This window comes from Eubalaena glacialis, chromosome 6, assembly GCF_028564815.1.
Source record: "Eubalaena glacialis isolate mEubGla1 chromosome 6, mEubGla1.1.hap2.+ XY, whole genome shotgun sequence".
Taxonomy (NCBI): Eukaryota; Metazoa; Chordata; class Mammalia; order Artiodactyla; family Balaenidae; genus Eubalaena; species Eubalaena glacialis.
Genome location: NC_083721.1, coordinates 123330942 through 123475120, shown reverse-complemented (window position 1 = coordinate 123475120; position 144179 = coordinate 123330942). Strand labels below are relative to the sequence as shown.

General features: G+C 33.9%; 1 protein-coding gene and 1 long non-coding RNA gene across 2 annotated transcripts; one reads left to right on the top strand and one right to left on the bottom strand.

The window, feature by feature from the left end:
- Nucleotides 1-32822: 32822 nt before the first annotated feature.
- LOC133093652 (serine/threonine-protein phosphatase 4 regulatory subunit 3A-like) lies at nucleotides 32823-35024 on the bottom strand. The gene is given in 2 exon segments (XM_061193581.1): nucleotides 32823-33096; nucleotides 33099-35024. Coding segments are annotated over 2 exon segments (2127 nt in total). The 5' UTR covers nucleotides 34996-35024; the 3' UTR covers nucleotides 32823-32866.
- A 378-nt stretch (nucleotides 35025-35402) lies between these two features.
- Nucleotides 35403-119525, top strand: LOC133093651 (uncharacterized). Its single transcript, XR_009701297.1, has 3 exons — nucleotides 35403-35526; nucleotides 116830-116882; nucleotides 119502-119525. It is a non-coding gene; the product is annotated as an uncharacterized LOC133093651 (long non-coding RNA).
- The last annotated feature ends 24654 nt before the right edge of the window (nucleotides 119526-144179 follow it).

Genomic DNA, 144179 nt, shown 5'->3' with positions numbered 1-144179 from the left:
TTCCCCTTGGTACATGTGTAAATCATGCAAAAATTAGCTATGATAATACAATCTATTCCTTACCACATATATATAAATGAAAAAAGTCAAGGATTTAATTGGAAATTATTTTTTATACAGAGCAAATATTGCTGACTTTGAGTATTTTCTGGAGAATAAATATTTAGAAATAGCTTGAAAGCAAGTACTAAGATTCTTTTTATTTATTTATTTATTTATTTATTTTTAACAGCTTTATTGGAGTATAATTGCTTTACAATGGTGTGTTAGTTTCTGCTTTATAACAAAGTGAACCAGCTGTACATATACATATATCCCCATATCTCCTCCCTCTTGTGTCTCCCTCCCACCCTCCCTATCCCACCCCTCTAGGTGGTCACAAAGCACTGAGCTGATCTCCCTGTGCTATGCGGCTGCTTCCCACTAGCTATCTATTTTACATTTGGTAGTGTATATATGTCCATGCCACTCTCTCACTTCATCCCAGCTTACCCTTCCCTCTCCCTGTGTCTTTATAAATAAATAAATAATATTTATTTATAAATAAATCTTTATTTCTGTCCTGCCTCTAGGTTTTTCAGAACAATTTTTTTTTTTTTTAGATTCTATATATATGTGTTAGCATACGGTATTTGTTTTTCTCTTTCTGACTTACTTCACTCTGTATGACAGACTCTAAGTCCATCCACCTCACTACAAATAACTCGATTTCATTTCTTTTTATGGCTGAGTAGTATTCCATTGTATTACAAGCAACTATATGCCAATAAAATGGACTACGTGGAAGAAATGGACAAATTCTTAGAAAAACACAACCTTCCGAGACTGAACCAGGAAGAAATAGAAAATATAAACAGACCAATCACAAGCACTGAAATTGAGACTATGATTAAAAGTATTCCAACAAACAAAAGCCCAGGACCAGATGGCTTCACAGGCGAATTCTATCCAACATTTAGAGAAGAACTAACACCTATTCTTCTCAAACTCTTCCAAAATATAGCAGAGGGAGGAACACTCCCAAACTCATTCTACAAGGCCACTATCACCCTGATACCAAAACCAAAGATGTCACAAGAAAGAAAACTACAGGCCAATATCACTGATGAACATAGATACAAAAATCCTCAACAAAATACTAGCAAACAGAATCCAACAGCACATTAAAAGGATCATACACCATGATCAAGTGGGGTTTATCCCAGGAATGCAAAGATTCTTCAATATAAGCAAATCAATCAATGTGATACACCATATTAACAAATTGTAGAAGATTCTTTTTAATTAAAAGCAGGAATTAAGGGAAGAAGTTTGGAAACATCATGTTCATAAATGACTTCATGTGATTAATTATTGGTAATCTTGGATAAATGAGGTAAAGGAAGAAAAGTCTTCCCATTAATGTATCAGAAAGATGCAAAAACAGCCTAGTTTCTGTCTCACTTTCTTCATTACCACTCTGCAAACACATAAATCAAGATAACATAACAACTCTGACACAATGGAATAATATCTGAAAAAGCTTATTATTGTGATTGCTTTAAAATGGTAACAAAGAAAAAAAATTAAAGTTTTAGTGAAAAACCAAATGAACAACAATTATTTCATGAAGTTTATAATAATGATTGTATTGGATATGAATTATATGTATTTGGATATTATATTTAGAGAGTAATATCTAAATATATCTGGATATAAACAAGAAATATTAATGTTGCCCAATTAAATAATGTCAAGAAAATTTCATAAATATTACTATAAAATGGGTGAGATGGTGAGTGGTGACTCTAAGTCCCAGTGATGGCCATAGTACCTTAATAGCATCAACACAGGAGTTGTCTAATTTCCATATTCATAAAATTTTCAGCCTATTTGTGGGTTTAGAAGAATTGTTATCTATGCCTTAATCATATTTAGGGCCACACATGTATCCACTCACAGCAAAAGTCTGAAAAGTCACACTCTTTGGAGGACAAACCACCAAAAAGTAGCCCTCCACTATAGCTTTTATGGTTCAATGTTACTTGCTCTCACTGTAGAGGTGCATGATGAGCCTCCTGCTCTCACAGCTTGAAGGTTTAGTCTCTAGCCTGAAGCAGAGCAAAATCCTTTCATGGGACACTGTCCACAGTTCTGGCATAACAGCTTTCAAGGTGAGAAAGCTCTTCTGTATTTTTAAGGCAACTGATGGACTATCAAAGGAATCCTTAGGAATGTGTGTATTAATAGGAAGGATCAATCTATACAAACTGAACATTTTTATATTGTATACATTTGTTATACAGTAAATACTTATACAGTAAATATAATACTTATACAGTAAATATAAATAAAAGAATTCCTGTTGTCAGTTTCCACTTTTACAACTAAGCCAATGGAGTGAATGTAACATGGTTCATTATAGGTCTTAGCTTTCCTTCCCAAGGCTTTGAAAGAGACCTTACTTCCTGTAAGTCAGAAAGAGAAAAACAAATACCATATGCTAACACATATATATATGGAATCTAAAAAAAAAAAAAAAAAAAAAAAAAATGGTCATGAAGAACCTAAGGGCAAGACAGGAATAAAGACACAGACCTACTAGAGAATGGACTTGAGGATACAGGGAGTGGGAAGGGTAAGCTGGGACGAAGTGAGAGAGTGGCATGGACATATATACACTACCAAATGTAAAATAGATAGCTAGTGGGAAGCAGCCGCATAAGCACAGGGAGATCAGCTCAGTGCTTTGTGAACACCTAGAGGGGTGGGATAGGGTGGGTGGGAGGGAGGGAGATGCAAGAGGGAAGAGATATGGGGATATATGTATATGTATAGCTGATTCACTTTGTTATAAAGCAGAAACTAATGCACCATTGTAAAGCAATTATACTCCAATAAAGATGTTAAAAAAAGAAAGAAAGAGAACTTACTTCTAATAGCTATTCAAATCATTTAGAAATCAAAAATAAAATATTAATACAAAAAGAATTCTGAAATATTTGACAGTAAGCAAACAAAAAAATTATAACCTTCAGGACTTCCCAATGTTTTATGTCAGTAGAAAAAGAAGAAATATGTACAGATGGAAAAGAAAGAAGTAAAACTCTTCTGATGCAAAGATAACAAGATTATGTACTAACTATTAAAATAATTGAGTCTTGCAAGATCACATAAGGTCACCATATAAAAATTAACCATATTTCTATATGTTGACAACAAGATTGGTACTTGAAATTTAATAAAAGGTGGATTAAAATATTATCAAAAGCATGAAATTCTTAACAGTACATTTAAAAAGGTACATGCAAGTGTTGTACTTTGAAAACTATGATGTATTACTGAGAGAAATTAAATAAGACCTAAATAAATGGAGATGTACCACATTCATGATTTGGAAACCTCAATATTGTTAAGAGGTTAATTCCTTCCAAATTAATCTGCAGATTTATTGCAACCAAAATCAAAATTCCAACATGCCTTTTTTAAATAGAAATTTTCAAATATATTGTAAAACTTACATGTAAATTGAAATAGTTAAAAGTCAAAATTTTTAATAAGATTAATGAAGTTAGAATTTTCCCATTATCTGATTTTATAAAACTACATCAAGGGAGTGTGTTATTGGCAAATCGTTAGATGGGTAGGTCCATAGAACATGGCTGAGTCCAGAATTAATCCCAAACATATCTGGTCAATTGATATTTGACATAGTGTCAAAGTAATCTAATAGAGAAAAGACAGGTTTTTTTTTTCAACAAATAGCGCTGAGAAAATTATATAGCTTTATGTAAAAAATGAACCTTGATCATTTACGCACACTATAAGAAAAAATTAAATCAAAATGTATCCTGAACATAAATGTAAGAGTTAAAACTATAATTAATTCTGGAGGAATACATAGTAGGAAAGATCTGTGACATTGGTAAAGCAAAGATTTCTTAGCATGCAAACCTACAAGCTACAAACAGAAAAAAAAAAAATTAGCAACTTGTAAATTAAAAACTTCTCTTCTTTAAAAGACACATCCAAATTATAAATCTAGGAGCGATGAGGAAAGTAGAAAATCACCCTTAGAATGCCATAGCAATAATTATAGGCAAGAGACATAGGTGAATCCTAAAATACAAGGGTGAAATTTTAAGGAGAAATAAGATATTTGCATAGCCTCAAATTATCTCTTCCAAAATATGAATTAATGACAGTCGTGATTTTAGTGTATGGAAAAACTCTTTTATACTCTTCCCTCCAGCAGGTGGAGCTTAATTTCCCTCCGCTTCAGCAAAGGCCAGACTTAATGATGCACTTCTAACAAGTAGTCTGGAAAATGGAAAAACCTAGCAGACACTACCGTAACCAAGTGGTCAAAGTAAATTTCATCAGTAAAAAGTCATGATGATATAATTTGCCCCTTGATATGGTGTAATAGAAAAGTCATTTTACCTCTGTGATATTCTTCTCCAAACTACAAAACCCACATCTAATCATAAGAAAACATCTGACAATCCCAAGTTGAGAGACATGCAAACTATCTGACCAATAGTCCGCAAAAGTACGTTACTGGAGAAATGGAGACTCAGAATAAGCTCTGTGGTTTATAAATTGTAAAAATGTTAATTTGTTCATTTTGATAACTATACCATAATTACACATGATCTTAACATTAGGGGAAACTGGGTGAAGGGTGTATAGGAGCGGGCAGTATTTTAAAAGTTGTGGAAACAACCTAAATGTCCATTAATGAATGGATCAAGAAAATGTGGTATAGACGTACAACGAAATACTTTTCAATCTTAAAAAAGAACGAAATTCTGCAATAAGCAACAACAATGGATGAACAGCAATAAGCAACAGCAATGGATGAACTTTGAGAACATTATGCTAAGTGAAATACGCCAGTCACAGAAAGACAAATACTGCATGATTGCACTTATGTGGGGTACCTAAAGTAGTCAAATTCATGGAATCAAAGGGTGGAATAATGGTTTCCAGGGACTAGGAAGCTGGGGAAATGAGGAGTGAGTAAGCGCTTAAGCAGTATGACTAAGCTCTAAAGATCTGCTATAAAACATTGTACATATAGGCAACAATAAAATACTGTACACTTAATGTTAAGAGGGTAGATCTTATTTCAAATGTTCTTTTCACAATAAAATAAAATTTAAAAATATCAGTTACCTTAATTCAAATAAGATTTCATTATTTTTGATGATATAAAGCTTGTGGAAACTTGTTCACTAAAGGGGAAACATCTGACACTGTTAGTACTTTCAAACATTCAGTTAAAATGTTTTTGAATGAAGATAAATATTATGATTTCAGATCACATAGCTGGTCTTATTAAGTTAGAAACGATGTACAGGAGAAATGTACTTTCATTGTCTCTGGAGCACTCATAATTTATAACTGAACCCAAATAAGCTGCCAACTAGAATAGATTGTATAATTTTAAAATACAAAAACATTTTATATATAAGGTGAATTTAAACTACAAAATTTGTTAGAAAATTAATATTTAATATAAAAAGATTTCAACTTAGCAACATGTGCTCTCTTTTTTTTTGTCTTTCATTAATTAGAATTTTAAAATATTTGAACCAGGGGCTTCCCTGGTGGCGCAGTGGTTGAGAGTCTGCCTGCCAATGCAGGGGACACGGGTTCGAGCCCTGGTCTGGGAGGATCCCACATGCCTCGGAGCCACAACTAGGCCCGTGAGCCACAACTGCTGAGCCTGCGCGTCTGGAGCCTGTGCTCCGCAACAAGAGAGGCCACAACAGTGAGAGGCCCGCGCACCACGATGAAGAGTGGCCCATGCACCGTGATGAAGAGTGGCCCCCACTTGCCGCAACTAGAGAAAGCCCTCGCACAGAAACGAAGACCCAACACAGCCAAAAAATTAATTAAAAAAAAATATTTGAACCATATAAAACTACCCTTTAAAACAATCTAAGGGTCTTATAATGACCATACACAACTTTATAAATAAGTTTTCTAAATTTATTTTGTAATATCCTTGAAGTCATTTGGAATAATCTAATGACTATATCTACAAACTGATTATAAAACATTTCAGTTTCTTAAGATTTCAGGAAATTGCAATTATTAAAGACAAGCATACAAAGAGGAAGCCATTGAATGTTATCCATTTAAAATCAATAGAGGAATTTGGAACAAAACTATGAATACTCAAGTGATATGTTTTTTAAATTTTTTTATGTTTTAATTCAGTCCTCGAATTTTGAAATATCTTGACTTGTGGGGATATCTTTTCATGGACCTTCTATTTTCATTTGGATGGATTCATATTCTGAAACAAAATAGAAAGAGATTTAGAAGTCTTACTATATTTTAACATATAAGTTAAAAAATTAAAAACAATAATAAATACAGATAACTTATTGGCTGATCTACTTCAAAAATATTATTTGAAGAAATACTCTAGTGGCTAGAATATTTACACAGCTCATTAAAAATATACATGGAAGATATCTTTGAATTAATAGAATATTTTCTAGGCTTACCTGGTACTCAGCTCTTATAGAAAGAATTTTTCTCTCATTTAAAAATGCTATAAGAAAGTAGAGGATACAGGGCAAATCACTGCCCCCAAGATTGGAGAAGCAGACAGGCAAATACAAGGAGTCACATCTTACCAGAGCAGAGGCTCATAAGCAGAAACCACTGCAGGGACAAATTCTGGGGTAGAAACATGAACTGTAATTGACTAATTGCTGGAGGCTCAGTGTGGATAACTCTGAGAGGTAAAGGGCTCCAGCGTGACCAAGTCAGAAAGGGTGCCCACAGTGTTGTGAGATAACCCTAGGAGCTCTACCAGATTCCCATAGTAAATATAAAAGGAAAATCTCCTTCGCTTCAAGCAGGGAGAGAGGAAAAGTAACCAATTTGAAATACGCCAGAGTGCTCTGTACTTCTTTATAAGGCCTGCCCTCAGGGAAAACTAGTTAACAGAGCCTAACCTGCTGGGGTATCATCAGACCCTAACCATCTTGGAGGACGAAAAATACCTAACAACACCTGGCTCTAGCCTTTCACATTGGAGAAGAGATATACCCAAATCCAGTCCATTATAGCCATCCTATTCCACCAAAGGAGGGAAGAAAAAATTGAGAAAGACTCGGGAAGTTGACAAATCAACAGGCATAAACTCACTAAAAGATTGAGTCCTAATCATAGGACTAGAGCACACTTTCCTTTTCCCCACACCTCACCACCAAATTAATAAAGGCCTATTTACAGCAGTTCCCTTTACCCAGTAATCAATCCAGGTTATCAAGAAAAAAACTTCAAAGCATACTAAAAGTCAAAAAAAAATGATTTGAAGAGACATAGCAAGCACCAGACACAGACATGGCAGGGATGTTGGAATTATCAGACCTAGAGTTTAAAACTATGATTAATATACCTAGGGCTCTAATGGATAAAGTAGACAGCATGCAAGAACAGATGAGCCATGTAAGCAGAACTGGAAATACAAAAATGAACCATAAAGAAATGCTAGAGATCAAAAACACTATAAGAGAAATGAAGAATAACATTGATGTAGAACAAAGTAGCAGTAGAACTAAGACTGAATAAAGCAGAACAGACTAAGGACTGTGGGACAATTACCAAAGGTGTGACATATGCATAATGGGAATACTAGAAAGAGGGGAAGGCACAGAAGAAATATTTGAAGCAATAATGACTGAAAAATTTATCATATTAGTCATCGATCCACAGATCCATGAAGCTCAGAGAATTTCACCAAGCAGAACAACAAGCAGAATAAATTAAAAAGAAAAAAAAAAACCCACTAAACTTGGCATTTCATCTCCAAACTACAGAAAATCACAGATTAAACAAACAAAAACAACTTGAAAGAAGCCGAGGGTGGGTTGTAGGGGGGACACCTTACTGATAGAAAAACAAAGATAAAAATTATATCCTACATCTCTTAGACACCATGCAAACAAGAAGAGAGAGGAGTGAAATATTTAAAGTGTTGAGAGAGGAAAAACACAAAACAAAAACCGTCGACCTAGAATTCTGTGTCCTATGCAATTATCCTTCAAAAGTGAAGGAGAAATAAAGACTTTATCAGACAAACAAAACTTGAGGGAATTTCTTGTCAGTAGCCTTACCTTGCAAGAAATATTAAAGCAGTTTTTTAGCGAGAAGGAAAATAATATAGGTTAGAAATTCATACCCATATTAAGTAAGAAGGAGCATTGAAGAAAGAATAAGTGAAGGTGAAGTTAAAACTTATTTTTCTTATTCTTCATTGATCTAACAGATAACACTTTATTCAAAATAATAATACAACAATGTATTCAATATTGTATACTTATCTATACAGCTGTGTAAAGGTAAACACTAAAATTTAAGGAAAGAAGAAAGCAGCTCTTGATTGCTGTCAGTTTAACTAGCCCGGCTCAAATAGGTAGCCCATGGTGTGTTCCTGTTGAACACAAATTATTTTCCTGCTCAGATTGTTCCGCCTTTGGCCATTGGGAGCTCTTTATGTTGGCTGCTCTGCCGTTTTGACATACTACATAGTTTGTTGTTTTTGTTTTTAGCAGTTCCTTACTTTCTGGCATTAGAAGATGCTCCATGCTCAGGTGGTATATTCTCAACCCCAGCCCTAGACTCAGCCATTTATTCAAGGAGCCCTGGTTCCTTTTATTGGTAAACAGTACTAGAAACCCAGACCTGGGCACTAGGTCTGTTTGTTCCTATTCCAATGCCCTTGTATCTAGGGAGTCTCAACCAACAGACTAAGGAAATGCAATCTACCTGGGAAATACTGTGGGTTCAGTTCCAGACCACCACAATAAAGTGAATATCATAATATAGTGAGTCACACAAATGTTTTGGTTTTCTGGTGCATATAAAAATTATGTTTACACTATCCTGTAGTCTATGAAGTGTGCAATAGCATTATGTCTAAAAATACAATGTACATACCTTAATTAAAACATACTTTTATTGTTAAAAAATGCTAACCATCATCTGAGTCATCAGTGAGTTGTAACCTTTTTGCCATGGTAACATTAAAGATCACTGATCACAGAATACCATAACCAGTATAATAGGAGTTTGAAATATTGTGAGAATCACCAAAATGTGACACAGAGATGAAGTGAGCAAATGGTGTTGGCTTGAGGCAGGATTGCCACAAACCTTAAATATGTAAAAAATGCATTATCTTCAAAGCACAATAAAGCAAAGTGCAATAAAACAAGGTATGCCTATAATACACATGTACACTAATCCATGTGTATGTACATATGCAAAAATATTTTAATATATGTGTGTATATATATATATATATATCCATCTGTATTAAGCTAAAATGAGTTAATACTGATGTCTCCAACTCTAATCCATTACTAAATGGATCATTCTAGCCTTCCCCCATGCTCATATTTACCCTCTTAGTCCTAGAGTGAGAAACCTCACTTTCACCAACTGCCAACTATTTATTTAATTGTTCGATTCTGTATATCTGATGGGTCCAAGAAAAGTACTTGATTTTCAGTTTGTTCAGCTTTTTCTTATTATAAGCAAGAAGAGACAGCTTTCAAGTTCACACGCTGAACTGAAACCAGAAGTGCTGTGAACATATTTGTACACGTTTCCAGGTCAGTGTGTATACATGAAGGCCTGCAAATGTAGGGAACCCAGGTTATCAAAATCCCCTGTTGCTGCTTTCCAAATTCCACTGCTCTGTTTTGCTGAGGCCATACTTTCCTAGAGGTTTCTCCTACCCAATAACTAAATGCAGCAGGAGCGTAAGGCAGAAACATTCCTGGGAGACACATGACTAGTTTGAGGCAACCGTGGCTCAAGAATTACCTGAAAGCTTTGTCGAACCTTCTTTAATCTCTCCCATCCAATTTTCTCTCCCTCTCGCCTTTACTGAAGGTCAAATTTACATTAGTCTGACAGGTTTTCCAGCCTTGTCTGACACCCTCCCTATTTTCTCTCAAACAGGGATTTCCATTAATAAAATCCTTGCACATTTTATCCCTCTTGTCATCTGTTTTTCAGAGGACCCACTATAACGGTCTAATTTGGGAGGGTCTGTCCCCACTCAAAATACACATTCTGAGAATCATTAGTTTTAGGAATTGTATACTAACCTATCACAGAAACATCCAAAAGGGTTAGGTAAAGAAGTGAATTGAAAGTATAAAAATGGAATGTACATAAAGTATATATGTGTTAAAAATATTTGGTTAATTCAGTGACTATCAATTGTGCAGCCCTTATAGGGTAATGCAGGGACCTATACTGAACACTCCTTGAGGTCAGAAAAAGTGCCCTTCAAAATGAAAGTAAAAATAAAGAAGGAAAGAAAAAAGAAAGAAAAAAACAAAGAAAATAACACTTTATTTTTGCATTTTATAGAGAAAATCAAGATGATTTTACAAACCTATATGCCTGCTCAAAAATCACAGAATTATTAGAAGAAACGTTAGAAGTTTAACCCTATGTATAATGCATAAACACACTTTATAATGCAGTGCATTATTCAGACTCTTCTTGAACATCTCATGATAATCTTTTTTCTGCTAGTAATTAAATAGATATTAATGTAATACATTTAGTTTCATTTGAGGAAAAATGCTGATGCTTGTCCAGAATTTTTACTTTATCTGGTGCCATATAAATACAATACTTGTAACATGAAATATTTTACAAAGTTTTTCATAGACTTAATTTATCTAATCTTTATTTTTGTCACAGCAGAATAACTTTAAATACTAACCACCACAAAGTAAAAAATAATTATTTTTAAAGTCCCTCTAATGATAAAGCTTTTATTATCACCGTCTCTTCTGTCTACTCTCCCACCCCAGAGCATAGACCTATTCTGCTTTCTGTTTGGTATTACAGTACTCCTTGTCAACACGAATTAACTCAAGAGGTGAACTGTTTGTTTTTCCTTGTGACTTCTTCAGGCAATAAATAGAAACCCAGAATAAATAAAATATGAAACACTTATGCTGGCAGGTCTATTGCCATGATTTATAGTTGATATAGCTTTCGCTTTTATAGTAAAGTTCTATGTCCGAAATATTTTGTCAATAGCAATATTACACGAAACATAATAATAGCGATATGATTGGAAAAAATGTATTAATGTATAGAAGCAGACTCTAGTTCGTCAAGGAATATCATTATAATACAGTTTGGGTAAAGCATGTTTCAGCTTCACGTTTGTCAAAGAGAAGGGAGAACACTTTGAGGTTCAACATTTTCCTGTTAGCACACATGTATTTCATGCTCTTTGTTATGCTGCTTTCCATTACATTTATTTATGCTCTATTGTTCTTAAGAGAAAAATAATCTTCATGCAGAATTTTAGTTGATCTGACTTTTACAAATAGCATTCTGCTTTTTCTCTCTTAGTCACTCTCTCGATACTATTTTCTTCTTACATAAAAATACTTCCAGTAAAACCACTGAATTAGATTTTGACTTCTTGTATTACTATCAATTGTATTTTTAGCAGTTTTATTGAGGTTCAATTGACATACGGTGAACCGCAATATTTAAGGTGTACAATTTTATTTGTTTTAACAGATGTGTATAGCCATGGAGCGATCACAATAATCAAGATAATGAACCCAACTATAACCTCCAAAAGTTTCCTTGTGCCCTTTTATAATCTCTCCCTTTGATCCCTCTTCTATCCCCCAATCCTTCCTAACCCATCTCCAGGAAAACACTAATCTGCCTTCTGTGACTATACATTAGTTTTTATTTCCTATGATTTTATAAAATGTAGTCATATCATATGTACTTCTTTTTTTGTCTGTCTCCTTTCACTGAGGATATTATTTTGCAATCTGGCTATATTGTGTCATGCATCAATAGTTTCATTCTCTTTGTTGCTGAATAGTATTCCACAGTATGAACATACCACAATTTATCCATTCACATGTTACTGGGCATCTGGGTTGATTCCAGTGTTTGGCTATATGAACCAAAGCTGCTATAAATCATTCCATGGACATATGCTTTTATTTTTCTTCCCAGATAAATACCTAGGCATGGAATAGCTGAATCACACTGAAGATGTAGTTTTAATTTTTAACAAACTGCCAGAATATTCACTGAGACTGTTACAGAATTTGAAGAGTAATTAATATAATCAAAGTGATGGCTACTATACCTGTTGGAATTGTACGTCTTTTCATGTGTGGAAGAGGTGAGAAATTCATCAGTCAAAAGAAGAATAGCTATAACTCAGGTGTATATATAGCATGACTTTGTTGTGGCATGAAAGTTCAAATGGAGATAGAAGGATGTATGTGGAAAGTGAGTAGCCAAGTTAACAATTTATTACCTCTTTGTTCTAAATTCACCCTTATTTGATAATGAAGGTGGGGTTTGTAAAAACTTCTTCTTTGTCCCCTAGTGCAATACATATTAATTCTGCCCAATAGAGGGCGCTGGATAGACATGAACGAGGAAGAGTTGTTTTCTTCCTGGTTCGTATGTGTTTTGTTCACTAGGCTCCTGGTGAGTAGTCTTTCATGCCACCATGTTCCTGGGGAGAACCCTTTCTCCAGTTGCCAGCTCCTATGCACAAGTGATTTATCTTGTACTGGGTTCCTTCAAGGACTAGATCTTTCTAGCCCTTGATTCTTGAGTACATGCAGATTCTCTCCTGATAGACTCCTGCAGGTTGCAGCTTTTTCCTGTGCTCTTCTGCTGCACACTGTGCTTTCTTCCAAGCTGAGCACTGGCAGCACCAGCACCTAAGTCTTGTAGAGCGTCTTTTCTTCACCTTCGGTAGTGCAGGGAGACCAGTGATGTCTAGCAGCTCTCAGCTTCTAGCTGTATCTTCTCTGTAAGTCTCACAATGGAACGCAACAAGCGAGGCATCTCCCTATGCACAGACTCCCTCAGCACCCTCTCATGGCTCCTCCCTGGTGATGGCTTTCCCCAGCATCACAAATTTCCAACAAGTCCCACCAGAGAAGTACCTCCATGATTTCTCTGATATTTAGTGAACTGTTGCCACATCCTCTGAAATGAGGGTGGGGACAGGGGGCTTGGGTAGTGGCTTCTCCTTGGATGCTCTGTCTCAGCCTTAGGAATGGCATCTGCTCCAAATATCTGCTATTGTACTCTTTAAAGTACTCTTTAACTATTACTAGCCAATCTCCTATTACTCTAATCCTCTGTTAAAAAAAAAAAATTATATTAACCTTTCTTATTCAATGTACTGTGTGATTTCTGTCTCCTTATTGCCCATGATTGATACATACAGTTTCTTACAAAAACTGTTTTTAACTATTGATTCAAATGAGTTAAGACTTGACAATTTTGTTTTTGCAATTTTATGTAGCTTATATCTTGAGTCTGGTAGTCATAACACTAGATAAGTTACTTGTTACTTTTTCTGGTGATATTTGAGAGATGTTGAGATGTTTGCCTGTTTCCCAAATACCTCCTTTCCATCATCTAGCTGCTGGTTTGTAAAATGCCACATTGTCAACACCATTATTTTGGGTTAAAATGGTATCAGTTATTAAAAGGGAAAACTCTTGGGGAGGCTTTGGACATTAGATTTTCTCAGGAATTCAAACCTTGGTGGAAATTTCTCTTTTAATCATTTCCACACTGTTGTCTCTATAAATTAGGTTCTGCCTGTTTAATCAATAATTTTATTTGTGTGGGGTTTGGGTGTACTTGTGTGTTTTGAGGTGAGGGGTAAAATTGGGAATGAAGAAGTAAGAGAGCACCACAGAAGGTAAGACGAACTCTGAAAAGAGGGAGAGAGTGTGGTAAAGAAAAAAAAAAATTACTCTGTTTCACAATTTTAATCTACTTAGCCAGCATAGCAGTTAGAAGTTGTTTTAAATACTTGACATTTATTTATTTGTTTGGCAAGTAGTCATCCAGTGTTAACTGGTCAGAGACGAGTGGAAACAAAGGCATAGAGGGATCAATCCTTGTTCTTACAGAGCTCGCTATTCAGTAAAGATCATACATTATCATATATTTTATATATAAAAGTGAACTGTGATGAGTTCCATAAGAAATATACACAGAATGCTAGGAGGGACTCAGAGGAGGAAAATCTTATTTCTTGCCGATGGGGGTGATAAAATGCAGATGCAGTTGTTTCTCATTTAAGTTTTTTCTACCCAGAAGTTATTAGTCTTCATGGACATTTCATATTGTTCAAGCAGATGAATAAGATTTTCAAATTGTATCTAGCCCCCTGGACCCATCTTCTATCATCTGCCTACTATCCAGCCTTATCACACTATTTGCGGATTCTTCAAATATCCTATATTGTTCCTCATGTCTCCTTACATATCTCTTTGCTTTGGCATATGTTTATGTCTATGCCTAGAAAGCATTTTACCAGCTTCAAATATTCCAGATGTCACCAGGTTTGGTAAACCTTCCTCAGTATCCCACCTCCTTACACCCAACCCCCATATAGCATTTACTGCTGCCAAAGAATATGACAGATACAGTAATATAATATCTACAAAATGTATGATAAATGATGCATGCTTCAAGAATATAAAGATATATGCTCTACACATCTTTGTATCTGGAAGAATTTAATCAAGTATCTGGATCATCTGGCCTTCAAAATATGCATCTACATTGAATGAACAAGTGAACAATTTGACATTTAAAAATCTTCAGAAATTTTGTCACTAAAAGACAAAAAATATGTAGTTTGCAAAAAATATATAGTATCATCTGTTTCCATTTTGAAACTACCTGTTTTTTATAAATTAATGTTGTATAAATGGTTTATATTATGCAATTAATGTCAATATCTATGACCAGCAATTAGCAATGAGTCAGACTCTTGGTCACTGGTATTATGGAAGATGGTCATATATTCGTTTACATGAAAGTATATGCTTTTATTTTTATTATAGTGATAATGCCTGCTGTGAAAAGTATCAATTCTAGAAAATTAAGAGAAGAAACAAGACGACATGTTAGAAAGCTCCTGTAGATGTCTGGTTATAAGCTAATGATGGCTTAGTCTAGGGTATACATATGATTAATAGAAATTGATGAAGTAAGTATATATTTTAGAAGTAGAGTCAAGCAGTCAAGGTGACTGTGGGATGGAATATGAAAAAGTGAGGGAAGTAAACAAAGCTAACTCATAGATTTTTGGCTCAAATAAAAGTGCAACGTACTGGGATGGTGAAGACTAGAAGAGGAGTGTTTGAGTGGGTTGGGACAACAAGATGTCCTTTAACTGTGTTAAGTTTAAAATGACTAAAACACATCCATGTGAAGACATCACAATGCAGCTACAAGTACCAGAGCAGATCTCAGAAAGAACTGAGTTTTATGGATAGAGATACAAAACCTACCAGCATGTAGACGGGGTAGCTAAGACATTTACTGCTCACCAAATATCCCTGTGCTCCCCCAATTTACCAGCCTTCTTGAACTCAGGCAGGGCCATGTGATGAGTTCTGCAGAAAGACTGTGATTGAATATAATATGTGTCATTCTCAGACCAAATCATTTAAGAGCCAATGTGTAACACATGAACTCTTTCTTTTGCTCTGGTGACCTAGATGACCATGTTTTCATAAGATGAACTAAAATATGGTAGAATGTTCACCAGCCTGGTTTTCTGAATTACAATTAAGTTTTATATGTCTAGTAGAATTAAAATGAAGGCATCAAGTGAATAGTTAAATATATGTTTACAGTTCAGAGTTGAGGTACAATCTAAAGGTACACATTTGGGAATCATCAACATAGAGATGTTTTTAAGTGCTGACAAAGATTCTTTTCTTGACCAAACTTTAATCAGGCTCCTGAATCTTCTCCTAGGCCCATGCACTTCCTTACAAATCTAGTTTTTGCAAAACCCCTGCTAAGTCAGTTTAATGAGATTACTTACCTTCAAAATCTGATGAGGTTTCTTTACTTTCACCATCCCTCAGGTGATATCTGATCACTCTGGTCTGTCTTCAGCAAAAATCCAGTTGGGTCAGTTTAGCCAGAACCCCCCTTATCCTTGATGTTTCTTCTTAATAATTTTCCATCCAGTGACCCCCACCCTGCTTCTTAGCTATAAATTCCCACTGGCCCATCCTGTATTCTGAATTGAGCTCAATCTCTCTTCCCCACTGTAAAATCCCATTGTGATAGTCCCTATCTTATTGTGAGTCACCTAAATAAAGTCTGCCTTACCATCTTTAACAAGTGTCATTGAACAATTTTTCTCCAGTAATACTCAGAATGAATGAGGTCAGGAAGTGAGTAAAGGTAAGAGAAAACAGATGCTATAAAAACTGAGCCCAGAGACATTAAAAAAAAAAGCCAAGATAAAGGGGAGGTACCAGTAAACGGATTGAGAAAGAATAATACTTAGATGAGAGGAAAAACCCAGAGTGTGGTATTCTGAAAGCTATTATTCATTTTTCAGGTAAAATTTAGACTTGAATTAACTATTGCATTTAGGAACATGCAGGGCATTTGTAACTTTGAGACTCAAGTTCAGAACAGCAATGGGTATAAAAAACTAATTGTAGAAAATTCTAAAAAGTCTAGAAAGAGAGAAATTATATCCAAAGATTGAAGACAACAACTTCAGGGGATTTTTTTCCTGGAAAATGGAACAGATACATTGGTTATTACAAAGGGGGGTTTTAGAGTTAATAGAGATTCTTTTAAGTTGGAAGAAATAACTGCATATTTTTATGCTTGTGAAAATAATTTGTTAGAAAGAGAAAAATGGATGATGGAGAAAATATAAAGTGATTGATTTCTTTTTTTTTTTTTCCTGGGGACATCCTGAAGTAATGTCTCTGAGTAGAGAATGTATGATGTGATCCAGTGCATAGTAGGAATTGTCCTCTGAGAGTACCATGGAGAATTCATGGATTGTAACAGGAGAGAAGGCGGATTAGAGTGCTACAGATGCATGTTGACAAAGCAGTATTAGAATTACATTATCTTCTGACAGCTTCTATTTTCTCAGCAACATAGAAAGTAAGGTCGTCAGCTGAAGATAAAGAAAGAGAAGGAGATATCTGAGAGAGAGGGGAGAGGAGAAGGTGTAGACTAGCATTTTAGGAAATTGGGAGCATGAATATTCTAAGGAAGTGCAATGGTTGCTTGAAAATTTTGTTCAAAAGAGACCATAGATTCAGAAAATAGAGTAAACGTTGTCATTTTGCCATCGTGAGAAAGGAGAGGCATTATCACCATCTAGGGCTGGAGATCATTGTACCATCCCATCTTAATTTGTAATTTGTAACACATTACAAATGACTCCCTACAATTGAATTATTTAATAAAGCAATATTTTATACCTAATTATTCCTAAACAAAAACATTTGATGAAGGGTTTTGCTCCACATATTCTTTTATAAGATAAGCTGACAGATGCTTTGACAATAAAACATATATATCCTTATGTCATTGTATCAGAGGAAGAGACAGACAGCAGAATTACATTCTAGTTCTTAAATGCTTTGGTCTAGAAGTGACATACGCCATTTCTACTCACAATCCATAGGCTAGAACTAGTCACATGTTTCTGATCAGCTACAAGGGATAAATGTAAAAGAGTCCAAGGATAATTAGTGAATAATAATGTCTATTCTCATCATTTCAGTTATGTAGCATATCAAAATTATGACTTCTTTTGTAGAGAAGTACAACTTTAAGACTCCTCAGAAAATGTCCATGAATATTCAGAACACATGCCAGTAATTAGAAAAAGAACATCAAATTCTGAACACAGTGTGAGTCTTTGTTGATTTAATGAACAAGCAGTTTGAGGCCTTTCTAAAATATATTATTACCACTTCTACTTGAGTGCCAAAGTCTATTTTCTGGGTTAAAGCCCTCAAGGAATTAGGAATAGAGATTTCAACTCTATAACTTCAATAAGTAGAAATGATGTGTAGTAATGTCTGATAGCATGAATATCAAACATGGGGTGAAGAATGAATGATCAGAAAGTAGCAATGAGGTACAAAGAAAACATCTGTTCCTCCTGTAAGCCAATGTAAAGAATCAGTGAGAAAATGGAGCATCGACCCTTGAGTAGAATTTACCAAAAGTCAGCTTTCACTTAAAGCAATTAATGAAAGGATCTCTCAGAAATAAAATAGAGAACATAGGGGATGCTAACAATGACTGACCAAGAGTTACTGAAGGCACAGCCAAAGGTCAATGGGATCAGAAGGGAAGACACACAGAATCAATGAGGCTTAGAGTGAGGAGTAATATGGATGACCTGGGAGTCCTGTGGTTTTTCGGGGTGACCTAATTAAACAAGGATAAAGAATCTAATGGGAATAGTTTTGGTAAGGCTGTGAGGATTGGTAGAGCAGAAGAGGTGGAGAGTCTTCCCAGAAACATGGTGTCGACTTTTCAATTTGGTCAATAGTTGAGTGGACTGATGATCTTATTAGAATACTCAGCACTCAGTGGTTATTCTAGACTGTTTGGATGGAAGCTAAGGATGTGTAAGTGACTTTTTTTTTTCCTGGAGGAGTTTAACATTAATTAAGGAGATAGGGCATTTGAGGATGTGCCTTTTAAACAGAGACAAAAAAGCCAACCATGAAAACCAAAAGAAAAGATGTGGTCAAGTGAGGTAGAGAAAACGAAGAGAACAGTGTCACAAAAAGAAATCAGATACAAACAGTGTTTAAAGAAAGGAGTGGCAGACTGTGCTAAAATGATGCTGTGTGTATGTGTGTGTGTGTGTGTGTGTGTGTGTGTTAAAATACATTCTCATTCATTGTTTTTATGGCTGTGATAGATTCAAAAGTGATGACTATTGTCCTTATTGAAGGAAGATAATTAGATGTTAATAAAATATTATTTCTTTTTATAATTCGTTTGGTCATATTTTATATATACATAATGTGCTAAGCACTATTAAAGGCTCCATAATAAGAAAATAGCATAAAATTCCCGGTGCTCATTAATTAAGTTCTGATGGATTTTTGCTCACTATGCTAAGCACTAATTAAGAAAGAGATTTTGTCTTCTTAAAAATTGTTATTGGCTAAAATATAGGGAAACAGAAGAAACAAAGTCAGCAACTAATTTGGTTTGTTGATGCTTAGAGTCAAGGTAAGAAATCTCATGAAAATAATTCATAATGAATCTGCAGAGTAAACAAAGTCCTAATTAATGTCTCTGTTAATGAAACATTTTTACAATGGATATTAGCTAGAATTTGGTCTCTATTCAGAACAACATTATAAAAATTTGTTTATGCTTTGAAACAATAGCAAATGGCAATGAATTTCAAAGGCATGGGGTATCTTGCCAATTAAAATGTGGTTGTTATAATAATATAAAACATGTTTTTTTAAAATATTGATATTAACAAGATACCAAATTTGAAATTTATAAGATTTACATAGATAGCTACTTTACAAAACAAAATCTTCACTGTCTCCTGTATCAAAGTGTGAGCAATGAAGAGGGTGGGTTTGATATTAGGTTCCAAAGCATTATAACTGTCTATGTTAAACTCTGGCTCTATTCATGACGAACAGGAGCAATGCTTGTAGAAATTGCTAGGCCACAATCCTACCTCTTTTATCTCTTGGAATATTTGAGATATTAAAATATACTTGATTTTTTACTACTTTACAAATACATTTATTTGTTTAGAAAATGGCTTTCCCTTATATCTAAAATATCTAAACTCAGATTCACATGAAATTTTAGAAAAGAATAGTTGGACTCCTGCTATTTTATATAAGGTAATTGGCAATTTTTCCTGAGGCTCATGTTTGAAGGAAGAGAATACTATACAATGCATTGTTCGTGAAAAACCTATTATTATAGAGATGAGACTTTCACAAATTTGAGAGGAAAATATAAATTGAATTCAAGCTTGTTTGAAAAGCATTGTGTTTTGAGGTTACCACTAAACGTTAGGTACTTGATCCATAACAGAATAAGAAAGTAAAAATAACACTTGAGTACTTACACACAAGAGAACAGTGAAAAAGTACTACAGATGTAATAGTTTATTGCAGTCCTACAACTCATGCACTATACCCATTTCATAAGTGGGGACCTGAGCCTTCTGAGATTAAATAAATAGTCCAAGACCAGATATTGGATTCAAACCTTGACTCTTTCCTCATTTTGCTCTATGATACTGTATTGTTTCTTTGGATGTGCTATTGTTGGGAAGACATAATATCAAGTTGATACCAACTTGATATAAACCTGGAACTATTCATTCTTGTTGGTATATATTCCCTTGTCTCCTGAGCCTAAAATAAGATTAGATCTTAGATGTTCACACTTGGGACTATAAATAATATGGAAATGGTGACTTGAATAACTCAATTATTGTAAAAGAAATGGCTCTGCCTGGAGAAAGTGACAAGTTTTATTTTGAGGCCCAATATCCATAACATAAGACTAACTGAAGATATTGAACCACCCTGTCTGAGCTTTGATGAGCCTGGGATTAGATTTTTTTTTTTCTGGATATGATGACATGTAAAGAAAGGAATGATGAAGAAAATCACTGAAGACTCAAGAATCTGTCACAATTTATTATACTCTGGTAGGGAAGAGAAATTCCAACTTCCTGTCCTATGACACTCTTCTGATTCTTAAGGTTCTCCCTAATACCCCAACTTTCATTTAAGTGCATAACCAAAGCAAAAAAAGACAATTTTAATGCAATGGTACAGCTAGTACAATTTGTACTATATTCTCTTCTTAAATTGTATTACATTTTCAAAGGGAGTCATATGCCTTTATTTTTAGCAAACTTTAAGACATTGAGTCAGATTTTATATTATATTAGTGTTGTACTTAAAAAAAAATCCATCCATACAGAGTATGTCTGGAGACTCGTTTCTTAAAATGTTTTCTATCCAGTGTGCTCAGAGATTGCAAGACAAACATGAGGTATTCCAAAGAGAACACAGAATTTTTTTTTTTTTGGTCTTCTGGTTTTGAGGGCTAAAAAAGCAGCAAAAATCAAACAAAAAAGCAAAATAAAATTCAAACAACTCAGTACATTCTGTAATTTAAATGATTATAATAGTAGGTGCTATTGTTTATAAATTATATATGAAGTACGCTTTTAAATAATTAACTCTTTGCCATGTAAGAAAAGTTGAGAATGATTTTCAAACTGTTTCAGTCAGTTAAGACAATATTTATTAAAAGCAAAATGTGTTAGGATTAGTAAGTAGCTAATAGCAGTTAATGTTATGATCCAAACTCTCTAAATGGTAGGGCTTCAAGAAAGGGCTGCGTTTTGTTTTCTGTGTCCTGATCTTTAAGTTTTATTGATAAGGAACATTAGTTTTCAAAAATAATTCATCAGAGGACTAGTTCATAAAATAGAGGTAATTGAGTTTCCTTTACAAGCTATATATGTCTTGACTTTTTTTTCTTCTGGTACAAGATTTGTATCAATTCCTATTTTAGTGCTGAGGAAAGTATAAATAGAACTGAAGAATATATCAGGCAAACCGAGTTATAGGCTTGACACTAAGGTGCTCTGTGATTTCATCATTCAGTTTAAACTTTCTGGGTTGTAATTTCATCATTTTTATATTCTGCAGCACAATATACAAAAAGGGTGTTAGCTTCTGCAGTCAGAATATCTAGAATACTGGCTCTTTGATCTATATAAGTTTAGGCAAATTTCTGGACCTTCCTAAGTCCTATTTTTCTCATATATTACCTGTAATGGCTGTAATAGGTAATAAACTATATCTCTCAGGGTGGATTTATGTCTCTAATACGATGATATATGTATTATATATATTTATGTAAATGCATTGTAGTTAAAACACTTTTTCAATTCAGGTGAATAAAATTAGTCAGTCATTGGTATAGTAGGCACAGGGCAACTCAAAACAATTGTTTATTTTAAAAATGGGGAAATAGGTATAAAAGCTATTTACCCTTTGACAAAGTAATTTTAATTCTACAACTTAATCTTTAAGAAAGACCTCTATATATTGGTCAGGAAAGGGGCAGGGAAGATGTAAGCTTGTAACATTTATCACACTGTTATTTGAAAGAAGAGGAAACAAATTAGATGCTTAAGAATAAGAAAATACTTTAGTAATGTTTGGAACATTCAATAAAACAATATACTCATGATAAATTTACAGCAGAATAAACAGATTGCAAAATAATCACTTATCCAAGGCATAGAAAAAGGAAGTTATTATATTTTTTTCATTTTCTTTGTATTAATAGAACATAGATGACTCTATCAGTTTGTCACATGTAGGATGATCTTACTTTGGCCTACAACTCCAATTCATTGTGTTTCATGCTGCTCTGCTTTCTCATTCTCTGTATGTAGGTGACTGGATTGTGTAAGCAAAGGCACACAAATGTAAGTCAAATTTCATCCTGTTCACTTGAACTCAAGTTTTCCGATATTCCGCAATCTTGGGCAAGTATTTACTTTAATCTTAAAGGGCATGCCCCTCAGCAGGTTGCATTTTCCAAGTATGGTTGCAGTATCATTTTCTGGGGCACCAGCTTTTTATAGAGAGCTGAAATCTATTGCCCCTCCCCTTGAATGCTGGAGTGCATTTTGTGGCTGCCTCAACTAGTAGTGTGAGGAAAATGATGTTCTGTAACTCTAAGAAGATCCCCACACCAACCACTTTTTGACTGCAAAAACATGAGAGACTTGGAAACGAGAACTGTCAAGTGGATCCAACCCCCAGAAACCATGAGAAAAACACAAGTCTGCTATGGCTTGAAGTCAGTTTTGGGGTGTCTTGTCATATAGCAATAGATAACCAGAACAACTACTTCTATAACTTTATCCAAACTGTTGGTAAACTCTCAGAATTAGATACAAAAGTAGTAATTAACAAAGGTAGCTGCATTTTGAAATCTCCTGATGTTCAAGTTCAAAATGCAGATTACCTGGCATTTATTACTCAATGCATTTAACATTTTGTATTGTGGTAAACTACACATAACTTAAAATTTACTATTTTAATCATTTTAAAGTGTGCAGTGGCATTAAGGACATTCACAATGTTGTACAACCAACACCACTATCTAGTTCGGGTACTTTTCATCACCCCAGAGGGAAACATCATACTCAGTAAGCAATCATTCCTCATCCCCACCTCTCCCTACCCTCTGGCAAAGCACAGTCTGTTTTCTGTCTTTATGGATTTGTGAATTCTGCATATTTCATACAAACAAAATCAAAACTTTAAGTAGCTTACCAAGAGATTTTTATACAGCCCAGTACCTGTTAGCTGATGGACATTTTAGGGGCGGTGTACTACTGTGTGCACTTAGAAATTCCCTTCTCATTAACATAGCTCCCGTCTAGCATTCTGTTCCAAAGGCACTAATTTCAGTTTCTATCCTGGGACTTAGTGCTTTGTTTTTTTTTTTTTTTCCCTTCTACTATGTGTCAAAAAATAATGAGTTCCTTTTTAGCTTCTATAATCTTGCTCAAAATGGATAAAAAATTCTTCAGTTTGTAGTTTGCACAATCTAACTTCTTTCTCATCTTGACCATTAGAACAGACCATAAAACTGAATAAGGGTTTAATTCCAGACTCACTGCTGATTTCCACAGTCCATCAGGAACCAACAGCAGTTCAGAAAATCACAAATTATTGGACTCTATTTATTTCGTCAGTCCAGAAACATTGGGTCTGTGGACTTTATGAGTCTCACTGCTTCAAAAATATTTCAGTCTCCTCTGCATTCTATTTTATAACTAAAAAACAACAAATAATCTTTGTAGATTAATATATTTTTAAAAAATTATTATTTGTTATCACATTTGAATGTGTAGCATGTATCTTTTTTCTTTTTGACCTTCTCTTTTTTATAACTAAATGTTATTTTATTTTCAAATTTCAACACATAGGTGACTTTATCATTGTGCCTTTCATGTATCTGTGCATTTATTTCTAATAATAAGATAAGATAAATGTTTTAAAGTAAATTTTTATAGAAATATTTTTTAAAACATAATAAATATTTTGTTATCCTTGCATTTATGATGTTTCTGTTTCATATGTATAATTTCAAGCTCCTAAAACTCAAAGACTTTAGGTTGGATAAAAAGTTCTTTCACGGACTTCCCTGGTGGTCCAGTGGTTAAGAATCCGCCTTCCAATGCAGGGGACATGGGTTTGATCCCTGGTCGGGGAACTAAGATCCCACATGCCACAGGGCAACTAAACCCGCATGCCGCAACTACTGAGCCTGCGCGCCGCAACTAGAGAGAAGCACGCATGCTGCAACTAGAGAAGCCTGTGCACCACAATGCAGATCGCGTATACCGCACTGCAACTAAGACCCGACACAGCCAAATAAATAAATAAATATTTTTTAAAAAGTTCTCTCAAATCCATATTCTTTTCAATTGTTTAAATTTTTTTTATTTAGTTTTTTTTTAAATTTAAAATTTGGATTTTAAGGAAAACATTATTCATCCCAACACTGAACTTAATCTCTTAAATAAGTAAATGTAGTAGACTGAATAATGGTCCCCAAATTAATTCCTGGAACCAGTGATTATGTTATCTTATATGGCAAAAGTACTTTTAGGATATAATTAATGACCTTGAGATGAGGACATTATCCTGGATTATTTGGAAGGACCCCATGATAGAATCACAAGGGTTCTTGTAAGAAGGAGGCAGGGTGGTCACAGCCAGAAAGAAATTGGAAGATGCTACGCTGCTAGCTTTGACGGTGTAGGATGGAACCATGAGCAAAAGAAGGTGAGCAGTGTCCAGAAGCTAGAAAACACAGGAAAAAAGATTTTCCTTTGGAGTCTCCAGAAGGGGAACAGCTCTACTGTCCCCTTGATTGTCGCCCAGCAATGTCAAATTAAGACTTCTGACTTCCAGAGTGTAAGACAATAAGCCTGTATTTTTCTAGCCTACTAAGTTGTGGTAATTTGTTTCAGCAATGATAGAAAACTGATATGTTAAAAAAAGACTTAGTGATATTCTCTGATAACTCGTAGTAACTCTGTCACAATATACGCCTTCGTTGGCAGAAGTAATAATTCTATCACTTTGAAATTAAAAAAAAAATATTCTTATTATTAAGATTGGATATTTTGGAGATAATTTTAATCAAGTATACTAGTGATTGATTGTCTTCCATAAACAACTAATGGCAAATCTAAGAAATCATTATTTATGTCATTGACTGTGTTTTTCCATCTAAAGTTCATCTCATAAGCAGACATCTGTCATTTGAATATACAGAATTATTCTTACTTCATAGAGATTAAAGGCTCACTTTTTACATGACTATATGTAAATATGATAATAGAATATTCCTATTTTTTCAATCTTTCAAACAGAAACAATCAATTCTAATTATTTTTATAGTATGGCTAGGGCTGCATCTTATGTTGCTAATAATTATAAAATATGGATCACTGAGATAATTTGTCCAAAAGAGTAAATAAGATAGAATAGACGTCAAATGGATGAATATTCCAGGATACCGTATAAATACTGTTTATAAAATTGTTTCACATACTTTATTTCTATGGAAACTTATAGCAAGTAAGTTTCAGGATTGCTGTGGTCTAAACTTTTGTGTCCTCCCCACATTCACATGATGATACCTAATCCTCAATGTGTCAGTATATGGAGGTGAGGCCTTGTGGAGATGATTAGGTCATGCATGAGGGTGGAGTCCTCATGAATGGAATTAGTACCCTTATAAAAAATTCCTGAGAGAACTTCCTTTTGCTACCTGAGGATATAGTAAAAGAGAGAGTCTCTAGGATGCAGACTCTTGTCAGACACGTGATTGGCCAGTGCCTGGAGCTGTGAGAAACAAAATTCTGTTGTTTATAAGCTACCCAGTCTATGGTACATCTGTTATAGCACCCCAAATGGGCTAAGACAAGGATGTAAAACTCTTTTATAGATAAACAAACAAGATTAAAACTGAAAGGAGAAACAAAAGAAACGTAATTAAAGTTAAAAGCTTTTGCATAGCAAAGCAAAGCATCAATACAAACAAAAAGATAACCTACTGAATGGGAGAAAACATTTGCAAATGATGTGACCAACAGGGGTTAATTTCCAAAATATACAAACAGTTCAGACAACTCAACATCAAAAAAACCCAACAACCTTGATTTAAAAATGGGCAGAACACCTGAATAGACAAGTTTCCAAAGAAGATATACAAATCACCAATAGGCACATGAAAATATGCTCAACATAGCTAATTATCAGGGAAATGCAAATCAAAACCGCAATGAGATATCACCTCACGCAGGTTAGAGTAGCTATCATCAAAAAGACCACAAATAATAAACGTTGTCCAGGATGTGGAGAAAAGAGAACCTTAGTACATTGTTGCTGGAAATGTAGATGGTGTGGCCACTATGGAAAACAGTATGGAGGTTCCTCTAAAAACTAAAAATAGAACTACCATATGATCCAGCAGTTCCACTCCTGGGTATATATCCCAGTGTTCATAGCAGCAACATTTACAATAGCCAAGATATGGAAGCAACCTAAGCATCCATCAACAGATGAATGGATAAAGAAAATTGTGATATCTAGATAGATAGAAAGGGATACTTGGATCATATTTTGGAATGATAAAATTACAGATAAATCAATAGCTCAATTGATAGCAGAATAAATATAGATACATATATACACACACACAAAGGAATATTTTTCAGCCATAAAAAAAGAAAGAAATTCTGCTATTTTCAACAACATGGATAAACCTAGAGGGTATTATGCTTAATGAAATAAGTCAGACAGATAAAGACAAATACTGTATGTTATCACTTATATGTGGAATCTAAAAAATAAAACAAACTATTGAATAAAACAAAAAAGAAACAGATTCACAGATATAGAGAACAAACTACTGATTACCAGTGGGAAGAGGAAAAGGGATGGAGTAATATAGGGGTATGGGATTAAGAGATACAAACTCTTAAGAGATACTATGTATAAAATAAATAAACAACAAGGATATATTGTACAGCACAGAGAAGTAAAGCTGTTATTTTGTAATTACTTTAAATGGAGTATAATCTATAAAAATATTGAATCACTGTCATACACCTGTCATGTTATAGACCAACTATACTTCAATCAAAAACAAAATAAAACAAAATAAGATCAAATCAGATAAAATAAATTGAAAGGAGAAAGCAGCTAATATTTGGCATCTATGTAGTGGATCATGAAACCGAATTAAGAACTAGGATTCCCAGAACCAGAAAATAGATAGGTAACTCTACCTTGCTTCTTCTATGCCTACATTAAACAGTGATTTTTTTTGAGCTTATGCTAAAGTAAATAAAATATGTCTAAAATATTCACAAGAGTAGTTCAATGAAAAGTTATGGTAAGTTCCAGGTATCACTCAAGGTGCTGGGATATATTTTTTAAAGATGAAAAAGACACAATCATTACTTTTAGATAGTATACAGTTTAGTTTGAGAAGTCTGTTTTTAATTAATTTTATCAGAATGAAATCATTGTTTTTATCTGATTTTGAAATGATGATGAATTAAGATCAGAATAAAGGCTTTATAATTTTTGAATAAAAACTACTACATATTAACATTATTTCATTACTTATTATATAATAATAAAGAAGCATAACAAATATTGCTATATCATTAATCATAACAATTGTGCTCATGAGTTTTACTCTGAAATTATGATTGCATAGATTTTCTCAATTAAACTTCCAACCGTCATATGGGAAGAGATAAATATAGAGGTCAGACATTATTATTTTCATTTATGATTGAGATAATGAGGCTCCAAATAGCATAGAACTTAAGGAGTAGAAATATTTATTGATGACACACAGAATAAGAGAATATAGTTTAAGAAATTTGCCATAACTGATTTTGGATATTAGCTGCTCCACCAGCTAAATAATCTTTGAATAAAAAAAAAAGAAAAAAACAAAGAGCATTGCTCACCACCCAGTTCTACAGGGGTTAAGTCATAACCCACTGCAATTGTCCACCGACAGTGCATCCTGAGAGGAATTCAGGATGAAAAACAGGATAAGGCACTCTGTGCTTGGAATAAACAGGTCCTTAGATAATTAGATGCATGTCTCAGGAAGAATTTTTATGACCCCAGATTCTTGCATCTTCCCATACATAGAAAAGCACTAAAATCATTAACTTGAGATATCTATTCTTTGTGATTAGTAGTAATATTTTATCAAGATGTATACTTGACTGCATTATTTCATAGCCAAAAAATTCATATATAAATTGGATTCTCCCCTAGCTCTTTGGAGCAGTTTCAAAGAGCTACTGAGAGGCTGTCTCCCAGCGTATAGTCCCCAGTAAGTCCCTGAATAAAACAAACTCACCACTCTCAGCATTGTGTGTTTTTCTTTAAGTCAACAATATTGACTATGTGCTCAAAAATTATACTAATGTGACACACTCCTGACCTTGGCAGTCAACATGTATTATCTTAATGACCATCAACTCAATTATAAAATATACATAACCATTTGTAACTTGAGGTGAGGAAATTTATTTGTAACCAGCTTTAGTAACCCTGACATTTCTTCTAGGATATTTTAAGGAAGAAGACTATTACTCTAAGAGTAAGCAATAGATGTAGAAGTCCTGTTCAAATTGAAATTGGTATGAAACTGTACATATATAAGGAGTATACGATGGCAGCCCTCAATAAAAGACCAGTACTTATCTTTTTGCTCTTGAGAAAATTTGTGATACCTCAAGCATATTGACAAAATCTCAGAGAAGGTAAATATACATCATGGGTTTTAATAAAACTCAGAACCAGTTTGTAGCCGTCATAAAATTGTCACATTGGGGTCTCTTTTGTGATTGTAGTCACCTTCATTTTTCTTCCTGAAATAAGGCCTATTTTATGGCAGAAAAATAGGAATTTGTTTCATCTCTAAAATGAGTGTATAAAATAAACAAGATAATCTCCAACATCTCTACCTACTCTTAAATTCTTTAAATGCTTGTCAAGTGCTCAATTCAGTGATTTTTTCAATTTAAATAAACTTTACTCTTTTAATAGTAATGTGTTGTACTTTTATATTCTTTTTGAATTAAGCTGACAAAATATGATCCCCAAACTTTGTTCACTTTAACCTTATTTATAAAAATAATTAATAAACTTTATTTTTAGTACAGTCTGAGATTTACCAAAAAATTGGGTACTACAGAGTTCCATATATCCTCCCCACCTCTAACTCCACTCCCATCCCCAGCATGCAATTTTCTCTATTACCTTTCGTTAGTGTGGCACATTTGTTATAATAAATGAACCAATATTGATACATTAGTAATAACTAAAGTTTATAGTTTACATTAAGGATCACTTTCTGTGTTGTATAGTTCTTCTATGTGTTTTGACAGATGCAATATTACATTATCATACAGAATATTTACAACACTCTAAAGATTTCCTGTACTTTATCAATTCATCACTTTTCCCTCTCCCTAATCCCATAAAAACCACTGATCTTTCTACTAGCCATACAGCTTTGACTTTTCTAAAACTTTATGACTGGACTCATACAGTATATAGCCTTTAAGACTAGCTTCTTTTGCTTAATAATATGCATTTAAAGTTACTGCACATATTTTCCTAGCTTGATATTTTATTTCTTTTTATCACCAAATAAAATTCCATTGTATGGTTGTACACAGTTTGATTATCCATTCATCTATTGAAAGACATCTTGGATGCCACCAGTTTTTAGCAATTATGAATGCCATAAACATTCACGTGAAGGGTTTTATGTGAACATAATTTTTTAGTTCAATTGGGTAAATACTATTGCTGTATTGTATGGTTAGGCTGAGATCATCTTTGTTAGAAACTGCCAAACTGTCTTCCAAAGTGATGGTATTATTTTGCGTTCCCACCAGCAACAAACACAGTTCCTGCTACTTCACATCCTCATTAGCATTTGGCATTGTCAGTTTTTTTGGATTTTAGTCATTCTAATAAGTGCATATTCATATGTCATTGTATTAATTTGTAAATCCCTAATGACATATGATGTTAAGTAACTTTTCATACATTTATTTGCCATCTTTATATCATCTTTGGTGAGATGTCTGTTCAGATGTTTGGTCCATTTTTTAAAGTGGATTGTTTTTATTGTTGAGTTTTGAGTTCTTTGTGTATGTAAGGATACAAGTCCTTTATCAAACATGTGTTTTGCTAATATGTGTTTTTGTTTCTCCCATTCTGTGGCTTGTATTGGGTTGAGCAAAATGTTCATTCGGGTTTTTCCCTATCTTATGCAAAAACCCAAACGAAATTTTTGGCCAACCCAATATTTTGACTCACTTAACAATGTCTATTGCTGTGCAGAAATTTTTTAAAAATTGTAATGAAGTCTAACTTATCAGTTTTTTTTGTTTCAGGATCACACTTTTGGTGTTGTGTCTAAAACTCATTATCACCACATCCAAGGTCATATCAATTTTCTATATTCCATGTTTTATTCTAGAAGTTTTATAGTTTTGCATTTTTGGTATAAATCCATTTGAATTACATTTTGTGAAAGGTTTAAGTTCTGTATCTAGATTTATGTGTTATTCATATGATTATTCAATGATTCTGGCATTTGTTGAAAAGACTATCCCTTCTCCATTGACTTGTCTTTACTCCTTTGTCAAAGATAAATTGACTTTGTGTAAGTCTGTATGTGTGCTTTCTATTCTGTTCCATTAATTGATTTGTCAGTTCTTTTACCAACACTGCACTCTCTTGATTTCTGTAGTTTTAGATAAGTTGTAAAGTTGAGTAGTGTCAGTGTTTCAGTGTCAGACTTTGTTCTTCCTCTTCAGTACCTGTCAACTATACTTGGTATTTTTCTATTCCATAAAAACTTTAGAATCAGTGTGTCAATATCCATAAAATAATGGATATTTATTATCCATAGTCCCTTTCTCGGACTATGTTCAGGACTACATTGAATCTATAGGTCATAAACATGGAATAGCACTCCATTTTGCACATGTTTTATTTTTTTCATTGGTGTGTTACAGTTTTCTGCATACATATATTGTATTTATTTTATTAGATTTATGCCTATGTATTTGTCTCTTATTTAGTGTTTTTAATTTCAAGTTCTAATTGTTTACTGCTGGTACATAGGAAAGACATTGACTTTTATATATTAACCTTATATCCTGTAACCTTGCTATAGTCATTTATTGTTTCCAGAAATTTTTGTTGTTGTTCATTGTCAATTATTTGAGATTTTCTGTATAGACAATCATGTCATTTACTAACAGAAACCTTTTTATTTTTCCTTCTATATCTGTATACCTTTACTTCCTTTTCTGGCCCTATTTCATTAGCTAGAATTCCCAGGACAATGTTGAATGGGAGCAGTGAAGGAAGGCATCTTGCCTTATGTCTGACCTTGAGGGGAAAGATCCATTTTCTCCCCATTACCATGAGGTCAACCATAGATTTTTTTGTAGATGTTCTTTTATCAAGTTGAGGAAGTTACCCTCTATTTCTAGTTTTCTTAGAGTCTTATGAATGTTAGGGTTTTGTCAATTGTTTTTCCTGAATTTATTTTTGTGATCATATAGTATTTCTTCTTTAACCTAATCAAGTGGTGAATTACATTAACTGAATTTCAATGTTGAATCACCTTTGCATACCTGGAATAAATCCCATTTGCTTGTAGTGTTTAATTCTTTTTATACATGTTTCAATTCAATTTGCTAACATTTTAGTTTAGATTTTTGCATTTATGTTAATGAGAGATATTGGTCTGTAGTTTTCTTTTCTTATAATGCCTTTATTTTGCTTTGATATTAGTGTAATTTTGGCCTCATGGAACGAGCTAGGAAATATTCTCTGTGCTTCTATTTACTAGAAGAGATTGAAGAGAAGGGGAATAATTTCTTTCTCAAATGCTTGTTAGAATTTACCAGTGAAACTATAGGAATGATTCTTTCTTTTGTGGAAAGTTTCATTATCAATTTCATTAATTTCTATCAATTTCATTAATAGATATATGCCTATTTATGTAGGTCTCATTGTGAGAGGGTATGGTAATTTGTGCCTTTAAAGGAATTGATCTATTATTTAGGTTATAAATTTATGAACATAGAGTTTTATTGATCTTTTCAAAGAACAGCTTTTGGTATCATCAATTTCCTCTATTGATTTCTAGTTTTAAATTTCATTAATTTCTGCTCTAATTTATTTTTCTGCTTGTTTTTAACTTATATTGCCCTTCTTTCTTTAGTTGCCTCAGGTGGAAGCTTAGGGTATTGATTTATACCTTTTTCTTTTTAAATATATGCATATAGTACTATAACTTTCCCTCTAGGCATCACAAAATTTTTGATAAGTTGTATTTTTTTATCATTAAAATATGTATTTACATCATTATATTCACATCGCTTATCAAAATAGTATTTATACTTGAAAGTGTGGACTTCTGAGTCAGTCAGACGGAACTGTGTCAATTCAAGTGTTGTGTTTCTAGCAATTTATTGCTAATAGTCTTCCTCCATGAAACAAGCAGCTGTTTAGACTTTTCTCCTATTGTAGCAGCATGTGTGAAGTTCCGCTTCAGTAACCCATCTGTCCATCAATGAAAGGGCATCCCTTGGTAGTAATAGCTGCCGTCTGAGATGTATTTTTAGGGATGGATCCAGGAGAGCCTGGAGATCCTGGGGATCCAGGTGAGCCTGGAGAACCAGGCAGATTTGTTGCAGGTGACTGGCTGGAGAGGGTAGTCTTTGTTCCACTAGAGAGGGAAAGCTTGAAACTTGGGCTCTGCCGACCAGAAAGATTCGTTTTCAGAAGCACCTCCTTTTCCTCACTTTCTTTTAATTTCTTCCTCTCCATGAATTTACTTATTGGATCCATAATGTCATCATCATTCTAGTTTTGTCAGATGGAGACACGACAGCTTCTCCATCTTCCATGTCATCTTCATCTGTGTTGAACCACATCTCCTCTTCATCTTCTAGTGTTCTGGCGTCTCTTCGATATCTATGATTCCTCAAAATGGAACGCATACTGTCAAGTTTGGGATTACCTTGCCTTTCTCTTTGTTGTTCAAATCTCAGTTTCAATCCTTTGTTTGTACATAATCTACATCTTCCAGTGCTTTCCAGTAATTTTCAATTACATGAGCAGTTAATGATTTTATATCTTCCACTCTAATAAATTCAAACATTTCTATTATGGCAGAGTTCAGATTGTAGCAGGATCCATTGTTAAGAAATGCTTTGACTACTGGTTCAAACAAAAAACTTTTCATTATGTAGCGGTTGTAAAACTCACCTTTTAATCCAGTAATCTTTCTCTTAAAATGAAGAGCACATAATGCCAAGAAAGCATGCTTCGAGGCCATAAGAACTAACACTCTCCGGAGAATGTCCTTATGAATAATGTAGTTCTTTATGTGGTAGGTATGGTGCTCCACACAAAATGTTAACAATTCCAATACAAGTGCCAAGAACTGGGCAGTCTGAAAATCATCTTTGCTAGGTTTGTCTTCTGTTGTATTTGCCAGTAAGGGAGCAGTAAGGACATGCATACAGTGCTTGTAGAAGAAACCCAGAAATTCAGTCTTTTCTGTTTTATTGGCAGTAGCTAACATGTTTTCTGGGTCAACTAATGTTCGAAGGAGGCCCATAAGCTGGACTGCTCCTCCAAGTTCAGGGTCTGTATCACAAATCATATGTTCTATAATGAGGTTGATGAGCGAAATATCCTTGTTGGTTATTTTTTGCTCTGTTAACTTCTGACTTACATCATCATTCTGTTGTGCCTCCTGCATGACAAACTCTCGTACCATGGATAGATTATATTCAACCAAGTATGAGAATATATTAGTAGCAGCACTTCACACCTGTGTATCATCCATGCCAAGGATGACTTCTAAAGCTGGTAATATACCCATGTTTGACAAAGTCTTGAAAAAAGCATCTCTGTTTTGAGGTTGTAGCGTTTGGGAGAACACACAAAATTCTTTTAAAAAGTTAACCAATTCCTGTCTTTTTTCCTCATCTGTTGCTTCATCTGTTAGCTGTGCAAACAAATCTGTCAGAAATTTTTCATCTTCCTGTAACATACCAACAATTTCTACCTTATTGAAAAAGATAAAAGAGTGAAGTGTTGATAACATATTTTCTTCAAAGACTGAAGGGGTAGGTAGAACCATGTCTTGTATATACTGAACTCTGTATGTCTGATGAATTTTTTGTTTCAGCTCAGGATCTGATGTGGGAATCACTTCTTTAAATTTGGCTGTTTTTGTTAGAAATTCCCTATGTTTTCGTGGTTGTGATAAAGCAGGATCATATTCTAAGCATCCAATGACGTCCATTATACATTCCTCAGAGAACATAACTTCAAAAAGAGCAGTTCGATTCAAGAGGAAGATGCCTTTGATAATTTCATACAAGTGGTGCAGTCCTTCAATATTTTCCAAATCCTCACACACATGAAAAAGCTCTAAGAGCTTTTTAATGTAACCCTCATTTTCCAGTGCTAGTGCAAGTTTTTCACGACGCAGGGGGGAAGGTAAAGATGCCACAAGTTCTGCAATTTCCTCAAGGCGACTTAATTCACAAGATGGCAATTCTAAACCTGGCGATGACATATCATCAAACCGCTCCTCTTCAGACTCATCTACAAGGTCCTGAGTGATGTCCACTGATGGGTCCTTTCCTTGAACCTGACATATTTTCTCCCAAATTTCATCACATCCAGCTTTTTCTTGAAAGCTAAGGGCCAAGTCATAATTTTCTGCTTCAGACCACAGAATCAAAGTGTCCTGTTGTTTCTGGTATGCAGTATTAGGATTTATTTTGGACTCTAAAAGTAGAGAACCGTCGCTCTCGGCCCTGACAAGCAGGGACATGCCCTTCAGCCGCTCCACGTAGCCGGACGACACACGCCCGGTGCCCCGGTCGTCCCACTGCCGGTCCTCGTTGAGCGTGTAAACCTTCACCCGCCGCCGGGTGTCGGTCATCGTGACGCCCGGGGGCCGGGGCAAAGGCCCCGCCGGAGTCGCCCGGGAAGGGGGTCCGGGGAAGGCGGGAGCCGAGGCGAGAGGACGCCCACGAGCGGAGGGCTCCCTGGCCTCACTGCCGCCGCTGGCCGCCCCGGGGCCGCGCTGCCGCCCGCATGGCCCGCCGCCGGGGCCCGAGCTCTGGCCCCCGCCTCTCCTCGCCTCCGGCTCCTCGGCGCTATTGTCCAGGCCCAGCAAGCCCGGCCGCCCCGAGGGGGCCGCGCAGCGCTTCGCAGCCTCCCGCCCCGCCGCGCTAGGAACTCGCGGCGCCGTTCACGGCCCTGCTCCCGCCTCCGCCATGATCTCCGTGAAGCTGCTTGCCGCGCCGCTGCCGCCGCCTCCTCAGGCCGCCGCCGCCGCCATGTTTTCCTTCCTGACACCTGGCCCTGCCACCGCAGCCGGGGACTGCGCTCCGCTCCCCAGCTTCAAAGCTCCCAAGCCGACCGGCGCCTGGTCCTGCTGCAGCTGCCACCACTACGCGGGAGACTCCCGGTAAGTTGTATTTTTGTTTTCATTTAATTCAAAATATTTTAAAAATTTCTCTTGAGACTTCTCTTTGAACTATGGGATATTTAGAAATGTGCTGCTTCAACTGAAAGCATTTGGGGATTTTCCAGATATATCTCTTATTGAATTCTAGTTTAAAGAGTTTAAATTAACGTAATCTTTAAGAATTTAAATTAACTTTGTTGTGGTCTAAATGCATTTTTTTTATTATTTTCAATTGGTTAAGATATGTTTTATGGCCTAGAATGTGGTCTATCTTGATGACTCTTCCATGTGAACTTGAGAAAAATGTGATTCTAATGATAGATGAAGTATTCCATAAATATCAATTAGGTCCAGTTGATTAATGAGGCTGTTCAGTTCACTTACTGATTTTTCTGCCTACTGGCTCTGTTGATATTTAATAGAGGGATGAAATTTCCAAAAATAATCATAGATTCATCTTTTTATTCTTGCAGTTCTGTCAGTTTTCATCTCATGTTGATTCTCCGTTGTTAGGTGTACACACATAACTTATTATATATTTTTGGAAAATTGACCCCTTTTAGCATTATGTAATGCTCCTTCTCATCCACAGTAGTTTTCCTTGCTTTAAAGTCTGCTTTGTTGAAAATTAATATGGTTACTCCAGCTTTCTTCTGATTAGTGTTAGCATGGTATATCTTTCTGCATCTCTTTACTTTTAATCTATTTGTGTCTTTATATGATAAGGTTTCTTCTAGACAACATATAGTTGTGTCTTTTTTTTTTATTTACTGTGACTGTCTCATCTCTGTCTTTATTTGCTATATTTAGACTATTTTCATTAAAATTGATTATTGATATAGTTGGACTAATATTTACCATATTTGTAACTGTCCTCTATTTGCTGCATTTTTGTTTATTTTTTTATCTTTATTTTTCTTCCTTTTCTAGTTTTAATTGAGCATTCATTTAATATCATTTTCTTTCCTCTTTTAGCATGTCAATTTTCTTTCTTTAAAAAAAATTAGTAGATACTCTAGTTTGCAATACACATTTACAACTAATCTAAGTCCACTTTTAAGTAACACTGCATTACTTCATGGGTAGTGCATTTAACTTATAACAGATTATCCCCAATTCCTTCCTCTCATTTCACATAACATTTTCATCATTCATTTTACTTATCCATATGCTACAATCACCCAAGACATTGTTGCTATCATTGCTTTGAACAAATAGTTACCTATCAAATCAAGTCGGAAGATGAAAAATGTTTAAAACTTTTCCTTCATTAATTTTTCTCTATTGTTCTTCCTTTCTGTATGTTGATATATGCTATGACATATTTGAATTGCTTCCTCTCCTCTAAGTTATGAGTGGGCTGTTAAAAAAAATCATTAACCCCTCCACTGGCTCTTAAACCCTTTGATCACTGGTTAGGTGCTCATTTTCATGATTTCTGTCACTCTTTAAATAAATTTTACTCTTATAATAGCACTATTTTGTGTTTTTATTTTCCTTTTGAACAAAGATGAAAAAGTATGATTCCAAAATTTTATTTCTTCTAACCTTATTTTTAAATTTATAGATAAATTTCTCTTTAAGTTTTCATTGTTAAATATGACAACAACACTATAAAAGTTCTAAAACAAATTAAATATTCCAAAATGTGCAAGGTACTTTTCTTTAGTTGATCAGATTATTGGTGAGAGTAATTACCTTAAAAAAATTCCATGTATTTTCATAACTAGAAATCTAAGTATCAAAATGCTGTGAACAAGTCTGCATAAGTGGTTGTTTGATCATTTTTTAAAATACTAAGCCAGTCATGCTACATTAAGAAATCAATTTAAGAAAAATCTGGTTGATTATGGTATTCTTTAATCTCCTACTATTAAAGCCGTCCCTTCTTCTCTGCTTAAGCTGACTCTTTTCCTGGGGTTTCCAAAAACGCCAGGTTGATTAATTGTCAACCTGGGGTTTTTCAGCGTGTTTGTGCACTGATATGGCTCAGCAGGAATGCCTGAACAAAGCATTAACATGAGCAGTGGTGTGGGAATATTAAAGATTAAAAGTTGCGTTTAATTTTCTAATCACTGGGAGGGCAATTTGTCCCTGGGATGCTTCCTTTAGCAGTTTGCAAACTTTGATTTGACTTAGAATTGAACTTTGACCTTAAGATGGAAATTTTTAATGTGCACAGATGTTCTGAATTATTATATAGATTTGTCTTGGTTTATTTTAAGTCTTAAAGTGAAAGGGATATTATAAAAACAAATGAGATAATGTTTGTGAAAATATTTAGAAAAAATGCAGAGGAAATTTTTTTTCTTCCTTCTTGCCTATTATGGTCATAAGCTTCGCTCGGAGCCACCTCTACCATTGCCTCTTCCATAAAATGTCCTTTCAACTTCTACTGTGGGATAATTAATTACTGTATTTTCAGAGTTCCTGTGCCATATTGTGCATACATCTTTATATTATGTATTCCCTTATATTTTAATAAGCACATTGGGTCTTTCAGCTTAAGTATATCTCTGGTCCCCAGAAAATTAACTGCTGTGCAAAAAATAACAGTTGGAATGGTTAACATTTTTCAGCAATTTTTTTTTTTTTTTTACTTATGCTTTAGATGTATCACTCTAATCCTCATAACAGTTTTTTAGAAGTTTAGGGATATTAAGTCATATTAAGGATCATTGCAGTGATTGTACAGTAATAACTCAAGTTGGGATTTAAATCCAGATCTGTCTTATTCCAAAGGCTGATTTTTCCCCAACATAGCATGTGGCCATACTCATAACAACATTAGAATTACTAAATCTTAGACACATAACAGGAAGTTAATAATAATGCTAGAATTTTAGTTTATGCTCTGAGAATCTGAGGCCCTAACATTAAAAATATTTGAAAAAAGTAATGAGACAAACAACAAAACAGCGTTTTGTTTGTTTCACATACACAGTGTGTATGTGAGCGTCATGTTGGCTCCTGTAGCAAATAACCACCAAACTCAGTGGCTGTCAATAAGTGACTTTATTGCTAACTCACATAGATAGTCCACAGAGCTTCCAAGCTGTTGATTTTTGGTGATAGGCAGGCAGAGGATTATGCCCTGAGTCATTTGGGGTCTCAGGCTGATAGAGTTTGTGCCACACGCAATATGGTGTAACTTCCCGGCTTTTCTTGGGCACTAGTGTTTCAGCTAGCAGAAAAGAAAGAAGGTGGAGAATCACATATGGGACAAGATCCAAAGTGATGTACGTCATTTCTATTCCCTTCTGTTGGAAAGAACTCAGTAAAATAACCATAACTATCTGTGCAGGAGGCTAGAATACAGTCTGTGTGCTAGGAATATGAGGGAGAAACAGCTCTGATGAACATTTTCTCAGTTCTACAACAGACTGATCTTCTAGTCACCAATATCCATTTCCCAATAAGCACATTCTTATTAGCTCTCCAAAAGAGCAATCCATGGTTCTATCCAATCACTGCATCTGACTCAGCATTTGCATTAGATCTCTTAAGAAACACCCCTTTCCATTTCAATCCTCAAATCTGTGAAGTACCAGCAACCAAAATCAATATCAGCAAACTAGTCCTAATAAATCCTCAATTTTGACATGTGCAAGAGTTCCACTTCCTGAGTGATAAGTGATCTTTGTTCACATTTGCTTTTGATAAATTTCCAGTAAATTTATCAAAATTATAATAGTTTCTGATTTCTCTCCAGATTAGAATCAAAATTGTAGTTAGTTGGTGGAACTTGGGGGAAAACGAGTAATAAAGAAGAAATATGGGGAAAGTAACAGAAGCTACAAGATAGAGAATGCAGACTCCAGCATTAAAAATGTAGTTATGTGTACCTGTTTCTTCCCTAGGGTGCAGATTAAAAGCAGAAACAATGTCCCAATTTAACACATGGATGTTGTAGAGTTCTGAAAAATGTAAATACAAAATATGATGGAAACACACAGTGTTTAAATTAATATTAAAGATGCCTTACAGGAACGGCATAATTTCCTTTTTCTGTTCAGCAATGCATGTAAGAAATGCCATCATAATTCTAGTTTTCAGGCATTAGATTTGCTGAGCATGTCCTTTTGTGTTTCAGAAACATGTGTATCAGATGCATAAAATTGCAACCACCTGAAATTTTATGAGCATTATTTGTTTTGTCACGCCACAGTTTAAGTGTAACATATTCTAAGACCAACAGAATACTTCATGAACACAAGGAAAAATGGATTTGGAAGACAATTTACAACTGACGTGAAGGTAATAGTGAGTTAGAGAATTAGCATTAAGAACGTTTTCAGAGATTCTGAGCAACAAGGTAAATGTTTGTTATGGAGCATGTTTCACATAAGTTTGGAAAAGGATTGAGTCAAATCATCTCTCTGTGAGGGAAAGAGTCTTAAAAATTAAGATTAGTTATTTTAAGTTGTTTGTCTAGACAGCTTCGGAAAACATATTCATCTCATTTTTATTACCCTGTTGATAGATATTTACAACCACCAAGGAATAGATCTACACTAAAATGGAGAGTAGAATATGTTCATGTTAACTACTTATTGTCCATCAAGTCCTGTGTTAGAGCCATTTCTTGTATCTTCCATTTAATCCTCAGAGTAAATACAATTGTTATATTTAATTATTATATTTTAACCCTAGGATCCAGGTGTTTTGGAACCCGAAGTTAAAACAGTTTGTGTGGGCACACATTTTGCAGTTGGATTTTTCATTTTGTATACAGGAAGGATCTCATGCAAGAGAGAGAAACTGAAGCTTAATATTCTATAGCTTCATGGTAAGATGGCCTCTACCCATAGTAGAGATGAGAAAAAAATGTCTTAGAAAAGTTAAGTAACTTTCATAGTAATAAGTGGTAAAGCTGACATTCAAATCCATGTGCTTCTGAATCTATAGACCATGATCTTTTAATTCAAAGTGATGACTAGAAAATTGATGTAAAAAAGTGGAGAATATGTGTCAATCCTGGTAGATCAATGGAGACAGTGCCATATTTGCCATTCCTTTTAGCCTCTGGACCCAAATAACCTGCGAAGTTTGTGCAGAAATTCATAGAAGTGGTCTCTCTACATTTCTTCTCTTGAAGAAGTCAATTTATATTTTTATTGGGAAAATTACAGCATTATATAATATTTATCTCTTTTCCTTTCTTTCTCCTCCCCTCAACTGAGAGCTCATCGAAGAAAGTTACTACATCTTATTGATCTATCTCCAATGCTTTGGACTGTGCTTGAAACATGCTTTTGTTTTTTATTAGATCTCCTGAGATTTCAGGTCCGGTGGCTGATTAGTTCCATTATAAATTAAGCACAAAAATATGTCTTCCTTTGCAATACATATTATCCATAAAGAAAACTTCAGTGCTTTGAAAAGAACCTCATCATCTTTGTGAAAATGAATTTTCATTCTTTCATTCTACAGTTTATTTCACTCAAACACCTACCAATTCTACCTTGTTACTTCATAAAATATTTTGGGTTCTCTTTTCCTCCTACTAACCTCCAAAGTCAGTGAATTAGTGTTTTATTTTGTTTTAATTTCTATGAAAGAATCTTCACAATATACTATATGAGTTATTTTTTAACATATAAACTCATTCACTTATAAAACTCCTAGTTTCTGAAGCACTCTTTATTACAAAGGTAGGATCTCAGAAAAAGGCAAATTAATGATGATAATTTATATTATTGGGAAATAGATAGTACTGATACTGTTTTCATTGTTTATTCCAACTAATTACTTCTAGACCTGGAAGTGATAGAATTAAAATTAACTTACATTGATTATTTTAATTTTAGAAAACAAATGTTGGTGTATTACATAATCTGCAAATACACAGCATTTTTTGCTCAAAACAATCAGCTTAAATTATCAGATGGAATATTCCAAATGAATTTTACATAATTACAAAAAACACATTTTATTAACATTTTACTAGACCATGATGAGTTTTACAATTTGATATGATATGATACATGCTACAGACTATAAGGATTGTCTCCAAAGATTCTGAAATGCAAAATAGACAAGAATGTTAAAACAACTACTAAAGACTAAAACGACCTCTGACACAGCCTATGAAATATACAATGGTATCAAATTCTGCTAAGTGAAGTAGGGAAATATTTTTAAAATATTGCTTTGTTGCAATAATATGATGACAATAAAGAATACATCAAATTGCTGTCAGACTAATTTGGATGATAATAAAATCCTCCTTTGATGTAGCAACCATCTACCAATTACTGATTTTTAAAATAATACACGAATTGACCACTTTTGTGTAATATTTTCTACAGTTATTTATCTTATATGTTACTTTCTTCACATCATTTTATTATTAACGAATCAAATAATACTTCTTATAATACCTTCAAATTAAAATAAATTATGTTGAGGTATGGAAGGAATATCTAAAATGTCTTTGGAAACAATCATTAAAATTTTCTAAAGAAATAAAGTCCACTAAGATTACTAATTTAAAAATATTAAATCAGACAATATGGAAACTAAGGGTGAATAATCTGTTATATTAATTACACATTTAAGTTTTATTAAACACATCTAAAATTACCTAAATCATTTGAACTGAACATTAAAAAAATGTAACTTTGTATATTAGAGTGGGTATGAAAGACCTATTTCACAAAGTCATTAAGAAGAACAATTATTTACGGGGACAAAGTTCTTTCAAGAAACCTCTTGACATATCTCCACTGTCGTTGGTTTTCTAATGGAGGGTGGCTTATGGACTTACACAACATCTAAATCCATATGAGTTTAAGGTTTCTTGCATCTCTCTTTATTTCATTTTAGTCTGTGTTCAACAGTTAATTTCCTTATGATATCTTCTCTGATGACTGTATCACAAATGGACCTCCTGTCACAACCAGCTTTACTTTTCTTCATAGTACTCATTACACATCCTCATGTTTTCTTATATATAATTATTCAATTTTCAAATATTTATTTGTTTACTAAGTTGTCATCTACATCCTTCATTATAATGTAAGCTCAAAGAGTCAGAGAGTGTTTATTAGTTTCTCTTCAATGTCTTCAATATCTGGCTCACTGAAGGCACTCAATAAATATTTGTTGTCAAAATGAATATATTTGAATGTCAAATAACTATGTACTTTATTATAGGTATGTTTTAAGTAAAACATACAAATCAAAAAGAAGATATTCGTTAATCAGAGGTCTGATAAATGAATAAGCCTGAGAAAAGCCACCTATATTGATGCACTTGCACTCAAGTCTCCTACCTAGGAGAACCCTAGATTGGAATACTTAGGTCATTAGAGAGTGAGAAAAGGGGCAGAGATTGCTGGCATCATTTGAAAGTCTATATATAAGACAGCTAATATACTCTCCCTTCTCTACTACTCCCTTAGGGGAAATAGTTTGCATAAAAATATTTATCACCAGAACAAAAGAGAAAGAAAATGACATTCTCTCCTCAAAGATTGAACACACAGTTTAGAGTTTAACTAGATGACATAGGGCTTGGTGTCTCAGTGTAAAGCCATTTGCATTTCATTATTTTGCAGCCCTTGGGCTACTGGTTTGTTCTCTTGCCAACCCTTCTAGTGGAAATGCTCCAGACAAATATGAAGAGCTCTTATAGGACTTTCATAAATGGGAATGGAAAACCATTTATTAGCAGATAAATGATAGAGAAAGACCAACATAATGAACAGAGAAACTCTTGTAAAGGTATCAGCAATCACCTTGAATGTAAAAGAACCAAACACACCAGTTAAAGGAATATTAACAGACTGGATTCATATAAATAACAAATATAAACTGTTGTACAAGGAAAATATTCTAAATAAGGACATGGATAAATTGAAAGTAAAGGGATAGAAAAGATGTGTCATGCAATAATAATTTCCCATAATGCTGTGCCACTGTGTTAATATTAGGCAAAACAAGACTTTGAGCAATTAGTATTAAGAGAAAAAAGGACATTTCATTTTGATAAAAAGTTATTCAACATGGAAACCCATAATAATGTATGAGAGTTAGGAAGAAGTAAACCGCATAATCTACAGAACGCATGATTGTGTAGCCAGGAAATTCAAAAATAATCTTTTTTAAAAACTATAAAAATAATTGAATTTAGCAAGATTCTGGACACTTGGTCAAAATACAATTTTTTAAACTGTCTCTATATACCAGAAACAAATATTTAGGATATGATTCTTTTAAATAGCCTTTATAATAGCATAAGCAATATCATATACCTAGTAATAAATCTACGGAAATATGTGCAAGATCATTTCATTTAAAACTAGAAAATACTGATAAGAGAAAGTTAAAATTAATAAAGAAATATACTGTATTGAATGTCTTAAAGACAATATTACCAACAAGTTCATTTTATCAAAATCGGAATATAGCTTTAGTGCCATGGTAATCAAAACTCTAACAGACATCTTTCCTGGAAATTGTCAATCAGATTTTAAAATCTGTATAGAAATGTGGTGATCTAGGATAGTCAGTCTTCAGAAATGAACAATGTAAATTTACACTAAAATATATCGAACCTATTTAAAAATTCCAGTAATGAACATGAGATAGTATTGGTATAAATATAGAGATATGTTCCGGGCATACAGAATAGAGTTGAGAAACTCATATTCAATAATCTAATTTACAGTAAGGAGACCACTGCAAAATCAAATAGATAACCATATGGAAAAATTTGAACCAGGATCACTAATATATTACAAACACATATATAAATAAAAAGGTATCACAGATCTTATAGTAGGAAATAAGGCCTTTAGAAGAAATGTAAACACTAAATTTTTTCTTAAAAGTATTAAGCATAAAAGAAAAAAATGATTCATTGGACCTAATTAAAATTAAAATCTTCTGTTCATTGAAAGATGATATTAAGAAAATGAAAAGTTAAGCTACAGAGTGGGAGAAGATATTCATGGTACATTTATCTTGTTATATAATCATACCTAGAATATTCTATGAATCAGTGAGAGAAATAATTAAAAAGTCTTTTTGAAATGGAGTAAAATCCTTTCGGAAATGAAGTCTAAGAGGATAGACTAATGGCCAATGAGCCTTTGGGAGAAAAAAATGCTTACCATTATCATTTTCATCAGGGAAATGCCAATTATAAAAATAATGGCATACCAATACATATCAATGACAATAATAAAAGCAAAAAAAATCAAGAATTGGTTAGAATGTGTAAAAATAAAACTTTCATAAATTGATATTTCATTTATAAATTGGTACAAGATTTTTGGAAATCGTTTGCTGTTACCCACAAAAGCTAAACGTAAACATAAATCAACCTTGTGACCTATCAATTTTACCCCTAGGTACATAACAAAAAGACAGAGAAGATTGTTCTCAGAAGATATAATACAAGTAGGCCAAATTGGACATAATTCAAATATGCATTAATCATAGAATGTATAAATAAATTGTGCTATATTCATTTAATATAGTATGTGAACAGTGATTTTCTCAGATTAAAACATTTTTTTTAATTTAACATCTTTATTGGAGTATAATTGCTTTACAATGTTGTGTTAGTTTCTGCTGTATAACAAGGTGAATCAGCTATATGCATACATGGATACATATATCCCCATATCCCCTCCCTATCCCACCCCTCTAGGCGGTCACAAAGCACCGAGCTGATCTCCCTGTGCTATGCAACTTCTTCCCACTAGCTATCTATTTTACATTTGGTAGTGTATATATGTCAATGCCACTCTCTCACTTCATTCCAGCTTACCCTTCCCGCTTGCCATGTCCTCAAGTCCATTCTCTACATCTGCATCTTTATTCCTGTCCTGCCCCTAGGTTCATCAGAACAAATTTTTTTTTTAATTCCATATATATGAGTTGGCATACAGTATTTGTTTTTCTCTTTCTGACTTACTTCACTCTGTATGACAGACTCTAGGTACATCCACCTCACTACAAATAACTCAATTTCGTTCCTTTCTATGGCTGAGTAATAATCCATTGTATATATTGCCACATCTCCTTTATCCATTCATTTGTCAATGGACACTTAGTTTGCTTCCATGTCCTGGCTATTGTAAATAGTGCTGCGATGAACACTGTGGTACATGACTCTTTTTGAATTATGGTTTTCTCAGGGTATATGCCCAGTAGTGGGATTGCTGGGTCATATGGTAGTTCTATTTTTAGTTTTTTAAGGAAACTCCGTAGTGGCTGTATCAAATTACATTCCCACCAACAGTGCAAGAAGGTTCCCTTTCCTCCACACCCTTTCCAGCATCTATTGTTTGTAGATTTTTTGATGATGGCCATTCTGACCGGTGTGAGGTGATACCTCATTGTAGTTTTGATTTGCATTTCTCTAATAATTAGTGATGTTGAGCAGCTTTTCATGTGCCTCTTGGGCAACTATATGTCTTCTTTGGAGAAATGTCTATTTAGGTCTTCTGCCCAATTTTGGATTGGGTTGTTTGTTATTTGATGTTGAGCTGCATGAGCTGCTTGTATATTTTGGAGGTTAATCCTTTGTCAGTTGCTTCATTTGCAAATATTTTCTCCCATTCTGAGGGTTGTCTTTTCGTCTTCTTTATGGTTTCCTTTGCTGTGCAAAAGCTTTTAAGTTTCATTAGGTCTCATTTGTTTATTTTTGTTTGCATTTCCATTTTTCTAGGAGGTGGGTCAAAAAGGATCTTGCTGTGATTTATGTCAAGGAGTGTTCTGCCTATGTTTTCCACTAAGAGTTTTATAGTGTCTGTCCTTACATTTAGGTCTTTAATCCATTTTGAGTTTATTTTTATGTATTGTGTTAGGAAGTGTTCTAATTTCATTCTTTTACATATAGCTGTCCAGTTTTCCCAGCCCCAATTATTGAAGAGGCAGTCTTTTCTCCATTGTATATTCTTGCTCCTTTATCAAAGATAAGGTGACCATATGTGCATGGGTTTATCTCTGGGCTTTCTATCCTGTTCCATTGATCTATGTTTCTGTTTTTGTGCCAGTAGCATACTGTCTTGATTACTGTAGCTTTGTAGTATAGTCTGAAGTCCGGGAGCCTGATTCCTCCAGCTCTGTTTTTCTTTCTCAAGATTGCTTTGGCTATTCGGGGTCTTTTGTGGTGCCATGCAAATTGTGAAATTTTTTGTTCTAGCTCTGTGAAAAATGCCATTGGTAGTTTGATAGGGATTGCTTTGGGTAGTAGAGTCATTTTCACAATGTTGATTCTTCCAATCCAAGAACATGGTATCTCTCTCCATCTGCTTGTATCATCTTTAATTTCTTTCATCAGTGTCTTATAGTTTTCTGCATACAGGTCTTTTGTCTCCTTAGGAAGGTTTATTCCTAGGTATTTTATTCTTTTTGTTGCAATGGTAAATGGGAGTGTTTCCTTAATTTCTCTTTCAGATTTTTCATCATTAGTGTATACGAATGCAAGAGATTTCTGTGCATTAAATTTGTATCCTGCTACTTTACCAAATTCATTGATTAGCGCTAGTAGTTTTCTGGTAGCATCTTTAGGATTCTCTATGTATAGTATCATGTCATCTGCAAACAGTGACAGCTTTACTTCTTTTCCGATTTAGATTCCTGTTATTTCTTTTTCTTCTCTGATTGCTGTGGCTAGAACTTGCAAAACCATGTTGAATAACAGTGGTGAGAGTGGACAACCTTATCTTGTTCCTGATCTTAGTGGAAATGGTTTCTCATTTTCACCACTGAGAACAACGTTGGCTGTGGGTTTGTCATATATGGCTTTTATTATGTTGAGGTAAGTTCCCTCTCTGCCTACTTTTGGAGGGTTTTTATCATAAATGGGTGTTCAATTTTGTTGAAAGGCTTTTCTGCATCTATTGAAATGATCATGTGGTTTTTCTCCTTCAGTTTGTTAATATGGTTTATCATATTGATTGATTTGCATATATTGAAGAATCCTTGCATTCCTGGGATAAACCCCACTTGATCATGGTGTATGATCCTTTTAATGTGATGTTGGATTCTGTTTGCTAGTATTTTGTTGAGGATTTTTGCATCAATGTTCATTGGTGATATTGGCCTGTAGTTTTCTTTATTTGTGACATCTTTGTCTGGTTTTGGTATCAGGATGATGGTGGCCTCATAGAATGAGTTTGGGAGTGTTCCTCCTTCTGCTATATTTTGGAAGAGTTTGAGAAGGATAGGTGTTAGCTCTTCTCTAAATGTTTGATAGAATTCTCCTGTGAAGCCATCTGGTCCTGCGCTTTTGTTTGCTGGAAGATTTTTAATCACAGTTTCAATTTCAGTGCTTGTGATTAGTTTATATTTTCTATTTCTTCATAGTTCAGTCTTGGAAGGTTGTGCTTTTCTAAGAATTTGTCCATGTCTTCCAGGTTGCCCATTTTATTGGCATATTGTTGCTTGTAGTAATCTCTCATGATCCTTTGTATTTCTGCAGTGTCAGTTGTTACTTCTCCTTTTTCATTTCTAATTCTATTGATTTGAGTCTTTTCCCTTTTTTTCTTGGTGAACCTGGCTAATGGTTTATCAATTTTGTTTATTTTCTCAAAGAACCAGCTTTCAGTTTTATTGATCTTTCCTACTCTTTCCTTCATTTCTTTTTCATTGATTTCTGATCTGATCTTTATGATTTCTTTCCTTCTGCTAACTTTGGGGATTTCTGTTCTTCTTTCTCTAATTGCTTTAGGTGTAAGGTTAGGTTGTTTGTGTGAGATGTTGCTTGTTTCTTCAGGTAGTATTGTATTGCTAGATACTTCCCTCTTAGAACTGCTTTTGCTGCATCCCATAGATTTTGGGTAGTCGTGTTTTCATTGTCATTTGTTTCTAGGTATTTTTTGTTTTCCTCTTTGATTTCTTCAGTGATCTCTTGGTTATTTAGTTCTGTATTCTTTAGCCTCCATGTGTTTGTATTTTTTACAGTTTTTTTCCTGTAATTGATATCTAGTCTCATAGTGTTGTGGTTGGAAAAGTAACTTGATATGATTTCAATTTTCTTAAATTTGCTAAGGCTTTATTTGTGACCCAAGATATGGTCTATCCTGGAGAATGTTCCATGAGCACTTGAGAAGAAAGTGTATTCTGTTGTTTTCGGATGGACTGTCCTATAAATATCAATTAAGCCCATCTTCTTTAATGTGTCATTTAAAGCTTCTTTTTCCGTATTTATTTTCATTTTGGATGATCTGTCCACTGGTGAAAGTGCAGTGTTAAAGTCCCCTACTATGATTGAGTTACAAATGCTAACAGTATTGTTAGCATTTGCTTTATGTAATGAGGTGCTCCTATGTTGGATGCATAAATATTTACAATTGTTGTATCTTCTTCTTGGATTGATCCCTTGATTATTATGTAGTGTCCTTCTTTGTCTCTTGTAATAGTCTTTATTTTAAAGTCTATTTTGTCTGATATGAGTATCCATTGCATGGAATATCTTTTTCCATCCCCTCCCTTTCAGTCTGTATGTGTCCCTAGGTCTGAAGTGGGTCTCTTGTAGACAGCATATATACAGGTCTTGTTTTTGTATCCATTCAGCCAGTCTATGTCTTTTGGCTGGAGCATTTAGTCCATTTCCTTTTAAGGTAATTATCGATATGTATGTTCCTTTTAGCATTTTCTAAATCGTTTTCGGTTTGTGTTTGTAGATCTTTTCCTTCCCTTGTGTTTCCTGCCTAGAGAAGTTCCTTTAGCATTTGTTGTAAAGCTGGTTTGGTGGTGCTGAATTCTCAACTTTTGCTTGTCTGTAAACGTTTTAATTTCTCTGTCGAATCTGAATGAAATCCTTGCTATGTAGAGTAATCTTGGTTTTAGGTTTTTCCCTTTTGTCACTTTAAATATGTCCTGCCATTCCCTTCTGGCTTGCATAATTTCTGCTGAAATATCAGCTGTTAACCCTATGCGGATTCCGTTGTATGTTATTTGTTGCTTTTCCCTTGTTGCTTTTAATATTTTTTCTTTGTATTTAATTTTTGATAGTTTGATTAACATGTGTCTTGGTATGTTTCTCCTTGGATTTATTCTGTGTGGGACTCTCTGCACTTCCTGAACTTGATTGACTCTTTCCTTTCCCATGTTAGGGAAGTTTTCAACTGTAATCTTTTCAAATATTTTCTCAGTCGCTTTCTTTTTCTCTTCTTCTTCTGGGTCCCCTATAATTTGAATATTGGTGCATTTAATGTTGTCCCAGAGGTCTCTGAGACTGTCCTCAATTCTTTTCATTCTTTTTTCTTACGGTAGTTATTTCCACTACTTTATCTTCCCGGTCACTTATCCGTTCTTCTGCCTCAGTTATTCTGGTATCGATTCCGTCTAGAGAATTTTTAATTTCATTTACTATGTTGTTCATCATTATTTGTTTGCTCTTTAGTTCTTCTAGTTCCTTGTTAAACGTTTCTTGTATTTTCTCCATTTTATTTCCAAGATTTTGGATCATCTTTACTATCATTACTCTGAATTCTTTTTCAGGTAGACTGCCTATTTCCTCTTCATTTGTTTGTTCTGGTGGGTTTTTAGCTTGCTCCTTCATCTGCTGCATATTTCTCTGTCTTCTCATTTTGCTTAACTTACTGTGTTTGGGGTCTCCTTTTTGCGGGCTGCAGGGTCGTAGTTCCCATTGTTTTTGGTGTCTGCCCCCAGTGGGTAATGTTGGTTCACTGGGTTTTGTAGGCTTCCTGGTGGAGGATACTGGTGCCTGTGTTCTGGTGGGTGGGGCTGGATCTTGTCTTTCTCATGGGCAGGGCTGCATCCGGTGGTGTGTTTTGGGGTGTCTGTGACCTTATTATGATTTTAGGCAGCTTCTCTGCTAATGGGTGGTCTTGTGTTCCTGTCTTGCTAGTTGTTTGCCATGGGGTGTCCAGCACTGGAGCTTGCTGGTCATTGGGTGGAGCTGGGTCTTAACATTGAGACAGAGATCTCTGGGAGAGCTCTCACCGACTGATATTACATGAAGCTGGGAGGCCTCTGGTGGTCCAATATCCTGAACTAGGTTCTCCTACCTCAGAGGCTTAGGCTTGACAGCAGGCCAGAGCACCAAGACCCTGTCAGCCACACAGCTCAGAAGAAAAGCGAAAAATAAAGAAATAATTAATAATAAGTAAAAAATAATAAAATTATTAAAATAAAAAATAGATTAAAATTATTAATATAAAAGAATAAAAAGTAATAATAGTAAAATTTTAAAAAAGAAGAGAACAACCAAACCAATAAACAAATCCACCAATGATAACAAGTGCTAAAAACTAAAGTAAGATAAACATAAAAATCAGAAACAAGTTTGTCGCAGACATCAAACCCCAAGTCTACAGTTGCTCCCAAAGTCCACACCTCAATTTTGGGATGATTCCTTGTCTATTCAGGTATTCCACAGATGCAGTTTACATCAAATTGATTGTGGGGAGTTAATCTGCTGCTCCTGAGGCTGCATGGAGAAATTTCCTTTTATCTTCTTTGTTTGCACAGCTCCTGGGGTTCAGTTTTGGTTTTGGGCCCACCTCTGCATGTAGGTTGCCCTCAGACATCTGTTCCCTGCCCAGATGGTTGAGGGTTAAAGCAGCGGCTGATAAGGGGGCTCTGGCTCACTCAGGCCAGGGAGAGAGAGGGGTACCATAGTTGTAATTGGAATGTGGAGCAGTGCCCGTGGCTGGCGTGACTTTGCAAGAGCCTGAGGTGTGCCATGTGTTCTCCCGGGGAAGTTGTCCCTGGATCACTGGACCCTGGCACTGGCATGCTGCACAGGTTCCTGGGGGTTATGGGGAGTGACTTGTGCTTGCACACAGGAATCTCAGTGGCTGCAGCGGCAGCGTTCACATTCCATGCCCGTCTCTGGTGTCCGAGCTGATAGCCGTGGCTCTCGCCCATCTCTGGAGCTCATTTAGGCGGTGCTCTGCTTTCTGTGGGCAGACAAGGAAGGAATTCCTTCTCTTCTCGCACCCCGAAACAATGGTCTCTTGCCTCTTAGGCAGATCCAGACTTTTTCCTGGACTCCCTCCTGGCTAACTGTGGTGTACTAGCCCCCTTCAGCTGTGTTCATGCATCCAGCCCCTGGGATCTGACCTCCGAAGCCGGAGCCTCAGCTCCCAGCCCCCACCCACCCCGGTGGGTGAGCAGACAAGCCTCTCAGGCTGGTGAGTGCTGGTTGGCACTGATCCTCTGTGCAGGAATCTCTCTGCCCTGCCCTCTGCACCCCTGTTGCTGCGCTCTCCTCCGTGGCTCCAAAGCTTCCCTCCCGCCCACCCCCTCTGTCTGACAGTGAAGGGGCTTCCTAGTGTGTGGAAACATTTCCTCCTTCACAGCTCCCTCCCAGAGGTACAGGTCCCATCCTTATTCTTTTGTGTCTGTTTTTTCTTTTTTCTTTTGCCCTGCTCAGGTATGTGGGGATTTTCTTGCCTTTTGGGAAGTCTGAGGTCTTCTGCCAGTGTTCAGTAGGTGTTCTGTAGGAGTTGTTCCACACGTAGATGTAGTTTTAATGTATTTGTAGGGAGTAAGTTTATCTTACTCCTCTGCCATCTTGAAGGTCCCCCACTCAGATTAAAATTTATGAAAGAATCCAGACACAAAAGCCTACACACTGTATGATGCCATTTATCAATATGTTATGGCCAAAAATGACAAAACTGATCTATGATGATACAAGTCAGAATACAGCTACCTTTATATGAGAGACATGTATACGGGAGGAATAAAATGGGCAACCTCCAGGGTGAAGAAGATTTGAGGTGATTATAAATTTTCTGAGCTTATATATCTGTGCCCTCTTCATTATGTAGGCTATAGCATAATATAAAATGTAATAATAATTTGTCATATCTGCATATGCTGGTGTGGTTTCTTAAACACAATTTGACAGGAAGAAATAATCTGCTGAACATATATGAGCATTACAGTAAAATTTACATAAGAACAAATGTTTCCACCAAATACTATTCCGTACTTGCTAGGGAGATACATAGAGAAAGGTGTAGAAGGAACTATAAACTAAAAACACCAGTTTGTACAGATGATAGGGGTTAAGGTAATGAATTAAGGTTGGGAGCAGAAGCCAAATGAATCTTTAGCCTTATTTTTTATGATTTAAAATTTTAAAGAAAACTATACTTGGTTATTTTTAATATAAAAATATTAAAAATTTTAAGAAAATTGTTATGAATTAAAATGATTGTTGAAATAAAAGAAGACAAAGCAATAGAAGTGTTAGCAGGAAAAGACAAAGAAACATTCTAAAATGCTGTGCAGATAACAGGATGGAAAAAATGAGTGAAAATATGGGAGATGATGAAGATCAGTCCCTAATTCCTGTGACTGTCTAGTGGGTTTTTGTTGTTGGCTATAAATTCCATCCTGGCTCCTTTTGGCAATAGTACTCCCATTTACCTATTTTGTGTTACCTGTATGTAACTCAATACCACTTGGTAGGACTGTTAAATAACTCCTGCCCTTGTCTAAACAATTGGTGATCAGGTGCTCCGTGCAAAGTTAATTTAAATGGTTCTGCTCATAATTAGAATCTTATGTAAAGTGACAAAGGCTAACAGTGATTAGAGTTTCTGTTGGTTTGTTTCTTTGTTCTGTTTTCTATCATTCCAGTCTTAGCAACTAGAGAAGATCAGAAAGCAGAAAGGTTCCTATCATTTTTGAGCCTGTTCTTCAGTCTTTCTTCAATTTTATGAGCTTCTCAATAATATACCCATTTCTTTCATTAAATTCACTTATTACTTAAGATAACCAGATTTATTTTCGACAGCTAAAATCAAATGATTTTCACTTATAGAATACTGCCAAAAATATTAGGATTATATAAAGATGAAATAGAAAGTTAGAAGGAGAAAATTAGTTAACAATAAAAACAAAATATATTTCACAGCATAGAAGTAAAATCCTCTCATCTGCCCACACTGTATGGAACTTCTGGAGACCTAGGTGAGAACAATGCTCATTATTCACTTTTTATCTATTTGTACTGCTTGAATATTTTGCATTTGAATGTAGTAGTTTCATAATGCAAATATTTTTAAAGTATAAATGTAATAGACATTTTATCAAACATCCAAGTATTAAGGAAATATAGCAATCAAGAACCCCTCTTGAATAAATTAATAATAAATTAATTAATGAAATTCATCAACTAAGTGATTAAACAATGCAAAATATTCAAGGATGGGGAACTTCTGATAAAATAAATAGGACAAAATAAATAAAATGGGCATTTGGGGACAAATTAATGTTAAATCATTTTTATCGTTTTGTCAAACAATTTGTTATGTCAGGCAAAATAACACAAATCAAAAACAAATTAAATTTGTTTTTCCCAGCAATAATGTAAAACAGGGCATTAAGTCTTGATACTCTATTACTAAATAAATATATAAACTTTAGACTACACACTGAGGTTGATAGTATTTTTCCCGTGTGTCAAGACTGATTGGGTATTAGAAAAAAAGCAATGATTTTGCAATGATACTGGCCTATGATTGAGTCACAACTCTACCTCTTGATATCTGCACAACCATGGGCAAGCCACAATTTCTTCATTTATAAAACATAATTGTGGAACATAACTCAGAATTAAAGTAGATAACATACATATGTCCTCCAGCTCCTTAAGTGTACCTTTGTAGGGATTGCCAGTTAAACTACTGTTTATTTCAATGTTGTGTGGATTCTGCTATATTCACAATGTGTAGACTTTAGTTGTTAATGAATATTTCAAATTATTTTATTCACAATTATAGTTACTTACATCTCTTTCTTACCTGTAATTATCCCTTGATAGATATACTGCTCATTTACATAACACATTTCAGTAGTAATAAAGAACTAAGAACAGACCAGGCTGAGAAGACATTGACAGGCTTACCAATTTTCTATAGCCTCTGGACATAAATAGTACATAAACAAGCCTGTCAAAAATCACTTTAAGCAGGGCTGGTTTGCAGTTGTATAATTTTCTTGTACTGACAGAGCAATTATATCTAGCTTCCTGCAATGTTTTCTGTTTTTAGCAGGGTGGAATGACACACATTCTTAACCTTAACATCACGTGAAATTCAATTCAAGGCAACAATTTTACTTGCCTGCTTATGGAGATAGAAATATATTATGACAGAATTCAAACAGTATGTCAAAATGATAATAAAACATATACATTGACAAAAATGTTAATTATCAAAATGCCTTTTATTGCACCTTGAAAATTTAAGAATCCTGATTGAGAGCATTAAAATAAATGATTCACTATTAAAATATTTATGTTACAGATTTATTAAATTTTCAAAGAAACCTAAGTATTCAACTGAGTTATCCATACATTCTCTTCAATTCCTTGTCATCCTTTTATACTTTATTTACAGAAATGTTTTATCCTAACATGCATTTTAACTGCACTGTTAATTGGCCTCCAAAACACAAGATATAGAAACTGTATAAATATCTTCTTTTTTAAAAAACTTTATTCCAGTTTTGAATACTTTAATCAACCTTGCCTTTTTATATTCTTTCTTTCCATTGCTTTTGTGATATTTTACTGACCTAGTTCTCCAACTATCAATACTTAGATTGAAATGTAAGGATTCATCATCTTTGCTTAATGCCCTCTCTTCCTAAATGTGGGTGACCCTAATTCTCTGTTCTTACCCTGGGCAACTCTCTTCTCCTGAAGTGTATTACTTTTACTTTACTTATTATTTTATACAGATGACTCTTGGAGACCTCTTTTCTCAAACTTTAAGTCTAAGTTGCTCTTGTAATTAATTGATCAAAGCATTCATTCATTCAAAATATATTATTAAGAAAAATACATGTCATGCACTATTTGAAGTACAGAAACAAAACAGTAAACGTTTCTAATTTCATGAAGTGTGTGGCCTAGTTTTAGTTAAGGCTATGTGCTAAGGACAAGAATTGGCTAGATGAAGAGATACATTGTGATAGACATGTGTATGGGTCGGGGACAATGCTATTTTAGATAGAATATCCAGTAAAATTACTGACAAGATATCCAAAATTCCATACTGTTTTAAACCTCAGGGTCTTGATATATTTTATTTCTTATTCCATGATAAAACTGTATCCCCAGCTTCCCATTTTACACCATGAATGACTGACTCTTCAATTTACATCTCTCCCAAATCCGGTTTTGCTGGATTGATGCACATATTCACTGCAACTGTGGCAGAAAAAAATGTCTACAAATAGTGCTTATAGCCCACCTCCAAAAGCACTCTCTAATTAATTTCTTATTCCTGATGAATTCATTATTTTCTCATATACATTATGGCAGACATGGTGCTTGGCCTTGCAGCAAAAATGATAGTCTCATACTTTAGCCCACAAAACATAATTAAGATTTTAATTAGGGATGCTATACTTCTCCCTATATGGGAATAAGAATTTCAATTACATGGTCAACTCCTCCTTCTAATTAGCATTTCAAGGCATATATTTCATTCTCTCTCAACCGCTCAGTCTTGATGATTCTTTCTTAAAAACGTTTTTAAAAATCACTGCTTTTTTAACACTATCACTTCGTTTGCCTCATTTTTGGCTTTAAGGTCCACAACAACAACAAAGAAATCCTATTATAGCCACTTTGTAACAGGACTTCCTGCCTCCATTCTCACTTTTCTTTAAAACCTACATGCTATCACCATCTTCTACACGGTTTACACAATTACTCCCTTAACTCTCACAGTAACAAAATAAAGTGCTTACTTTTTTTACATAATTTACATAATTTTACATTTACATAATTTTTACAATTAAGCTGTTGGCCCTAGTTTATACACTAAGAAATGGTAGCGTCAGGATTTGACCAATCTGAAGCTATCTCAAGCATCTATGCCTTTGACCACTTCCTGTACTCAGGATATATATTTCCATCACCATTTTTTAATCTTCTGGTATAAAAGAGATAACTAAAGAAAAGAAGAGGAATGCAAGTCTTCTGTGCACCCAGGCACACAATTATTGATGGCTATGTTTATTGGAGCATCATAGCATCACCATGTTAATAGTTAAGTCTCTTCCAAGAGCTGCTTGCTCTTTCTTTACTCCTTATAAAGTTCTTGTTTGAAGATAGTGACTATTATGGCTTTGGCTCTCCATTTGCCAATCCTACACTCTCAACTAAGCAAACTTTGGTAAAGTGTAATCTTCCTTGTTCTCCTGACAGGTCACAGGCTCTGGCTCTACACTCCAAAATTGGGTTATCAGCTGAACTATTATGCAATTTGAATTTTAAAATGACATTAATATTAAGCATTTTGCTACTAACTTTCTGATTGTTTATTACAAATTCTAATATGGATATTGAAAGTCTCCAAAGTTCTTTTCTAATTTCTTTCTCCTTACAAATTGATTTTATGTTTCTCTAAGAATCTTTTTTTTTTTTAAGAGGTGAGTGTGAGAGAATCCCAAAAATCTTGGAGTAAAGCAGGGAGATGTGATAAGTGTGTTTTACTTCTTTTAGTTTGGTTTGTTTTTTCATCTTCCAAAATATCTAAGTTCATGGCTAGTGCTTGATGATCCTTTAGGTAACTGAGAGTCTAAAACGTAGCAATGCTATATCAACTGGTTAATGCTGATTAAATAGTTAGGGGTTCCTAGAAAGTTGATTAGCCATACATGAGGAAAGGTGAAAAAATGGTGTATTTAAACATATGAACCATGTGGATCCTCTTAGGGAACACACCCTTTTGGCATATTGACAGTACAATACCTTCCGAATGTCAAACAGAAGTTGAAGAGCATTTCTAAAGGGGTTATAAAATACATACATAGAAAAATTTTCTAAAAGAATTATATAGAAAAAAATTTTGTAACTATGTATGGTGATGGATGTTAATTAGACACTGTGGTGATCATTTCACAATATATACACATACTTAATCATTATGTTGTAAACCTGAAACAAATATAACATTGTACATCAGTTATACCTCAGTTAAAAAAAGAAGAATCATATAGCGAAGAGTTAAATACTATTTTGAGTGTTAACCAAAATAAACATGGCATACCTCCCAAATCAGTACAAAGATAAAATCAAGCAAATCTTTTTTCCTATATTTCAAGAAGAAGTCAAAGACAATAGCTAAGAAATATAAAACATCTATAATCATGCCATGAGTAAGACCAATATACCAGTTATTATAATAAAACCATAATATATACCACCCTATTGAGACAAATATAGCATTTTTTAAATAAAGTGTATGGCCATATGTTTCCTCTCCAAATATCCTCCTGAAATGCCTCTGAAAACTTGGGAAAAAAGGGAGTTTTTATTTTGAAAATAAAAATTAATCTAGTAGCAGACCTGACATTTGAAATTATATTGTTTCACTACTGTTCAATAGAAGTAGAAACAGTGCAAAGGAGGAAAAGGAAATCCTATCTCGGTCTACCACAGTTTTACTAGATATGATTCCTTAACATTGAGCAAGGTACCCACTACTTTATAATTTTTAATTTAGTAAAATTTTTATTTAGGTAGAACATTCATACATTCATACTCATCACTGAATTCACACATTCTGCTTCTTGGCACATCCGCTCAGGTATAAAGGCTAATCACTGTTTTCTTAATGACACATGAGATATTTTATTCTTTAATTTTATAGTGTCCATTTGATTCCCTTTTCTCTGATTCCAACTTTCAATTGAATTACTTTCTTTTTTTCTTCCACTGTGTCTATCTTCTTACTGTGTGTTCATATATTAATTATAGTTATTTTGAGATTCTTGTCTGTTAACTCCAAAATCTGGATCACCTCTAAGTTGGCTAATATTTACTTCTTTATCTCTTGTTTATTTGTCAAGTTTCCAGACTATGCCTGGTAATTTTTAATTTTATTTGATTTTGTAGTACTGTTCTATAGACTCTGAATTATATTATCTTCCTCTAAAGCAGACGTTGGCAATTTTTCTTAATAAGCCAGACAGTAAATATTTTAGGCTTGGGGACCATACTACTTCACAACTATTTATCTCTGCTCTTGTAGGGTGCAAGTAGCCACAAAACTATGTAAACACATGGCTGTGACTGTGTTCCTGTAAAAGTTAATTACCAAAATAGGAGGTTGCCCACAGGTCATAGTTTGCCAACCTCTGGTCTAATGTATGTTGAGTTTCTTTCTAGCAATCAGTTAACTTTCAAAAGAATAATTTTATTCTTGTCATGGTTTGGTTTTAGGCTCTATTAGGGTAGATGTATTTCAGTTTTCCACTTAGTCTTAAGGTTTAGCTGTTTTCTGAAGGTTTGGTCCTAAATCTCAGAGCATGGACTTTATGTGGTCTCAAATGAATGCCTGGTATTTACCATGGTCTTTCCTCTTTGGCTATGTCAGACCTCCAGTGTTTCCCAGTATATATGAGACCAGTGTTCTCTACAAGCCTCCAAGACCCTCACCTTCTGTGTGTGCATCTTAGGAAGCCAGCGGGGACCAAAGGAAAAATGATACAGAGAGTTTAGAGCTTTTTCTCTGTGCTGCCCTCCTCCTACGAACCTTGGCAGCCCTGAACTGCAATCTCTTTTTCCTCCACTGTCTCCACTGCTGCTTTCTACTTGGACTCCACTTTTCTCTGTGCAGTTAGGGAAGAGTCTCCGGGGTAAAACTGGTGAAAATGGGACTTACCTCAAGTGTTTCTCTTCTCTCAATAATCACAGCCCTGTGTTTTTTACTGCCAAATCCCCCAAATAGTTATTTTATACATACTGTCCATTTTTATATGTGTTTATCATGGGAGTGAAATCTGATACTAACTACTCTATCATGTACAGAGAAGGAACACCAACTGTCGAGTTAAAATTGTATAGGTTCCAGATGTTGCTGTTTTCTAATAGGGTGGATTATTGGTCTTTGCTAGGCAGCTAGACTTGGGGCTGGTTGTCTTAATCCAATTAGCTACCAAGCTGAATTATGTCCGGGTTTTAGTTTGTCAGGGCTTATTCCACCTCTGGCTTCCACCTTTTTCTAGAACACAACCCTCCAAATATTTTGACATGATTGCTTGCTGACTTCACCAGGGATCCTTCCCCTAGTAGGGTCTGAACTCTAACCGTTTTCTCCTCAGCATAGTGAGATTTTTGAAAAGAATTTCAAAGAATGTATTCAAAAGCTAGGAGAAACGGATAAACTAACAGAATAAATGAAAAAATTTGCCAAGCCATTCCTCTGGCATCTAAAACTTGTTTAATTAGTATTTTGCTTGAAGCCCAGATATATTTTGAGTTCTTAAAGCTCTAACGATGTTTGAGGACATTCATAAAGACAAAAAACACAATTTTCTAGCAAGAAAGAAAAATATTAGCTTAATTGGATTAAGAAAAAAAAAAAAAAACACTTTTCTGAGCTTCAGTGAAAGGACCTTTGATCTCAGCTGAAGACCAGATGAATCTCTGCAGATATGCTTAGATGAATTTACCTACTGGAGCCAATTAAACTGTGCTGCTTAAAACATGCATGTCAATGACTATTGAAACCCAGTCACTCTTTTTTTTGGTTCCTGGGGTAATCTCATGTGGCCAAATTTCACTTTGGCTAAAAAAAAATTGAATTTTTTTTTGTGAATTTGGAAAAAAAAATCATTCTCCCCATTTGTTAAAGAAAATAAATGAAAGATTTAATGGCCTCCATAAAAAATAGTAAATAGATTAATTTCATTTTTAATGATCTGATCTACAGAAACTAAGAAGCATTGATTTAAAATAAGCTGAATTTTAAACAAATAATAAGAAGGGGTAAACTAAACTTCTAATGGTTTAAATGCACTGACATTTTCAGAAGAGCCTTTCTTGAAATTATGCCATTTGTGACAATGTGGATGAATCTGGACATTATGCTATGTGAAAAAATCTGGACACAGACAAATACTGTTTGACCTCACTTTTATGTGAAATCTCAAATAATCAAATTCATAGAAGCGGAAAGGAGAATAGTGGTTGCCAGAGGTTGGGGGTTGGAGGAAATGGGGAAATGTTGGTCAAAAGCTATAAGATTTTACTCATTCAAGAGGAATGCATTCAGGAAATCTAATGTACAGTACAGTGACTGTGGTTACAGTACTGTATTATATACTTGAAATTTGCTAATTGGATAAACATTAAGTGTTCTCACAACACACACACCCAAAAGGTAACTATGTGAGGGGATGGATATGTAAGTTAGCTTGATCATGGTAATCATTTCACAGTGTATACATCTATCAAAACATCAAGTTGTAGACCTTAAATATTTCTTATTTCTGTATTTTTGTCGATTATACCTCAATAAAGCTAAAAAAAAAGGCTTTCTGTCATAGAAGCAGCCAACTAAAACAAAAACAAAAAAAAGAAAGAAAACACAAAGAAAAGCAAAAGTTGTGAAAATCACTAATTAAACAACAAGACAAAAAACAATGGGTCATTTCAAAGGGAAAGTAATACTATTATAAAGCCTAGATTTTTGATACAATTTAGAGATTTAAATACATAGAATTTTATATTGGATTAGGAAAAAGTTTACCAGTGCTTCCATTTGACATGAATATTTGAACAAATTAGATTGGCTGAAAATTTTTGTGTTCAGATCTGTATGTCTTCTAAGTTACTTAAACTTTCTAAATTTAATATGCTGGTTTTATATGGCAAATAAGTTAACATTCTTTCCACAAAATATTTTAATTTTGAAACTGTAAACATATGGGTTTAACTATATGAAATAACTGTATTTTAAGAGAATTTGCCCTGTAAACTCTGAACATTGTTGCAAATGATTTAAACTTAGTTTTTCTCTTACACTTTCTGAAAAGAAAAGTATTAAATGTCATCTTTCTGACTGTAATATAATAAATGACCGTGTTACAATATAAATCCTTAATGATTTTGAATACTTTAAATATTCTTAAATTAAATAATGGGTATTCTTTGATTACCATTTATCTTTTTTTACCTAATCAATTTCTAAAAACATAAATATTTAAAATAGCAAATAATTCTATGAAAATCTATTTGCTCTTTGAAAGCTCCCACTAAGATGGCAAATTTGATGTGGTAATTGAGAGAGTTTTAAAAAAGAAAAAGAAAAATAAATGTTCAGAAAAATAACTCATCCTTGACATATAGCTTGCTCTTACCTAAATAAATAAATAAATAAATAAATAAATTGTTCTTTGTCTTTGGAAAGGAGAATTCCCTATCACATCAAAAGTTAGTTTTCTGAAAGACTATTCTATAACTGTTGCTGGGCACTGAATTTGAATTATTGTTTGCATATATCTTTAATTTAAAAATACTTAAAATTATTTTATAGCTAATACTTCAATAATGGCTTGTCTTCAAACATCCACAATATCTGTTTAAATTTTAATGTAAGAATATGTTTAGCAACTCTTTTTTGATACAGTCTTCTTCTAAATCCAGGTTGTAAATCCTAAAGAATAACATTTTAAAGATATTATGTATACATAAAATAGCTTTGGAGTTTCCCATGCAGTCACTGGGCCAAACAAAAGATGTGTTCTTACTTTACTAAAGGAAGAATATTCTATATTTTGATTAGTTCTACACAACTATTTTTCTGCCCAGTTACCAGTTAAAAATAACAACCCCCCCCAAAAAAAACCCTGGAACACCAAAAAAAACACATTAATTCTCCCGAGGTTAATTATTTAGAGGTAAATGTTACCACCATAAATATTTTAGCAACTGAGTTCTTGTCAGGTTGGATAGACACGTAGATTCATGTTCAAAGTTTGTTTACACACTGTAAACAAACTGATTTTTTTCCCAACTATAAATGCTTTTGTCACTCTTGGTGATTATAACTTTTCTTTATGGTACAAATCAAAATGCCCTTGAGGTCAGTCAGCAGCCTCCTTATCATACTGTTCCTGCCCTCAAAATAATCATTGACTAAATATTCACAAATAGAGGATTTTACTATCCTTCATTATGATAATGTGGGTTGATATAATTAACCAACCAGACCTATTCATATTTGTCACCAACAAATTGGTTTTTGCTTTTATCCCACCCATAAATAAAGGCCTTTGCTAAAGAGTGCAGATCAGAATTCAGTTTTGTGAAAGAAACAGCAGAAGAGCTGCAATAAAAATCTGTACCTCATTTCTGCAAACAGCCAGCAGGCAGATCTATCAAGCGGCTGGCTTAAGATTTCCAGCATGCTCTCAGTCCAGAAGCCAGCAACTTTGTAGAAAATGCATAACTCAAGACCCATAGACAAGAATCAATTCCCTAAGACAAAGTGAGCTGATTTAATCATGGCTTCTCAATATATCATTAGACCTAAGTTTAACATACTGGTGATTGGTGTCTAGTTTCAAGGAACCCCTTAGAATTTAGAAAGAAAAAAAAAATTCTGTGAAGGCTCTAGATATAGATATAAAGTAGAAATTTTTTCATAAAAATTAAAGTTAAAGATTCCATCTGTGTATATGTATATCTCTATCTATTGATTGGTCTTGTTTGTAAAATTATTCAAAACAGTGGTTAAATGTCACATTAAATAAGAAAAAAATCACTGTAAAGAGTAAGCTGGTAACTTAAAAGATGTGGGAAGAATCATTAAACATGTCAGGGCAGGTAAGTAAGTTAGTAAACCATCCAGACATGTTAGGCAAAGATAATGTAAATTAATAACCTGTAAGACATTTAGGCATGAATTAAAGGAAATTGGTCATCTGTGGGACATGTTAAGCAAAGATAAATTAAGTAAATAATATCTTTGCTGAACAAAGATATAAAAGGGATGGAAGGACCAGAAGTCCCAAATATTCATGACACACTTACTATAGATGAGGCATTCAATATTTATGAGGTGATAAATTGGCCATCCCATGGTGAAAGCCACTGTGTTCCCATGAGTACTCCACTAAGAAATGCAAATAAAGTCTATAGCTGCTCCTAAGGCTCCTGGTGAGCTACAGCTATTGACCAGGCACACTTGCTGCTATGTTGACCCAACATAACAAGTATATGTTGGTTTCAGGCACCTTCTGTTTGCTGAGATCCTTTGATCAAACCTCAGCTCTGGTCCTCAAAACCATACCTTTAGCAGGGGAAGTCTGATGCAGCAGAGAGTGAGACAGGACCTGAGAACTCCCTACTTCAGGTACTGTAGCCCTTCTTCCATGCTGGCTCCTTATCCTAAGTATGGTAAACTACTTCATCTATTTCCCCCTACTTATTACTGTGTGTTTTAAATTGATTTAATTAACTGTATGATTTGAACATTACAATTTGTTTCATGAGCTTTATTCTTTTGTCACCTCTGAAATTGGTAGCCTGGTAACGTACTTGGAGACTACCATTATATTAAGACTGTCATTGCATTAATGCAATTTCCCATGCAACATGTACCAAAAATTTGAACCCCATTAAAAGCAGAGGTGTTAATAATTGATTCCGTTAAAATCAAAACAACAGTCAGAGGGAGCTCCATCAGTGTGTCAGATAATGTCTTCTCTGTAAAGGGCATCCCGTGTATTTCCCTGAGAATACAAGCCAAAATTCTTACAGTGGCTTACAGTACTTACAACAGCTGCATCACCTGCTTTGGCACCCATTCCTTTTCTGACATTTTCTCTGGACTCCTTATTCTGTTACTCTACTAGTTCACACTGGCCTCCTCACTCTTGCTCCTTGTCTCTTGGCTCAATCTGGAATGTTCTTAAAATATTCCCACAGTTAATTCAAGTCTTTGCTCAAATGTCACTCTTTAAAAGCCCGCCTACCCTTGTCATTCCCTTTAATATTAAATCCTGTATACCTCTACCACCAACATTTACACTTTTCTATTCTTCCTATAAAACACTTGACTTTTATTTCATATAATTTTTTTAATTTTCCCCAGTAGAATATTAATTCTGTAAGGGTAGTTTTATCTGTCTATTTGATTCTTTTCCATGACGTCTGCTCTTAGACCAATGCCTGGTTTATGATAGGCATCCATTCAATTAATTAATGGGTGAAAATGAATCAATCATTCATTAATATATTTTTTTCATATTTTAACATGGCAAAAAATAAAAAAAAAAACAAACTTTCTAATTCTCAAGACTTGTAAGAGTCTTGTGAGCAATTAATGCAACTATATTGCTGGTGAGAATTTGTAGAATTAATCTGACCATTGGGGCCACAACAGTTACAAGTTTTAAAAGTGTCTATACCATTATGAATCATTTATTCAATTTCTGATACTCATTTTAAGGGAATGATTTTGAACTATAGGGAACAATGTTAAAGTGCTTATCTATGAAATGTAGAATATCAACAATATTTTCTGCATAATTTTAATCAGAAAATATCCAAAAGCTTAATATTATGGCACTTGGCTTTCTCTTTTCAGGAGAACATAAGATTTCAAACATATTAATTATTCCATATTTTGAATCTAGTTTTTGTCAGACACTTCATAGCATAATTTTCTGAGATAATATTTTATGATGATAGTAGAGTGGCTTCCAAATTTTTAGAGCAAATTGAGTAAATTCTTTCCTGAAATAGAGAAGAACTTTGTAATTTTCCCAGATTATAAGGGTGATAGTCATTACAATTAATAATCATGCTGCCCTCTTATTGGTTAAAATAAGAAACAATTAATTGTAAACACATTTATAACTGAGAACATGTGTCTTTAACTGGCCTCTCTCAAAAAGACTGATTTTACTCAATTATTACAAGGTTGATGGCTTTAAATACTGGAAAGCTGCACTGTAGCATTGTTCTGTTACCTCCTATTATACCTGTATACATTTAAATTTTTTTTATTTGATTGGACTATGTATCTGAGGATATTTAAATCACTTTTTAGATGAAGAATATATTTCTCTTTTGTTAATAATTGTCACTGATCCTTCAAAGATGTCTGAATATCTATCGCTGTAAAACAAACCATCCATAACACAAGGGAGTAAAATGACTATTTTATTATGTTCACAGATTCTGTGAGTCAGGAATTCAGTACACAAAGGGTATGGCTTCTCTTTCCTTCATATCTGGGGCCTCAGCTCAGATGACTCAGTTGGGCATCTTGAACAACTGGACACCAGAACAGCAATAACTAGAGGAAACATTTCCAAAATAGTTTCTTATTTCAGTGCCTGACACTTGGTTTGGTATAACTAAAAGATGGGTTCAGTGGGACTCTTAACATTAGCGTTTACCCTTGATCGCTTTGACACGACAGCACTAGGATGGTCAGATTCTTTACATGGAAACTCAGCCTCTAAGAGTGAATGTTCCAATGAACAGGCCAGAAGCTGCATGGACTTTATGACTTATTTTCCCCAGTCACATAGCATGACTCCACTGGTCAGTCACAAGTCCACCCAGATTCAGCAAAGGAGACAAAGACTCCATCTTTTAATGGGAAAAATGTCAAATTATTTGATGACATATTTTTAAATCACCAAAAGTATAAACTGAGAAATCAATAAATGAAAAAATAAGATTAATGATAGTTTTAATAGAAATATTAATGCTTCCTCATTCCTGCTTTTAAAATATGAACATGAATAATAAAGATATAGTCAACCAATAGCAAATGCTTTTATGAAGCTCAGAGAAAGAATCAGAGGGAAAAAATCTAGAGAGGTAAACAGATAAATAAAGGGAGGTAAAAACTAAAAATAATGTGAGAGATGTTATATTATACTTCAAGTAACCAGAAATTGAGGCTAACATGGCTTAGAAAGGCATAGGAAGAGTTAAGAGTAGTGGGCACTATGCTTTTAAATCTCTCAGATTACAAATGTTCTTACAATTAATATAGTACATTCTTTCATTTTGTGAGAAGGAGACTTGCAAGAGTTCAAAAGATTCTCAAGACTATACTGGTGGAGAGTTAAATATACTAGATTCCAGTCAATTGCTCCTAATTTTAGATATACAAAGACTGATATTAGCACTGGATTTAGTAAATAAATGTCAATGATGTTTATAGATTCTATTTAGCCATGTTACTCAAATAAACAAAATAACAATATTATATTAATTTACTTATTATTTGTAGAATGTAGGTATCAGATTTTTATCACTTTAATATGAGATTATTTGTGTAGGTGAAGACAAGCATATTAAATGACTATATATGCACATTAATATTTCCTCTTTTAGAAAAGAGTGAATTTAGCAAGTATGTATTTTCTAATGTAACAGCATTGTCTGTTTGTTGTAGCTAGAAAATTGTAGGCAGGTTATACATGTTGACCTACCCAACTTCTAGGGGGATATACCATAAAAACTCAATGTGCACAATGACCTCAAACATCACATCTGAGTAAAACTGCAAAAAAAGGGGCATAAATTCCAACTTTGCTTAGGATATCTGATAATAAAAAAACACATACTGTGAACCACTGCTCTATGTCACTCTATTATATGGTTGTGATACTAAAGGGAATAAGACAGATATAGTCTCTGCATGAGTGGATACATTCTCTTTGTGTGTGTGTGTGTGTGTGTGTGTGTGTGTGAATGTGTGTGTGTGTGTGTGTATGTGATGGGAAGAGGATGATGGAAAAAACCTGATGTAAACGAAGTTTGGACAGCAAGGGTGAAAATGTATGAATACTCAGAAGAGAGGCCATGGTTGGTGTATTAGTCTGCTCTGTCTAACAAAACAAAATAGCATAGATTGGGCAACTTAAATAACAAAAATTTATTTTCTGACAGTTCTGGAGGCTAGAAGTCCAAGATCAAGGTTTCACCTGATTCAGTTTTTAGCGGGAACTCTCCTCCTGGCTGCCTTCTCTGTATGTCCGTACATGGCCTTTCCTCAGTATGTCCTCACATGGCCTTCTCTTGTATGTCCTCACATGGCCTTTCCTCAGTATGTTCTTGGAGAGAGAAAAAGAGCAAGTTTTCTTATGTCTCTTCTTATAAGGCCATCAACCCTATTGGTTCAGGACCCCACTCATATGACTTCATTTAATCTTAATTATTTCCTTAAGGGAAAATATATTTCCAAATATAGCCACACTGGGGTTAAGGCTTCAACATAAGAATTCTGGAGGGACACAAACATTTAGTCCTTAACAGTTAGAGAACCATTTTTGAGTCATTTGTTCTTGGAAAAATTGTATCCATGCCTTGGTTTCAACTGCCTTCCCAGAGCCAATAAATCTCTTTTAATACTAGTAGACTCAGGGCTGCACTGCAAGCTACTTTGACATCGGTTTGCTAACTGGAGGTAATTAATTCAAAAAGCGGTAACCAAAAAAAGGAGTAAACAGCAGTGGAAAAAAAAATCAAGAGAGATTGTTGATGTAACAGAAATCAAGAATCAGAAAATATCGAAGAGAATTAAGTGTACATCAATATAAACTGCTACTGAGATGTCAAGGAGGATATTAAGTCATCAATGTTCAGATAGTAGATCATCTAATCTGCTTTGAGCAGAAACTGTTAAGAAGATTTTTAAATATTTTGAAAGTTCAATTTGTGCTATTCAGGATAAGTATCATGACATAGAGTTTAGCATTTGAGTAATAATTCACCTATAAATAGTTTTATCCTCAGAGTGAATCATCTACGCATTAACTCACCACTTGCAATAGCCTGAAACCTTTCTCTTTATATGATTATATATATATATATATATAATCATACCTGTATACTTCACATCTTCTCTTCAGTAGTTTATAATGTGTATATGCTGGAAATACATGAAATGGCAGTCTTCTATTTAATAATATACGACTAATAACACTGTGTTTCATGCATGACACAAATTTCTGCTTCTGATTCATATCACACAAGATTAGTAGCCAGAATATTTTACACGTAGCTATAAAAATATCTTTGCAGAAAACCTTAACAAAAATAAATCATTTGGCAAAGCTGTTATGTGAGTCATATGATGCTATAATTATTAGTCACTTGCTAGAAAAAGAATTCAAGCCTTCTACCTTGTCTTTTAATTTAAATTGTAACAATATTAAATAAACTTATAAGACAAACTGTTTGAATTTTGGTTATCTATTTACCACTCTGTGTTAAAACCAAAACTTGGCAAAGTTCATGTAATTTAAACAGGAGGGAAGGGGGCAGGGCACAACCTTTAAAAGAATGACATAAGCCCGAGGACACTACATAAACTGGTTAGAACCAACTGGGCCCAAGATGGCGCATGATTGACTATCACTAGACTATGAGCCCCTTAAATGACACACCCACAGGCACCCTGACAGTTCCAAGGCTGACCACAAAAGATCAAAAAGTGAGCAGTGGCCCAATTCCTGGAAATCCCCACCCCTTCCCCAAATAGCTGGAGTACTCCTTCCACTCATTAGCCTATGAAATTACCCACCCCTCTAAAAACTGACAACCCCATACCCTGGTGCCCTTCTCACCTTCTGAGATGGACCACACTCTGTCTGTGGAGTGTGTTTCTCTATAAATTAATCCACTTCTTACCTATCACTTTGTCTCTCACTGAATTCTTTCTGCAATGAGACATCAAGAACCTGAGCTTCATTAAGTCCTGAGACCAGGTGTGTGATCTCAGGTAAAAGACCGTGGGTTCAAGTCCCAGTCTGAGTTACACAGTTTCATAATTATTGAAACTCAGCATCAACCAAATAGCTATCAATATTTACTTGAATTCCATCTAAGGTAAGATAAAACTAACTGTCTAAACATGAGACTAACATAGATATTTATCTTAAAAATATTCTGTGGCATTCATACTTTGTACCTTTCATCCATTTCCTTAACCTTCATTTGTTTTCAAGTGTTCTCTCAGTAGTCTTTGCATTGCATTGGTTTGTAACACTGAATTCTATGAAAGCTTTGTATTGTTTTAAATGTCTGTCATAATTTGCTATATTCTTTAATAATCTTTGCTTTTTTTTCCTTCTCTCTCCTGACTTTCAAAATGTTATTGTAGGTAGCATTAAGGGATAGAAAGTAATCTGATCAATCCCACAATCTTTCTTATCTTTTCTAATTAACTTCTAAAAGAGCAAGTATGTTTACCTTCCTAAATCCTAAGTATCTTATCTATTATTCACTGTCCACAGGCAATATTATAAACAACAGACTTTGAAGGATTATCTAAGCGGATACTGCAAAAAAAGTATATTCATGGTCCAATAAACTAACATTTATGACTTATAGGCCAGGAAGGCCTAACTACTATTTTATGACTAAACTCACCTAGATCAAGGCTAGAAAATGGGTCAGCTGAAAGTATGTTTGAAAGGAAATTTAATTGATTTTATTATTTCAAATTTTTCAAATAAATATCTCCAACATTGGGTCAAGGAACTAGAACTACATGAAAGATTAGTGACAAAAGGAAAGCAGAGTGGAATCAGGGTACACAGACATATTGACAAACAAGTTAAGGACAATATACCAAGTGTGAGTGTTAGTTCACAGTTGTGTTTAAAAATATTGATGTTTAAAATGAGGGTAACTTCCAGTTTAATAGCATCTAACAATTTAAATCTTTCCAAAAAACATACAGATAAATATAGAAAGAAAAATCATCCAGGGCCCACACCAATAGCCTATGAGAGCATATACTGTACATTTTAATTTACATGGAAGTGAGGAGATAAATAATTGACATGCAGAGAATACATTATCGCAAAAAAAGCAAGGACTGTGCAAAAAGAGGAGTGTGGTGAGGTCCTGATATTGGATGAATACAGATAATTTCAACAAAATTTCACTTCCAGAAGAAGATGTTTTATTTTCAACACTGGAGAGTGAAAATAAAGGGAAATTTTATTAATTTTTTATATTATATTATATTATATTATATGTTTACCTTTTGCCTGTCAGTTAAACTCCTGAGACTCAACTCTGAAGATTCCCTTTCAAAAGTAAGAAACTAAATATGCACCATTCTGCATATTCATTATTAAAAATTGAAAACAATCCGAATGTACACTTTATGCTGACTATAAACAAACATTTTTAAAAGACCTACAAAATAAGTTTAAACTTCTTTCAATAATTTTAATACTAGCAAAAAGAGCAGTATTATAATTTCAAACTATTTTGGACATTTTGTAGGATAAAATCTAAGATGTCTTTATAAGAAAATAAGAGAAAGCCTGGTAATAACCTAATTACCTATTTAGAAAAATGATCACTTCACAACTTATCAATGAAAGAATATATTTGGGCAAGAATTATCAATGGATGCTAAAACCATTCATTGAAAAGTTGGGCAATTTCACAGAACTTAATTATCACAGATCATATCTGAATCAATTTGATTTCAAAAAGTCCATGCTTTCTATTTCTACACAATCCTTCCTCCTAAAATAAATATTGGGATTTAAAAAAAGTCATTGGCATGCTGGCTTCCCCACTTTAAACTTTACTTTTTAAAAAATATTTGGAAATCAGGGAGTTTATCTTTACTTATTTTTTCTTCTCCACTTGACAACTACTCACTACACACACACAAAAAAAAAAAAGAAGAAGAAAAGAAAAAACCTACACTGAGGCTTCCTATAACAAAGTTTATTGAAGAGTTCCAAATAACTAAGGCAAATTGCAATTGATGTAAATAGTACCCTAAATAGAGTAGAATTTCATTGTAAACTTATAAACAAGAATTTAGTTTGAAGCCAGCGTATAATGCAAAGTTGAGTAAAGCCAACATCTCCCTTGAACAACATCTTCAAGAGGCAAACAGGTTGTGTACTTTCTCTCAGCGAAGCCAACCTAATCAATTTTCCCTCAGTATCGGGACAGATAGCTATTACTTTGTGAGAGCATGAGGCAAAGAGCTGGGTTACAATTTGGGGGTTGAGGTATATAAAAAAATAATCAATTTTAAAACATGAATTTAATTTTTGTTAAGCTAAGATAATTTAAATTCATTCTAATAATGCATGACCTCATATTGAACAGAAAAGAATGTCAGTAAAAGTCAAACGCTTACATGGGTTCATCTCCTAGGCATATCTATCTTCCTGGCATTTCTCCTCCATCTAGAGCACTAGAGATCTAGACCCAGAGTCTTCCTTATTCACGTTTTCACAGAGATCACCTCCATCTTATTAGGAAAACTTTTCCCTTGGACAGAGTTTGGCTTAGCCTTAAAGTCCATGTCCCTCCCCATTTAGGTGATCAGTCTACAAAAAGAACACAAGGTTACAGATGTAAGAAGAAGGTGATAAATTCGGTGCTACCAATGTAATATAAGGTTCCTGTTTATATAAAAGTAAAATGCCCTCCTTTCCAGGATGGACACAGCCCAGCTAGAATGCATGACTTGTAGAGCAGAGTATGGGCTGAGCACTGGCTTCCAGTTCTCATGATGAGGACTTTTTGATATGCCCAAACTGAACAGCATTAAAAGGCAGCCATGGGTGAATTCTGCTGAATATTCCTGGGTGATTTCAAGCCGATGAAAACTCATTCACTGTCTTTTTGCCAGTGTGAGAATTAAATATTCCTTTCCCAAATTCTTGGTAATCTTGCCAATGGTTTTGGATCTTTCTCTCTTTCCCATACACATACATCCATATATCCATACATCTCAAAAGAATAAAAAAGTATTCTATAATGGCAGAGTCTATTCAAGATCCATATTAAGGAAGATAAATATTTCCAAAATATACAACTAAACCTCCAGTGTAACTCCTGCCCACAATGGGGGTGATATTTTCCAACATATGATGAAATATGCCCTGTTCTGCTTTGGTTTAATCTGCTTTCAACTAAGTTGAGTGGGTCAGTGGGCATGAAAGTTGTTTGCGGGTTGGGGGAATTTTTTTTTTTTTTTCATTTATTTATTTATTTTTGGCTGTGTTGGGTCTTCGTTGCTGCGTGCAGGCTTTCTCTAGTTGCAGTGAGCGGGGGCTACTGTTCGTTGCGGTGCACGGGCTTCTCTTGTCACGGAGCACGGGCTCTAGGCGCGCGGGCTTCAGTAGTTGGGGCACACAGCCTCAGTAGTCGCGGCGCACGGGCTTAGTTGCTCCAGGGCATGTGGGATCTTCCTGGACCAGAGCTTGAACCCGTGTTCCCTGCATTGGCAGGCGGATTCTTAACCAGTGCGCCACCAGGGAAGCCCTGGGGGAATTTTGTTACCATTTCATATAGTAGTGTTCAAGTTATGGCACTTGGCATTAGCATCATCTGGGAAATTGTTAGAAATGCAGATTTCTTGCCCTACCCCAGACCTAAAAATCAGAAACCTTGGAGGTGGGGCTTCCAATTCGTTCTGATGCATGCTGAAGTTTGAGAACTATTTCTTTGGTGCAGAGAACCACATTGTGTGCTCAAGACTTATTTTTGTTTGAGCCATCTTGAATCTAAACGAAGATAGAATCCCCTAGGATAAAGCTATGGAATACAAATCTTGGCTAATATGGGGCACATAATTAATTTAAAGCATTGATATGAGTTAAAGAATAATAGAAGGTTTATTTTAAGTGTTTTATTGATTTATTCTTTGTTCACCTTGAATATAAAGAACATGGTGACATGGATAACATGCAATTAGTGGTTTATTTTAAAATTTCTCATTTTCTTTTTGTGTTTCAAAAAAATATTGCTATATGTTCCACTTATAATTAGAAAGTTACAATCTATTATTTTGTTTTAAGCTTCATAAAATTCAAGTCAGCCAAATTATTTAAAAAGTATCTATTAGTCTTCTAGGTTTCTAAAAGGAATTTGGAATAATGGACCTAAAGTTTCATGCCCTGCCACTGAAATGGCTGGAGCTTGGTTAAGTTATATAACCCTGTATCCCTCAATTTCCTCTTCTACACAATTTAGTAATAGTACCTGAAACCTACAGAAAATCATGTCATTATGTTTAATTAAGTAAAGTGGGTAAAAAGCAGAACTGGGAGTCTAAGAGCTGAGATTTACCAGAAAAATGTGCTACATAATTAAGGTAATATTTCAGATTGACCATCGCTCTTCTGAAAGAATTCTCTTTTTCATTTCTCTTACATAGTAATCCTTTCTATCCACTCCCAGTGATTCTTTATAGGTGAAGATTACATTTGCTGCTGAAATTCTACTTTCATCATCATAATAGATGTCTATCCAATTCTAATACCATTTTAAAAAATTCAGTATCTCTAATCTTAGTTTATTACAATCATTCTTTTAAAAGGAACAGACATGCGTGCACTCCAGCTAGATAAAGTACACGTGATGACAAAGAATGAGAAAAACATGCAGATAGATATGTAGATATACACAAAGATAAATTTTTTCTCCAAGTGCTTCTGAAGATAATTTGGGGAAACTAAAAAACATAAGTATGGTTAAAGAAAAATGTAAAAATCAAAAGAAAAAGGAGAAATGGCTATCAGTTTGATAACAGGAAGGAATGCATTATATCCCTAAAATCTTTTTCAGGAATAGAAAAAATATAGCACAGTTCTGAATTAAAACACCTCATTATCTTATGTCTATTTGAATAGGCTGCTGACTTTTGTGACACTGTGTTTAAGAAATAAGATTTTCCTTCAAACTTTCATGTATTTTTACATAACTCTTTAAAATACTAATGGTAATTAATTGCATTATGATACATAAATAAATATTTATTAAAAATTAAACAATGCAGAGAAAAAATTTTCTAGTGATAATTACCACCCTTCATTGGAGCCCCCTTTTCATAAGTCTCCATTCTCTTCTGACTTTATTACTTTTTTTAATTATAGAGGAAAAGGAGGTCCTTTCATGCCTTTTAGAATCCAAAGACTGGAGGAGAGATGTTTGTTTCTAGCAAATCACATGTATAAGTATGGGCCTACTCATTTTATGGTCCCAAATTTTGTATTCTTTTTTCCCAAGTCTTTTTTAAAGATGTGAATGATAGTGCATAAATCATTGAGAAAACAAGTCATATTAGCTGGGCATCTGTTATTTAAATTAAAGGCCAATAAAATAGCTGAATATATTCTTCTGCTGAAAAACAGACCATCAGTTAATCAGAGTGCTTCATAAATAGAATATGAGACAGTACAATTATCAAATATGTATTCATATATTAATCAGAACTTAACTTGAGCATTAAAAGGAAACTAAAGTTTATATTTTTAGTTGAAAAATACCTGTTGTATTGATATTTATAGGATATTTCCTTAAAAGTTCAAGTTCAGAGCTATTTTATTTTCTCACTTCCATGTCTTTTACTATGTGGTCTATTTTCTTTGCATTTGTTTGTATCTTTTCTGATATTTAAGTAGGCTTGTATTTTAATTCTAAATATGCCTTTATATTTATTACTCTATAAGTCCTCTTTATTGTTGTTTGTTTGTTTTTGTTAGTATTCATTAGATATATACTCTGAACTGTGATATAAAGAACTTGAGTAATCTTCCTTCCCTATTCCTTCTTCTTTTCCTTATGCAATTTGGAAAATAATACTACTATATTTTTCCTGTGTACCTTAGTAGAGTCTTCTAAAATTTAGGCTTATATAGGACAATCAGTGACCTTATTCTACTTTCCACCTTCTTTCCTCCTCTTTTTATTTACATTCTCTTTTGTCTCTCTTATCCTTACATTTGTATTCTAAAACAAATGTTGTAAAAATATAAAGTTAAGTGTGTTTACTACAGTTGTACTTACTGATGTAAATTCTCTGTCTCAGACTTTGTTTCCTTGAGTGCTACTAGGTTTGGCTCCATTGTCTTTTTGCACTGAATGGTACTAGGAAGAAATCTATAGCATCTTGATTATCCTTCTAGGTAGAGGGACTTCATTTTTTTTTTTTTTTAACTTTGTTGCCCCAAAGATTTTTTTTGTCTTTAATGTTTAAATATATTAATAAATTTATTCATTATTAATCTTGTCTTATTCTTACTATTCTATTTTAATTTTCCCTGGTACATCTCTGCCACATAAATATGTAGTTTTAAATGTTCTTTTTTTGAGAAAAGTTTTGTTTGAATTGTATCTTAAAGTATATGTTTAGATCCATTGTCTTGGTTTTCTTTTTAGGCACTCCAAATAAGTATTTGATGGATTTTCTTGTAATCTATGCCTATCACTTTCTCCCTAATACGTTTAATTTCTTTGTTTCTGTTTCCTTTTAGTTTGAGTGATAGCTGTCATATGTCTCTTCTTTATGTACTGTATTGTGCTTTTCACACAGTTTATTCTCCATAGTACTGCAACTAATTTAGCCTTTACTTTTCCTGAAAGCCTCTTTTTTATTTCCTTCCTGAATTCTGTCAGTTCTGGTTTAACTTCTTACTCTACTGTCTAGCCATCACCTTTTGTTGTCTGGTCATCTCTTCGTTGTTTTCATTTTTTATCTTTTATTTATTTATTTTCTGTGTTTGCTTCTTTTTACCTAATGCCCATTTGTGTTTATTTCTGATTGCTGCTCATATTTTTGGAAAGAACCAACGAAAATTTCTAGGCATGTGATTTGGAGTATGATGGAAAGTAAATGGAAACAGTGTGCAATCTTCCGAAGGTTTATCATCTCCAGAAACCTTTCATCCATTTGGTTATTTCCTTTGCTTGGTCACACTTCTCTTTTAAGTTTTTGGCATTCAAAACTTGGGTTCATCTAGTTCTCTATTCTTCACACGCTACTGCAACATTTCCTAGGTGTGAGGAAGTAAAGCCTAGAATATAGAGTTTTCTTCTGCAGAACCACCTCTTCCACCATTGAAGTTACATAATTGACTTCCTAGGAACACTCCTGGTTTCTCCTGTTTCTGTTCTTATGATAAATAGTTGCTGTAATCAGTTTCTTCAATATGCTTTTTAGGAGCATGACATTGTCACAAATCCAAGTATACTCACTGTATACATATTTACTCATGACATGCTCAAAAATATATGTGGGTAGGTCTTCTGCCCGTACCTTATTAACAATGAGAGGGCTAGTTATTTTATTTGAATAGTTAGTAATTTGTAGAATTGGATTGTGGAGTCAGACAGGCTGGTTGTGACATCTTTACTTCTCTACACGAGTCTACCCTTGGTCTACCTTGTCTCAGGCAAGCCTCACAGATTTTTATGTTTTGAGTGAAATCAAATCTGTAAAATAAGGGTTGGGTAATAAAAATTACTCAGAACTAACTGCATGCTTAGCCAGGTTTTAGCAAAAGAAAAGACAGATTTAGAGGTAATAAATCCCTTGAAGTAGCGGCCAGATGGGGAAATATACAGAGAGAAAGCCCCAGAGGGAATTCTGTTCCCTGATGCTAATAGCAATGAAGATATTATTACACATTTCTCTGATTGTTTTTCTCTGCAAGCTGGGATAAAAATGGACAAGACTCTGAGAATTAGAGTAAATTAAAATGATCATTTGAATATTCAGGGCTTATTGATATCAAAGGGTATCATTCAAAATTGGTCAAATATTCCTAAGCCCTCAGGTACCCTCAAACACTCTAAAGGGCTTCATAAAAGAGCACAAGAAAAGAATCCTATTTGACAGCTGAAACTTACCAGAATGCAGTCTGAGATAGCCCTTCAAACATTCCCATATTCAACCACACCTTCAGGAAAGAGAAAAATAAATAGAACATAAAATGTGGAGTCCAAAAAAGAAAAGAAACGTGATAAAAACAAGTTTCCTTTGCTGTCAAAAGGAGCAAAATAGTTTCCTCCACATTACATAGGAAACTGATTAAAGGTCATTGAGTTACTCATATCAGATGCAAGTAAATTAAAGAAATCACAAGACACCTACACAAAGATATCATAAGCAAGTCAAAAGAGAAGGACATAGTAAAAGAATGTTTAAGACCCATTTTGAAATGAGATGTGGAAAAAAATGTCCACAAACGTTTCAAGCTATAGGAAAATTTAGAATTTTTCATAAATTCAATATAATGGAGCCAAATTGATATAACAAAAAAATGAGATAAAATGGGAGACTTAAGATGGAGTGAAACAGATTGAAGATAAATATATCATAGCTGTGAAAAACAAAGAATAGAATAGATATAGCTGTTGCCAACTGTTTTTTACATGGGCAAAAGCTACAAATGATTAAAATGACTGCAGAAGAAAAAAGCAAATTTATTAAAGAAGTAGTGAGATGATAGTGAGATGATAATGGCTACTGAAAATAGAACTTATTTCAGGAGGACTGATGCATTTAAAGTAGAATATACAACAAATATTAAAGAAAATACATTCAAATTACCATTGAATAAATAGGTTCCAGAAATGAAGTAAATGCTGATAAATGTTTAAATCATATTTTAGGAAAAATAAATATTTAGTCATCTATATGTTCACTGAATAATAATTATGGAGCTTCTTCTCCATGACACTGGAATAAAATGCAGAAGACATACATGGATTCTGGTCTAATGGAGTTTACCTTCCAATATGGTACCCTGCTGAAAACCAAGCATTAAGAAGTAACTCAAATAACTATAAACTTTGGTAAATGTGAGTAAGAAAACATAAGCTGCTGGGATAATAAACAGAGTTATTGCAGAGTGACTTTAGAAAGAGTAGAAAGTAAAACTATTAAAAATATAAGAATGATCCATCTATGGGAAGAGAAAAGTTTCTAGGGAAGAAACAAAAGGTACAAAGTTCCTTAAGCAGAAAGGAGTTGGCATTTTTTTTTTTTTTTGCATTCCAACCTATGAATAAATTATGATTACTTTATTTTTTATTTCTGTATAAATGTACAGCAAGATTGAATCTACCTTTTACAGACGGTTCTGTTGAAGTCTCCTTAACCTATAAGAAGAAATAGTACTTCAAAGTGGTTGTGCCTACTTATATTCCCATCTGCAACATCCAGGAGTTCTCTTTTCCTCATAATCAGATGAGTGTCTCACTGATGTTGTAGTTTGTATTTTCCACCCTCGAAGTGTCAAATCCATTAACATAATTCTTTCTGAGTTCAGACTCTAATGACAAACCGTATTTTTAAGCAAACTAGAATAGTAATCTGCAGGTGCATACTCAAGACCTTTAGTAAAAGGACTGACTTCTTTTATATCAATTCTAAATGCCCAAAGTATATAAGATAAAACCCCTATGTCCAGGAGTTAAGTTTCAATTCTCCAGAATTCTGCAGTTCTTTTTATTAAGACAACATAAACATCGTTATTAGAAGGTTTTGGCTTTCATCATATGCTAAGATAAAAGGATTCTGGCAAGTTTTTGCCAACAGTTGACCAATTGTGGGGAATCTTTCAATGATTGTATTAGAATCCATCTCTTTCAAGGCTTCACACATCTCCCTCAGGAACTGCTGGAACCAAGGCAAGTAAATGCAGGTATCTTTCCAAGTTTCCTGTTCCCATACAGAAAACTTCCTTACCAAAACAGATAATCAGAAGCAAGGCCTACTGAATCTTGGGCCATGTCAGAAAAAGGGAAAAAGGCCACCTTCACAGTGGCCTGCTGGGCACTGAAGGAAACACTGAGCACACATTGAACAATTCTGAAGGCTGGAAAGTCCAAGATCAAGGCAGCAGCGTCTTCAGTGTCTGATGAGGTCCCACTTCCTGGTTCGTAGACAGTCATCTTTTTACTGTGTCCTCACAGACTGGAAAAATAAAGGATTAACTTTTTCAAAAGGTAAGCAGATTAGTGTGGAATAGGAGAAAGTTCGGTGAAAAAAGATTGGAATTATTGAATAGGATTCTTTTCTACTTGAAATTGAAAATCGTTAAATGTTTTAAGTAGCAACCGACACGATTCCTTTTATTTAAGGAAATCACATGTTTATATTATGTGTTCATTGAATCAGAAGTGTCTAGCGTAGAAGTGGGTAGAATAGTTAGGTAACATTGGCATGATTCATATGATAATGACACTTCACTTTGATGATGTTAGAATTTGTTAACAGAAGTTAACATTTCTGTTTTATTTTGGACACAAAATAGTCAAGTATGTTGAACGATTTGAAGTGAATAATGAGAAAAAAGGAGGATCTGAACAGCACATTTAAGTTTCTGGCCTGAGCATCCAGTGTCTGCACTGAGGAAATTTCATTTGACTCAGATGAGGGAAATTGGAGTGGAGTAGAGGGCAGTTTTGTTTTTTTTTTATTTTTTAGGTGGCAGTTTTGAGGTGAGGAGACTCAAGAGTTAATTTTGGAACATTTAAGGGGAGATTGAAAAGGCAGTTCACTGTAGATAATTAAGAGCTATTATAAAGGCAGCTCAATATACCAGTCTCTGTTTGGACGATAGTTTGGGGATAAAGATATAATTGTGCGAACCACTGACATAAAAATGACACTAAAATCCAAGGTTTAGTCTAAGAATAACAAGGAAAAGAATATCAAGAGACAAGGAAAAGGATTCGATTTAAATGGAAGAAATAGCAAGAGTGAAGCATAAAAACCAAGAAATTACATGATGGGAAAACTTTGAGGAAGTACCAAAATGAAAGCCAAGAGAACACAATGCCTAAAACAATAGAAAATGGTCAGGTGACTAATCACTGAGAAGTATACTCAGATAAGGAAACTTTAAGAAATATTATAGTAGGATAACCACAAGAGTAGACATTAAACAAATATTATGATATTGTGGGTAGAGGCACATGGTGGGAAATGTAAATGACTGAATTTCATCTTTTAAAGGGCATTAACAGAAAAGACTGCAAATGATCAATCTAGATTTGAGAGCTTAGTTACAGAAAGTTATGACATTTACTCCTAACACATCTAAATATAACAATGTATGTAAGAAAAATTGGAAGTGAAGGAGACTTCAGGAAGTATAAGATGGGCCGAAGGAAATACAATATCTCTAGTTATTTCATCTTCTTTCCCAGTAAAATTCCAGAGGCAAAGTAACTTATACTAACACACAGTTCTCTAGAATCAGCCACCTTGGTTCAAAACCCAGCTCTACTACTTATTGGGAATGCAAATTTGACAAAGTTACTAAATTTCTACATATCTCACTTTCTTCATCTATAAAATAAGAGTAATAGCAATGCCTGCTTCACATGGTTTAATTAATCTATGCAAAGCACATAGAAAAAGTCCCATTATATGATGAATGTTTGCTATTCTTACACTGTCTAAAGTTGATAAATCAACTTAATTTTGCATATAAAACATAGAAAGCAACAAAATTACAACTATTTTGACTATTAACTTTCCAATCTAGGAGAAATGCCTCACACACATGCATACACACATACATGCACACACACACATACACAGCAAAGAGATTATCAGTATGACACGAGAGAAAATAATGGAAGTATTAAGAATAAATTATTGAGGACACAGCGGGGAAGGGGAGGCTGGGTCGAAGTGGGAGAGTAGCATTGACATATATACACTACCAAATGTAAAATAGATAGCTAGTAGGAAGCAGCTGCATCCAACAGGGAGATCAGCTCTGTGCTTTGTGACCACCTAGAGGGGTGGGATAGGGAGGATGGGAAGGAGAAGCAAGAGGGAGGGGATATGGAGATATATGTATACATATAGCTGATTCACTTTGTTATACAGCAGAAACTAACACAACATTGTAAAGCAGTTGTACTCCAATAAAGATGTATTAAAAAAAGGATAAATTAAAATAAAATGAAATGAAATTACAGAAAAAAACTTCAGATATCAGTTATATAAATAAAAGGAAATAGGAATCTGTCTTTGTCTTATCCAAAAGGCACATCTAAAGTAATGAGTGAACTGTAAAAACCCTGACAAAGAGGATCATTTTATAATATAAATTCAGAGTCTAAATAAGTCAGCAAAAGTCATAAAAAATTTAGTGATAAATATAATATTAAAATACCTAAGGCATAAAATAATTGTAGTAGTGGCTTTTCAATTTGTTGGAGATTTCTTTATTGCCTAAAGAGAAACTCTAAAGTTTTATTTTCTCAAAATAAAGAAATCAATACATATCTTATAGGCATACCTTATGAGTTGTTTCTATATTATCCTAATTCCTACCTTCTACTTTGGTATACAGAAGTAAATTTGTGAGCAGAGGAAATTTTAATAAATATCAACATTTTTAAAGAATAAACTTATAATAAAAAGTCAATCAATGAGCTAAAAATAAAGTATTAAAATATCAAAATAAAAGTAGAGGAAGTAGAATGTAGGAATTAAGATATACATAGAAATAAACAAAACAAACAAAACAAAACAAAATTGATGCTTTCAAGAGTTGGTTTGATATACAACAGTGAGAATGACAGTTAAGTTTCCAGCAGAAATGATGGAAGCCAGAAGAAAATAAAATGACATATATAATCTGTGAAATACATTAATCACCAAAATAAAATTCAATATGTAAGAAATATACACATATTTCAAATATGAAAAAAATAAGGATGATAAATAAAAACTGAGACTATCTCACCAGGAATCTTGTACTAAAAGAAAATAGTAAAGGAAGTGCCTCAGTGGGAGGAAGATAACCCAATAAGGAAATCATGGAAACGAAGGAAAGAAAGAACAGTAATGAAAGGGTAAAGATGAGGGTGATATAAATAAATATTGACTATAAATGCAATTAAATTGACATCTTGAGTTTTAAAATATATTTTGAATTAAAATATAAAAAATTATAATTCAAAATTTCTGGAAAAATTACTGAAATGGTAAAAGGAAATGTTTATGTTTGAAAATATTAAATTCAAAAATAAATATACTCTCAAGATTAACCACAAACATAACCATAAAAATGATTAACTAAGTACTTAATGGAAGGAAAACTGGAATAAAAGAAAAAGAAGGAAAACAAAAAGTATTAAAAAGAAAGATGAAATAGGGAAAAACATTAGATGGCAGATATAATTCCAATTATGTCAATCATTGTATTAAATGTAAATGAATGAAACACATTAATTAAGGGATAAGAATTTACATATGAATTTTTAAAAAATCATTCTGCTTCCAAGATATACACCTTAAACAAGAAGACATCAAAAGTTTGAAACTAAAATTTTGAAAAAAAAATAAATGTAACATTAACCAAAAAAAGCCAATGTGTTTATGCTAATAACAGTCAAAGTAAAAGAAGCAACTTACTGGAGACACATTTCATTATTAAAAGAGATCTGTCCAACAGGAAGATATTACAATGCTAACTTATTACAGATATACTATATGGCTTCAAATATATATAAAAACAAAAATGGACAAGACTAAAATAAAAAATTAAACTCACAATCATAGGGGAGCCTTTAACACTATTTTTGTGAAAGCTGAAAAAAATAAGCCACAAAGAGAAAAAAATACATATAAAATAATTGAAAAATACAAATAAAAACTTGACTCAATTGATATATATATATAGAGAGAGAGAGAGAGAGAGCGAGCATTGCACCTAATAAAATGATGGCAAAATGCACTTTATGTGCCATAGAACATTTGTCACAATTGACTTTCAAATAAGAGCTGATTAATTTCATTAGAAATTAAGTATATTAACTTTTAAATAATTCATATTTCAAAAAGACAACATAACAGAATTTTAAAAATATTTTTGTCTGAATTTTAGATGATATAGCATATCACATTCTATGCAAAGCAACTAGAGAAGTGCTTAGGGGGAATGAATATCATTAAATAACTATTTTAGATAAGGAGAAAGTAAAAGAATCAGTAATCTAATACTTTATCTAAAAGAATTCTAGAAAACGAACAGTAAATCTCATTCAAGATATGGAAGAAAGTAAATAATAATAATAAATACAAAATGAATATACAATAGAGTAAAATGAGAAAGCCAAAAATTGTGAAAGTAATAAAAATGATTAAATATTCAGCAAGATTGTTCAAGACAATAAGGAAATAAGGAAATAAATCAAGTTATCAATATTCGGAATTAAAAAGGAGACATAACTACAGATCCTCAATACAATTCAAAGATTACAAAAGTTATGAAATATCAAGCAGTAGTAAATTTGACAATTAATATGAACAGACCAATTTCTTTATTCATAAAACTTACAATTTTGTCACAAAAAGATCTAGACTATCTAAATAATCCTTTATCTATTAAAGTAACTGAATCTGTTATTTAAAAATTACACCAATGAAAATTGGAAGTCCAGATGGATTCATGGGTGATTTTTTTCATATATTTAAGAAAGATATAAAACCACTCTCACACAAATTCTTCTAGAGAGTAGAATAATAGGAAGTTCTACTCATTTTATGAGACCAGCATACACTTGGTACCAAAACCTGATGAGAATGTTATAAGAATGAAATATGACAACAATCTCTCATAAACAAAGCTGCAAAAATCCTAAACAAATATTAGCAAATTGAATTCAGCAATGTATTTTTAAAATGTGGTTTATTCTAGGAATGAAAGAGTGATTTAATTCACTGCATTAGCAAAAAGAGTTGGAAAATCATATCATATTGATAGTTGCAGAAAATATTTCATAACTTCCATATCATTTCATGATAAAACTGTTAGCGAATTAGGGATGGAAGGCAACTTCTTTACACTGATAAAGTGTATCTAATGAAGTCCTTCATCAAGCATCATGCAAAATGGAGAATTGCTGAAAGTTTCCATCCTGAAAACATGAATGACTCAACAGTACCCACTATCACATAGTAATATGCAACATAGTAATGGAAGTGCAAATCAGCAAGGAAAGAAGAGGTTAAATTTTTTTAAAAGGATAAAAAAAGAAAAGGATGAAATAACACTCACTATTCACACTATATGATCATGTACATGCATATATATTTATCAAAAAGATATATGCTGGAATGTCCGTAAATTCTTTATTCATAATAGCTCAACAAACCAAGTGGCTATATCCACATATTGGAATACTAAACAAGGAACATTTTTAAAAACTACACTTGTTCAAAAAAAACGTTTAAGAAATTTATAATGTTTGGCAAAAGAAGCCAGACACCATAAGCAACATGTCTCATTTACAGAAAAGTGAAAAACAAGACTCCGCTCTTTGCCAATAACGTTAGGATAGTGATTCCTTGCCATGGGATTTGTCTGGAAAATCCATCACTTTTGATTCCTGCACCTTTCTGTATGTAGGTTGTAATTTAATAAACAGTTTACTTGAAGTTTTATAATGAAATATTCCCATTGACTTTGAAGCAATTAAAAAATGGCATCTCTTATCCACATCATATTATAATTTTCTGGAAATAGCAGTCATGCAATTAGAGAATCAATAACGTGAAATATTAGAAGGGAGAAGACAACAGGATCATGATTTGTAATTGATGTTATTTTATCCTTAGAAACAGAAAGTTCATTGGAAAAACCACTGAGAGTAATAAAAATCATGCAGTAATCAGGCTGAGGACAAAATTAGTAAATAATAAAGAACTTTTCTGCATAAAAATTACAAATTTTAAAAAGTGTAATGAAAGAAGAGACCCCATTTAAAATAGCAGCATAAAAGCTATAGTACTTAAGGATAAATCTAACAATAATTGTGCAGAGTATTTTTTAAAATAAAATAAAACTCCATATGCTTACACACCCTATTACTGATCATCATGGGAATCTGTGTTGCCCAGAGATAACAGTCAGACAATCTTTCCCTATGTGAACTGCTCACAGCAAAAGTTGGAGTTTATGTTATCGACTTTCTGTCCTTCAAGATGTTTCTCAGCCTCCGTCTCCTGACACTACGAACTGATTTGTAGTGTCACAGATTACCAATGAATTCTTAAGTCATACTTACTGAAACATAATTAAGAATGCTAACTTGCTATAAGAAATGGCATTCCAAAGCCAATTATGAATGATTTTTGATACGCTTCTTACCACCCTGTTCCCATTCATGAGCAGAGGTAATTAAGAGTTAGCTGCAAATACAAAACATACATTAACAGCCTTTTGTCCTTGCTCTCTTTCCTTATGGAGTCTAATATTCAACTCTGGCACCTTTTCACATTATTGTGTCTTTGTGTTTGTTAATTAAACTTTCTGGTAGTCACTTGTCATTCCGCAGGCATAAAGGGAAAGTGAACCAGATATAGCCCGAGAGGGAAGTAATTGAGGCACCAGGCTCTAGAATATCTGCTTGCTTCAAGAAAGTGTTAGTGGCATGCAGTGAACTCTCCACTCCAGAAAGGCATAGCATGGAAGAAAACATCTAGTGTACTAATTATTGGTTTTCAAGTGAATGTGTGTTCAAACTTACCTTTTATTCATGAATGCTTCTCCCTAAGGTACCTAAATGAAATGGCACCTAAGTCATCATATAAATGTAATATGACAGTAATATATAAGTAATTATAGTCACTTATAGATGACAAAGGATCTAAATGGCACAGCTTTTGAAAACTTTCACTTGTAATAAAAAATAAACTCTTAATTATAAAGAAAAATTGAAGACTTTTGAATATTTCCTTATAGTAAATGTTAAACATTTCAGTCAACTGTCACAATTGTTATAGCATTGATTTCAAGCAATGGCACCAACTTTCATGCTTAATTTTTGAAATTAAAATATCTGTTCTGTTCTACTCTGCTAATACACTGGATGGAAGAACGCAGGTAAATTGGCTAGCACATTGCCTGATAGTTAAAGTTTTCCATAAAAGTTTGTTTTGGACATTATTTTCGGTATTAGTATTTTTCTTTTGTCAGACATAGTCATATACTTTATAATTTAACTTACATATAATATAGTAACAGTGTTCCAATGTAAACCAAAGACAGCTGCCAAGAGATAGGAGAATAAGGCGAGAATGGGCAGGAGGAAATATGTTTATGGGAAAACAGATTCTATGCTTTTAAAAATAGACTTTAAACACATTTTACTGAAAATGTGATTTATAGATTAAATATTAACAACTGTGGAGTATAAAGACAATCATCATAGTGAGTTCATTTCTGTTTCATGGGTTTTTAAATGTGCACATATAGTCAGATTAAGTATTTTTGGTGACCACATGTATTTAAGTATTGTTGAAGAGCACAATCTCCAGTGGAAGACAAGTGAAAATTTAAATATTTTGCTATGACTTTCTATGGCTTGTAAGAATGAGTTTGCTCTTCCGACTTTCTTGAAATTCTTCACAATTTATATCTTTTAAATTCTTCATTTTCTCATAGGGAATCTTGACCATGATTCTCATGGGAATGTGAGAATAAGATTTATTTATATATAATTTCTACTAATATACTTACATTTTCACAATCTGTGTTTCCAAATCCACTCTATATATTGCTACTAGAATAATAGAGTGCTCTCTGAGAAAGAGAAGGCTGGGGTGGGGGAGAAAATAGCAGCTTTGACCTACCACTTTCAGAGGAAAGTCAAAGGCCTTAGAATAATATTTGTGATTTTCAGAATTTCCAACTGGACCTCCTTTTGTAGCCTTTGGCACTACAAAATCAAAGTCACCTTTTGCTCAGTTGAATTACACTACTCACACTAATTGCACTAATTACAATTCTTTTCTCAAAAATAGTGGAACAGAGACATGATTAATTTTTTTAAAAAAGGATATGAGAGCAGAGGCAAAAAAACCCCAAAAAACAAAAAAGTCCCATAGTAACTTTATGTTAAAATGCAGTAGTTCTTATTTTTATAAAACAAAAACAGATTAGTCCTTTTCGATTTATAATTTTGTGACCTATATGGAGTTCTCAGGTACTGTTTAGTATAGACAAATGTATGGACTGGTTGCACACTCTTTGAAAGTCATAGTCTTGTTATGGTTTCCAGAATTGTCAGATCAAGCACAGAATATTCCATTGGAAGACAGCTGTGTTCACCGCTATACCTCCAATGCTGTACTAGGAATATTCCATTGAAAATTAATTTTAAATTAGGTTATTTCTTTCTACACTATTCCTATTTCTTTTTTAAACTTATTATGTACACAATTCTTGTTTTTTTAATGTTGATGTATTTTACATTACAAATTGAATTTGGCAAACTTATATGTGAGTTCTAGTGGGAATCCTAATGAAATCTAATGGGAAAATTTTGTATGTGTGGTATAAGAGGAAGAGCACTAGAATACAAGCAAGAATGCTCAATTTTTAAAATTCTGTCTCTACCATTGACTGACTATTTAGCTTTGAAGAAATCGTATAACATTTCTTGGCCACAGTTTCCCCAATATTGTTAAATCAGGAGTTAAATTTAAATCTGAGTTTCCAAATGTATTTCCATGAAGCCACCAAGGCACTGGCTTGAGTGTACGTAAGCATCATCTGGAAAGCATGTTATAAATGTGGATTCCTGGAACTCTTCTTCCCATTCCCAACATTCTGACTGAATAGTTCTAAAAATATACACAGTTGTATGAATTTTAAATAGGAAATCTTGGGCATTCACCGGTAGGTTGACCATCCATGATACTGAGAAATACATTCTAAAGTTTTGACTGGATGCCTCAAAAGTCATGTTAAGTGAAGAGGTTCCAGAGTACTCAGCATCCTGTTTGTCTGTCTTATACACTAGGTTCCCTTACGTTTTTTCCTAACTACGTGAATTGATCATTGAACCCAATGTTTCATACCATTCTCAGACGAAAAGAAGAAACAAAGTCAATTCAGTTATTCAAGGAATTATTTAGTGTAAATCATTAATTCCCTTTTATTGTTTGGATTCCTAATCCAGAATGTTTTAAAAAGAATACTGATTTATTATGAATCTGTCAGTTTGAAGGTTAATCGTATAAAGGATCTTTATCTATGCTGTGACCCACAAGTAAAACAAGAAAAAAGACAAATGAGGATATATAACATGGAAGAGCACGTTTTACATAATACACTTCTCGGAACATAGCAAGTATAATAATTTGTTTTCTTGAGGAAGATACAAATAAGACGAAGTATTCTTCATTCGATCTAAGCATACATCAGTCACAGTGTTTACATTTAACTAAACACATGGAACATGATTTCTCTCACTAATTTATTGGATGTGGGGAAGTAGAAATAACAACTGGGTATGCAAATTGAACAAATGTGTACCTCAAAGAGAAAAGCCACTGCAAAAATTAAATCAGGAATCCAATAGCATTAGTTACTCTTGAGTAAATTGACTATAAAATTAAATTAGTTCAGACTATTAAAATTTATTTTCTAGAACTATACATAGAGAAAATGTAGATAAGTATCTCTAGTCAATTGTATGAGCATCCTATTGAGTGAAAATAAGTTTTCCAGTTTTCTTGCAATGTAACTGACATATAATATTGTATTAGCTCAGGAGTACAACATAATAATTTAAGTTATGTATATGTTGTGAAATTATTACCCCAATAAATTTAGTTAACATCCATCACTTCACATAGTTGCCATCTTTTTTTTCTTGTGAAAAAGTGTAGAACTTTTAAGATCTAAACAAAGCACGAGTATTTTACCTTCTACTTCATCTCTCCTACTCATCCCCTTCTCATGTGAAGAAGGGTAGCTAACTAGTGTTAAAAGATAAACTGAGGCATACTCAACATTTTAAGAGCTCATTTATTCATCAAACGGGGCAGCGCCAAACCAGAAGTTGTTCGGACCATTCTGCTGGGGAATGGAATCAGAGGAAAGACATAGAGAAAGAGCAGAAGCAAAGAAAAGAGATTATCGACTGGCTATAGCTTAAAGCTTGGTTGGCTGTTTGTGACTGGCTGTCCTTAGCATTCTGATTTCGTAGCTTTGAGGCATTCACAGGTTTAGATGATAGTTGGCTTACATGGGCCACCACAGCATTAGAGTCACCTCGGTCTAATGGTCTCCTTGTTTAATTAATTTAACAATCTTTACTCTTAAATATTCCAGTTAAAAGACTAGTGATCTCTAAATCACGGCAGTATTATATCTTATTTAATATTAATTTTGAGGGTTCTCAGTTTTTCTGTCAATTGTGCTCAAATATTTAAACCTATTTGCCACATGAGAGGACTAATGTATTTTTTCACAGTATAATTATCAGCTATTATGCTTATGTTATTATGTTTCAAATTTTCTTACAGCTATGTAAAATATACTTAAATGAGTAATCAATGGCAATTTTGAACATAAGCCATCAATACTTATGATTAATGCTTTCTAAGAACAACATTTCACAGCATAGGTCTTAAATTATTCTCTTCAGGCTAAGGATACAATATTCTGGTTGCTTGTGGTTGATTTTTGAAGAAATTCTCCCTTCTTCCATTTTACAGACCAGACATAAAAGGGACATGTTATATGATTTCATATTTTAGAAGAATTAAAACTAAGTCTATAGTAATCTCATTAATTATCAGTAGCCTGATTAAAAACTAAATATGATGTGATTTTGAAATTCTTAATTTGCTCTTGTTGGGGAGGAAGAAAGCTTCCCTCTGCCCTTCTATGTCCTTCTGGTTGGTCAAAGAATTAAATTGACATGGGGCAGATTAATAGGAGAAAATCAAATTTAATTTTGTATGCAAAGGAATGAGGATCAGAGACCACCCACATATGTGAGAGGTTCAAAGAGAGAAAGGTAAAATGAAAAGTATATGCCATTCTGAGCTAAGAAGTGGGACAGGGGACCTGGAGCTTCAAAGAACTAGAAGACCATTCACAGGATGATCAGAGAGCAGATGTTTGGTAATTAGATATTTTCCCTGCCTTACAGATGGGGCTGCTTAGATAAAATCTATCTCTGGTAACCATAATGACTCTTTTTCTGGGAAAAATTCCCAATTTAAATTCTTCTAGGTAGTTAAGGGAGGGGGGATAGTTTGTCTTGAACCTGCAGCATCTGGATTGACTTTAGCTCAAAATAATCCTCCAGCAAAAGTGACACATTTTGGGGAGGCTTGTTCTGAAGGCCTACATTCTAATATAATACTCAATTTTCTCATTTTATACAATCTTGTAAATTTGTTCCTCTAGACACTTATTGATTAATTTCTGTCTGATTCAGGATGATTCGGATGTGCTTTTAAGTACTTTATGCCATGTAGAGCATTAATTAGTAATTGTTAGTTTGAAATGATGGCATGGCCATTACTAGTGTCAGAAAAGGGGAGTCAGTCATACTCCTGGCTTTGCAGTCAAGTGAAAAATTGATAATATGGATAGATTACCAAAGTGTAATAAAAAGCATGGGCATCAGGATTGTGGGTGATACAAATATAGTCAATGGAGATGATAATAACTTTTTCCAGCCTTAAATATTTGAACTAAGATCTTTGTATATCTCACTATAAAATACTCCAGATTTCATTGTTTTTGGAGTGCTTTCTTTATAAAATGAAGGGGAGCTGAATATGCCACCCCCAAATACGCCTCCTTGGTGTAAGGATTATTTGGGGCTGTTTATTTTTGAGAGGCCACAAACAGAAGACTCTCTGAAAATAAAGTAGAAGTAGCCTTACATTTATAAGAAAATCTCCATTTGTAAGTGTCTTTCTGTAACAAGAAGAGAAGGATGACTAACTCTAGAAATTCCTAGTTTTCCTCCCTCACAAAAGCAATAATGAAGGATTAGATGTTTTAATTTCCAAAGCATCTGTGACAGTGTAAGTAAACTTCAGTCAGCTATCTTTAATATCGGCAGTGTCAGGGAGGAAGAAATTTTCCTCTACCCTTCTAGGTTCTTCTGGCTGGATTAAGAATTAAATTGACATGAGACAGATTAATAGGTAAAAATCAAACAACAATTTAATAACCTGTATACATGGGAGAGACTCAGGAATGGGTGGTAACAGGAACTTCCCGATTCTTCTGTTTCTTAAAAATAATCAGCCAAAATTAATCTTCATGCCAAAGAGACACATTTTTGGGGTGGCAAATTTTGCTCCCCTACATTAATCTATTACCTAAACACGTTACCTTGAAGGAGACTTTTATTTTTAGCATATTCAAAGTTATACATTTTCTATTTGAGATTTACAAAACAAATATGTGTATTTCTATTTTGAAATAATTGCCTAGTAACACAGCTTTCACAGTTTTAATCTTCCATTTAGTAAGAGTTTGTGTGGAAGAGACTGTCCCAAGTTAAGGAAAATAGTTTACATCTGGTGACAAAAATATGACTTGTGAAACTTTTTGAATAAAATATTCATATTCCACAAATATACATTGTATTTGTGCAGATGCATACTATAGTAAGGAAATATTCTAACCATAACTATTTAATTAAAATAAAGAAAATACAAGAGAAACCAGATAATTATTTTAATTTACATGGATACTTTATACCTTAAACTTATACAGTGCTGTGTGACAATTATCTCAATAAAATGAGAAGATTAATTAATTAATGAGTTCTAGCCTGGAAAAATAAAAATAAAAATAAAAATAAATAAAATTACGTGGATGCTTATTTCTTGTCTGTAAAATTTAAATGTACCCTATTCATGTATTTTATTAATATTTTCTCAAATGTTTCAAAGACAATCATGTTATTTTATCATTTTGTTCAAAATGCATTTTTTACTCCCACATCATCCTTTTCCCAGGCATTTAAAATCCAGACTTATTTGTAAATCCCTCCTGATAATTCATTGTCTTTAAACCCTTGCTTTCTATTGCTCAAACTTTAAGGCAAAACAAAACTTCATGAAACTAAATTTCTTTCATTATTCCTTTGAACAAAGTATTTTCTTTTCTATTTTAGATGTTTATATCTGCTGGATTGTACATCGTATTTTGGATTTAAATAAAAGATTAAAGCAAATTCCATGGAAAATACCTTTATGCCAAAGTAATATCCCTTGTGGGCCCCATAAAGAATAAATTAGAAATTTTAAAGAACTTCCTGGAGAAAAAAATCAATACATTCAATTTTGAATTAAATATGAAGCTTTCAAGAACTCATCGTCTTCTCACTTTTAATTCTTCTCATTTCCAGTTGAGTAGGGGATTCACCCTCCCTTTGCCCTCGTCTCCTTATCAGGTCATATACTGAAGCTTGAGGGCAGAAGTTAGTTTTGTGATACCTTTACTCGAATCCCTCATTAACTCTAGCTGCTCACAGGGACCTTGCAAGCCCCCTTCAAATCTCTCTAAACAACTGATCTCAGTGATTTCCTACATGGCTGTAAGCTCTACAGATTTATAACACTGTGCTCATTCATATGCTCTATTTCCTTTTAGGAGTTTTAAATTTCCTATAAGTTGTTAGCATTATGTGTCCCTTTGCTCTTGTGTTATGGAGCCAGATGAAGAGATGTGATCAGTGCTACTTTAATAACCTATTCATTATTTATCATGCTGCTGAAATGGAGCATTTGCTATCTCAATTCAAGTTCTGGTTTACTTAGTTACATCTAAATTGAAGAACTCTTTGAGTTGCTTTTGCCACTACCCATTAGGATAGCTTATTCCTATTTTCATAGGCAGAAACTCTGATAGTGATGCTGAAAACTCGGCCTCTGTGCATCAGTGCCAAATCGAATCTCAGAGACAGAGTTTTGGGTGAGGTAGAAAAGAAGAGCTTTATTGCTTTCCCAGGCAAAGGGGAACACAGTGGGTTCATGCCCCTCAAAAACTTTGTGTCCCCACCCAGGAGGGTCTGGTGAGGAGTTTTATAGCAATAGTTCAAGGGTGGGTTTGCTGACAAGATTAGGGTGTGTGCAGGGCCTTCACTCCTTTAATCTGGTCTCAAGTAATCTCTTGATGTGCTTCTCTGGTTCCTTTAACCTGGCTTCTGGTGGTCTTCTCTGGAATGAAGAATGCCGATGTCTTCCATTTGTTGGGTTTTAGATCTGTAAGAACTCAAAGATGTTGTTATATGTATCCCTTGAGGTGGAACCAAGACCCTGCCCCAAGGCTGCACTATTGTGTCTTGGCTGTTCCTCTCCTGTCTCTGCATCCCCTCCCTTCCCTGACTAGCAGCTGTTCAAATCTGCCCTTTGGAGCTCAGGGAAGGTCATGGAGTCTAGAGTCTATTCCCTACAAACAAGGAGTGGGGGACACAAAGAGGCTTCCTTACCCAGGAGGCCCACAGGATTCTGCTTGGTTTCAATACTGTGATAAAACAAAATGCTAAAGGTTAATACTGATCTGTTTTTTTATGTTACTTAGTCCTGAAATAATGTTAAAGTTATAGCTGCTGATTAAGTAATTTTGGTTCCCATAGGGACATTTTGATATTCCTGGTATCTATGTCACAGGAAATATAAATATACTCATATAATTTTCTTAGTATATTTCTTCTCTGGGATTTAATGGCTCCTTTTTTTTTTTTTTTTACTTTACTAATTGCATAAGTTGTTTTGATCTGTCTTCAGTTTGGCAGATAACTTGTGATGAACCAAATAAACTCTTCATGAGATTGTATATTGTAGAGGAAGCTTCTGTAGGAGAGCAAAACTTGCCATCCCAAAATATTTCTTTGACAGGTGTATTGTTTCAACCTGAAAAAGATCAAGGTCCAAAAGACCCAGGAAGAAACTTCGACTTTCCTCCTAACTGCATAAAAGAATTTAGATAACGGGCCTGCTCCCAGAATAGAGCTATTACTAGAGATCTCTGCAAAGACTATGGGCTAGGTGTGGTTGGGGAAACTCAGCAGGGCCTAGAGATCAGACTCTGTGTCCCACTGTCTCTGCAGGGCCCAGGAAACATTTGTTTACCAAACATTTGCTTTTCCATCTCCATGTGAATTGCCCTCTTCCCTTTTGAAGTACCAAACAACTTCCCCCAACATCCTCTTTTGTCTTTAAGATGGTATTTAAGGTGAGAGTTTTGGCCATTTCAGTGAGTTACTCAGTATTTCTGGGTCTCCCCTATGCACACATGTTATTAAATTTTTGTTTTATTTTCTCCTTTTAACATATCTTCTGTCAATTTAATTCTTAGACCAGCCAGAAGAAACTAGGGGGATAGAGGAAAATTTCTTCCTCCACAAAATTAACAACTAATTACTGATAATCTTTGGTTTTACTTTTGAATTTAGAAACGTATCCAATTCAAAATAAAAGATGAGCAATATTTTATGATAAATTATATATTATCCATTATGCTTAGAACTTTTAAAAATTTATTTATATACATTTTGTTTTTATAACTGCTAATCATATTCTCTTAGATTTTCAAGTTTTATTAATTGAAATGTTTATGAAATGAATTATACTTAGCTTCCAAAAATGTATCTTCTTCCTGTAAGAAGTGTGCATGTGTATGTATGTGTGTTTAATTAAAAAGGATTATATGTTTATACTCCTATTTCAGCCAAGTGCTTATTTCTCCAGTACTTTTTTTTGATCATGATTTGATCTCTGTTTGATGTCTGATATATCAAGAAATTAAAGAACCACTAGTAGTAAATGCATATTTACTTAGAAACAACAATATAAAAAATGCAGCTTGAAAGGAATGTCAAAAGACGTTAACCATCAGTTCAGTAGGATTGTACCACCTGTGGTGAAATAAACAGTAATCTTTTACTTTCTCCTCTCTGCTTTATTTAGTATTATGCATTCTAGAGTTTTAGTATCAAAGTGCTGTCTCCAACCAATGCCACTTCCTCTTGGGTTTCAGCAATGATAGGTCAGAGTTCACCTGTTGCTCTAAAACCTGCTAAGGGTGAAACCAAACAATAAAACTTACTTTATATAATTTTATTAACAGTTAACAGAAAAAAAATACACTTGCAGTAATATAATTATTTACATAAAAATGCTTTGTATCTTTCTGCCTGTTTGAATAACTAAAGATCAAATTAAATTTTAATATTAAAATTTAATTTAATATTATATTTAATAGTTAATATTATATTTAATATATTTTATTAATATTTATATTTTATTAATATTTAATATTATATTTAATTTAATATTAAAATTAAAATTTTGAGTTTTTTGTAAATCAATTGTTTCTCCTTTACCATAAGCATATCTTCTTTTTCTATTACTTACATTTTTAATAGTTTTAAAAAGTAATAAATAAAAGCTCAATTTCCAACAAAGGTATTGCTAAAGTTAGTGAGTGATAAATGCTATTACAGGAAATTTCTAAATTTATTTTGGTGTTCAACATATATTTTATTTATCAATTCCCTTATTGATAGACATTTATTTTTTCAAAATTAAAAATTGTGCAACAAATCATCATTACAGATGCGCTGGAAGGTGGATATTGAATTATATCCTCTCATCTGAGAAGGAACTTTAAGACCAGAAAACAAAGCAGGCAACTCCATGAAGTGCAATTATAAAGTTTATTGTGGTAACTTACATACAGGGAGAATTGAGCAGAAGATCCAGAGGCATTAGCAGCTGCACTCTGCACCACCAAAAGGGGTACAGGGGCGCTTAAAGGAGACAGAGCTGAAGACAGAATCTGACTACTAAGGGAGAAGCACATTCTCATAGACCAGTACTGGGGGGTTTTCCTCCCCCCCCCAGGGGTCACATGACCATAAACTATCTGCATCAGAAAAAGACCCTTTTCCAGTTTTTAATATCAGATGAAAGCAAGGGCAAAAGTTGAGAGGAAACTTTTCTGACTTGGGTGCATTCATTGTGAGCAGGCTAAAGCTGTCATGCAGAAAAGGGAAGTGTAGGACTTTGGGACTAAGATGGAGCTGACAAAAGTGGACTCAGTGTGATTCAGCCATGCATAGATGTCTCCTTGTGAACACATAAAGATTTTCTTTAGAATAAATCCCCAAAGTGTCATATCTGGGTCAAAGTGTCAGAAAATTTCAGTTTTATAAGTCACAGATAAATTGCTCTTCATAGTCACTATATTTATATTTTAACTCACTAACTCCCCAAAAGTTGTAAGCTTTGTGAATAATTACCATACCACAACATGTCATGGAAGGTGGGTAACGTACATAAGGAAATTGATGATGAAAATCCTTTGGTAGTGATTATCGATCATGTGTTTAGGTCCATTCAGGAATGATTTTTCTAACAAGAACTCTTAAGTGTTCTGTCATATACACTTTTAAAAATAATGTTTTCTTTGGGGGAAATTTTAGAATTGTAGAAAAGTTGCAAAGATAGTAAATTCCCATGTACACTTCACCAATTCCCTCTAATGTTAATGACTAAGATACATTTTTCAAAACTAAGAAACCAAACATTGATACATAACTATTAACTAAATTCTACACTTGATTTGGATTTCACCAGTTCTGCCATTTATGTCCTTTTTCTGTTCCAAGATCCATCCATGATATCACATATCACTTTGTTGTTATGTCTCTTAGTCTCCTCTGGTCTATGAAAGTTTCTCAGTCATTCCTTATTTTTCATGACCTTGATACTTTTGAGACATACTAGACAGGTATTTTGCAATATCCTCAATTTAGGTCTGTTTGGTGTTTTTTCTCATGATTATACTGGACCGATGGGTTTTCAAAAAGATTCAACAGAGTGAAATGTCCTTTATATCACATCATATCAAGGAGAACATAGTAGCCACAGGACAGCACTCATGTTTTAAAATTTTATCACTGTTTAAGGTAGCATTTGGCAGTTTCTCTGGTGTAAAGTTATTTTTCTCTTTCCTTACTCTATTCTTTGGAAACAAGTCACTAAGTCTAACCCACTTCAAGGGATGGGAGGACCAAACTTCATCCACTGGAGAAGAATCTACATATATCATTTGGAAATCTTCTGTAATGAAGTTTTGTTCTTTTTTCTATCTTTATTTATGCAATTTTTAAATTTATATATGTATAAACTCAAGGGTATTTATTTTATAATTTGGGTTTATGTTATTTACATTGTTTTTAAGTTTTTTAGCTTTGGTCCCACATGCCCCCATCCTCTTGTTTTTTGAGCTCTTCTTAACTTTCTGGTACTACAAAGTACTCCAGGCTCATCCTGTATTTTCCTTTCCCAGGGCTAGAATCAGTGATTTCTCTAAGGAGCAATTTTCTTGGACAATGATATTTAGAAACCAAGATCTGATGGAGGGTATGCTCACTGCTCTTGAGGTGTCATTGCTTTGAGGCCTTCTCATGGACAGAGTTGTGTAATATATGTATGTATACATATGCATAAACACATTTATCATTGTTTCTGTGTCTAATCATCTGAATATATTTTAGGCTAAGTATAAATTTATATTGATGTCTCTGACTCTTATCCTGTCGTGTGCTTTTAATTCCTCTCTCTGTTGCTTTATTTAAAGCATATGCAGACATTGGCACTGAAGAATGTAAATGTTAAAAAGCAATTATACACAGTATTCATAGATATGTCCATAATTAATATTTGATATATTAGCAATGTTTTAATCTATCCCATGAATTAATCCCAATTAATCATAAGAAAACTAGATATTTATGGAAAATAGGTAATTGACTCAAGTTAAACATTTATTCAGTGGAAGAACCAGAAAACAGTACATGAATTAGGACAGATATGTCAGATGTCTTAATAGTAGTGTTTTCACATTTTTTCCAAGTTGGGTTGAAAAACCTCCCACATTACCTTTAAGATCATGTGTATATGGTGACAATGAAGATACAGAATGGGAAAAGAGAAGTTGGAAGATGAGAGTGATATAAAAAATACTTAAAGCAATAAATATAGATATGAGTTGCATTAAATATTTATATGTTAATACTTTTTTAACTAAATAGAGTTAATATAGTAAGTTTAAACATTTCTAAGCAGCACAAATGCCTTAGGAAGGATTTATGGTAATAAAGTTATTTGAAATTTCTTATGTATACGTTAGCTGACATTAGCATAAGTAAATTGCTTCTGTTCTGGAATTCATCTTAAAGCCATTTTTGAATTTGATAATTCCTTATCTTTTAATATTCAAGTCATACTTAAATGAGAAATGAGAAGAAAATTGTGTCTGTTACTCCTGGGCATTCAGTATGTTCATGGATTTCTAAGCATAGCACATGGAACTAGCTGCCATGATGCAACCACTGGGTGCCAGATTCTACACAACTCAAAATAGAAACCTCAATGATCTACTGAGATAGGTAATCAACTATAATATTTAATCTCTTCCTATATTTGGTTTATTTCTATGGACTATTATTTTGGAAATCAACAACAGAGCAGCAGAGGGCCTCCCTTGATAATATCTAAGCTGGCAGTCACAAATGCTTTTTTAGCAGTTTTAACAAGTATCCTTTGTGAGCATGGAGAGAAAATAAACTTGACAGTCTAGTATTGAATCTTCTTTCACTCAGGAAAATGTCTCTTAATTAGATCCTAATACTTGCCTTATCAGTGACATTGAGACTCCAAGGAAACTATGAATAGTGCTTCACAAAACTTATAGATTTTTTAGAAAATAATCAGCAATATAAGCTCAAGAAAAGAAAAAGGACATAAAATCTAACTCCTCTTTTTTCAATGATTCTTAGTTGGTTGAAGCAAATAGACATCAACTGTAAGTAATTCTTGAAAGAATATTCAGTGCTGTAATCCAATTGTATAATTATTTAATAATAAAGGATTCCAGGAATAGTGATTTAGGATATTCGAGCCAAGTTTAAGTGATAAAATTTTATTTTACATGCTGAGTGCCCTGATGTTCTGTGCAGTAGTTTCCTTACTTTTATCCCCAAAGTTTTTATTTATTTATTTTGAAATTTTGCAGTTGCCTCATACATTCTAAGTAGCTAGAGTTTTGTTTCTTCTTAGTTTCTTAGATATCTGAAATTCCTTTTTTTTAAACTTCGCAAACATTCCAGACATAGAAAGTAAGTATTTAAGTTATTTTCCATTATCTGAAGAAATTTTTTTTTGAGTTGGGTGACTCTTCCAAATTGTAGAATCAGATTCTTCCAAATATTAGTATATTTTTACACATCAAAGAGGCACATTTATTAATATAATCAACAGTTTTATCAGAAAAGGCTTTAAGTTTTGAGAAGCTGTCAAGCTCGTGGTGGCAGATATGAGTTTTCTAAAATTTTAGTTTTTATTCAAAAACAATTTTTTTGTTTCTATTTTTAATTGAGATATAGTTGATGTACAGTTTATATAAGTTGAAAGTTCAATTTTTATTATTGGCAACAAATTCTGTTATTTGTTTTCTTTGAAATGACTGGCTTACTTTATCTATGTTCAAGAAAATATTTGTTAAATACTCAAGTCTGAATAAGCATAATTTGTCTGTCAGTTGTTTCATCAAGTAAAAATACTCTTTCATGGTGAAAAAGTTACTTTACCCTCAGCTCAAAAGAATTGCATACGTGCTTTTAGATAACCATCATATGTCAGTATGCAGCAGCAAGGCTTTGTATGTCCTGGTTTCATCATACAGAATGTTTTTAAAACATGTACTTAAGATTGAGCTTTCATAAAATTGATACTTTTTACTGATATCAGAAAGACAATCTTCACTGAAACTTGTTTTTCTCTTCTGAGTGCATGGTGGAAAAAATAACATAACTATCCATACAGCTTGGTGCCACTGACTTGATTTGTATTAAGGCAACGGGAATTTAAATTGTCACTGTAAATGACAACAAAAATGTTTCTGAATAAACCCTGAGATTTAAATTGGTTTTCAACTCTGAATATTCTAGCACCATTTCTATTCATTTCCAAGCATTCCTATAAAAGAATATTTTCTTTGATGATAAGTGGTATTGATCCAACAAAAAAGCACAGAACAAGTCTACCTATTATTTATAGATTCATCTCTTTGTAAAGCATAGTTACAATTCTGCAGATAACATACAGTATCAATTCATGCTTGCAGATAAATCTTTAATTTGGCAAGCTACTGTATTTTTGGAAAATGGCAATATTGTGATCTCTATTACTGACTTTTCATCAAGCAGGCATTCAGCAATGTCAACTTCATAAAGCTTTATTAATCATTTAGTTACTATGTGCATTTCTCAAACCAACATAGTATGATGGCTTACCCTAATAAGCTGCTCCAGTGGCTATTTCATTTTCAGTTTGAAAAATTATTTTTAAAAAAATGCAGGGCTCCTGAAGAGCTCATCAAGTCTACATTTACAACATTTAATTCAGTTTTCTTTTAAAATCTAGGCAGTTAGTCTTAAAATGATGCTGCAACTTAGCTGGCAGCATGAAATTATTGGAAAATCTCTTGTTGCATAAGACATAAATTAAATTATTAACATCTATAAAGCCTAAAGAAGGATAACGTTTGCCATATCTGTGCTCACAACTTATACATTTTGTCCATTTTCTTTGGAGTAGATTCCTTTTCATGTATCAGAAAACTATGATACATCTATTTCATGTTTTTTCAGCATCATTAGACATAGATTATGTGGGCTGAAAGGCAAGTCTTCCAGTGTCTGCCTTTTAAACTCATAGTCCACTTTGAAATATTAGAAAAATACATAACAAATACACTTCATTTTATAATAGACTAACACTATGTTCTTTTTTTAATAGACTTTATTTATTTATTTATTTATTTATTTAATTTTGGCTGTGTTGAGTCTCTGCTGCTGCTCGTGGGCGTTCTCTAGTTGTAGCGAGCGGGGGCTACTCTTCATTGCAGTGTGCAGGCTTCTGACTGCGGTGGCTTTTCTTGTTGCGGAGCACAGGCTCTAAGTGCATGGGCTTCAACAGTTGTGGCACACGGGATCAGTAGTTGTGGCTCGAGGGCTCAGTAGTTGTGGCTCGAGTGCTCTACAGCGCAGGCTCAGTAGTTGTGGCGCACGGGCTTAGTTGCTCCACGGCATGTGGGATCTTCCTGGACCAGAGCTCAAACCTGTGTCCCCTGCATTGGCAGGCAGATTCTTAACCACTGTGCCACCAGGGAAGCCCTAACACTATGTTCTAACCTTTATTGGACAAATGTGAAATTGGGAAGATTATAACAGATGTAACTGAAGATAGCAGTAAGAACACAGACGTATCCAGAAGAGTATGATTTAATGTTTGAACATGTACATATTTATATACTAAATCTACTCACTTAGAAATTTCTAGAAAACCAATACACGACTATACTCTCAGTTATTCAAAAGAGTGCTGACATCATTACACAGCATGTAGCTTCTGGAAAACAAAAACAAATACTTCTCTGCACACTCATGAGAGATTGAGAGTGAACAAGAACAATAATGATTTAATATTATTATGAATGCAGTTTGATCTTGCCAACTCCCAGAGCGGGTTACAGATTCTTCCTCTACTACTGCAGGGCTAAAATTAAAATACTCAAATTTATTATATATACAAGGTTGTGTATTGTTTTATAATATATACTTTGAGACATACATGCATATGTGTGCACCTAGCTCTGACATAAAATAGATTTCTTACTGTCAGTTGAATGAACCCAGCTCCGCCAAGAAAGCAGGGAATAACAAAGAGAAGAAAGTTGGACTGAGGCCAGTGGGGTCATACAGAGGGTGGTGGGTGCAGATCTTCTGATTTTTCAGAAATTTAACTTTCTATAAGATATATTTTTCTATAAAAAGATTGGCAAGCGATAATTTTTATAAATACTATTTGCCCCTCCTCCCCCAATACATCATTTTACTGAATTAATTTGTATCATGGTAGTTTTCCAAAGAAGATTGCCTTAAAATAATTTAAGACCCTCCTCTGATTCTCATGCTCCTCATACTCCAAACAATTTTCTTGACTATCCTTCAGTATAATCCAGTATAAACCTTGATTAAGTACTCTCTTCTGATTCTCTCCTCCCATTACTATTCACTCTTCAAGCCTTTCCAATTTGGCTTCCTGCACCATCACTATATTTAAACTGAGTTTGTAAAGGTTACCAATAAATTCCACACTCAAAAATCCAATAGACACTGTTAATCTTACTAAATTTTTCTGAAATATTATAAATGTACACCATTTTCTCATTGAAATAAAATTATCTAGCTCTTTTTTTAGTCAGACAAGGCAACCTTTCTTGCTCTCCTTTGCTTGTTTATGTTTCCAAATGTCAGAGTGTCCTGGTTGTAAGTCTTGCAAATTTAGCAATGCCTTCTCTCTTCGGCACAGTCCTTGCTATAATCATTTTGACCTGAATGAGAAGAAAATTGAGGACAATAAAAAAAACATACAGGTTAATTCGAATGATGCGTTATTATCTTATTTTTTATTATATAAAATTCCAAGCAATACTCACTCTGGTTTTGCGTTAAACAAGGTAGGATTCTCTGATATAAAATTTCTGGACCTAAGACCAGACAGGCCTCACGAAGCATTGACAGTTAGTTATTTTATCATTATAATTATAAATGTAGAACAGAGAAATTTCTCCCAAAGCCTACCTCCAAACATTGTAGACAACTAGGCTACAGTTTCTTTCCTTGGACATAATTTGTGGACTCACGTTAACATCTCTACAATTTTGTTTTACTTTATGCAAAGGAATATGCTTTCTCCCAGTTTACTTATAAGGGCGTAAATGACAAAAGAATAAGCAGGCAGGATTTCTAAACTAATGTTACGAAGCAAGGGAGTTTCAAGTGTCCCATGTAATTTAACCTCTTTGCAGATTAAAGGTAGCTGTAGAATCTTTGACACTCCTCTTATTGAAAGGCAGGTCTTTTTTCAGTCCCTTTGAATATGAGCTGACCTGTGACTGCTTGAAGTAAAAGAGCATGGAGGACATGACACTATGTCAGTACTGCCTCTAGCCTCTTTAGGCTCTTAGCATTCCTGAGGAACCCTGAGCTGCCATGTATGAACTGAACTATACGCTGAAGAGACCACATAGGGTAGCCCTCAGGCTACCTGGAGAGAGAAAGGGGACCAGATGATTCATTTCTTCCAGCTGTCACCACCAGTTCTCCAGACTAAAGAGCTGCCAATTGAATACCACCAAGTGACTCCAGTTGATGCCACATGGAGCAGAAGTATCCAACAGCAAGTTGCACCTGAATCACTGATTCCAAAGTTATGAAATATGATTAAATTGTGATTGTTTAAAGTTACTAAGTTTTGAAGTAGTTTGTTAGGCAGCAGTAGATACCAGAATAAAATTTGGTAACTGGTACTTGTTTGCTACCATAATAAAAATCCAGAACATGTGGCATTGGCTTTGAAACCAGGTTAGAATTTGAAAGGACCTTACTTTTAGTGGAAGCTGGAAGTGTTACCTGGAAAACTGGATTTGCCTCCTGGTGGGTGTTGAGTCAAAAGACACAACCAAACCAAAGAGTGGGAGAAGAAAGTATTTATTAATGCAGCAAGTAAGGAGAACACCCGGGATCTTTCCCAAAGCATTGTCTCCCCAACAGCAGAATTGGGAATGTTTTAAGCTAAGGGTATGTGCATATTCATGAAGAGGCTTGAGCAGAGGAGAATTCAACATAGAATTGGGGCAAAGGTTGGCCAAGTCCAAGCTTTAGTTGATTGAAGTCATGAGGGTCAGAAAAAGTTAACATCATCATCTCTTAGGTTCCAGTTGATTTGGTGGTTGAGTACTTCAGGCTAATCTTTACCGTAAAAACAGAACTGGGAGTCTACAGCTGATATATTATCTTTGCTATCGCTACTTCTCTTGCCTGATAACAGCCTTTTATCCTGCATTCTTTTGTTCCTTAAGATTATAAATTACTGACACCTGCTCAAAGACAAGCATTGTGGCCAGGCTTAGATCACAAAATAGCTTCAGCCAAAATGGCTCCTCTTATGTGAAGAAAGGTATGCCTGGTTCTCTTTCTCTGGGGATCCTCTACCCTATCTGCTTACAGAGGGCCTTTGAGAAGCTTGTCCATAAGGATTTGAATGATAGAAAGAAAACCATTATTGAAGCCTGGAAAAAAAATGGGCCCTGGTTATGTAATGATAGAAAGTTTGGCAACACCGTCACATGCCATACTGGAGAAACTAGCAAGATACTTAATGAACTTGTGTGTCTGGCTGGAGAGTCTTCCTTATAAAATATAAAAATAGCTGCTTTTATTTTAAGCTGCCTATGATAAAATGAGAGATAGATGCACTAAACAAGAAAATAAGTTTTTATTAGCAAAATTTAGAGGAAATATAAAGCACTCTGGATAGTCTGTTTAAACACACACATACCAAAATGAAACAAAACACAACAAAACAAAATGTTTCTCATCCTAGTTTCTTCCAGCAAAGGATAACTGTATCAAGATAAGAAATAGCCTCAGTGGGTGGTGGGTGGTGGAGGAAATGGATGAAGGTAGTCAAAAGGTGCAAACTACCAGTTGTAAGTTAAATAAGTCTGGGGTTGTCATGTACAGCATGGTGACTATAGTTAGCAATTCTGTATTGTATATTTGAAAGTCGTTAAGAGACTAGATCTTATATCTTCTCATCACAAGGAAAAACAATGTAATTATGTGAGGTGGTGGATGTTAACTCAACTTATTGTGGTAATCAGTTTGCAATACATACATTTTTCAAATTGTTATATTGTACACATTAAACTTACAGGTTATATGTCAATTATACCTCAATAAAGCAGAAAAAAGAAAGAAATAGCCTCAAGTCAAATATTAAATCAGGATCAGGAGTACCTATGTCGGATGTTAAGACATTAAATCATAGCTCTTTTCAGCTACACAAAAAGCCTTTTAAGAAGCTTAAAAATAGGTCTTGTAGCCTTGCTCCTTTAAATTATTTAATCTCTAAGAATCCTAAGGATTTTGTTACAGCAGCCTCATATACCACCCAAAATAGTGAAAAGTATGTTTAGAAAGTGAAACCAAGCAGACCTTGTGGGACTCCTGGGCGTGGAATCCTTTTAGTCCCCCATTTTTTATTTGTAGGGAACAGACTCCAGCCTCCAAGTCCTTCCCTGGGTCCCAAAGGGCAGATTCAAACAGTTGGTAAACTGGGAAGGGAAGGGATGCAGAGATAAAGGAGGAGCAGCCAAGAAACAATAGTGCAGCCTTGGGGCAGGGTCCTGGTTCTGCTTCAAGGGAAACACATAACAATATCTTTGAGCTCTTTAAGAACCAAAACCCAACAAATGGAAGATGTCAGCATTCTTCATTCCAGAGAAGACCACCTGAGGCCAGATTAAAGGAAGCAGAGAAGCTCATCAAGAGACTACCTGAGACCAGATTAAAGGAGTGCAGGCCCTGCACACACCCTGATCTTATCAGCAACCCCACCCTTGAACTATTGCTATAAAACTCCTCATCAAATCCTCCCAGGTTGGGACACACACTTTTTGAGAGACAGGAGCCTTCTGTCCCCCTTTGCCTGGCAAAGCTATAAAACTATTCTTTTCTAGTTCACTCAAAACTCTGTGTCTGAGATTCAATTCGGGACCAGTGCACAGAGGGCAAGTTTTCAGCATCAAAAGGGCAGAATATGAGTGTGGCATTTGTCTAATGGAGTAAACATCAATGACATTCATAGGAACCCCACACAGTTTTTTGTTATAATGGTAGAAAGTAAAAAGAGGCTTTGGAACCCCCTACATATAATGGGAAAGAGAGGGCATAAAAGCCTACTCATTAGCAAACCTAGGCTACTTCTTTTGGAAAAGGAAGGATATTTCAGAGGGTGGTACCAAGAACACAGGAAAGAAAGACAATATTTAAGGAGAACAGTGGACTAGAGAGACACTGTCTGTGAGCAGAACCAGGTCCTAATCAGGGAACATTCTCTGCCCCCAGATTAGGGGACCTCAACATATTTGCCTTGTGAGATTTCAAAAATTTGGGGGGCCAGTGACTGCTATGGGCCTCTCCTTACCTCTTTGAACAAAAAGTGTCAATTAAGTCTATCTGTTCTCTCCCCATTTTATGTTTGGTTTGTGGAAGATATGTAACTTATCATTTTAGTTCATAGGTCTATGGATCAAGAAGAGCCACATCCAAGGAGCTTCTCCTGCTCTTAGATTTGATTTATATCATGAGATCCTTAACCTCAAGCTTGTTGCCACAATTCAGATAAGACTCTTGAAAGTCTTAGAATTGGGGCTAACATAATTTGCATGTGAGAAGAATATAAAGGATTTGCAGCCAAAAAGCGGATTCTAGAAGACTGCAAAATGGCTACATATTTTTTACATCCTTATAGATATGATTTTGCATCTGCTCCCATCAAGCAAATGGATTCTATTTCTTCATCCTTGAACTCTAGGTTTGGCCATGTGTTTTGTTTTGGCCAATAGGACAATATCAAGCACGATTAGAGCAGACATGTAAAAGGCATTTATCAATTGACGCTTGACCCCTTTTGGTGCATTTGAAACCAGAGACCATTGTGGACCTATGCCTAGGCCTCTGGCAAGCTTGCTGGAAGATAGTTGGCCACATGAAGGGGAACTGAGAAGCTATGGCCAATATCTGCCAAACTACAACATGTGAGTAAGGCTAACCTCGATCATTTAGCCACCATCAAACTCCAAAAATAACATAGCCAGATGAGAGAGCACACACTGAGACGAGCGGAGCCCGCCCAGACTCAGAGAACTACTCAGCACAGTAGTGAACTAAACAGAATGCTTGTTTTTCAAGCTGCTGAGTTTCAGGGTGGCTTGTTATGAGGCAAAATGTTACTGATGCAAACATTTTAGCCTATGTCCTAACTATTACAGCAAAGTGGTACCAAGAAATGGGTTGCTGTCATAGAAATTACCTACATTCAGAGCAGGCAGCAAGGATAAAATTACAACAGACTAAGGATGTAAGTTAGGGAATGACAAAACATCCGTAAAGCTGTTACCTGAAATACCTTGGAAGTTAAACTACATAACAATACAGCCTATAATTTTTGCTTAATTGATTGCAAAATTGATTGCTTTTAGAATGTGTGCGTGTTTCAGTAATTATTCAAAACATGTTACAGTAAAATCAGGAAGGTATGAACTCTTCACTAGGGAGAAGCTTCCAATGCCCGCATTATCTATTCTTATCTAAAGAAAACTATATCCAATATCTTGTTGGTAATGAAACAGAATTATATCTAATATAGTATAGTAAAAATAAAGTAGAATTAACCTCCACTGGAGAACCATGTATTCTTGTTTGACCTATAGCTTTATGGAAGCCAGTCTCCAAGATGACGCTCAGTGACCCAGACTTCCGAGTACTCATGAACTTGTGTGGTCTCCTCTCATGTTGGATAGGGTAGACTTGTATGATCAGAGGATATTAGGGAGGTGAAAGTATATAATTTCTGAAGCTAGATAAGAAAAGGCATACTGACTTCTGCTTTTGTCTCTTGGCTCGCTCGCATTTGGGGAAGCCAGCTGCCTTGTCATGAGAAAACAAGCAGTCCTGTGGAGAGAACTATAGAGAATTAGGTGGAGGACAGAGGCCTCCTGTCCACAACAAGCTGGCCATGTGAGCGAGCCGCTCTGGAAGTGGATCTTCCAGTCCTAGTCAAGCCTTCAGATGATTGCAGCCCTGGCTGACATTGTGACTGAAACCTCATGAAAGTTCCCCAAGGAAGAACTGCTTAGCTAAGTTGCTCCCAATTTCTGATCTGCCCAAATTGTGAGAAATTAAATTTTCTTATTATTTTAACTATATTTTAAGGCAATTTTTGTTACAGCAATAAATAACTAAGGCAAACTATAAACAGACTTTTTATGTTTAAAGTTTTACTTGAAGGCTGAATTGCCACTTACTCTGTGACCTTGGGCGAGTTGCTTATTTTCATATGTTCATGTCCCTAATCTATAAAATAGCATAGTTATTACATTGTTGAGGTGTGTGAAATTTAAATTAAATAACATACATATAGTGACTAAAAAAGTGCCTGGTACATAGTAAACACCTAACCTCTACCAAAAGTCATTTTTGTGAAAGGGCTAGTTGTTTGACTATATGACATATCACATTTGACTGAATTCTAATACTTCAGGCTTTGTTTTCCAAAATAATACCGTTACTATTTTTTTCTCATAGAATATTTCTAGAACTTGCTTTCACTTCCACTTTTTTCTTGTTTCACAGAATCATAGTGCATTTTGTACTCTTGCTATAAACAAACCAAGCTTTATAAAGATAGGCAGTGATAGTTTCTAACAAATGAAATAGTCAGCCTAAGGCATAGCGTGGAAGATATATATCACTTCAAGGTCTTTATACAAAGTGGAGACTTCTATTAATATTAAATATGTACTTCTCCAATTTTAGACTCACATCTCTATCTGAGCTTCACACTCCTTGGGAGACATATCAAATTGCAATTCTTGCCCTTTTGATGTTTACTACAGCAAATAACTTATTTCCTATGGTGCTATTCATTTTACTCTCATAAATAAAACATTTTTTCACCTACTGTATATTTTATTTGTTGTTGAGAGCAAATCCTAGGACTGGCATCAGGATTTATCTCTTTGGTTTGGTCATTTTATTGTTCCTTTAAGCTACTGTATATTGGGAATACTTATGCATTAATACACTATGACCATTAGAAGCTTTCACTTTGTATAACTTGTGTCTGCCTTCCAACGCCCCAAATGACTAATTGTTCCTTAAATAATTCTTCCTTTTCAAGCTGAGCTATTTCTCATATATATGGTGAAAAAGTCATACTCCTAAAGGACAAATAAGGATAAAATTCACTAACTGAACTCTGTTTTGAAATTTTGAAAATTTTTACTTCAGTAATCCAGGTTAATTTTTTGAATCAATCATCCCTAAGAAAACAAAATAAAAAATTATTACTTAAGGTGGTTAATTATGTAGTAATTTAATAGAGATGCTGCTTTCTAAATTGAGCTATTCTTTATTAGTTCAACATAAATTATCAATAGTTTTAATATTTGGAAGAAAATGACAATGGGATTTTCAACTATATTATTATATTAATATAATAAACTAAGGAGAACACTTGAATACGTTATATAGGAGAAAATAGTAAAGGCTATTGTGCTATCATTGGTTTTATTCTTGACTTGGTTAATCACCAACATGAAGAACACACTTTCTTTAAGCTTAATGTGCAAAACATTGAACTACATGTGCCGGATACTTGCTTCTAGTTGCTAAGGTGGAATTTACAGGGAAAAATAACCATTTAGGTGACATTGTAAAATTGTTACTGCCAAGCAAGTCAATTTGCAAAAAGTAATATCACATTTTTGTAACATTTGTTTAAAATTATCTATCTCATGCTGACTAGTTACCATACACAGCCAGAGATGTAGGCAAAGTGGCCATCAGTCAGTGTGTTGTATGGTGTTTAACACTCAAAAGAGAGAATGAGAACAAAAGGTCCACTCTATTTCCTCCCCATTCCTATCTCTACTTGATAAGGACAGAGCCTGTGGCTGTGGAAAAATATCCAGTCATATCATACAGATACTTGACAGAAAGAGCATTATATATTCATATAATTAGATATAAATATATATATAAGTATACACATACATACACATTGCTACTGGATTGCTTCTTGCTTTACAACCCTACACAGACTCTGCAGAGCCTCCAAAGGGATTATCTCCATTCTGTGTATAAACTATAAACACTTTATATTTCTTCCTAAATGATCTGAGAGATTTGGGGGAAAAAAATGGATTTTTTTTCAAAATCAGAGGACATGAGTTTTAAGAATAAATTGGTGCAGGAGTTTTCAAGCCTGTGTAATCTGGAACAATATTTACCAGAGTATTTTCTTCTAATTTAGCTCAAATACTCTTATTGTCATTATACTTTTGCTAGCTAAAATGTTAAGACATTGGTGTGCCCTATGCCCAAGGTGGAAATGGGAAATGCATTTTGTATGTATACTAAGTACTTAATTATTAAACATTGATCAAGCAGAATCAAACAGAATGGATTAAGCCCAAGAAAGAAAGACAGAAAAAGAGAGGAGGGGAGGAAGGAAGGAAGGAAGGAAGGAAGAAAAGAAGGAAGGAAGGAAATAAACCATCTGACACTTGATTTTCCCTCAAAAACACCAAGTTTACACAAAGGGAAATAACTCAGTGTGTTTTCTGCTTTCTGCTTGAGGAAGAAGAGAAGCAATAATGACCTCTGAGTCTAGAAACCCTCCACCAATGACTAGAAGTTAGTGAGCTTAAATGAGAAGAGGATTTACAACCAGACAGATGAGCTTTTGTATCTCTATTCTATTACTCACTCTGTAGTACTAACTATACCTTAGTCAACAATTTAAACACAATCAGTCTTTAAAATAAGAATAATAAAAATTAATTTCCAGCTTCTTTGATGAAAAATTAAATGAAATGGTATATCTAATACGCCTGACATGAAACAGTTTTCTAAATGTACGTATTCTTTGGGACTGTGAACTACTGCTGGAGGAGACCAGAATTGAACATAGGCTAAATTTCCACAGCATATCTTTCTAAATTGTTTGAGTTTTATATCAAATTCTATGCAGTAATAACTAAACCCTATATGTTTTTTTACCTGTCTATCCTTCTATCTATCCACATGTATATTATTAAAAGAGAGACTACAAATCTTCAAATGTTTATTTTAAATAAATAGTCTGGCCTAGTAAAAATTTGCAAGTTAGAAAACAAAGATGAACCAACCCACAATAAAAAAAACAAAGGTATAAACCCCAAATTAAAAAGGCACTGTTTTAAGTAAGATTTAAATAAATAAGAATTTCTCTAAATTATAATGTAAATTGCATGGTATTAAAACTTTGGTTCAGAACCATAGAGAAACCAATTAAAAACCTTTTTCCAAATCATTTCCTTTAAAGGTACAGTTTTATTTAGATGTCTAAGAGAAAACTAACTGGAAAATCATAGAGACATAATAAAATATTTGCTACACTCAAGGAGCAAACCTGACACAACTGCAATGTTTTAATTTTTTTATATTAGTTCATAGCATAAAATGTTTATAGCATCATCACTACATAACATATATCAAATTTCCATAGAGTGTAAACATGGTTGAAGTACATTTAGGACCTTTTCATTTTATAGGATGCAAAGTAAGACTAACGTAAAATTGGAATAAATGTTAGTATTTTCACATTATTCCAATTTGATTATTTAATAGTTATTGATCTTGTCAATCCTAGTCAATTCCTCCAAAATTGTGGAGAAGTGTTGTCTTTCTAAATATGGTAAGAAAAAGTATAACACCATCAAAGAAAAGTAATAACTTTTTCCTGAAACATGAAGCTTGAGATATGAAGTAGCTAAAAGGGCTTCTTGACTGTGGTAACTTGGCTCCTAACTTTATCTATAAGTAGAATTTTAATGTTATAAAAGTTATAAAAATAGATACTTCCAGTTCAATCAGAGAAAGATAAGTGCAAGGAGTGATGAAGGAGTCAAACTTTGCCATTCCAGAAAAATTAGAATAAAAAAATAGGATACATGAAAGCTATGATTTTGTTCTTATTTTGTGTATGTGTGCTGTTCAATTTGTTAGACGTTCTAATGTAATATGAAACAATCTTAGTACAAGTATCCTGTCTAGCCCTGCTTTTAATTAAAAATGGTTTCAATATTTCATCAGGATATTTTCAGTGATTATTATACTTAGAATGTGTAATTATATTGTCATTTAAGATTTCTATTAGAAATAGTAACTGGGTCTTATTGAACACCTTTTCAGTTTTTGTTGTTATAATACATTTGTTTGCTGCTTTTTCTTGTTGATACAATGGGTTAGACTAATAAATATGGCAGTGAACTACTTTAAAAATGTATTCCTTTAAAAGCTTTTTAAAGAATTAGCTATCGAACTCACTCAGTAATGCATTTTCAATACATTTAATTTGTCATTCCTTGACTTCATTTATTATCTTGTTACCTGTTTTCCTATCTTTTTTTGTTTTTAAATAAGTTTTATATATGAGTGGGACTTCCAAATTTCAGTTGTGTGTAAGGAGCTTGGAAATCTCCAGCAGTCCTAAAACAAGTAAAAAGCTAAACAGACTGAAAAGTCAACAACTCTTCTTGGACCTGTAATAGCAGGGAGGACACAGGGCAAACAACTGCCCCCCGGAGAGACAGACAGGCAAACAGAGAGATACATGGCTTTTTGGAGCAGAGACTCATGCGTGGAAACTGCTAGAGAACCAGTGCTGGGGTAGGAAAACCTCACCTGCAATTGACAAATTTGCTGGAGGCTCAGTGTGGGCAACTCTGAGAGTGAAACACTCCAGAGGGACCTTGTCATACGTGGACCCCCAGCAATATCGTAAGATTCATCTCCAGGAGCTCAACCAGATTCCCACAGTAAATATAGGAGAAAAATCCCCTCAGCCTTCAAGCAGAGGAAAGGGAAAGGGGACCATTTTGAAATGTCAGAGTACTCTGCTCTTCTTAACCATGCTGGCCCTCAGGGGAAACTAGTTAAGGAGAGCCTCAATGACCTTTGAGAGGGACACACCCAATTCCAGCCAGCTCTCGCCTTCTACATGGGAGAAGGGAAACGCACAACTTCAGCTACTCAAGCCATCCTGTCCCACCCAAGTGGAGAGAAAAGAGCTGAGAAACACTCGTGAAATTCACAGTCTACAAGCATAGGTTCACTAAAAGACTCAACCCTAATCATAAGACCGTACAATGCTTCCAACCCAACACCTCACCACCACATTAACAAAGACCTATTTGCAGCAGTTCCTTTTACCCAGTACATCAAATCTGGCTGTCGGGAAAAAATTACAAGGCACACCAAAAGGCAAAAAACACAATTTGAAGAGACATAACAAGGATCAGAACTACACATGACAGAATGTTAGAATTACCATACCAGCAAATTTAAAACAAGTAGGATTAGTATGCTAAGGGCTCTAATGGATAAAGCAGACTCCATGCAAGAACAGATGGACAATGTAAGCAGGAAGATGGAAATCCTAAGAAAGAACCAAAACAACATGCTAGAGATCAAAAGTACTGAAATAGAAGTGAAGAATGCCTTTGACGGGCTTATCAGTAAACTGGACATGACTCAGGAAAGAATGTCTGACCTAGAGGATATATCAATAGAATCCTTAAAAATAAAATAAAAAGAAAGAAAGAAAGAAAGGAAAACACGATAGGATATCCAAGGACTGTGGGAGAACTACAGAAGATGTAAAATATATGTAATATGAATATAAAAAGGAGAAGAAAGAGAGAAAGGAACAGAAGAATATTTGAAGCAATAATAACTGAGAATTTCCCCATATTAACATTAGACACCAAACTACATATCCAGGAAGCTTAGAGAACATCAAGTAGGACACATGCTAGAAAAACTGTACCCAGGCATCTGATCTTCAAACTACAGAAAATCAAAGATAAAGAAAAAATCCAGAGATTCTTTCTCCTCTGAAAGAAGCCAGAGATAAGAGTTACATTCAATTCTTCAGAAACCATGCAAACAAGAAAGAGTAGAATGAAATATGTTAAGTGTTGAGAGAAAAAAAAACCAAAAAAACCCCACCAACCTGGAATTGTGTATCTTGTGAAATAATCCTTCAAAAGTGAAGGAAAAATAAACTCTCTCAGACAAAGAAAATCTGTAATCAGTTGCCAGTAGACCTGATTTACAGGATATGTTAAAAAAATAAAAAGTTCTTCAGTCCCTCACACCATACACAAATATAAACTCCAAATGGCTTAAAGACTTAAATATAAGACATGACACCATAAGACTCCTAGAAGAGAACATAGGTAAAACATACTCTAATATAAATCCTACCAAAGTTTTCTTAGGTCAGTCTCCCAGGGCAATAGAAATAAAAGCAAAAATAAATAAATAGGACTTAATCAAACTTACAAGCTTTTGCACAGCAAAGGAAACCATAAACAAAATGAAAAGACAACCTACAGAATGGGAAAATATATTTGCAAACGATGCAGCTGACAAGGGCTTAATTTCCAAAAAATACAAACAGCTCATACAACTCAATAAAAACAAAAGTAAAAAAAAAAAAAAATTAAAAATTGGGCAGAAGACCTAAATAGACATTTCTCCAAAGAAGACATACAGATGGCCAATAAGCACCCGAAAAAATGTTCAACATCGCTCATTATTAGAGAAATGCAAATCAAAACTACAATGAGGTACCACCTCACACCCGTCAGAATGGCCATCATCAAAAAGTTTACAAATAATAAATGCTGGAGAGGGTGAGGAAAAAAGGGAACCCTCTTGCACTGCTGGTGGGAATGTAAATTGGTGCAACCACTATGGATAACAGTATGGAGGTTCCTTAAAAAACTAAAAATAGAATTACCATATGATCCAGCAATCCCATTCCTGGACATATATCTGGAGAAAACTCATTCAAAAAGATACATGCACCCCAATGTTCATAGCAGCACTATTTACAATTGCCAAGACATGGAAGCAACCTACATGTCCATCGACAGATGAATGGATAAAGAAGTGGTGTGTATATATATATATACAATGTGTGTGTGTAAATATATATATGTACACAGTGGAATACTAGTAGCCAAAAAAAAGAATGAAATAACACCATTTGCAGTAACATGGATGGACCTAGAGGTTATCATACCAAGTAAAGTAAGTCAGACAAAGACTAATATCATATGATATCACTTATATGTGGAATCTAAAATATGATACAAATGAACTTATTTACAAAAGAGAGACTCACAGACATAGAAAACAAACTTATGGTTACCAAAGGGGAAAGGAGGGAGGGATAAATTAGAGGTTTGGGATTAGCAGATACAAACTACTATATATAAAACAGATAACAAGGTCCTACTGTATAGTATAGGGAACTATATTCAATATCTTATAATAAAATGTAATGGAAAAGAATATATATATATATATATATATATATACACACACACACACATATATATAATAACTGAATCACTTTACTGTACACCAGAAACTAACACAGCATTATCAATTAACTATACTTCAATTTTAAAAAAAAAGTTCTTTAGTGAAAAGGAATATAACATAGATTAGAAACTCAAATCTACATTAGAAAGGAAGAGCACTGAAGAAGAAATAAGTGAAGGTAAAATAAAAACTTATTTTTCTTATTCTTAATTGGTGTAAGAGATAACAGTTTGCTCAAAATAATAATAGCAACAATATATTAAGTTATGTATCCTTATGTATATATCTTATACATAAGGTATGCTTCTGTATAAGTTTTATATACTTATATATAAGTGAAATGAGTGGCAGCATGATTGGAGGGAGGAATTAGAATTATTTTGTTACTATAAGGTATGTACTACTTGTGAGCAGTATAGTGTTATTTGAAAGTGGACTTGAATTAGTTGTAAATGTATATTGCAAACTCTAGGGAAACCATTAAGAAAAGTTTAATAAAAGTATAACTGATATACTAATAAAGGAGAGAAAACAGAATCATATAAAGTACTCAATTAAAACCACAAAAGGCAGAAGAAAACTGGAAGACAAAAATAGGAACAAAGAGCAAGGGCTGCAAATTGAAAGCTCTAATGAATATAGTAGATATTAATTCAACTATATGGATAATCACTTTGAATATTAGTGATCTAAATGCACCAATTAAAAGACAGAGATTGTTAGAGTGAATCATAAAACATGGCCCAACTATATGTTATCTATTAAAAACCCACTTTAAGTATGTAGACATGTATAGATAAAAAGTAAGTGGACGGAAAAAAATATACCATGCTAACACTAATCATAAGAAAGCAAGAGTAGCTGTGTTAATTTCAGACAGAGCTAACTTCAAAGTAAGAAAAATTATTTGGAAGAAGTGCATTGCATAATGAAAAAGGGCTCAGTTCTCCAAGAAGCCATAACAATTCTTATCATGTATGCTAATGACAACAGAGTATCAAAGAAGTGAGGTAAAAACAGATAGAACTACAAGAGTAAATAGGTAAACCCACTATCATAGTTGGAGATTTCAACACACCTCTCTCAAAAATGGACAGATCCAGCAAACAGAACTTCAGTAAGAACAGTTGAACTCAATAACAAGTGTCAAATTCAATATCAAGTGAATATAATTGACATCTATAGCCTATATCATCCAACAACAGCAGAATACACATTTTTCATAGGCTCACATGGAACATTCATCAAGATAGACCACATTCTGCACCATAAAACACACCTTAATGAATTTAAAACAATAGAAATTATATAATGTCTGTTCTCAGATCACAATGGAATTAAACTAGACATCAGTAACAGGAAGATAACATTAAAATCCCCAAATATGTGGAAATTAAACAATATATTTCTAAATAACACATGAGTAAAAAGAAATCACAAGAGAAATTTTAAACTATTTTGAACTGAATGAAAATGAGAACACAACTTACCAATGTCTGTGAGATACAGCAAAAGCAGTGCTTAAAGGAAAAAGGGTTTTCTGGATCAGGGAAGCTGATACAGGCTGATATAAGTCTAAGCTTTTGTTTCATTTCACCGTAAAATCACAAAAATACCTCCTAAGTATCTGGATTTATCCCAGTTTATGTAATTTTCTATTACAGATAATAGAAAGGGCTTGTGCCATTACTGGTACAACATTGTAACCTTGAAATGAAAGGCTTTAGGCTTAGAGATCAGGCTTACAAAAATGCATACATGAATCTATTAAATCTTTGGCTTCTGCTTCAAGCCAACAAAGGAAAAACTACCTTCAACAGTCAATTGCCTTTTATCAAGTTGAAAATAGTGACATACATTTTTTTCTTTTCTAGGAGGAGTTATAAGATGAATTTGAGAAAGGATGGTGAAAAAAATAGGAATCAAAGTAAGGAGTGTTTTTGTTGTTGTTTGGTTGGTTCATTTGTCTTATTTTCAATAAGATATTTTGATAATAAGCACTGGTAACATTTCCATTAAAATGGCTTCCAATGATTTCCAATAAAACAGCATTAATACCAAAAAAAGGGGTGGGAAGAAGTTATTATATGACATATTTGAATGTGATTTTTATAATACTGTACACATTTTAGGGGAAAAGGGGTTAGCCTTTTTATCTTTCTTTTTCTAGAGTTTTTAAGGCATTATATAAATTTGTTAGTCTTTTCAGTAAACATTTTGTATATAATATGTCCATTCCAAAATCATTTCACAGAATATATTTAGAATCACAATAGATCTTACTAGTGTAATCATACATTGTTGAATAGAACTGAACAACTAATTCAGTATCTAAGTCCATGAAAACTTCTGAATATCTGTAGAATAAATTGGTATAAATATAGCACCAGACTTCAGATTTTCAGTGAAAGATAAATTTTAGTTTTTTGGAGAATTACATTATTAAGCAAATAAGAACTTGTTTCCCCAGCCAGTATCAACTTCCTTGGGCATCCCACAGCATTCTATCATTCCAGTGGCATTAGAGCTAGTCTATTATTGAAATTGTTTCTGTGAATTCATCTTCTATTTGTACATGTTTTATTTTAAGTTTCTTAAAGTTATATAATGAAAATATTTTAATGAGGAAATAGTAGCCTGTAGGATTAATGGAAAGGGCAATTTTGCTCCAAAGTATAAACAATAGTTTTTCATTCATTCATTCATTCATTCATTAACTTAATCCACATTTACTCACCATTTTCTACTTTTTAGAGATTCATGGTTGGTGTATTGGTACAAAAATTAAGGACCTTCCCTGATTTTAATTTGTGGATAGGTTGTCTCTATTAAGTGAGTAGTTGTTAAAAACATCTTTAAACTTGGAAAGAATAGGTTATGACTGAAGAATTCCAATCAGAGTTCAGAGTCCTCAGCACTAATGAAAAATTTTGTTAACCCTCCACAGGGTAGTGTATTTCACTCAGAGGATAGAGTTACAGGTGTGAAATTCCACTGGTGAGGCAAGATGCAAGTGGAGAGTGGAGAACCCCAAAACTGGCTAGGAAGCAAAATGATTAGAATTAAGGCTGGACACTCAAAAATTTGTCTCTCTTCTGTGTCATTATGTCCATGGTTACAGGGACACAGTTGAAGCTGTGTCTTCAGCAGACTATGAAATATTTTGTGTATATTTACATCTTTTCTCTCTGACTTTTGAATCTATGATATTACCTAACACATAACGTTGCTCAGCAAGTGTTTGCTGAATGGGTAAAATAAAATAAATACTTTGTTAAATGAGAAATGCCATGAAAATTAAAAATATGAGTTTTAAAGACCAAGAAATTCACTAGTCTTAATAAAACCCAATATTCTCCAAAACATTTAGTAATGATTCTATACCAAAGGTAAACCTTTTAAAATATTCTCTAAGACCCATGACATTTTTAAAAAGTCATAAAGGTTGATTATTTTAGTCTAGCACCAATTTTAGGTCACAAGTACTTAAAACAAATCAATTTATTTAAAAGTTCTGTTTTTTGTAATGACCCTTTATAATAAAATGTTCCCAATACCTTTGAAATTTTTCAAAATGCCCTGAAGTATAATTCCTCCATTGTAACTGACCTTGTATCAAAACTTTCTGTTTCAGATCAATATATTTAATATCTCTATTTCATCTTCTGCCCCGTTATTGAAATGAAAAAAACGATTTATGTTTGCAGCAGATGGCAAATCACTTCAAGATCAAAATAATAATAAAGTAGTATATTTAAAAACAAATTAGTTTAAATGAAAACCTGTCACCATTAAGACTTGTACAAAATATTCATTACAGCTTTATTCAGAATAGCAAAAACTGAAAAACAACCAAAATGTCTATGAGTAATCAATAAAATGGATCCAACTACTAAGCAATAACAAGCAAAAAATTACCCATATACACAACATGCATGAACCCCATAGGCATTGTGCTAAATGAAATAAGCTGGTCACAAACAACTTCATACTATATGACTGCATCTTTTTAAGTTCTAAAAAAGGCAAAACAATAGTGATGGTAGATCTGTGGTTGCAAGGGGCTGGGGATGAGAAAAAGAGACTGACTACAAAGGAACACAAAGCAGATGGGATGAAACTGCTGGAACATGTAAAGAAGTGAAAAATCAAACCCAAATAAAGATGGTTGCTGCAGAGTTAACCATCATTTTCCAGCAGAGTCTAAGCTCAGAATAAACTGATAGGAGATGCAGGAACGAGCAGTGTATCTACCAACTTTTAGGTCGTGGATAAAGCAAAGCAGGATAGAGAGAGGTCACTTTTGTCTCTACATACCACTCAGTAGTAACTTGTAAAGATCCAGAATAAATTCTAGAAAAGGCAACAAGGAAAGAAAATGTGCAAAAAACATTATATTACTTCCAAGCATGATTTACCCTAGCTAAACCACTGAATAACAGAGCTCAGTGGTTTTCAAACTGTGGTCTAGGGGTTATTTTTGCAATAATATAAACTCTTAGTAATGTCATTGTCTTTTTCACTCTCATTCTCTCCCGATGTATAGTGGAAAACTTCTCAGAGACTACGTGATACGCTGACATCATCACTCTGAAGATTAATGAAATGTGTGTTCCTATATTCTTGGGTTTTAAATGTTTTTTGGTTTTAACTATTAATATGATAGACATTAGAAGAGATAACTCACATAAATTAAAGTATAGAAATAAGTCCTAAGACCAGAAAGTTGGAGAACTGCTAGTGTAGTTAAATAAATAATGGACCACCTACCAAGATTGGAGCTAGAACCACCCCTTCCCTCCAGCATAAAAAGCGGCATTTGCTTCCAAGTCCAAGCTGTGAGAATTACTTTCTAACCACAGCAAAATATTTCATGGGGAGCTCATATGGCTGAAAAGCAGAACATAGTCAAGTTTCACTGCAGACCTCTGTAGGGGACACAGATGAAAAAGAAAAGATCTAAACATTCCTCCATTCAATAATTCAACATTACCCTACAGCATTCCAAAATAGGAGCATCCTTATTTTAGTCTGCTCATGACAGACCACGTATGCTCAGAGGAAGCTCAGAGGCAGCTAATTCAGAAGAATAAACAGACTAGCACAACTACAAGGAAAATATACTACATCTCAGAGCGCTGTTCTTGTGGAAGGAAAATCAAAAGGGAGTAGGTATTGCTAAGAGGGCTCTCTAAAATGAGGTTGAGAGGCCATTGAGGACGTGTGACTTATGCACATCTCAGCCTGGATGGAATCTGACTTTTGACCACTTATTGTCCTAATGAAGGCATCCAGAACATCTACCAGAAACTCAAGATACTTTTGGGACCCTTACCCTAAAACAACTCAAGACAGACATCCCTTAAAGACAAATATTTCCCTTCTGGTGTCAGAGTACAGCCTCATGGCTTTTGTCTTTATAAGCCCCCGACCACTTCTCTTCCCCAGAATCCTCTTTTGATTTAACTCAAATCTGAGTCTCCTGAAGTGCAATTAATAAGACCCCAAATAAACTTTCTTCTTATTTGCAAACTTCTGTGTATTTTTTTTTTTTGGTTGACACTCTCAAATATAAAAGCACAACAAAATACAAACAACTATTTGAGAAATGTAAACAATATTAAAGAAAAATTTACTATGAACAATGAGGACAATTGGTCGAGCCAAAAGCTGTATCTATGAGTCTCAGGACAAAAACATAACACTATGAAATAAATATTATACCAAGAATTAAGAGCATGTTATATTCAGAAAAAAATAAAAACTACTCTAAAAGGAGAGCAATCAGAAAATAAGAAATAATTATGTTAAAACACAATTTCTATTTCAATAGAATGTCTAGAAAAGATAATGCACATGTAAGTGACCTTCAATTTAAAATGTAAAATTCTCCTGAAGGTTCCACAATAAGTAAAAGAGATATAAAATGTAATAGAAAAGTTTAGAGATATAGAGCACAAAGCCATATGTTTAAGCATCCCTATAAAAAGAGAATCAACATGAGAAAACAATTTAGGGCTATAACTAATAGTTGAAAATATACCTGACTTATCTTTACATTTAGACAGTCTACTAATGTCTGGCAGAATATTATTTTAAATATACATATATGTAGATATATACTCATAATGTTTCACAAAAAATAATTTAAAATGCTGAAATTTTTAATAATTATAATAATAACTTTACCTCCACAGTAGCAAGAACAAGACTGGCACAAGATATGTCATGAATAATATTTGATGCAAAGTGACTGACAAGCAGCAAGTCCTTTGTCTCTTCAAAGTTTTGATTATCATTGATCCTAGAATTATACATGACAAAAACAGTAAAATGTGAGGGCAAAATGAAAATATTTTCACATATGTAACAACCCAAAAACCTTATCTTCCTGATAGTCTTTCTAAAAAACAGCAATTTTCTCATCAATGAAATGAGTTTTTAAGATCTTCATTTTCCTAATCAGTAAATTCTGGATGGTTTCCAATGGGCCATTTCTGCTTGACATTTGCTAACAAAACTAACAACAATATCAGTTACGAAAACAAAAAGGACTTGATGAAGTGCACTAGAAAATGTAAAGGAGGAGGATATGCTCTACATCTAACCCGGGAGTGCGATGGATAAATGTGCCATTAGGCAGGAGCAGCAAGCCCAACAGTCTATGGGCCCAAATTCTGTTAGGAGAACAGATGAGAAGTACCAGTGGAGTGATGAGAAGTCACTCATGACCCTGTACAATTTTACTGCATAACTGATGAGATCTGTTCCTAAAATCATATATCAATCATTTATCTTCCAGGGCAGATATATGAAGGAAGCAAACCTAGGTGTATGCATACAGCATATATATGTGATGTGCTACCACCCATCCACTATGGTTGACAAAAGCATTATCATTATCTCACATGGTAAATGTCCATCAAGGGTCAGCTGGGGCTCTACTTTGCTTTGTCTTCACCCGAGAGCCCAGACTGTACACGTTCCATTTTTGGGTTTCCACATTTGTTGAGGTGGGAAGGAGTGCACGTGGTAAACTGTTTTCAAGCTCCAGATTTTCAGCCGGAAGTATGGAAATTGCATGTTTTCACGGACCTTTATTTTTTTCATCAAAGCACAGCTAGCTTTAAGAGCAGTGAATTGCAATTCTCTGTCTAGAGGAGAAATGACCACAAATTTTTGCTGAATAGCATTTATGACTAACATATTTTAAAGAATTAATACCTTTTGTTTAATTTTATCATAATATCATCTTTGACACAAAAGGATTAAACTTATTTCTGTAAAAGAGGGGTATTAATACTTTTAGCACACGCAGGTTTAGGTCTGGGTTCTTATCCTATGGCCAAAGACCCATTATGTAATTAGGAGAAAATCATCCTGTCTCTAAGATCTTCCATTTTCCCAGGCATAAAGTCAATCTCAAAGATCTTCAACTTTCTTATCAGTAAAATTCTAGAAGGTTTTAAAGGGGCCTTCCCTTCTTGCTTGACATTTGCTTCTACTTTACAGACAAGACATAAGAAATTTAGTACACAGAAAGGTTAGGTGACTTAAAGAATTTCACAGTATATGTTCATGATCAATTTGAAATCTATTACATCATTTATATACCTCAGATTACATACATTTTATTTCAAATACACATAGCACATCCCCCAAAATAAAAGCAAAGGAGTAGTAATAATAATAGCAACTACAAAAACAGAATTTGTCTTAAAAAGGCCAAGTGATCTATTTTCTTCTTCAAATCTCCATTTGCCTATCACATACTGGGCTCTTAGAGGCAAATGATGGTTATAGAATGAAAAAATTAGATAGAAGTGCCCTGAAAAATATGTCATGTCATAGTCAAGACAGTATCTTAGATGTATTGTATGAAATAGTTATCAGCAAAATGCTCTTCAATCTCTGCGGGATTCTCTACACTTGAAAGAACAGATGCTCATTGTATTTGATGAGCTGTAGAACCACTGCCTGCGTTGAAAACGAAACAATCAGGAGCGAAGTGACATTGAGGTGCAGCAAAAGCAGCCACTTTGCAACAAGCTTATATTCAGCCACTTTTACCTTCCTTGAGTAGTTTGTGAGATTCTGGTAACAAAATATCAAGAAAATATTTATTCCTTTTGCTTGATTTTAAATTATGGATTTGCTTAATTCATTTTTCCTCTCAATATGGGAAACAGCATATTAAATGCATGCAACCAAGATTTTTATTTTCAATGATACAAGTAATACAAAAATTACTGCACTCTCCTTATAAAAATGCAAGACTTGTAATGATAAAGAAGTTAAAAATAAAATTATCTTTCATATTCATATTAAAGTTGTCTTTCAACATTCATTTCATTTCATGTTTCTCTCCCAGAATCAGTTACTCTTTTTAGTTTTGTGTAAATGTTTACAAGTAATGTTATATGTTTATATGCCTCTCCATGTATAAAGTTTATGTAGATATATATTGTGTTTAAGTGTAAATATGTTTGTATTTGTGTGTGTTTGTGTATGTATGTTGTATTCAAGATATTAATTATTGAGTTGTAATGTGTTTATTTCTGTGTGCATCGTGTTATTTCTCAAATATAAAGATCTCCTTCAATCTTTTTAAAGTTCAGTAGTAAGCTGATATTAAGCTAGTATGTTAAAATATGATCAGACTGGTTCCTAAAATGTGGAAATAATTCTATACTTATATAGTAACTAGCATTTACCCCAAGACTTCCTAGTTCCCCCAGCCACCTTGCCTCTCCCAAGGAGCCCCATGCCCCAGCAATCAGCTTGACACTTGGCTAGCAGAAGTCCTTCAAACCTTGCTCCAGTGCCCAGGGCAGCCAGCAATTATTCTGAATGGCCAAAGCAGTTAATTATTATCAATATCACCCCAGGATATATCAAAATATAATTTGTCATTTTGCCATTGGTAATTCTTTCTCCTACCTTCTTATATTACTTGTCTTCATAACATTTTTCATCTTCTAATGATAAAAAATAATCATAATTACATTAACTTGATAAGGGTGGGGGGTTTTCCTGTGTTTTTTACTGCTGTATCCTAATTGCCAGGCATATGGCAGGCTCAAGGAATGTTTATTGAATTAATATGCTCATGCTCCTACCCACACTGAAAATCTCTATAATTTTTGCTAATAAAATAAACTAAAAATATCACATTGTTTTGTCAATTAGCATTTCCTGGTTATAACTGAGATTGGACATAATATTTTCAAAAGATTACTGCTTACATAAATATATATATTCTATAAATTGCCAGATTATATACCAGTTTATTGTTCACTGATTTGTTTTCTCTTATACTGGTCTCTATTAAATTTGTTGAAGTCCTTGTACTTCTTCTGAAGGCAACTTTCTATCTGACACATTCCAATATACAGTTTTCACTTATTCCTTTCCTTCATTTATGTTGTTTAATTTGCAGATTTAGCTTGATTTCCTTTATTTCTAGGGTAGAATTTTCTTTTTAATTTCTGTAACTTAAAATTTTTGCTTTTTGTTCTTGTTAGTTACCAGCTTTATTTCACTGCAGTAAGAACAAAAAACTTGCATGATTTCTTTTATTTTGAAAAATGTATTTTTTAAATTTTCAGTAAAAGTTAGTCACATTAGACAGGCCAAGTGGGTTTGTAGTCGTATTATATAACCCCAGGGCCTCAGTGACTTGGCATGTAAACATTTCTTCTTACACTTTTTGGGTAGCTGTGGAGTCTCAGTTCTACACACTCATTCAGGGCAAATGGGATCTTGAACTTCTGTCCTCCAGGGCTATGACATAATAAATTTCTATTATTTAAGCCACCCAGTCTATGGTATTTTGTTAATGTCAGTGAGTTGACTAAGACAGGGCATTTCATTTGCCCTCATCCTCGGTGGCTATTGAAGAATATGCCCAGCTTTCACAGTTCTCTTCATACTCACAGCAGATTGGGATCCCAAGGGCTGTTTACTTTCAAAGAGTCACGGGAATTTTCAAGTCTAGACTCATGGTTTGTTTAGCGGCACTTCAATCTCTATTCACATCCACTTGAATCTAATCAATTCCATGTGCCAGCTATTTTTGGAAAATAGTTTTCAGATCTGCTGTCTTTCTTTACTTTTTGCCAAATGTCTCTCTCTCAAATTAAGCTTTCAGACTCCTCTGGCAAAAGCTATACCCCTACTCTGATTCGTGTCCTGAATCATTGTATGCACTGACAGATATTACTAGTTTTCATACCATTATACTGCTATATTTTCCTGAATTACCTTAATCAGGTGAGAAATTTTAATAATAAGAAAACAAGCTACACTCTTAGTCTGACTTTTGCTTCCAGGCTGAATTTCAGAGACCTTTGTTGCTACCATAGTTTCATGATTTTATCTCCTGCTGTAAAGATTAAAAAGCATTTTACTGCTTCATTATTTGTATACCCTGAATTTTTCAGATTTCTTCATTACTTTTTATTTTGGCTTGAAAACACTCTATTTTCTGAGTTCATCATTTTCATGTAATACCTGGTCATATCCAGTCAATAGTGATCAATACACAGTATTATAATTCAATTCTAGAATATCTTCCCCAAGATCTAAAAAAGTTCAGTAAGCAAATGATCTAGCTTCTGAGTTATATCTGATGAGTTTTACCAAACGTTTTGCCATTTCATGGCATAGAAGGCCGTCCTTCCATTCTCAGGAAACAATTTCTTAATTGCCCATCACCTGGTCCTTAAAATAATGCCAGCTATTTTAGGCTTCTGGTAGGACAACCTCACTTCCAATAACTATACAATTATTTTTATTAGGATAGGATTGGATAGCATAGGATGGATATGCTATAGTAACACCAAAATTCCAAAGGCTTAAAACAACATATCTATTTCTAATTCTTATGGCATGTATGATGTGAGCTGGCAGAGGTTTCTGCTCCCTTAGGAGGTGGGATCTTTGAATTTGGACTTGGTCTGGGATTGGTTTTACCAATGGGATGATGGGAAATGCGATGCAGGCAGAGACTTGAAACCACTAACATGAACCATGTGAAGCATAATAGCGCACTAGAAGATGAGGGGACACGTGGAAGAGAAGGGAGTGCCCCGTGTCACAATTTACTAACTTCCAGAGATAAGAAGGAGGTCATTTCAGATCAGTTCACCTACTGGCCAGCTGTCAATAGGCACATGATAGAGCCCATCAGAAATCATTTGAACTCCCTCAGACCAGGAGAACTACCTAGACACTAAAAGAATCATGAGTTAAATGAAATAATTAGCTTTTTAAGGCAATATGTTTATGAAACCAAATAGATTTTCAAGATTTAAGTTTCAGATTTTTTTGTTGTTACACAGCAAAATCTAACTGATACATGAAGTATTATCTAGAAATGGGGTGCTGCTGTAACAAAAACCTAAAACATGTTGTATTAATTTTGTGTCTGGAATAAGTGAAATCTGGAGAAGCATCAAGGAAATTGTTTGTGGAACTTGGAAAAGTGGCAACAAAACTGCTATATCAGGCTGGAAAAATGGCAACCTGTATTATATAGTGTTGGAAAAATTGTTAAAACTGCTGCCTATGGCAACTTGGAATATAGAAATGTACCCGTGGAGCTTAAGAATCTGGCTAAAGAAATTGCTAGAATTTAATATAGAAAATTCACAAATATTTATATCTTTGAATAAACAATATTAGCAGTTTTCTCAGTGAGTCCCCCCTTGCCCCCCTTATGTATATTCTGGTATGTTTAAATAAGAAAAATAGATGGGTGTAATCATATGCTATAGAAGAATACTGGAAACAAATAAATATTACCTTATATCAACTTTACAATGCATGCTGAACACATTGAACTGAAGTGTTAACAAAACAAACTTGGATTTAACATGGGGTGAATCATTTTGAAAGGAAACTTAGGTGTGATTCCAGTGCTTAAAGTTAAAATTCTAATCACACATAAATAACCATAATGCTATACTGTAAAGAAAGATTAAAAACAGAAGTTTATAATTAGGATTTGAAAAGTGTGTATAATATAATAGAAAATGCCCCATATATTATCTAGGAAAAAAAAATAGCAAATGCACCAGTCAAAATTAGCTTGAAGAAAATGCATTTATTCCATTTTCTTACTAAAGAAAATTATTTATCTTTGATTTTGTATTTTCACTTTCTTTTCAATCTAATCATAGACTTTAGACTTTTTGCAAATGTCATTTTATAGACTCATCCTGTTTTGAAAATCTTAGTAAAGAATACATTAGTGTCAGACAAATGTATCCAAAAAGAAGCCCAGTAAGCAGAATGGGAAATCCTGTTTTTAATTTGATTTATTTCTGCTGAAAACCATCACTAAACTTTATCTAAACATCAAGGAAATACATGATGAAACAGTATCTATAATTCTTTAAATATATTTATTACTAAATTCTATATTCTGAGCACAGTGAAAATAAAAATAACTAGGACTTGGACAAAAAATTCAAATTCATATATTAATGTGTATATATTTGTTCTCAAAGTTGGTGTGCCCAAGGGCTCAGTCCCTGATCATTTTCTCTGTCTATACTCACTCACTTAGTGATCTCATCACATTCCTGACTTTAAATATCATTATAACCTGATGATACAGAATTTGTATTTATATCAGAGAAGTTTCTCTCAAACTTTAAACCTGAGCCCAAATTTTACTTGTTATTGCCACTCAAATCCCTAACAAATATCAAAACTCAATTTGTCCAGAGCTGCCCTCCTGATCTTCCCACATCCCAAACTGCTACAAGCACAGCCTTTCACATAACATTTGATGGGAAACTCATTCTTTGATTTGCTCAGACCAAAAAATTTAAGGACAGTTTGATTTTCTTTTTTCTCACACCCCACATCCAGTTCATCAGGAAAACCTGTTGGCTGTACCTTCAAAAATATATTCTAGAATCTGACCACCTCTCTCCATCACCATGTTCCTGATCTGATTCCCCATCAGCTCTGCCTGGACCACTGCCATACCCTCCTAACTGTTCTCGGTTTCCATCCTTCCTCAGCTATATTCTTAAACATGTATATCAAATCATGACTCTCCTCTGTTCAAAACCCCACAGGAGTTCCTCATATTACCAAGAATAAAAACAAAACCAAAACCAAAACTTTCCTCATTTCTCATTCTGCTCAATTCACAGGGGTCTCTTTGATACTTCTTGGTAGAGCCAGGTACATCCTTATCTTAGGACATTTGCACTGGCTAGAATGCTCTTCTCTCAGATATTCACTTTGCCAATTTCCATACCTTTTCAAGTTTGCTCAAATGTCACTATCACATTGAGGCCAAACTGCAACATGATCACTGCTTCCTTTCCACCCACTCTTGATTTTCCTTATGCTCCTGGGTATATATACACACTGTGTGTGTGTCTGTGTGTCTGTGTGTCTGTGTGTGTGTGTGTGTGTGTGCATTTTACTTGTTCAGCAGCATTTATATAGTGCCTGGTACATAACATGTGCTCACAAAATATTTGTTGAGCACATGTAAAAATGAATGTTAGTGAATGAACTTTTATGACTAAAGAATTCTAAAATTAGCTAGGACGTAAATAGAGTAAAACACAATTGGTAAACACTACAATGTAATTTCTAATTTCAGAGGATTAAGTCATTTCAATATCATCTTCCTTAGTAGTACTTAAATTATTAGAAATACATTTAGCTTCCCTCTTTTCTCAGGCAAATCTCATTTCATTTATACTTTTTTTTAAAAATTTATTTCTGGCTGCATTGGGTCTTCGTTGCTCGGTGCAGGCTTTCTCTAGCTGCAGTGAGCGGGAGCTACTCTTCATTGCGGTATGGGCTTCTCATTGTGGTGGCTTCTTTTGTTGCGGAGCGCGGGCTCTAGGCGCACAGGCTTCAGTAGTTGTGGTGCGTGGGCTCAGTAGTTGTGGCTTGCGAGCTCTAGAGCGCAGGCTCAGTGGCTGTGGCGCACGGGCTTAGTTGCTCCGCGGCATGTGGGATCTTCCTGGACCAGGGGTCGAACCCATGTCCCCTGAATTGGCAGGCGGATTCTCAACCACAGCGCCACCAGGGAAGTCCCTCATTTATACTTTAAATGTAAATTTAATTTCCCTTCTCTTATGAATATATTCACAAATAAAGACAATTTAATTTAAAAATATGCATGACCATAAAATAAACCCTGTTAATGGGATTGTTTTAGAGCATTTACGTTTAATTTAAATGTAGATAAGTGTAAACTGCCATCTTGCTGTTTGGTTTATATTTATGCCATGTGTTCTTTGTTCTTCTTTTCCTCAACAGTTATAGTTTTATATTTGTACAAATATATAATTTTGAGATCTAATATGATAGGTAAATCTATTTTATAATTGCATACAAGACTAACACAAATGCAACTGTAATGCTGAATCCTATTCAGATTAGGAAGATATACTGACAAAATGACAACAGCAGTTTCATCTAGTATTCAAACCTGTTTTGATTTTGTGTTCACAGTTAGGATTTGCTTTGCCTTGTTAAGTTCACAAAAGTTTTGTACATTTAAAAGTTGTAAAATTAAATTTTCATATCTAACTAATATGCTATTTGACAGTATTGTGATTCTTCTTTCAGAAAATAAGAAAAAGACCAAATTATGATGTTGTGCACAAGATATGATAATTAAAGATGTCATGTCTCCCCTGCTCACTTAGCATGAGAATTTGGGGGTGAAGAGAAAGTGTAATATTCTTTGTAGACAATGGTCATTGGAGACATATTGGGTCTAAAGTGTCACATGGAACTAGGGAGCATGGTAAAATAAAGACCAAATTTAAACATAGAGATGTATTCAGATTTCATCAACATGATTCTGTGTTCATTATATCTTAGTGTATTGCTTTGAGGCAGCAATAGAAGGTGGAATTTACAGTTTTAAAAAATATATAAAAACTTTACAAGCTTTTGAAATTAAACCTAACTCTCACAAATTTTATCTCCTCCCTTTTCCTGAATATACTGAAATATATTTTTATTTTGAGTAAAAGATGACAAAAATAAGATTATGATGGATAATAATTAAAATATCACATTTTAAGGAGATATTTGCTTTCAGGTTTTGTTTTTTTTTTTTTAATTTACTGAAATTTCATTACTCTGATAGCTACAGATATTTTTTACAGTAATTTCTAGGTAGTACAGTTTAATAATAAGAGACTATCATTGAAATATTGCATTTTATTCATCAGTTGGCAGTAAGGCCCAGGCTATGATCAATATTGTTCTTGAAATAAATGTGTAGGAAAAAGCATGAATAGATGGGCAGATAGATAGGTCAATAAATAAATTGATAGATCCTTGCAATTTAATCATAGAGAAAATTATATACAATATGTAGATGCATTGCTTATAAGTTAGTAGGGAAAAGCACAGTTGTATTGTCCTGGTGGGATCCTTTATGGCAGTATTTGGAGAGAGATGGGATGTCCCATTGAGTTAGCTCTTCTTCTCAAGGTTAATTAATTGATTCTAGAAGAGCTAATTTACCTGTTACAAATGAGCATAAAGCATGAAGGATATTGTTGGGGAACAGGTATGAGGAGGAGAGTGAAAACCTGACTCCCCGCACATCAAAGCAAATCCTTTGCAAAAATTTTTAGCCTATTTTCCTTTACTAAAAGCCTTTTTCTTTTTCCTTCACCAAGGCTAAAAATGCTCTCTGCATCCCCGTGGGAACACTGCTTTGACCACCCTACAATCAATGTAAATGACCAAACTGCTCACAGGTATATTAGAGGCAGTATCATGTAGGTCACTGAAGTGGATAATTTCCTTTGAGAACAAAAAACAACTCATGGTGAAAGGAGCTGACCACCACCAGGTGTTATTTACTAAGCTGAACTTTCAAATATCCAGAAGTATCCTTTTCCCTTTAGAGTGCTGTCCCCAACGTCCAATCACATGACAACTTCTCATAAGGACCCCATTCACATAGTCATTATTGTTCTGATGAAGACTTTCTAAGTAACAAATAAAATAAATTTGCTTCTGGGTACACAAGGGCATGAAAATTAATGGAGAAAGAAGGTCCTTTTTCTGTGTGGATCACCTATAGTTACACCTTGCTAAACAAGGAGAGAGAGAAAACAGATGGCTTGAGAAAATTACAGAAGACTTGGGATTCCATGTGGGTATTTATCACCAAAATTTCTATTAAGGGAAAATAATTACAGTTAATTACTCATTGCCTTGATTTTCTTTGTATGAGTTTTGTTACTGAACCCAGGTTTGGCTGCTTACTGATTATAAGCCTATAATTCAAGAGGCAAGTGTCAGTAGAAAGGAAAGTTGCTTTAATCAGAAAAGCTGGCAATCTGGGGAGATGGTGGACTCATGTCCAGAGACCAGCTCTGAAGATTCTGCTCGGTCATGAGAGTTTTTAAAGGGAGGAATGGAAGGGGAAGAATCTCAGTGAATCATGGAGGCAAGAGAGTAAGAGAGCTAAGCATTTTTAACTACTTAATTCTTCATTCTTACTTCTTTTTATCTAGGAAAAGAATCAACAGGTTAGACAAGGTATTGTGTGCATTCAGGAGAGAGCATAAGTCAGGAGTTAGTTTCAATTACTTAGTGATCTCATTCTTATAATTAGATTTTTAAGGTTAGAGGGGAACAGAAATGGGTAAACAGGAAAGGGACAAAGAGCTGCTTTCAGTTTGACTCAAGTATATAATTTGCTTTATCATTTAAACCAGGCATAGCACTATTTGATCAAGTAATGAAACCAAATCAATTACTATATATGGAAAATATCTCAATAAATGTTATCATTGGGTTTATCGTGATTCTATCATTCTTTTACATAATTTGTCTTAATGTTTGAAAGTTGGAAATACTCATCTTCACATCATATATTATAATTAATAATACATTTATTTGGTTTAGCCTCTATACGCAATGCCAATTACTAAAACAAAACAATTAAAAGAGAAAGTCTAATGAGGAGGTTGGCTTTCCATACATTTTTTGTTTTATTTATAAAACAATAAAAATAACATACTGTGTCTCAAGCACAGATGTTTTATCTTTAAAAATAATTCTGAGAGTACAACTTCATTATGTTCATTTTCTAGATGAGGAAGTTGAGGCTTAGTTAGAGATGTAAAACATTTTGCTCAGGGTTAATCATTTAAAAAATTGTAGGGCTTCCCTGGTGGCGCAGTGGTTGAGAATCTGCCTGCCAGTGCAGGGGACACGGGTTCGAGCCCTGGTCTGGGAAGATCCCACATGCCGCGGAGCAACTGGGCCCGTGAGCCACAACTACTGAGCCTGCGCGTCTGGAGCCTGTGCTCCGCAACGAGAGGCCGCGATAGTGAGAGGCCCACGCACCATGATGAAGAGTAGCCCCCGGCTTGCCGCAACTAGAGAAAGCCCTCGCAGAGAAACGAAGACCCAACACAGCCAAAAATAAATAAATAAATAAATAAATAATTTTAAAAAAAAATTGTAGAAAAGAAATTGAACCTAAGTTTTTCTGGCAACAAATATTTTACTCTTTTTATTATACTATAAAGCTTCTAAATTTGAACTGAAATTTAGTTTTAAAAAAATTTAAATACTAGGATTAGAAAATAGAAAGATTTTTCTAGTGTGTCTTATGCAAGAATTTGCACTAATTTTTGAGTAATCATGCCAAAACTATATATTGTATACCTGATATATCAATTACAAAATTCTACCGTATCAAGACAATTATTATTTTAGTTCTCATATATTTCATTTAATATGTATGCATTTTTATACTGCCATCTTCAGTGGCCTCTGGTGACGGTCCACTAAAATAACATTACTTTCTCCTTTGCTTACAGACCCTAATTTGTTCCCATCGTATGAGAAGATAACTATTTCCAGCTCAAGGAGTATATCTAAATTTGTCTGAAGTTCAGTTGTGGCAATTGCATTCTTCTTTTCAGTGATTAGTTCATGGTCATTTGATTCAATTCTGGCCAATAAGATGTGAAAAAATGTCTTCAGGGACTTTTAGGAAAAAATCCCCATTATTTAAAATGAACCTTGAGGAAGAAATAGTCTTTCTTCTTCTATGTGACTTTGCTATGTCTGAACATGATACACAGAACTCTTGCTGCTGTGAGAAACCTGGAAGAAGAGCTTCTAACACACTGAGTTTGGCAGAGCAGAAAAAATAAAACTCAGGGGTTCTTGATTAAACCACAAGACCTGGGGACACTGTACCAATAAATTTCAGGCTACATATGATAACAAATTTCCTATGCTTAAACCATTTGAGATGAGCTTTTCTGTTATTTGTGGCTGAAGGTATCCTACTTGTCACCCTGTGATACAGTGGTGCATTTCTATTTCTAATCATTATGAAACCCAACTTCCTTATGGTTCAGTCTAAATGAAAGTTCATTCAAGTGAAATCAAAGGGTCATTCAGAGCAATTGATACCTGCGATGCACTTCCTCTCCTTTTCTTTCTCTCTGTACCAGCATTTTTTCTTCATTAATAGTTTGAGGTGAAATTCACACATAAAGTCAAGTAACTAAAAGTGAACAATTTGATGACACTTGGTACATTCATACTGCTGTGCAACCACTTCCTCTATCTAGTTTCAAATTATTCCCATCCCTCCAAAGTACATATGGCCATACCATACCTTGAGAGAAAGGCATATTCAATACTTGTCTTTGTATATCCAAAATATAACACAACTCCTGGCACAGAGTAGATACTCAAAACAAGGTCTTTAAAAATACAAGAAGAGCTATTTCTTTATCACTAAACTTTTTCTTTAACAAACGCAAACTTAAACTTAGATCCCATAACACATTTAATGAAATTATTTATTGTTGACAACCAGATTAGTGAATATTATAAAACTTGCCATTTTTTAAGAATCTGTCCAATAAAGTAAAAGATTACAGAAAAATGCAATATTCTGAGAAAAAACTTTTACGGATAATTTTGATGCATTATAGAGGCAATCTATCACTCTATTACATTAATTTAAGTAAACATGCATTATAAGGTAAATTACTCTATAAATTAGTGTAAATATATATTATAGAGGTATATAAATTATATTTTATTTTATATTTATATTGTTTTATAAAATATATATAACAAAATAACATAATGCATATTATATGTATGTGTGTATATAATATATATACTCATAAATCTATATGTATAAATTTGGAAAACTTAAAACCAAACTCAGAATTAACAATAGATTACAAAAGATTAAAAAGTGAAATATGGTGGAAAAGACTGTTTTCCTTTTGTTCACAGACTGTCAGGTCTAAATTGTTAATGTGAGAAATACTTTATTGTGTTTCTTAAAATCATCACTAAATAACATTTGTTATTCAGCTGCCTAGTTGATATTTATATTTACACTTATTTTTAGTTTGTGTTACTTATGGGAAATGTTTAGATTTCAAAAAAAGATTCTGAAGAAAAAAACGTAGAAATAGATAATATTATGGTGGGCAGTTGGAATACTGAGACACCATCACAAAACAGTTACAAAACACATGCTGAAGGAAGGAGGGGTTGAAAACACGTCTGCAAACTAGCATTTCAAGAGAAGCAAACATAAGCCACACCACATTTTAATGGACTTTTCAGTTATTTCAATAACGTTATTTTTTTAATAAATTAGACCTTGTATTTAATCTTAGTTTAATCTAAACACTTCAAAAGCCGTTACAATAAAGAGCATTTTCATGTTGCTCAAGGGGTCAAGGTCATGCATTTGACACCAATTCTGACTGGTTAGTTCAACCTAGAAAACTTTGACTCCCTGGTGTGGAGTCCACTGGCCTCAGTGAAAATGGTAATGTCTCAACAGGAGCTCATCCCCCCAATGTAGGGAACAGACTGGAGTGCTGTGTTCTGACAGAGTGAGGAACATCCTTCTGTTCCAAAGCCAACAAAGCTAACATCTGCAATTTTACTTAACATCAAGGGATCATTTGAAAAGGATAATCATAATTAATTCACATCACCAAATGAGTATTAGCTATGATCATCTCCTACACACACAAATTTACGCATTTGCTACAATGACCAGGTGTAGTAGTTACTGTTTTCTCTGTGTGCACATATTTGTGTGTGTTTAATCCTGGAGCGTAAGCTGTTTACACACTCATTGTACAGAGAGATATGTATCTGTGTCTGCCTGTGCTAACAAAATTATTTGTATTTGAAAATTCAGTCAATCTTCTGTTAAGATGAAAAGAACTAAGAACTGCAGCATATATTTACCCAAAAGTAATACTGATTCCATTCTCTGTCAACAAAATAACTAAGAGGATAATACTGATTAGACCAGTAAGGCTTGGTATCCTTGCTGTGTGGGGAATTACCTGGATGGAATAGTAAACTCCAAGTACACCAACAAGGAAGTTTTCCAGTCAGTGGTCATGGAACAGAAAGGTTCACAGACCAAATTAAATTGCCTGAACCACAATGTTAATGTGATTGACATTAATACCACGCATAGCATAGAGCAAGGGGGAAGAGCTGGAGTAAGTTAGCACATTTAGGATAGAATGCAAGTGCTTTGGAAGGACTCTACTACCTGAATGCATAGTACACAATCCCTAGTACACAATTGTCCTGTCTCTCTGCCTATCCTGTGATGATATGGTTACCAGAATGAGCATCGAGGTTCAAGAAAGGGAGCCCACCTGGGGAAGATGCCCAGGGCAAATGACACACTCTTGCTTTATCACAGATACACAGAACACGTTTGTCTGGCTAATAGCTGTGGCTTGCCAATTAACTTGCTGAACAGCCATGGGTTTTATGTGAGTTTCTTGGGCATAAAACTGTTAGGGCCAAAATGGGTGTTATCAGTGGGTGACTGAATTAAGACCTCATGCATAATGAGTGGTTCATATGTCTCATGTTTATTTAATATATTCGTTATTTAGTGCTTCTGGTACCTCATGAATAATCAGTGTTCTTAGTCCTCCCATCCTCTCTCTTTTTAACTCATACATGCTCTACTTACTAACTTCTTATCTATACTTAATAGAGCTTATGAGTTTCACCCATTTTTCCTTGCAAGAATCAAATATTCTCAAACAATACAACAAATAGCTGAACCTCAGCTATTAAACTCTGAACTGCTTTAAACCAGCTAAAATAATCAGAATTTTTTAAATCTAGGAAAAAAGCATAAGTTGGATATATTTTCATGGATATGTTTATGTATGTGTGTGGATGGATAGATAACTAGGTAGATATTAAAGAGACGATTGTGATTGTATTCACACATAATGATGAGTAACTAACTTGAATGTACGAGAATTATTTTGATTTGCAAACCTGGGAGTCACATGATAGTAGTTATGAGAGAAATTTTACATTTCTTTTTTGAAAATTAACAAATTTAATTAACTGATAAGAAATTCAACATTAAAGTAATTTTGCAGCAATTATTCTTTGAAAGAGCTGAATTACCAGAAGCACCAAATTATTTTATGAAACTACATGTATATATGTGGTGTTAAAATTTGTACTCTCTTTTTTTAGAATAAAAATGTATTATTAACTGTCATAAATTTATTTCTACACTTTCTATTATTGCTGAAAATAGTACTCTTGAATAATTGTAGAGAATGCTGTGTCCCTCTCAGACTGACTTATGCAACTGTATCAAACCTAAAATTAAAATAATGTATAATATGTCCAGTTTGTACTACTCTAAGTATTAAACTTAATTATTAAGCAGGATCAACTCATCCAGCATATGTCAATCTTGACACATTCCATTTGAATGGTATGCTATCTTGACAGTTTCAGTTGGTAACGAATGTATCAATTTTAGATTATAAACCAGTGTGTTGTTGTGTGTATGGGTATATTGGGGATAAAGGTAGTGTTGACGGTATGAGCTTCTCTCTGTACCCAGATATCAGCATGGGAGGAAGAAGGTGATGATGCACCTTTTTGGAAGGAAAGAGAAAGGGAGAAAATCAGCCATGATACAGAACATGAATTTTAAATTTTCAGAATAATATGCACATGAAGCTCTTTGTTTTAAACAGTAGAGTCACATTTATTTTTTAAAGTTTTTTTTTTTTTGGTTCCTTCTGTCATCAGAGTAAAATGAGACCAGTTATAAACTACAAAGAAATTTAATTTTTTGTGGAGAGTTGAATACAGGAGTGAAGTGAGCAGTTCTAACTTTAAGCTACATATTTAAATTTCAAATTATACAAAGAAAAATATTAAGTCTACATCAATTGAGAATAAATCTTCAGTTCCAATCATTGTAAATGTACTAATTTCAAGTTATCATTAGCTGTCCTACTGGGAATCAAATGGATGCAATTAGCCATCCATCAATCTAAAATATGTCAGAGCCTAAAGACATATTTGGATGAATGTTGGCAAAATTAAATTAATCTGAGATTGTTGATCTGGCACTACCGTGAACCAAGAAGAAAGAAGGATAGTTGTCTTCTTGTTTATTAAGCCATTATTCAACTCTGTCTCATAAATGTGCACTTACATATCTGCTTTCTGCTACCATGTGTCAATTTATTAACTGTTTCTGTCAATGAATTCAGAGGAGTTTCACGAGGCAAGTACAATAAAAAACTTTTTTTATTCTAAAGATTTTTATGTATACACTACATCTAAATCAGGAACCATTTCAACCATTTTCAGTGAGATATAAGAGTATATAGTAAAATGTACAGATCTGAAGATTTAATATGATGAGTTTTGACATGTACACACCTGGGTAACCAACATTCTCCAGCAGATATAGAGCAGTGCTATCACCAAAATTCCCTTCTGTCCTTTTCCAGTCATTGCTCACTCCCCAGGAAAATGCTATTCTAATTTCTATCATCAAAAATTATTTTCCTACCTATAAACTGCAAACATATGGAATCATACAGTATACACTCTTCTGTCTTTGATGAACATACTGTTGTGGATGCTCACCCTTGTGTATATCAGCAGTTTGGTCCTCTTTATTGCTGTAAATAGTTTACCCTCCTATTGATGGACATTTGTGTTGAATCCAAGATTTTGCTGTTAAAATAAAGTTGTGCATGTTTTTGGAAAATTGGTCACAAATATATCGTTCTAACTCTCAATTTTCTATTCTCTTCTAATAATCTATTCATTATCTTATTTATTGTAACTTTATGATAAACTTTACATGTTGCTGAATTTGATTTTCTAAAACTTTGTTTTGTGTTGATAAAATATATGTGTTTGTAATATCTTTTTATAAAGTTTTTACCAGGTTTTGGATCAGAGTCATCTTGGCTTCACAAAAACAGTTGAAAAGTTTTCCTGTTCTGATCTCAAGAGAGTTTTTGTTTGTTTGCTTGCTTTTTATTGTTTGTTTGTTTAAGATAAGTATATCTTTCTTAAATATTTCATAGAATTCACCAGTGAAGTCATCTAGGCCAAGAGTTTTCTTTGTGGGAGAATTTTCCTTTGGAATTTATTTTTTTAAACAGAAATGGGGCTATTCAGCTTGTCTTTCATCTCGAGTCAGTTTTAGCAAGTTGTATTTGTTAAAGAACTTTTCCATTTCATCTATACTGTCAAAGTTATTGGCATAAAATTGTTCACAATATCTTTTAATTTCTGTAAGATCTTTGTACCATTTTCTTTCATTCCTGATATTGGTAGTTTATGATTTACCTGTTTTCCTCATCAGGCTTTTTAGGAGTGTACCAACTATCTGAATTGCTTGATTCAAAAAATTCAATATGCTTGAATTTTTTTAAAGCAACACTTTTCTGCTTTATTTTTTTCCTCTCTTGTTTGTATGTTGTCTATTTTAGCAATTTCTGTTATTTTTATTCTTTCTTTTTTCTGACTTATTTGGGTTTACTTTGCTCTTATTTTTCTGTCTTCTTGAGATAGAAACTGAGATCACTGAGTTTAAAAGTTTCTAATTTTCTACTACAGGCCTTTAAAATTATGAGTTTCATATCACAGTTTTAGCTGACCCACAATTTGATATATTATGTTTTTATTAATGTTTGCTTAAAAATATACTTAGTTTCCTTGTTATTTATTCTTGACTAAGAAGTTTAAAATACTTACTAAATTCTCAACTACTTGGAGGTTATCTAGATTATTTTTTGTTGCAGATTATTGATTTAACTCTGTTATAGCCAGAAAACTATTCTATGTAATTTTAATCTTTGAAATTTATTGAGAATTTTTTTTTCTCTTCCAGCATGTTACACTTCCATGTCCACTCAAAAAGAATGTGTTTTCTGCCGTTGTTGGATTGAGCGTTTTTAAAATGTCTACTAAGTCTAGTTGTTGATGTTAAAGTCTCTGATTTTGAATATAGATTTCTGTATTTCTTTCTGTATTTCGATCAGTTTTTGCTTCATGTGTTTTGAAGTTCTACTATGAAAATTTTTCTCTCTTTGATGAATTGACCCTTTTATCCTTATGAAATGTCTCTCTTTATATCTAGTAATACTCCTTGATCTGTGTCAGCTGTGATATTTATGTAGTCTCTCTAGCTTTCTCATATTTAGTATTTGCATTTATATATAAAGTTGATCTCTTATAAATAGCATATAGTTAGGTCCTGGGTTTTTTTTTTTAATTGATTGTGGCAGTGTTTACCTTTTAATAGGGTTAAATCCATTTATTTTAATGCAATTATGACATAGTTGTGTTTAAGACGATCCTCTTGCTATTATTATAAGCATTCCCTCTCTTTCTTGTTCTTTCGATTCTGCTTTCCTGCTTTCTTTGAGACTAAATATTATTGCATAATATTCAACTGTATTTCTTGATATTCTCTCTCTCTGTCCTTCTCTTTTAGTTGTTGCTCTGAGGAATACATTATAATCTTTAATTTCTACTTTTCACCACTTATTTACCATTTCAATTCTTTCTCTAAATGGAACCATTCAGCTGGTCTCATGCTGATGAAACTTATGTGGCATTTCTTACAGTGTTAGTTAGTCTGCTGACAACAAAGTCCCTTGGCTTTAATTTGTCAGAAAATATAATTTGGACTATTTTAACTGGATAGAGATTTCTGGTATTACTTTTGTGTGTATTTTAAAAATGTAATTCCATTGCCCTCTATTTTGCATTTATTGTTGATGTGAAGTCAGCACTGTCATTATTATGATTGGTCCCCTTTCTGTGTGTGTGTGTGTGTGTGTGTGTGTGTGTGTGTGTGTGTTTATTGAGTGATTTTAGGATTTTCTCCTTCACTTAATACTCAGTTATTGGACAATCGTGTACTTACGTTTGGTTTTCTGAGCTACTTGTATTTAAGGATTGATCATTTTAATTAATTTTTTAAAATTCCATCCATTATTTCATTAGATAACATTTCTGCTCAATCCTCCCCCCTTTTCTTTTAAGACTCCAATAACATCTTTATTAGTTTTTGTCTCATGTTATTGTTCTTTTTCTCTTTTTTGTGCTTCATTTTAGATAATTTCAATTGATATTTTTCTAGTTCAATGATTCATTCTTTTACACTGTTCATTTTGTATTTTGTATGTATTTCTGATTTCAGAAATTGTTTTTCTATATTAGAATATATTTTGTTTTTATAGTTCTAATTTCATTGCTGAGATTTTCTGCATTTTCTCTCATTTTTTCCATTTTTCCTGTGAATCTTTTTTTTTTTTTGCTTTGTTTTTTTTTTTTTAAACATCTTTATTGAAGTATAATTGCTTTACAATGGTGTGTTAGTTTCTGCTTTATAACAAAGTGAATCAGTTATACATATACATATGTTCCCATATCTCTTCCCTCTTGCATCTCCCTCCCTCCCACCCTCCCTATCCCACCCCTCTAGGTGGTCACAAAGCACCGAGCTGATCTCCCTGTGCTATGCGGCTGCTTCCCACTAGCTATCTATTTGACATTTGGTAGTGTATATATGTCCATGACACTCTCTCACCCTGTCACATCTCACCCCTCCCCCTCCCCATATCCTCAAGTCCATTCTCTAGTAGGTCTGTGTCTTTATTCCCGTCTTGCCACTAGGTTCTTCATGACCTTTTTTTTTTTTTTTTCCTTAGATTCCATATATATGTGTTAGCATACTGTATTTCTTTTTCTCTTTCTGACTTACTTCACTCTGTATGACAGACTCTAACTCCATCCACCTCATTACAAATACCTCCATTTCATTTCTTTTTATGGCTGAGTAATATTCCATTGTATATATGTGCCACATCTTCTTTATCCATTCATCCGATGATGGACACCTAGGTTGCTTCCATGTCCTGGCTATTGTAAACAGAGCTGCAATGAATATTTTGGTACATGACTCTTTCTGAATTATGGTTTTCTCAGGGTATATGCCCAGTAGTGGGATTGCTGGGTCGTATGGTAGTTCTATTTTTAGTTTTTTAAGGAACCTCCATACTGTTCTCCATAGTGGCTGTATCAATTTACATTCCCACCAACAGTGCAAGAGTGTTCCCTTTTCTCCACACCCTCTCCAACATTTATTGTTTCTAGATCTTTTGATGATGGCCATTCTGACCGGTGTGAGATGATACCTCATTGTAGTTTTGATTTGCATTTCTCTAATGATTAATGATGTTGAGCATTCTTTCATGTGTCTGTTGGCAATCTGTATATCTTCTTTGGAGAAATGTCTGTTTAGGTCTTCTGCCCATTTTTGGATTGGGTTGTTTGTTTTTTTGTTATTGAGCTGCATGAGCTGCTTGTAAATCTTGGAGATTAATCCTTTGTCAGTTGCTTCATTTGCAAATATTTTCTCCCATTCTGAGGGTGAATCTTTGATCATACATATATAATGATTATTTTAAAGTTCTTTTATACTAGTTCTAATATCTGGGTTATCTGAGGAATTTGTTTCTGCTAATTTTATCCCCATGTTATGCATCCTATTTCTTGCTTCTTCAAATTTCTTATAAATTTTAACTGTATATTAATATTGTGTATATAATAAAAGGGTTTTCTGAGCAACTCTATTTTTGTTTTGTTTTTTCAGAGAATATAAGTTTATTTTTAGGACTAGTGGCTAAGTGAAGAGTTGATCCTTCAGATTCGTAACAATAATCATATTGTTATCTACCTATGCAACAGATTTAAAAGCATTTATCTCAGTTTGTCTGGCAGTTTAGTGCACTTATAATATTTGTTTATGTATCTTTCAATAAATGTATAATTTATAATAATAATTCCATTATTAAAACATAAACTAAAGAGATATAGAATATTTAGAAGCTAAAGCAGTTTCAAAATAGCAGAGAACTAATAGTTCCTTAACATAATGCATGCATATATGTTCGGCTTGTATATCTTCAAATGCATAACCATAATTATGTAACATAAAGAAAAGTTCCCAACAAGAGCCGAATAACAAACATTTACGTAGACAAATGTCATAGCAGAATCTAGGGATATTTAATATTATTAGTTCTTTAAAAATAAAGAAAATAACATTGTGTTTCTTTTTAAAATGCTTTCATATGAAACAAAAAGTTGCCTGTGTGTATATACATGTCAAAATCTAAGAATAATTCATTGGCCAGCCAAAAGAACTACTGTTGAAAATGGTGTTGAAAAAAATTGTCAATGAGCTGGAAAATTAAGAATGTACAGGATATCAATCATACATTTTTTCAATGACCAGAATTTATACATTTTTGCAAAATTACAAAGAAGAGATAAAATGAAAAGAATCATTGTATTGTTACTGGGGTTTGTATAACAGAGCAATACTTCCTTAAAATTGCTATATTGATTCTCATGGGAGCAAACTATATTTATGAGAAATTGCAGAAGAGAAGGTAAATATTACATCATTTTTTCAGTGAACTGATATTTAGAGCTATGCATAATTATACTTACATTGTTTATATTGACTGCTTATTGTGATCTCAGCTTGATAATAGACTACTATGAATCTTTAAAGCCTGATGTACAAAATCATTTCTTCTGTTTCAAATTTGGAAATATTGGGGAAAGTATCACCAAAAAATTTAGAAATAAAGGATGAAAGAGAGTTGGTAATAAATGGAGAAAAAAAAAAACCTGACAGTATTTCTTTACATATTTCTTAGAATTCCCTCATGAACAATCTGGAGTTTTCCTTGTGGGAAGTTTGTAACTACAAATTTAATCTCTCTGATAGATATAGTACTATTCTGATAATCTTTTTTTTTCTTGAATGATCTTTAGGAGTTTGTGGCATTTAAGTAATTTATTTCACCAAAATTGGCACATTTACTGGCATGAAGTTGTTAATAACATTCACTTGTTATCCTAATCATCTCTGTAAAATTGGTAGTGATATCTCCCCTCTCATTATGGAATTTAGAACTAGTATCACATAGAAGTCAAATTTTCATGCACAGACTAAGTGCTTCCATGGTCATTTTGCCAGTCCTATTTTCATTTTTTTGTTTTTAAGATAATGAAAGGCTAGGATAATTAAGGCATCAAAATAAAAGACATTAAGTTGGTTCTTGCAAAATTTCAAACTATAGAAATTAAGAAAAGAACTCAGAAATCAGTGATATCTTTCAACAAATAGGTGTTTTTGAGGCTCACTAAATCCTTTTGGCAAAATGTTATTATACTTTATACCTCATATGTTTTTAATGATGCATACTAATTCCATCTGTTTGACTAGAAGCATCATATCTCTTCACGGACATGTTATTTCACATATATTGCTACACTTGAAAATTCAGTTAACATATTTCAAATACATGTCATTAGTTTAAAGTTATGATCATTTTGGGGGAAAGAAATGAGGCATGCTTTATTTTGTATATTCTAAAATGTACCTGTTTTATATTCTATATATTACATATTACAGTGTATGTATTTTATATATTCTAAAACCTAGATTTTCCAAGGGGTAACTTTTAATTTAATTATTGGCAAAGAAAATTTGCTTTAGTTTTTCTTGGATTCTTTTAAACTTTTAGCCTTTTGGAAAAAAAAATCAACAATTTTTGAAAATATAGTCATCTATTTTCAAATTAGGCAAAGAAAAATATTATTTGTTTTTCCTTATATAAGATAGACTAAGCCATTTTCTTATATTACACATGGATTACTTTGAAGAATTTTGGGATAGCTGGATATGAAGCAGGTATCCTGCTTAGAAAAAATACAAAAGGAAGTTGTGAATTAAAGATACATGAATTTCTTTTATATTTTCCTCAGCCATGTTCACTATTGTCCAAACTTCGAACAACAACAATGC